This window comes from Balaenoptera physalus (genome assembly GCF_965194825.1).
Source record: "Balaenoptera physalus genome assembly, chromosome: 10".
NCBI lineage: Eukaryota > Metazoa > Chordata > Mammalia > Artiodactyla > Balaenopteridae > Balaenoptera > Balaenoptera physalus.
In genome coordinates this window covers 64,793,967-64,938,145 of record NC_138889.1, presented here as the reverse complement: position 1 = coordinate 64,938,145, position 144,179 = coordinate 64,793,967, and the positions used below count along the sequence as shown (strand labels likewise).

The 144,179-nt window shown below is 39.1% G+C and overlaps 2 protein-coding genes, 1 long non-coding RNA gene and 1 pseudogene across 6 annotated transcripts in view; all 4 read left to right on the top strand.

Moving 5' to 3' along the window:
- Positions 1–22,994, top strand: part of LOC309667657 (interferon-induced very large GTPase 1-like) — a 51,392-nt gene extending 28,398 nt beyond the window's left edge. The window contains exon 3 of the mRNA XM_082476293.1: positions 1–22,994. This exon is cut by the window's left edge and continues 3,474 nt beyond it. Within this exon, the coding sequence (XP_082332419.1) occupies positions 1–3,827 (3,827 nt within the window). The 3' untranslated portion in view covers positions 3,828–22,994.
- A 29,940-nt stretch (positions 22,995–52,934) lies between these two features.
- Positions 52,935–54,049, top strand: LOC309667929 (partitioning defective 6 homolog beta pseudogene; annotated as a pseudogene). The gene has a single exon. The product of its transcript is annotated as a partitioning defective 6 homolog beta pseudogene (transcript).
- Positions 54,050–79,759: 25,710 nt separating this feature from the next.
- Positions 79,760–127,207, top strand: LOC309667690. Of its 3 annotated transcripts, none has more exons than XR_014267897.1 (3): positions 79,760–93,326; positions 107,878–108,027; positions 125,359–127,207. It is a non-coding gene; the product is annotated as an uncharacterized lncRNA (long non-coding RNA). The 3 variants fall into 3 exon arrangements; XR_014267898.1 differs by lacking the exon at positions 125,359–127,207 and adding an exon at positions 110,194–110,966; XR_014267899.1 differs by lacking the exon at positions 125,359–127,207 and having other exon boundaries at positions 107,878–110,966.
- An 8,803-nt stretch (positions 127,208–136,010) lies between these two features.
- Positions 136,011–137,468, top strand: MRPL17 (mitochondrial ribosomal protein L17). Its single transcript, XM_082476422.1, has 3 exons — positions 136,011–136,236; positions 136,552–136,620; positions 137,008–137,468. The coding sequence occupies exons 1-3, from the start codon at positions 136,063–136,065 to the stop codon at positions 137,281–137,283; spliced, it is 519 nt and encodes a 172-aa protein (XP_082332548.1). The 5' UTR covers positions 136,011–136,062; the 3' UTR covers positions 137,284–137,468.
- Positions 137,469–144,179: the final 6,711 nt, after the last annotated feature.

Below are 144,179 nucleotides of genomic sequence, written 5' to 3'. Positions count from 1 at the left end.
CTGATGACAATAAAGAAACCCGAAAAATTGTCCATGACCTGTGTCAGAAATCAAAAACTTTAATCTGTTTGCTTGATGATAAAGAAAAAAACATGGCAAATAACTCTGGCCCAAGAGTGAGAATTGGGATCAGAAACAGAAATGAGGCAGAATTAATAGAGGAGCTCATAACTACAATCAGACGTTTGTTAGAGCTTTCTGACACTGCACTCAGCTTGGAGAACTGTGCCCAAATTGCTCGCAAGCAAGGATTGCTTATTGATGAAGACCAGAGAGAATGCAAGGAAGCCAAAGAAAAGGCAGAGATTCTAATGGCCCTACTGGGAGAAACGGAAATACCTCAGATGAAGGAAAATTTACTACCCCTTCAGGGAAAACTGTGGCAACTTTGGTGTAAAAAGGACAAAGAACTCTATCATCTGAGAGAAAAAGGGAATCGAAGCATTGAACAACACAAGAGTGAGATTGAGACAGATAAACAAATGATACGATGTCAACAGTTGAGAAAAGCCTTTCCTCTCAACGATTTAATGCATTCTGTCCTTGAAATTCTCCAAAATCATTCAGAAACTGACACCAAACTCTACTTCTTGCAATGGCTGAGTGTGTTTTTAGACAATTTGACTGCAGGACACTTGGAAAAACTAAATGAGAAGAAAAAGGCATTGTGGTCACTGGTCCAAAAAGAAAAGCAAGAGGCACCAAAGAGCAACTCTCTGAAAGGCTTGCAAAATGAGATAGAAGTTATCTCCAGAGAGATTAGTGACTGCACCTTGGGAATTGAGCAACTTCTCAGAGAAGTTGGCCAGATCTATGAAGCTCTGGAAGAAGCTTCATCCATGAAAGATACCCTATTTCTCTCCCTTCCCCACATTGCTGCAGATCTGATGCTATCTGGTTTTCCCATTGAGCTGATGGATGGGGATGCTTCTTATGTGCCCCTGAGGTGGGTGGCAGCTGTTTTTGACAAGGTCTCTGAGAAACTTGGAAACAAACGGCTCTTTGTTCTCTCTGTCCTTGGCCTGCAGAGCTCAGGGAAATCCACCCTGCTGAATGCACTTTTTGGGCTGCAGTTCACTGTCAGTGCTGGGAGGTGTACCCGGGGGGCCTACATGCAGCTTCTGAAGGTGGAGGAGACATTCGCAAAGGAACTTGGCTTTGACTTTGTGCTTGTTGTGGACACAGAAGGACTTCGGGCCCCAGAACTCAGCAACAAGTCCCAGAATCGTGACAATGAGTTGGCAACCTTTGTCATCGGACTTGGAAACTTGACTCTGATCAATATTTTCGGGGAAAATCCATCAGAAATGCAAGATATTCTACAAATAGTTGTCCAAGCTTTTCTGAGGATGAAACAAGTAAAAATCTCTCCTAGTTGCCTCTTTGTTCATCAGAATGTGGGAGAAGTTACAGCTAAAGACCAAACTATGGAAGGGCGAAGGCGGCTAGAGCAGAGACTGGACGAAATGGCAGCAACAGCAGCTGAAGAAGAGCAGTGCTCAGATGTAACCCGCTTTCGCGATGTCATTAAGTTTGATGTTAATACCCACGTCTACTACTTTGCTCACCTCTGGGATGGCAATCCCCCAATGGCCCCTCCCAATCCTCGTTATAGCCACAATGTCCAAGAACTGAAAAGCAGAATTCTTGTGACTGCCCAACAGGAATCTAGGGGAAGCATCATGAAGATATCAGATGTAAAATTCCGAGTTCAAGATTTGTGGAGGGCCCTACTGAATGAAAACTTTATTTTCAGTTTCAGGAATACCCGAGAGGTCATGGCCATGAGCAAACTGGAAACCATGTATAACTACTGGACATGGGAGTTGAGGAGTCATGTGCTGAGCATACAGGACCAGCTGATCAACCAGATTCAGAATGAAAAAATACAGACACTCGAAACACACACAATTGAGGCTCCAGTTACAGAGAAATATGAAGCCATCATGCAAGAACTTGAAAAATATTTTAATGAAGACCCAGATAGTGAAGTGCTGGTACAGTGGAAAGGAAATTTTGAAAATAAGCTAATAATCCTTAAAGAGGCATTCATTTTAGACAGCCAAAGAAAAGCCAAAGAACTTCTTAGTTTTAAAAAGAATCAAGAAAAACTGCATAACAAAAAATCAGGTTATGAAAAGGAATTATTGGAAAAAAGCCGAGAGTTGGCTTTAACTGTAAAGGGCACCCAATTGAGTGAGGAAGAGCTACATGAGAAATTCAACCCACTTTGGAAAAAATGGGTCTATGATTTGTCCTCAACTCACCCTCCAATCACAGAGCCTAAAATTGAAGTGGATTCTGAAAACATCCTTTTGGATTATTTCAAAAAGGAGAAAGACATGGCAAGCATACTGAAGAAAAATTCTGGAGAAAAGTTTGAAATCAAATATGACAAACATATCAAAATGAACAAGAAATATTTGAACTTAGTTACAATGACATTAGAGGTCCAGGATAAGGAGTCCATAAATATGACTACTAACCGCATTGTTTCAAAAGTTAACGAAACTATTAACAACATTTGTAGGCAAAAGCATGATTACAATCCAAATTATTTCTATGAAATCCTGAGAATAATAGATGAGGAGGTGAAATCTGCACCCACTAAGGAAAGATACACATTTACAAGAAAATATGAAATAGACTTATCCTTGTGTTTATTCCAAAGAGCATCAATGAAGTTTCATGATATGCACAAGGCATTCAAGAGAGCAAATGATCCTGTAAACTATCTGGAAAGCAAGAAAGATGATTTCTTCATGAGTTTTAAGATCTCTTGTCAGGGAGCAACCTCAATTAAAACATTTGTTGATTTTCTGTGGCACAAACTCACCACTGCTGTCTCCAACACCATAAAGAAAAACATGGCCCGCAAAATTGCCGGGGACATGCAAGCCACCTGCCCGGCATTCAATGGAAATAGGGCTAACCTGGAGAAACACATTCTCATCTCTCTGGCAGAAGAGGAAAATTTTGATAATTATTGGCAGTACCTTCATAATCCGGAATCATTTTTTAAGAATTACATTGAAAACCACATTAAAAGATATTGTTCTGACAAAGGAAGTGAAAAAATGAAGACATTTTTAAAAATAAGTTCAGATGAAATCAAGAATGCCATCCTCTCAGCTATTCAGGCATCCACAGCAGTAGCTAAAGATAAAAGCAGCACTGTGTCTGGGTGGTTGGATTTGTTCTGTGATCACCTGGGGAGTAACTTGATCTTTCCACGAAAAGACCTGATAAGCATTGAACACCAGGAGATAAAAGATATTGACTTTCTCAAAGAAGCCATGAGTAAAGCTTTGGATCCTGAAATGAAGAGAGTAGAAGAGAATGACTTGTATATGCTTATAGAAGAAATCGTTCCTGAAATCCAGAAAATGATTGCTGAACATCTCTCTGGCTGCTGGAAACAGTGTCCCTGCTGTAGAGCAATTTGTACAAACACAATCCCTACGCATGATGGAGACCACAGTGTTCCCTTCCATCGTCCACAGGCTGTCAGTGGAGGATGGTGGTACAAAACAGACCATTTTGTCATTGATTGCTGTACCAGTTTGGTAGCAAGTGATTGCTTTTTGGTTTTGGGAGATGACAGGAAAGTCCCATTTAAGAACTATCGACAGGCAGGAGGGGAATATGCCAGGTGGAGTATCACCCCAGACACATCCACCCAGCCATACTGGAAATGGTTTGTCTGTCACTTCAGATTAAAGCTACAAGAAAAATATCTCAAAAGATTTATAGATAAAGGTAAAATTCCTGATGCATGGAACAAAATCAAGAAACAGGATGTGCTTAATGACTTGAAAAAAAATTAATACTCAATGACCACAAAACAGCCCCAGTATCTGAACAAAGGAGGCACATTACCTGAGGAAGCCTAAAATATCACCCACTCATAAGGAAAACCTCCCTTATATCAATTTTTTCAATTGAAACATCTAAAACTAAATCAGTTAACAGCAAGAGTTGAAGACTTGCTGAGAAAGAACTTCATTTTTCTTTGTCTCAATTCCTTTTGCTTTAAAAACAGATTACTAAAATATATGAGTACATGATAAAATTTTTAAAAATCCATTTAAAATACCTACTTCATATTTTAAACTATCATTCTGAATGTTATTTTTTATTTTTAAATATATAATGTTATTTAAAGTCACAAGAAAGTCATTTTCATAGAGGGAAGTTAAAATCATTGCAGACTGCCACAAATTCTATAGGATAACTACATAGTTTAACCAATATACAGTTCTTGACTGGAATCTACAAATTCTTTTCATTTCTAAGTGTATTTTTTTTACCCTCAGAAATTTGTGAGGAAGAGTTATTAATGCTTGAATGCAAAAACATTCATGGAAAATTCATGATTCCCACTCCCAAATATAGTGCTTTTAAGGGATATCCTGTTATAGGAAATGAAAAAACAAAACAAGCCAGAAACTTGACCAGGATAGAGCCTGCATCAATTCTGGAAACATTATTCAACAAATATGGAAAATAGAAGTTAAATAACTTTTTCTTATTTAACCATCATCCTCTTCTTCCCTGGTGCCTTGGCACTTGCCTGTGCATGTTTTTTAAAAAAGGAAAAGAAAAAATTCACAGGAGCTTAGGTATTCAAAGCCTAGAGCTATGTACAAGTCTGAGAAGGACTTGTTAATGGAACAAGATTTATGACCAGGTAAAAAGGGCCATTTAAATCAAGGCTGTGGACAAGGTCAAATTTGATTAAGCCATGATCATTTAATCATTAATGATTTAAAAAAACTATTCCTTCAAGACTAAAATATCAAAAAATATATAGTTTTGTGTGGTGATATTTCAATAAGAGATGCTTTTTACGTATTAAAAGGTAAGAAAATGCTTATCTCCAAATCAGGCACCCTTATGACTTTTCACAGTATTTGAGCCATAGGGTCACGATCAGAAATAAAAATGAAGAACATGCTGAAGCCAACCAAGGATCTGAGAGGGGAAGGAAATCTCCCTTCTGCAAACTTTTACCTTCTAAAGCAATGACTTTTGCTAGGTTCTCAAAGCTGATGATCTGAAGGAATCCTGATGCAAAGAAAAAAGATTATTCATGCCTGACATAAGGGCATCCATTGGCTTCCATTTCAGGGTTCACTGTCTACCCTTCCATAGCCAGTGAAAACAGACAGTACAAAGAGCAGTCAAAGGACTTGGATCTTCAGAGCTGGGAGACAGGAGTGTTCACTCTGCTATCTTTGTGCCCCAAGGCTTCAAGCATACTCTCAGTTTCAGGTCAAATGACCATGTTTCCAGAAGAAATCCTGGAACAGAAAAATTATATGGAAAACAGATGTTCTTGGACAGTAGGGTTTCCCTTTTGTTCTCTAAAAAAGTAGCCTCACTGAGAGTTGGAACTAATAGGATAAAGTTGAAATAGTGATAAAAACAGAACCCATGCATAATATAGCACCTGTCTCTGACATAGCTGCATCCTTGATAACTGTGCAATGTTAACATTCGCTGAATGCCTTTCATATTTGTTTAATGAATCCATTAAAACTTTTAACTAAAAAGTATTATATATCATATATTAACTTTGATTTTTCAAGCCGAATTGTTGTGCATGAAAAAATAAATTTTTGGATAAATTCCTCAGGCATTTAAGTAGAGTGATTATTAAATGAAATTCAGAGGCTGTGTCAAGAACCCAAAATGGCTAGACTTAAGTTGGGAATGAGAGAAGATGGCTATGTGTGAATGTGGTTTTCTGTGATAGTAGTGGAGAGTAAAGTGCCATCAACGTGGGGTGAGGATTAAAGGGTCAGTGGGTTGAGGTCACTGAGGGAGATCTTAGGAACAGTGGAGTAGGGTGAATGGAGTCAGTAGGGATGAGAATCATATGGTCATCAAAAATGGGAGATGATGGGCCCAGTGTAGGTCACAGATTAGAGATGGCCAGAGTTGTAAGGTCAATAGAGGTATGGTTCACATGGTCAGTGGAACAGGTCTCTCAGAGTCACTGAAAGTGGGGATCATGGAAACACAGAAATTGGGGGTCACCACATCAATAGACTTCAGGGATTTCCAGAGTAAGTTAAGCAAGAGAGGACAAGGCCTGCAGGGATGGGGCTAGGAGGGTGTTGGATTCTAAGACAAGATCAAATAACATGAATAAGAGGTGAGTTGCTTAAATGAAGCTGGAAATTTGCACTAAAAAGATTTTCACTTAGGTCTCTCTCCCTCTCTCTCTCTCTCTGAGAGAGGATATAAATACGGGAAGGTCAATTGAATAAGGTGTGTTATGGACGAAATATGTCTGTCATCCATAAATTCATATGTTGAAGCCCTAATTCCCAGTGTGATTTTAGAGGGGGCCTTGGGAGATAATTAGGGTGAAATAAGTTCATGAGGGAAGGGTCCTCATGATGAGATTAACATCCTTATAAGAAGAGACATCAGAGATATCTCTCTCCCTCCCCAGGAGCATGAATCAAGGAAAGATCATATGAGCACACTGCAATATGTGTAATAAGGCAAGCCAGGAAGAGAGCTCTCATCAGGAACCAAATCAGCCAGCATCTTGATCTTAGATGCTCTAGAACTGGAAGAAATAAATTTCCATTGTCTAAGACACCTGGTCTGTAGTGTTTTGTTATGGCAGCCCAAGCTGACTAAGTTGAGGTGTGCCTAAAAATTGGCCCCCTTAAGGTTTGGGATGCTTTTCCCTTAGACTATGGAAAAAGACATATGAAACATAAAACTTTTAATTTTTCCCCTTCCTTCAAATTTGTAATTATCTTTAATCATTCTCTTTAATCAGTCTAACCCTTCAGTAAGGTCTAAAAAAGCCATTCAGCCCTTTCTAGTAGTGCTGTGACACATAAAGAGACAAAACAGTGAAGGAAAGTGTAAGCACTACCAATAATAGTATCACGATAATGACTGTACTGATATCTTTGCAATAGTAGTAACTGTGACATCTTGGGCAGGTAGTTTAACCTCTCTTTGTTCAAGTGCCCTGTCTGTAAAAGAGTGCATTTCTCATTCTGCTACTGGGAAGAATAAATGAATTCCTATTTAAAAAACATTTAAGACAGAAGGAAACACAGAGTACTTTATAAGTGTAAGTTATTATTATGTTATACTGCCACTCCTAAGTTCCTTATTCCTTTGCATTTGAGTAACATTTTATTAGGAACACATTGATGGACTGAGATAGTCTCATCTGAGGTTCATCGGCAGGAATATTCAACCAGGACCCCTTGGGAAATCACAACTGAGAATATAGTAAGTTCTCAATAAATGTGGTTATAACTTATGGCTCAAAATGCATCTCGATATATTGATGTCCCACAGTACTTTATCTGTAGTTATACCTCTCTCAAAAACTAATCCATCAGTCAAAGACTTAGACAAGTCATTGTCACAATTCTTTAACAGCATAGAAGATAATATGTCTTAGGTTCTTCAAAAGGTCCGAGACATGGATTCACACACAATTGATTTATTAGAAAAGCTATCCCAGTAAAAAAAAAGAATAAGGGGAAGCAAGAGGGGGAATGTAACTTAAGGTGAGGGAATAAATTAGTAGGTATGCAAGTTTTGAGAGGTAGAAAATGTCATCTTTCAATTCTAGTTAACAAACACAAACTCGAAAATTAGACTGTTCGGTTTTGAATAGGACTTCCACCATTTAGTAGCTGTGTGACCTTGAATGACTTTCTCAACCTGTCTCTGCTTCATTTTCATCCATAAAATGGTGCCACCTCATAGAAGTGTAAGGATTTCTTGAGATATCCCTGGCACAGCATATATGTTCCAATAATGGTAGGTGGCGGTAGTAGTAGTAGTAGTACTAGTAGCAGCAGCAGCAGAAAAGCAACAAAAGTCATGTCAAAAGAAGAAATTACTATAGTTATTAAAATTATTATCATTTCCATTACAATGAAATGTGTTTATGCCTGTACCGCATTCTCAGCTGTAAATTCCTGAAAGAGTTCATGTCTTGTTCATCTCCATATGCTCAGCATGTAGAATGGTATTTACCCCAATGTAGGTGATGAATCATGGCTCTTAAGTACAACTGAGGACAAGCTTACTAAATACTGGAGTTGGAAGTGGAGACAGTTCAAAGGAAAAGAGAGAAATCAAAGATGATGCTGATATTTCAAACAGGGATAATGCAGCTGACATCAACTAAATAAAGGTCACCAATGGCCTCCACTTTGCTAAATCCAATTTTTTATTCACAGTCATATACATGACCTACCAGCATCATTTTGTCCCTCTCATCTCCCTGAAACACTTCTTTTACTTGGATTTGAGAATACTGCACTCTTGCTTCTCTCCTTCTATTTCACTCTTCTTTACTGCTTCTTCCACTTCTATCAGTCTCTCAATGCTAATATACCCCAAGGGCTCAATCTTGGGTCTTCCTTCTATATCTAGACTCTCTCTCTCTCTTAAGGGGTCACCAATCCTCATTGCATTAAATACCACCTATACACTGATGACTCCTAATACATTTGTCTCACCACACCTCTCACTAAATGTCGAATACATGCCTACTCACCATCTCCACTTGGATGTCTCAAAGACATCTCAAGCTTAACATGCCCAAAACTGGATTCTAAATATCCCCTCACGCAAACCCTGCTCTTATCTATAGGCTTCCTCTTCTTAGTTAAAGGCTAATCCATTGTTTCAATCCCCTGGGCCAAAAAATACTCTAAATCATCCATAATTCTTCTCACCCACTCATTCATTGCTAAATCCTGTGAAATCTACTGTCAAAATATATCTAAAATCTAGCCATTTACCACCACTCCACTGCAGGCACTGAGGCTCAATAGCCTCCTAACAGATTACCATAACAACATCCAACGTAGCAGTCAGAAAGCTTTTTTTAATGTAAGCTAGATCATTTTAATCCTTTGTTCAAAACCCTGAAATCTCCAGTTTTCATTCAGTGTGAAAGTCAGTCATCACAAGAGTCGTCAAGGCCCGATGTGATGTGATGTGATATGATGTGATGTGATGTGATGCAGCTCCTATTACCATTCTGATCTACTTCTATCCCCCTTAGTCACTCACTACAGCCATTCTCAAAACCACTGACTAAAAAGATGACTGAGTCCCCAGGATTAAAGACCCTGCAGCACTGTGGCAAATATATATTATAATCATCCCTAAAGGGACCTACAGATATTTATTCAGATAAATATGCACTGGGGAAAGGGGAGTACCCAGACATTTAGAGAATTATTAGACACAAGGTCTGAGTTGACACTGACATCTAGAGAAACAAAGTATGATTATTCATAACTGGAGGCTAGGTAATAAATGGGGTCTTTCCTAGGCTAAAGTCAAGCTCACATTCAGTCCACTGGGTCGACAGACCCACAGAGTGGTCTGTCCCCAGTCCCCGAATGTATAATCGAGGAATGACAAACTTGGCAGTTGGACTAATCCCCAAGTTGGGTTCTTGTCCTATGAGGTAAGTGCTTTAACAGTGAGGAAGGCTAAGCAGAAGTCTTCAAAATTGCCCTCCACTCTGGCAAGTTAATAAATCTTTAAAAAATCACAACACAGGGGATGGCAAAGATTAGTACCACCATTAAAAACCTAAAGCGGTGGTTATCCCTACCATGTCTCCATTTAATTAGCCAGTCTGTTTCTTGCAATAACAGATGGATCCTAAAAATTTCTTGTAAATTACTGCTAGCTTATCCAATGGTAGTCCCTACTGCAGGTTTTGTACTGGCCAAGGTAATATTGCTAGAGCTAAGATAGTATTTGCCACTGATTTGGCAAATGCATTCTTTTCTATTTCAGTGGTAAGAGACTACTAGAAACACTTCACATTCATGAAATGGACAAATATATTTACTTAGAGTTTTGTCCCAGGGCTCTACTAACTCTCCTGCTTTCTGTCATAAAACAATCCTAAAGAAAGGGGACCATCCCAGAGAACATCACACTGATCAGTTATAAGATGACATCAGGCCAATTGACCAGGAAAGTAAGAGGTGGCTAGTAAGTTGGTGGCCTTGTTAAGACATGTGCTCCAGAGGATGGGAAACAAACCCTACAGAGGTTCAGGGACCTGCCATAACAAAAGTTTTTAAGGGTCCAATGGTCACGATATCCCCTCCAAATTAAAAGACAAATAACTGCATCTTGTATTCCCTACAATAAAAAATAAAGCACAGCACCTGGTAGGCCTCTTTGATTTGGGGAAGCAACACATTCCACACCTAGGAATACTTCTCTGGTCCATATCAGGTGACAAGGAAGTCCACCATCTTTGAATGGGGTCTAGAGGAGGAAAGGATTCTCCAATAGTTTCAGGCTGTGGTGCAAGTTGACCAAAGGCTGAGCCATATGATCCAGCAGACCCTATGGGGTTGGAGGTGTCAATTATGATAAAAGATTCACTGTGGAGTTCATGCCAGGGATCAGCAAACCATGGTCCATGGGTTGAACTAGTATGCCACCATTTTTGGAAAACATATTTTATAAAAATGCATCCACGTTCATTCATTTGAATATTGTCTATAGATGCTTTCACACTACAAAAGCAGAGTTGAGTAGTTGAAACAAAGAACATATGGTTGACAGAGTCTCAGATATTTTCTATGGCTCATTATAGAAAAAGTTTGTTTATGCTTTGTTTATGGTAGGCCCCAGCAAGAGAATCATGATGCAGGGGTTCTGGAGTAAGGCCATGTCATCTGCACCAGAGAATTATATGCCTTTTGAGAAACAGCTCCTGGTCTGTCACTGATCCCTGGTAGTTATGGAATGCTTGACCATGAGGCACAAACTGATCATGTGACTGAAAATGCCCATTTTGAGCTGGGTTATGTTGGACCCACCAAGGCTTACTGTCAGAAAGGCCCAGCAGCAATCCATGGTAAGATGCAAATGGTATATCCTAGATCAAGTTTGTTCAAGAACAGAGGACATTATTAATCATGAACAGGTAGCCCCAACCCCCATGTCACCTACCACAGTTGCACCCAGAACCCTCCCCCAGCTCACATCTATAGCTTTATGGGGGTCACATCCAAACATCTAAAGGAATAAGAAAAAGCTCAAGCTCGATTTATGGACAGGTCAGCCTCATATTGGGTACAACCTAAAAATGGATGGTAGCTGCATTAAAGCCACATTTGTAAACAGCCTTGAAAAGCAGTAGAGAGGAAAAAAAAATCTTCCCAAATGGAAAAATTGCAAATGTTGCTCCTAGTCATTGGCTTTGTATGATAAGAGAAGTAGCATGAGGTGAGAATACGTACAAATTCCTAGGAAGTTGTCAATAAGAAATTAGAAGCCTTTGGGTAGAGCATGTGCGTGGACATACAGCAGTGGGCACAAAGTGTGAAGAACTTTATATCACACATGCCCACCAGAAAGCACCCACCACTGAAGGGACACTGAACAACCAGGTTGGAAAAATGACTTGACCAGTTCATATTATCTGTTCTTCCTCATCAACCCCCCAAGAACTGGCATGATAGGCACATAAATGAAATGGTAAGGACAGTAGATATATAGGCTATGCATGGATGCAATAACAGGAACCAAGGCTAATCTAGCTAACGTTGCCTCTCAATGTCCAACTTCCAACAACAGAGACCTATGCTGAACCACCAATATGTCATTATTCTCAAAAAGTCCAAATAGACGCTTGTTGGCAAGTCAATTTCATTTTACTCCTTCCATCCTGCAAGGTCCAACACTTTGTCAACATGGGGATTGATACCTATTCTGGGTGTGCGTTTGCCTTTCCTGTTTGCAGAGCCTTGATTAGCACCACTATCTAGAGATATACAAAATGCCTGATCCACAGGTATGGTACCCGGACAGTTGAGGGTAAGGGAAAGCTAGAACTCATAGTGAAGGAAGAAATTGCCTTTGGTTACACCCCCCAAGACCAAAGGAAGCAATCTAGGCTATAGTTCACTTCTAACCTTCTTCTTGTAAGTTTCTCCTCAGGAAGAGAGGCCCATGGACAACAAGGAGGAAGTGCCCTCCAAACATCTTTGGAAGGTAAATCTATATGGCATAAGAACTAGACTCTGCTGGTCATGAAGATGCACCACTTTCAATAAAAACTTCTGTGAGTAGCGGTAACTGAGAGCCTCCACTGCCCACCTGTTTGGATCTATCAGGGTGTTCACACCGAGGCCACACCTCCCCCAGGCTGCCCTCAATGACTCAGCATGGAAAAGCCCAATCCTGCTCATCATGGAGTTCCTTTAACTAGCAATCATTGCTCAGGATTCCCTATAGGCCTGGCCAGGATTTGTTCTAAACTCACTGTGGTCTGAGACTCTTTTTACCAAACCCTTCTTTCCCTCTCTCCTTTCTCAGGTGTCAGACCAGCACTGTGCTCTGAAGGATTCCCTGGCTTTCATTGCTTTCTCCTCTTATACCTTTCACACAGGCATTTCATCCAATAAATCTCTTACGTGTCTAATCCCATCTTGGTATCTGCTTCTTGAAGGACCAAACTGATGTTAAAACCCCCTCACACTTTTATTTACTTAAATTATTTTGGAAATGTTTCGTTACCAACACATATGAGCTGCTTCATTCTGTTCACTGATTTCACTGATGCACAATATTTTATTCAACCAGATGCTGATGGTCATTTAGGTTTATATCCTAATTTGACTATTACAAAAATAAAAATGCTGCAATGATGAATATATCTGAAGAATAGTTTTCATTTAAGTTGTAGAAATTGTTGAATCATATAATAAGTAATTTTTGGGATTTCCCTGGTGGCGCAGTGGTTAAGAACCCACCTTCCAATGCAGGGGACATGGGTTCAAGCCCTGGTCAGGGAAGATTCCACATGCCACAGACCAACTAAGCCCATGTGCCACAACTACTGAGCCCACGTGCCACAACTACTGAAGCCTGCACAGCACCTAGAGCCCGTGCTCCGCAACAGGAGAAGCCACTGCAAAGATAGACCCGTGCACCACAACGAAGAGTAGACACCACTTGCCGCAACTAGAGAAAGCCCGTGCACAGCAACAAAGACCCAAAGCAGCCAAAAATAAATAAATTAAACAAAAAAGTAATTTTTAATTTTCGTAGATACTGCAGTATCTAACACATCCTTTGTCTTTGTTTTCACACGCTCACCAACCCCTTTGAATCATCAAGTTTTTTAAAAATAGTATCTCACATTTTAAAATTTCCTGTTATTTCGTTGTTAGTAACATTAGGATCCTTTCACTTATTTACAAGCTATTGATACTTTGTCATTCTTTCTGCTTACTGTTGTTGTCATTTGCTTCTTTCTCTCTTGAATTGTTCATTTTTTTGATTATTTATTTGTAAGACCTTTCATATGTTAAGTAAATTATTACTCTTTCTCACATAGGGGTTGCAAATATTTATTTTACAGTTGACACCTTTCTTTTGACTTTGTATAATGCATTTCTTAACTTACAGAAATGAGTTTTATGTAGTCACAGGTACATATCTTTTCCTTTCTGGTATATGGTTGTTTCTTGCTTGGAATGGCATTCTCCATATCAATAATAATAACAACACCAACAAGAATAATAAAACATTTCATTTTCTTCTAGCATATTTATCAATTTTTGGACTTTTTTGAAATTGTACTTTTTTTTAAATTTTTTAATTTTTTGGCTGTGTTGGGTCTTCATTGCTGCGTGCGGGCTTTCTCTAGTTGCGGTGAGCGGGGGCTACTCTTCGTTGCGGTGCACGGGCTTCTCCTTGCGGTGGCTTCTCTTGTTGCAGAGCACTGGCTCTAGGCACGCAGGCTTCAGTAGTTGTAGCTCACAGGCTCTAGAGCGCAGGCTCAGTAGTTGTGGCACACAGGCTTAGCTGCTCCACGGCATGTGGGATCTTCCCAGACCAGGGCTTGAACCCGTGTCCCCTGCACTGGCAGGAGGACCCGTTTCTACTGTGCCACCAGGGAAGTCCTGAAATTGTACTTTACTGTAAGTTATTTTGGTAAAATAAATAAGGTAGAGGGTCAATATTATTTTCTTATGGCCATGTAGTTTTTGAATAATCCAATTTTTGTCACTCGTTTTAAATAAAATTTTAATCATAAACAGAGTCAATATGACTCCTTTTATGGACTTTCAAGGATTAGTACCAAACCCTTTTTAAATATGACGTTTCCTTTATTTGTGAATATCTTGCAAGAATAGTATAAGCTTATATCTTCTACTAATTTCTTTGACTTCTCATTCATGTATTTCTCTGAATATATCAACTTGACTAATTCCAAACATAAATGTTACATATTTATTGAGATTGACTTAAATGTATACTTAAATTTAAGAACAATATATTCCTTTACAGAAAAAAAGCTTCCTCAGAAAAATGTATCTCATTTATTCAGTATTTTATGCACCAGCCAAAGGCTTTAGATATTTCTCTAGAACAGTAGTATGTACATTTCTCATTAAATCTAGTCCAATTTGTTATCTCTTTTCAGTTACCACTGCATACGAAATCAACTTTTCTATTATATTTACTGACCACATATTTTTTACATATAAAAAATCATTTATAATTGATATTGATAAAAGCTTTAAAACATTGATTTTTAAATATTAATCTTATACCAAATAATGGAATGATTTTATTATACTTAGTCTCTGGTTCTCAATTGATTACACTGGTTTTCCAGGTTTGATATTTCATCATTTGCAAACAAGCAGGCACCCACTTTCTCAATTTGTATTAAGTCTTTTTGTTCTTATCATGTCTCATTAATTTGCGTAGATATAACAATGTTAAGTAAAGTGGATGTAGTATCATAGTAAAGTGGTGAGTATCTTTGTTTTCTTAGCCTTAGTGAAAATACTTTTGGCTTTTCACCATTAAAGATGACATGGGTTTCTTATTTGAGATATGTATTTTACCATGCTATAGAAGTATCTACCTATGCCTACATTATTAAGAATTTTACTCATAAATGGATATGTATTTTTATTATATGCATTTTCTGTATCCACAGAAAAGATAATATTTCCTAATAGTGAACAAGCCATACTTCGCACTTGTGTATTTTATTTTGTAATGTTTGTGTATTCTGTTTGCTAACTGGAATTAGAATGTTGACCCAATTATTTATAAGTGAGATTAATATGTACATTTATTTTGAATATTTTTGTCAGTTTGTAGTCGTAATAGTAATAATAATAATAGCAACAACAATAACAGTAGCATATATCTCTTACTCACTTACTCTATACCAAACATTCAAAGAGTTTTAGGTGTATTAACTCACTTATACCTTACAACAACAACATGTAAGCACTGTTTTTATCCCCTTTTTAACAGAAAGAAACTGATGCAAAGGAGGTTAAATAACTTGACTAACATCATACTGCTAGTAAATGATGACGCCAGAATTTGAATACAGGTGGCCTGATTCCATAGCTGTCACTTTTAACCACAATAGCATGTGTAAAGTAATTTAGAGGATTTCCTTCTCTCTTTAAGTTTGGGAATTGTTCTTATATCATTAGCATTACTTTTCTTTGAAGTCTAACAGAATTCCCTTTTTAACTATCTGGGCCTAAGTCATTTATCTCATTCCACTCTGTAAGGAAAGAGAGAAAGACACAGACAATGTTTTGACACCTTTCTCAATTACTTTCATGACAATTATTTTACTTAGGTTTTCTATTCCTTTAATGTAGATGGCTCAAACAAATTGTGCATTTCAAACAAAATTTCCAGTGGACTAAAAAGGCTGAGAAACTTCTACGCAATGTAAAGTACATGGCCTCTAACTGACAGCAATATATATATATACATGAAACCAGATACATATATATGTAGAGATATAGATAAATTATACAGATAGATATAGATATAGACATGTGAAACTTAGCATATGTGAAAGAGGAAGTTTGTTTTTAAGTAAATTTTTCCAACAATACCTGAAAAATCCCTAAGACCACAGACAGCTGGATCAGGGAACTGGAGTGCTCATGCTATGCTCAGGGTGAAAGTTAAAGAGCTACAGAAAAGCTGAACCAGTCCCAGGAATCAGAGCTGTGGCCTTCCAGTCTAGGATAAAGCCACAAGAAAAATTCTCTCACTAAAGAGAATAAGAGAGTCATATGAAAAATTCCAAAGGCAGCATCAGGGACTGACACAGAAACAGACTGATGCTCTCAAATAACCTCCAGCTTTTGCAACGGCCATGGATTCCTCACACAGAGAATCTAAGTACCTGGGTAACCAGCAGAGCAGCCCATCTGATGAGTATACTTGCCTTCTCATAATTAGCCTCTGCAACTGCTATTAGGAGAATAATTTTCACATTCACTGGGGAAATTCATGCCATCTACCGGTATAGGCCAATCCAACTGAAAACCACTAAAACAGCTGAAGAAGAAGGTAATGTTAGCATCATGGTAGCATGAGACACTCCCTCTCTCTCGTCCCTTCAATCTACAACCAGTAAAATATTCATTAACTCAACAAAGTTTCCTCTGCTTAACACACTAGGATGCCAAAGGGTTCCACACATCTGTACATCTAAATGTATGTGAACTAGAAAACATAGAGGAGGCAGACCAGGTTAACAGTGGAGGTGGTGCCTATAATCCTGGATGCCCAGATACAACAACTGAGCCCATAGCCCCAGAGAACCCAGTAGCAAGAGGGGAGTAGTGCACATGACTCCAGCTTCCCAGGCATGATGCCCACAGCCACAGGGAACTGGGCAGAAGCAACAGCAGAGCCTGACACCCTGTCTCTCCAGCAGTGGAAGTATCCATGACTCTGCACCGCCCCCCCCCACCTGCAGTAGTGGTACCCACAAACCTGGCAACGTGGACATGGCAGAGGCACCCACAACCCCAGCTTCTCCCCACCTTTCCTTAGTATGACAGAGCCTATGAACCAGATGACTCCAGGTAAAACAGAGGTAACTGCCATCTGAGTGTCCCATGTGGCAACACCAGTGATAACAGCAGTACTGGCAGCAGCACGTCACTGGCAACCCTGGAGGCACAAACAACAACAACAAAGGCACAGGACAAAATCTCTGACAGAGATAGAGGGTGGAAAGTGTAGACACTCATATTTAACCAGGGATAGTTCAGGTAAAAGAAACCAGAAACCTCTGCTATAGAGTGCCACCTACTGAAAAACAAAAGGAAGTGCTCTAATTACTCATCTGTTGAGTAATTAGAATCAAGTGAAAAAAGCTCTGCCTAAAGAAAGGTATTCACTACTTCAAATGCACCAGCAGAGAAACAGCTCATCAAGCACCATGAAAAACCATGGTAACACAGTATAACAAAAAAGAACATGACAATTCTTCAGAAACCAAACTTAAGGACACAAAATAATGTGTTCTGACAGAGAACTCAAAATAGCTGTCATAAAGAAACTGAATGAGCTACAAGAAAACTCAGAAAGGCAGTTCAATGAGCTCAGGAATAAATTAATGAACAGAGGAATAATTTACCAAAGAGACTAAAAATCTGCAAAACAACCAAACAGAAATCCTGGAACTGAAGAACTCAATAAATGAGACAACACACTAGAAAGCACTAGAACAGACTGTACTGAAGAGAGAACTAGCAAGCTCAAAGACAGAAATCTAGAAACGATACAGGTAGAAGAGGAAAGAGAACTAAATTTTTTAAAATGAAGAAATTCTACACGAACTATCCAACTCTATTAGGAAAGGCAACATAAGTATAATGGTATCCCCTAGGAAAAGAGAGGGAAAAGAGTACACTTAAAGAGATAATAACTGAGAAGTTGTCAAATCTGGGGAAGGAACTGGATGTATGAGTCCATGAAGCTAAGAGAACACCTAATTACTGCAATGCAAAAAGACCTTCTCAAAAACATATTAGAGTAAAACTGTCAAAAGTCAATAACAAAGAAACAATTTTTAAGGTAGCTTGGGAATAAAGAACTTATATAGAACAAACCAGAAAACAAAAGATAAAATGGTAGTACTAAGTCCTCATTCATCAATAATCACCCTAAATATAAATGGGTTAAATCACCAATCAAAAGACACAGAGTAGCTGGATGCATTAAAATCCAAGACCCAGCTATATGTTGCCTCCAAAAGACTCACTTCAGCTCTAAAAATAAACATAGTTTCAAAATAAAGGGCTGGAGGAAGATACTCCAAGCAAATGGCCTGCCCCTCAAGCCAAGGCCTCCTCCGCTGGTGCAGACTCTAGGGTCCTGAGCGCTGCCACCATCAAAGCCTCCTTTAACCACACACAGGGCCTGCATGCACTGCCCACACCAAAGCCTCCTCCAGAATCATCCCTGGGTGCCCCAGCCTGAGACAGCAAGATGCCAATGTTGGCAGGGGCTGAGTTCTAAAAGGTGGGGTTAGGATAGTGGATCCAGGGAGAGGACTGCTGTTGGCTATGCAGAGACAACCTAAGGGGACAGGAGTGAGGGGCTCCACGGCTGGGAATGCTCCAAAAGGAAATGTAGTCTGTCTTGGAAATGAGGCATGACTGTTGAGTGGCACCCAAGGGGTGGGGCTGCCATTGCAAACCCCCTCCCCACCCGATGACCCCTGCCTCCGCAGGCACTGGGAGGAACTCCCACCAGAGTGAGCATGTCCCAGTCTGTTGCATCTTCCTGCCAGTCTCTGCCATCACAGGAACTTCGCGCATGCCCCAGCTGTGTCCACCTTATCCTTCCCTGGCCGGAGTGATTAAGTGCCCCAATCAGCAGCTGCTTTTGCCCCCTCTCACCTTGGTGAGGAACAGACTACTGAGGGGAGCCTGCATGCAGAACTGGGGCCAAAACCAAAGCTGAGCCCCAGGGGCTATGTGACTAAGGCAGAGGAATGCAAATCTCTCTGTGAAGCTGCACAAGCTGCAGAATAAATCCTCGTGATCTTCTTAGTAAACCCTGTGTCTGTGGAATATCTGAATGGATGAGAACTCCCACAACTGAGACTGGTCTAACTTGGGAAGCTGTGGACTTTGGGGAAAGTGCACATGAGAGTTGGGCCAGGTCAGAGCCTGAGCTGCCCCCACAGTGATCACAGTGCGTCCAGAGACCTACCTAGAGGTATTGGTGGGACTTCTGGGGAGGTGGGGTTTGGATGTGGCTGACTGGGGGGTCAAGGACACTGACAGTGGATGCCTCAGGAAAATATAATTATTATTATTGTTTTGTTTTGTTTTTTCTTTTTGTTTTTTGTTTCATTTTGTTCTCTTGTCTTCTGTTTTCCTTTTTATTTCTTAGTTATTTTTTTTCAATTTTTTAATATATATATTATATATTTTTTATTTTTCTATTATTACTTGACTTTTCTGCTGTTTTCTTTTTTTTCTTGTTTTTGTTTTTGTTCTTGGGGGTTTTATTTTGGATGGATTTTGTGTGTTGTTTTGGTTTTCTTTTTTTTTAGTTTGCTTTCTGGTTTTGTTCTGCTTTTTGTTTTTCATTTTTGTTAGTTTTGTTTTTATTGTTTGTTTTTGTTTTGGGGTTGTTTTCTTTGTTAGATTGTTCTCTTGATTTTCATTTTCTTTTTCTTTTTTTCTTTTCTTTGATTGGTTTTGTTTTTATCATTTGATTTGGGTTTTCTTTGTCTGTTTGTTTTCTTTACTTCTCTTCTTTTTTCTTTTTTTGCCAAACCATGCAACTTGCGGGGTCTTGGTTCCCAGGCCAGGGGTCGGGCCTGAGACTCTGAGGTAAGGGCACTGAGTCCAAGACACTGGAATACCAGAGAATTTCCAGCCCCAGGGAATATTAATCAACAGGAGCTCTCCCAAAGGTCTCCATCTCGACATCAAGACCTGGCTCCACTAAACTGCCTGCAGGCTCCAGGGCTGGATACCCCATGACAAACAACCAGCAAGACAGGAACACACAACCCATCAACAGACAGGCTGCCTAAAGTCATACTAAGCTCAGACACCCCAAAACACATCACCTGACACAGCCCTGGCAATCAGAGGGACAAGATTCAGATCTACCCACCAGAGTGCAAGCACCAGTCCCTCCAACCAGGAAGCCTACACAAGCCCCTGGACCAACCTCACTCACTAGGGGGCAGACACCAGAAGCAACGGGAACTACGATCCTGCAGCCTGTGAAAAGGAGACCGCAAACACAGTAAGCTACACAGAATAGGAAGATAGAGAAATATGCACCAGATGAAGGAGCAAGGCAAAAATCCACAAGACCAAAAAAATGAAGAGGAAATAGGTAATTTACCTGAAAAAGAATTCAGAGTAATGATAGTTAAGATGATCCAAGATCTCGGAAATACAATAGAGGAACAGATGAAAAAGATACAAGAAATGTTTAACAAGGACCTATAAGAACTAAAGAACAAAGAGTGATGAAAAACACAATAACTGAAATTAAAAATACACTAGAAGGAATCAATAGCAGAATAACTGAGGCAGAAGAACGGATAAGTGAGCTGGAAGATAGAATGGTGAAAATAACTGCTGCAGAGCAGAATAAAGAAAAAAGATGGAAAAGAAATGAGGACATTCTCACGGACATCTGGGACAACATTAAATGCACCAACATTCGTACTGTAGGGGTTGCAGGAGAAGAAGAGAAAGAGAAAGGCTCCAAGAAAATATTTGAAGAGATTATAGTTGAAAACTTCCCTAACATAGGAAAGGAAATAGTCACCAAGTCCAGGAAGCACAGAGAGTCCCATACAGGTTAAATACAAGGAGAAACACACCGAGACACATATTAATCAAACTAACAAAAATTAAATACAAAGAAAAAATTTTAAAAGCAGCAAGGGAAAAGCAACAAATAACATAAAAGGGAATCCCTATAAGGTTATCAGCTGACTTTTCAGCAGAAACTCTGCAGGCCAGAAGGGAGTGGCAAGACCTATTTAAAGTGATGAAAGGGAAAAACCTACAACCAAGATTACTCTTCCCAGCAAGGAACTCACTCAGATCCAATGGAGAAATCAAAAGCGTTACAGACCAGCAAAAGCTAAGAGAATTCAACACCACCAAACCAGTTTTGCAATAAATGCTAAAGGAACTTCTCTAGGCAAGAAACACAAGAGAAGGAAAAGACCTACAAAAACAAACCCAAAACAATTAAGAAAATAGTAATAGAAACATACATATCGATAATTACCTTAAATGTAAATGGATGAAATGCTCCAAACAAAAGACAGAGACTGGCTGAATGGATACAATAAGACCCATATATATGCTGTCTACAAAAGACCAACTTCAGATCTACAGACACATACAGACTGAAAGTGAGGGGATGGAAAAAGATATTCCATGTAAATGGAAATCAAAAGAAAGCTGGAGTAGCAATACTCATATCAGACAAAATAGACTTTAAAAATATAGATTATTACAAGAAACAAGGAAGGACACTACATAATAATCAGGGGAACAATCCAAGAAGAAGATATAACAATTGTAAATATTTACACACCCAACATAAGAGCACCTCAATACATAAGGCAAATTCTAACAGCCATAAAAGGGGAAATTGACAGTAACACAATAATAGTGGGGGAATTTAACACCTCATTTACACCAATGGAAAGATCATCCAACAGAAAATTAATAAGGAAACACAAGCCTTAAATGACACATTAGACCAGATAGACTTAATTGATATTTATATGACATTCCATCTGAAAGCAGCAGAATACACTTTCTTCTCAGGTGTACACAGAACATTCTCCAGGATACATCACATCTTGGGTCATAAATCAAGCCTCAGTAAATTTAAGAAAATTGAAATCGTATCAAGCATCTTCTCTGACCACAACACTACGAGAGTAGAAATCAATTACAGGAAAAAAAAAACTGTAAAAAACACAAACACATGGAGGCTAAACAATATGCTACTAAATAACCAATGGATCACTGGAGAAATCAGTGAGGAAATAAAAATTACCTAGAAACAAAAGACAAAGAAACACAATGATGCAAAACCTATGGGATGCAGCAAAAGCAGTTCTAAGAAGGAATTTTATAGCAATACAATCCCACCTCAAGAAACAAGAAAAATCTCAAATAAACAACCTAAACTTACACCTAAAGTAATAAGAGAAAGAGAACAAACAAAACCCAAAGTAAGTAGAAGGAAACAAATCAAAAAGATCAGAGCAAAAGTAAATGAAATAGAAACGAAGAAAATAGGGACTTTTCTGGTGGCACAGTGGTTACGAATCCTCCTGCCAATGCAGTGGACATGGGTTCGATCCCCGGTCCAGGAAGATCCCACATGCCATGGAGCAACTAAGCCTATGCGCCACAACTACTGCGCCTGCACTCTAGAGCTCGCAAGCCACAACTATGGAGCCCGTGTGCCTAGAGCCCGTGCTCTGCAACAAGAGAAGCCACCACAACGAGAAGCCCGCGTACCGCAATGAAGAGTAGCCCCCACTCGCCGCAACTAGAGAAAGCCTGTGCACAGCAACAAAGACCCAATGCAGCCAAAAATAAATAATGAATGAATGAATTAAGTTTTTAAAAAAAGAAATGAAGAAAACAATAGCAAAGATCAATGAAACTAAAAGCTGGTTCTTTTAGGAGATAAACAAAACTGATAAACATTTGGCCAGACTCATCAAGAAAAAAAGGGAGAAGACTCAAAACGATAAACTTAGAAACGAAAAAGGACAAGTTAAAACTGACACCACAGAAATACATAGGATCATAAGAGACTACTACAAGCAACTATATACCAAAGAATGAACAATGTGGAAGAAATGGACAAATTCTTAGAAAAATACAGCCTTCCAAGACTGAACCAGGAACAAACAGAAAATATGAACAGACCAGTCACAAGTAATGAAATTGAAACTGTGATTAAAAATCTTCCAACAGGGACTTCCCTGGTGGTAGAGTGGTTAAGAATTCGCCTGCCAATGCAAAGGCCAGGGGTTTGATCCCTACAGGAAAATCCCACATGCCGTGGAGCAACTAAGCCCGTGAGTTACAACTACTGAGCCTGCATGCCACAACTGCCAAAGCCCGTAGGCCCCAGAGCCCATGATCTGCAAAAAGAGAAGCCACCAGAATGAGAAGCCCACACACCACAACAAACAGTAGCCCCCGCTCATCACAACTAAAGAAAGCCCACAGGCAGCAATGAAGACCCAACACAGACAGAAATAAATACATAAATTTATTTATTTTTTAAAAAAATCTTACAACAAACAAAAGTCCAGGACCAGATAGCTTCACAGGAGAAGTCTGTCAAACATTTAGAGAAGAGCTAACACCTATCCTTCTCAAACTCTCAAAAATTTGCAGAGGGAGGAACACTCCCACCTGCATTCTATGAGGCCTCCATCACCCTGATACCAAAACCAAACAAAGATATCACAAAAAAAAAGAAAGAAAGAAAATTACAGGCCAATGTCAGTCATGTACACAGACAAAAAAAATCCTCAACAAAATACTAGCAAACCAAATCCAACAACACATTAAAACAATCATACACGATGATCAAGTGGGATTTGTCCCAGGAATGCAAGGATTTTTCACTATATGAAAATCAATCAACGTGATATATCATATTAACAAATTGAGGAATGAAAACCATATGCTCATCTCAATAGATGCAGGAAAAGCTTTTGAAAAACTGCAGCATCCATTTATGATAAAAACTCTGCAAAAAATGGGCATACAGGGAACCTACCTCAACATAACAAAGGCCATATATGAAAAACTCACAGCAAACATCATTCTCAATGGTAAAAAACTGAAAACATTTCCTCTAAGATCAGGAACAAGACAAGGATATCCACTCTCGCAACTATTATTCAACATAGTTATGGCAGTTCTAGCCACAGCAATCAGAGAAGAAAAAGAAATAAAAGGAATACAAATTGGAAAAGAAGTAAAACTGTCCCTGTTTGCAGATGATATGATACTATACACAGAAAATCCTAAAAATGCCACCAGAAAACTACGAGATAATCAATGAATTTGGTAAAGTTGCAGGACACAAATTTAATGCACAGAAATGCATTCCTATACACTAACAACGAAAAATCAGAAAGAGAAATTAAGGAAACTATCCCATTTACCACTGCAACAAGAAGAATAAAACACCTAGGAATAAACCTACCTGAAGAGGCAAAAGACCTGTATTCAGAAAACTATAACATACTGACGAGGGGCTTCCCTGGTGGTGCAGTGGTTTAGAGTCTGCCTGCCAATGCAGGGGACACGGGTTCAAGCCCTGGTCTGGGAGGATCCCACATGCTGCGGAGCGGCTGGGCCTGTGAGCCACAGTTGCTGAGCCTGCGCGGCTGGAGCCTGTGCTGCGCAACAAGAGAGGCTGCGATAGTGAGAGGCCTGCGCATCGCGATGAGGAGTGGCCCCCACTTGCCGCAACTGGGGAGGGCCCTCGCACAGAAGCGAGGACCCAGCGCGGCCATAAATTAATTAATTAATTAATTAATTAATTAATTAATTATTTTAAAAAAAGATACTGATGAGGACTTCCCTCATGGCACAGTGGTTAAGAATCCGCCAGCCAATTCAGGGGACACAATTTCGATCCCTGGTCCAGGAAGATCCCACATGCCATGGAGCAACTAAGTCCATGTGCCACAACTACTGAGCCCGTGTGCCACAACTACTGAAGCCTGTGAGCCTAGAGCCCATGCTCCACAACAAAAGAAGCCACCGCAGTAAGAAGTCCACGCACTGCAACGAAGGGTAGCCCCCACTCACCGCAACTAGAGAATGCCCACGCACAGCAATGAAGACCCAACTCCGCCAAAAAAATAAAATTAATTAATTAATTAATTTTTTAAAAAAGATACAGATGCAGAAATCAAACACAATGCAAACAGATGGAGAGAAATACCATGTTCTAGGATTGGAAGAATCAATATTGTGTAAATGACTATACTACCCAAAGTAATCTACAGATTCAATGCAATCCTTATCAAATTACCAAGGGCATTGACAATTTGTATGGAAACACAAAAGGCCCTGATAGCCAAAGCAATTTGAGAAAGAAAAACGGAGCTGGAGGAATCAGGCTCCCTGGTTTCAGACTATACTACAAAGCTACAATAATCAAGACAGTAGTATGGTACTGGCACAGAAACAGAAATATAGATCAATGGAACAGGATAGAAAGCCCAGAGATAAACCCATGCACCATGTCACCTAATCTATGACAAAGGAGCCAAGAATATACAATGGAGAAAAGAGAGTCTCTTCAATAAGTGGTACTGGGAAAACTGTACAGCTACATGTGAAAGAATGAAATTAGAATACTCCCTAACACCATACACAAAAATAAACTCAAAATGGATTAAACACCTAAATGTGAGGCCGGACACTATAAAACTCTTATAGGTAAAGATAGGCAGAACACTCATTGACATAAATCGCAGCAACATCTTTTTTGACCCACCTCCTACAGTAATGGAAATAAAAACAAAAATAAACAAATGGGACCTAATGAAACTTAAAAGCTTTTTCACAGCAAAGAAAACCATAAACAAGATGAAAAGACAACCCTCAGAATGGGAGAAAATATTTGCAAATGAAGCAACTGAAAAGGAATTAATGTCCAAAATATACAAACAGCTCATGCAGCTCAATAGCAAAAAACAAACAACCCAATCGAAAAATAGGTGGAAGACCTAAATAGACATTTCGCCAAAGAAGACATACAGATGGCCAACAGCCACATGAAAAGATGCTCAACATTGCTAATTGTTAGAGAAATGCAAATCAAAACTACAATGAGATATCACCTCACACCAGTCAGAACTCCCATCATCCAAAAATCCAGAAACAATAAATGCTGGAGAGGGTATGGAGAAAAGGGAACATTCTTACACTGTTGGTGGGAATGTAAATTGACACAGTCACTATAAAGAACAGTATGAAGGTTCCTTAAAAAACTAAAAATAGAACTACCAGAGGACCCAGCAATCCCACTCCTGGGCAATACCTGGAGAAAACCATAATTCAAAAAGATACATGCGGGACTTCCCTGGTGGCACAGTGGTTAAGAATCTGCCTGCCAATGGAGGGGACATGGGTTTGAGCCCTGGTCCAGGAAGATCCCACATGCCGTGGAGCAACTAAGCCTATGTGCCACAACTACTGAGCCTGCGCTTTAGAGCACATGAGCCACAACTACTAAGCCCACGTGCCACAATTACTAAAGCCCGCGCGCCTAGAGCCTGTGCTCCGCAACAAGAGAGGCCACTGCAATGAGAAGCCCACGCACCACAACGAAAAGTAGCCCCCACTCACCACAACTAGAGAAAGCCTGCGCACACCAACAAAGACCCAATGCAGCCATAAATAAATAAATAAATAAATAAATAAATAAATAAATAAATAAATAAAAGATACAAGCATTATTTACAGTAGCCAGGACATGGAAGCAACCTAAACATCCATCAACAGAAGAATGGATAAAGAAGATGTGGTACATACATACAATAGAATATTACTCAGCCATAAAAAGGAACAAAATTGTGCCATTTGCAGAGATGTGTATAGACCTAGAAACTGTCATACAGAGGGAAGTAAGTCAGAAAGAGAAAAACAAATATCGTATAATATCACTTACATGTGGGATCCAGAAAAACGGTACAGATGAACTTATTTGCAAAGCAGAAATAGAGACACAGACTTAGAGAACGGACATATGGATACCAGGTGGGGGAAGGGGGGTGGGATGAACTGGGAGAATGGGATTGACATATATATACTACTATGTATTAAATAGATAATGAGAATCTACTGTATAGCACAGGGAACTCTACTCAGTGCTCTGCGGTGACCTAAATGAGAAGGAAATCCAAAAAACAGGGGATATATGTATACATACAGCTGATTCACTTTGTTGTACAGCAGAAACTAACACAACATTGTAAAACAACTATACTCCAATAAAAGTTAATTTAAAAAATTATTTTCACAGATTTGAAGTTACATTTTGGCATTTTCTAGAAATAATTTACAGGGGTTTTATTTTTTAAAGCATTACATGTACACCACATAAAATTTTTAAAATTAAAAAACGCATCATCCTAAAAAAATTAATTTAAAAAAATTAATTAAAAAATAAAAGGATTATAAGAGAATACAATGAACAACAAATTGGATAACCTAGAAGGAATGAAGAAATTCTTAGAATTGTACAACCTTCCAACACCGAATCATGAAATTACACTTTTGGAGGTGAACACACTGTATACAGAAGTCAGAACATAATATTGTATACATGGAATTATACAATTTATATAATGTTATAAACCAATTTTACCTCATATATATATGTATACACACACACACATATGTATATAATGTGCTCTGATCCCATAATGTCACTTCTAAAAATATATTAGTAATTAGAGATGGGCAAAAGATGTTTCAAACAGCATTATTAATAAGGCAACAATTGGGAGCAATTTAAATGACCAATAGCAAAGAAAATGGTTCATCAATTATGATATATTAACTCAATGTAAATACACAGGCAGCCAGGAAAACTGTTTTCAAAGACCACTTAGTGATGTGAGACAATGCAATGACAGAATGATAAATTAAAATGGCTAAGAAAAATAAACATGTTGAAGAAACAGAAAGACAGAGAAACTAAGCTGAACACAGAACTAAGTCCAAGGAAACAGTTAATGCTGGAACAAAAGAAAATTTTAAAATAAGTAAAATTAATGTAGTGTTCCCACAAAAGTTTAAGAGACTATCCGAAAACAAGATGCTTCCACAGAGTCATCTTTGACATGTTCCTACTTTCACCATTCATATTTAATCTAGAACCATGATCAGTCAACTTTACTTCACAAATATCTTTCAAATCCACTCATATTTGCCCATCACCAACATCCTGGTACAAACTACCATCATTTGTCTCCTGGACTACTAATTAGTCTTCCTCATTCATTCTTGCCCATCCAATCCCAATGTGCTAGGGATACAATGATGAGCAAAAGTTCATAATTTATGCCATCATGGAGTTTATAATTTTGTGAGGCAAACAGAAATGATTCAGTTACATAAGAAAGCAGCAATTAGCACTGTATAAGAAAGCTATAGAGTGCTATGAGAGTATCAACTTCCCAGTGGTCTCTGAAGAAAGACCAAAATCTTTAACATGGTCGACAAAGCCCTCCGTGGCATGGATTCTGCTTATCTTTCCAGCCTCATCTTCTACCACTTTCCCACTTAATCATTATTCTGGAAGCACACTGGCTCCCCTTTTCTCCCATTTGCTTGAGTGCCCTATGCTCTCTCACTAACCTTGGGGCCTTTGTTCACACCATGTGTTCCGTCTATAATGTTCTTCTCCACACTTCTCTCTTTTCTAGTTGGCTTGAGACATTTCAGCTTAAGCCGCTTCTCCAAGGAAGCCTGTTCTGACCTGCCAGAATTAAGTGAGCACCCTCACCCATTTGAACACTCTGATAGTACCCTATAGCGTTCTCACATGTTCTCTAACTACAGTGGAATTACATTAGAAATCAACAACAGAAAGAAAATGTGGGGAAAAGAGACACCTGAGTGGTATAAGAAAACCAGGAAGAGGTGGTAGGGAATGGTGGTGATGATGATATGATGCTTATGTCTTGTAAGCCAAAAGGAAGAGACCGGTTCAAGTAATAGGGACTTGTCAAAAATGTCAAATGCTACTGAGAGGTCAAATAAGGTAATGCTGAACATTTTCCAGTGGGTTTGGCAACATAGAAGATTTTGTTGACCTTGGTGATTGGTGTCTCATTGGAGCTATGGGGGAATAAGTCAGATTAAGTTGGGCTGACGAATGAATGGAAGGTAAGTAAATGGAGACAGCAAGGGTAGGCAATTCTTTAGATAAATTTGTTGTGAAGGGAAAGAAACTGAGAAGGGGGCAGAAGAATATGGGATGTAACAGGTTAATTGTGTTATTTTAACTTTTCCCATCTTTACTAATTTTTGCCTTTGCCTTTGATCTACCTGTTTCTGAAAGATATGTTAAAGTGCCCTTATGAATTTTTATCTTTTCGTCCCTGTATACCTAAAACAATGTTTGTTGCTTTATTGCTATTAGCTCTTCTTGTTGGATTTTCTCTTTTATTAATTTTAATTTCCCCCTGAAATAGTATGTCTTTTACCAGTTAATTGTACTCAATCACCTTTATTGCCAGAATTCATAAGATTGATCACATTTGGACAACTGTATTTTATGGTTGGTTTCTTTATCATGTTTATTTCTTGTTGTTTCTTTTCATTTCTTTCCTGATCTGCTGGATGAAGCAAAGTTTCTTTATCTCGTTGTTTTCTGTGATATGAATTTTCTACTTTTATTTGTACCCTAGAAATGGTTTTCCTTTTTTATGACAAATATAACTGGTTTACTGAATTAGTTGGAATCAGTAAGGTGCAAGCAGAAAGCAATTTTAGTTTTCTCATGACTGACTCCTTCAGGCTGTTCTGCAGACTCAGTTCTTACCAACCCTGGATGAAATATCACTAGGATGAAAATATATCCTAGTTTTTTCAGTGAATCTTAGTCTTTGTAAATTTTTATACAGTCTAACCCAATCTCTTATCCAATTGAAAGCTTATCTCTTCCTCCAACTCCAGATGTGCCTCAGTCTGGCAATGGAGAAAGGAAGTGAGGTTAGAGTCTTCACCATTTTCTCACCTGTTGCTTTACTCTTCCTTCATTGCTGTGCTGTCTCTTGCTCCTTTGGGATTGAAAGAGGGAAGATATACAAATGTCTAGTAAGCATACAAAAAGATGCTCAACAGCACTAGTCATTTGAGAGACGCAAATCAAAACCACAGTGAGATAACACTTCACACACTGGAATGGCTGTAATCAAAAAGACAGACAATAATAAGTGGTGATGAGCTGTGGAGAAATTAGAACCCCCATACATTATGGGTGGAAATGCAAAATGGCACACATTTCCACTTTGGAAAACAGTTTGTCAACTTCCCAAAATATTAAACAAACAGCTACTGTATGACCCAGCAATTTCACTCCTACATATATACCCAAGAGAAATGCAACCTATGTCCACACAAAAACTTACACACAGCTGTTTATACTAGCATTAATCACAGTAGTCACAAAGTGGAAACAACCTAAATGTCCATTAACTGATAAATGGATGAAGAAAATACAGTAGAGTCATACAATGGAATATTTGGCAATAAAAAGGAATGAAGTACTGATACACACTACAAGATATATGAACAACAAAAAAATTATACTAAGTGAAGGAAGCCACACACTGAGACCACATATTGTGTGATACTATTTATGTGAAATGTCCAGGATATGGAAATCTATAGAGACAGAAAGTAGAATAATGATTGCCCAGGGCTGGGAGGTGGAGGTGGGGGGAAGGCAGGAGTGAATGCTAATGAATACAAGGTTTGTTTTGAAGGTGACAAAATGCTCTAAAAATAGAGTATGGTGATGATTACATAACTCTGTAAATACACTAAAAACAACTGAATTGTGCACTTTAAATAGGTAAACTTTATGGTATGCAAATTATATCTCAATAAAGGTATTTAAAGAAAAAGTGATCCATCATAGGCCAACAAAATGTAACATGCCCCAAAATGTAGAAACTGTCTAGGCTACATTATCTAAAATTAATAATGAATCTCCCAAAACCATTAACAACTTGGAAATTTTTAAGTATCATTTTATATAAAATAGAAATCAAAACTGAAATCAGACTATTTACAAATTATTGACAACTAAAACAGTTTACAGTGTATAACAAAATATATGAGTTACAGGAGAAGGATCACACAGAGGAAATTTGTTCCAGTAGGTATATAAAATACAAGACAAAATAAATTAATAAAAATAAAATTTTCAAATAAGAAAAACATATACTTATTATAAAAAATGTAAAGTAAATAAATAGAACAAAAGCTGGACTGTTGAAAAGAACTAAACAAACAGAAAAAATCTTTTAGCAAGTCTGAACAAGATATAAGGGAAATACACATAAACATTAGGGATGAGAAATAGGATATAACACTATATGTTAGAATCTTCTGGAAATATTTTTACATTTGAAGGAAATATAAATTATGAAATATGGATTAAAATTGGTTTTAAAAAATTAATGAGAATAATAGAGAAAAAAATGGAAAGGAAATCAAAGATCACTTCACAAAAAAGGCAGTAGCCTTAAGTAGTTTTTAAAGCAACTTCTATCAGACCTAAAAAAAAAAAAACAGATAATCTCTTCACTAGTTTTATGTGTAAGAGCGGAGAAGAGAATGGAAGCCTCCAAATTCATTCCATAAGCTTGAATTGATACCATACTGGAATAAGGATGTCTTGCAAACAGTATCTCACACACACACACACACACACACACACACACACACACACACATACACACACACACAAACACACACACACACCCCACCTCTCCCTTATAAATATAGAAAAATTTTCCTTTAAAAAATTTGGCAAGCAAAATATAACAGAATTTCAAAACAAGAATGGGGTGCTTTCATACAAATTCCTATGTTAAAAGATTAAAAATAGAAAATCCATACAATTATCAAAGTAATGATAATAGTAGTGTTACAGGACAAATTGGAAACTATTTCAAAACTTTTACAATAAATGATACTTTTATTATTAATAACTTCTTCAAATCCTATTCCTTTACCCAATCTTATTTAAAATGACCCTTCACTGGATATTCCAAAGGCTTATTTTGGAGTCAAATGTAGTTCAGATTTAAGTAGTTTAAATAAACATTTGTACTTTTTTTTTTTTTTAACTGCTCAGCATCTGAATCTGAATCCTCTTCCTAGGCTTGGGGATTTCTCTATCTCAGTATTTTGTGCAAGACCAAGCCTGCCTTCCATTATAGAAAAGGAAAGTGTCAGATATTAACTTTCCTACTTCCCCTGCCACCTAGGGCTTGGACACATGGATAGGATTGGCCAGTCAAGAGCCCCCACCAGAATTTTTGTATCAGGACCCAGTAACTCAAAGAAGCAGAGGCAGTAGAGAATGCTTTCTTGCAACAGTATCAACAGTGGAAGCCACATCTGATTTTCAAGGGCAGCAGGTTGCTGTGGTGCCAAAGGCAACATCCACAGAGCAAGATAGCGTCTCATATTCAGAAGTAGTGATAGAGCTGTCGTAACCTGACCAGTTTTTTTGCAGTTTTTGGCTGTGATTCAGGCTGCACAGCAACCTAGTTTTCTGACCATTTCTGCTTTTCCCATACTCCTTGAAGATTCTATGAGTTTCTCAAGATCCAGTCAATAGATTTCTTATCTGCTTGAATCACTGAGTCAGTTTTATTGCTTGAAACTAAGAACACTGAGTGACACAAAGTGACACAATGGTTTACTGTTATAACATGAAATTCTAGGTTGGATTTTTGTGTTTAAGAAAATCCCTATGCTTAACTCATGTAAATCCTTCCAGACAAACTCCTTGCCCCCAAGTAACTGAAATCACCTATATCTACCTATTGTGCTAATAAGAGGGAGACATAAGGCTCAGTCTACTGAGCCAGCACTAAACTTGCTACTCATTGACAGTTTTTTTAGAAGAGAGGGTGCATAGGTGAGAGAAAGAATATAGATACCTTGAAGTTCATAAACAAAAATAGTGAAATTAGAAAGACAAATAGAGCCCTTATCCGGAAGAACACCACAGTCTACTGAGAACAACAGATGACAAATACTCCAATACTCCAAAGAGAAGTTGCTAGGCACATCCATGAGACTTACTAGGAGATAGCAAAAGTGGTCCTGTGAGGAGATCACTCTCCTCATCTATATATTTATAAAAGGATATATGTAACAAGATTTTTAGATGAGACTCTCAACTTTGCTACAATGTTCTTCCTCCTACCCCAAAGACTAGGGTAGGAGGAGTACTTTCCCCCATATTCTAATCAAGTGAAAGGAGCTTCAAAAGAACCACACATACAGACTGGGTTTTTTTGCAAGAGGTGAGACTGACATTCTCCCTTCTCCCTTGCTTACTAAACTATAGAAGCTCACAAATCCATTCTGTTTTGTTACAATCATAGAAGGTAAACAAATTATTGGGAGAAACACACACTCAGAAATTTGTTCAGCAAAGATGCTGAGTTTCTCCAAGGTCCATGGGCTACTGATTGGATCCTTTTGAAAATTCCTACCCAACAGTTGCCTGGTGAGGTGAAATGACTTCAACAGAAAGAGACAACTGGAAATGTACTGCCAGAAGCAGGAATTAGGGGAAAGTCAAAGAGGTTACCCTGGGATGTCAGCAAACCACATCAGCAAACAGTGCACTGTCAGGTTATTAAGTGTATGGGGACATTGAAGACTCCAGAAAAGCATACCACAAGAAGCAGCAATTGCACACCCAACGGCTAGTAGCAGAAAAATCACAAACAGCACCAGCTACCCTTTAGCTCTCATCCCTCAAACCAAATAATGAGGTTAGGAGGAGGAAAGGAAGTAGAGAAATGAGAAAAAGAAAACAGGCCATGACATACTTACCCGCTACTGTCCTATGAAATTGTAATCGGGGGACTTCCCTGGCGGTCCAGTGGTTACGACTCTGTGCTTCCACTGCAGCGGGTGTGGGTTGGATCCCTGGCCGGGGAACTGAGAAACTGTATGACACGCGGCACAGCAAAAACAAAACAAAAAATTAAAATTAAAAAATTTAAGAGTCTCCAATAAACTCAGAGATTGCCTTTAAAAAAAAAGAAAAAGAAAAAGAAAAGAAATTGTAAATCGGGCCTGAACTTGATGGAGGTGGTGAAAGGTAGCCAAAGAGTCAGTTTAGGATTTGATGAGAGATAGAAGTTTTGATAGTAGATTGATTGGACTGAACTTTTTTTTTTTTAGCATATTATCAGTACATTTTAATTTTTATTTATTTATTTATTTATTTATGACTGTGTTGGGTCTTCGTTTCTGTGCGAGGGCTTTCTCTAGTTGCGGCAAGTGGGGGCCACTCTTCATCGCGGTGTGTGGGCCTCTCACTATCGCAGCCTCTCTTGTTGCAGAGCACAGGCTCCAGACGCGCAGGCTCAGTAATTGTGGCTCACGGGCCTAGTTGCTCCGCGGCATGTGGGATCTTCCCAGACCGGGGCTCGAACCCGTGTCCCCTGCATTGGCAGGCATTTTCTCAACCACTGCACCACCAGGGAAGCCCTGGACTGAACTTTTTAATGCCTAAGACTTTAGATATTCTAATACCAAAAGTGACTAGGAAAGTCATTTTCCCAAGAATATTTAGAGGAATGGGGAAGGGGAAAACTAAAATAACATGGTGGCAGGCAGAGGATGGAGATAAATAAAGGAATATCCTGATTATACACCACAGAGTCCAGCTCATTCAATGAACAGGTTACACAAAGGTGAAGGAAGAAAAAGGAGGAAGAGGGCCAAGAGGAGAAAGAAACTGACAACAAAGATGAGTCTCTTCTAGAAATAGGAAGGGGCATTTGAGATGCCTCACAGGCTGCTTCCAGGAGATGCTTGCAGTTACTTCTCGTTATTAACTACTGCGATATTGGGATATAATAAGAAATATATATCCAGTCTGTGTCCAGGTTCCTGGCACAGAGCTCCTAAAACTCTTGGAACTTCATGAGTTACAGGGATGAGAGGAGCCTCTTTTGTTACTCATAATAAGGCCCTGTCAACCATACTGAGTTTATGTAAATGAGATAACTCTGGATGGGCCACCAAGATAGCTTCAGGATGGAGGCTGGTTGCCAGAGAAACCAGCCATGTGATTAAAGGGTTGGAACTTTCAGCCCCATACCCCCTTACACCTCCAGGAGGGAAAGGGGCTAGAGACTGAGTTAATCACCAGTAGCCAATGATTTAGTCAATCATGCCTATGTCATGGAATCTCCATAAAAACCCTAAAGGAAGGGGTTTGGAGAGCTTCTAGGGTGGTGAACACATCCACATGCTAGAAAAGTGATGCACCCCAACCTCCACAGCCACAGAAGCTCCTGTAACCAGGACACTTTCAAACCTCACCCTATGTGCCTCTTAATTATATCTTTTATAATGAACTAGTAAATAAGAAAAGTCCCTTATTTCTGTAAGTCGTTACAGCAAATTATCAAACTGGAGGAGAGAGTTGTGGGAATCTGCAATCTTTTTTCTGTTTTTTTTTCTTTTTTTGGTCACAGGATCTTAGTTCCCCAACCAGGGATCAAACCCATGCCCCCTGCAGTGGAAGCGTGGAGTCTTAACCACTGGACAGCCAGGGAAGTCCTGGAATCCCCAATTTTAAGACAAGTCAGACAGAAGTGTGGGTAACTAGGGACCCAATATTAGCAACTGCCATCTGAATTGGGAGGGCAGTCTTGTGGAACTGAGCCCTTAGCCTGTGGTGTCTGCACTAACTCCAGGTAGTTAGTGTCAGAATTGAATTAAATTCTGGGACACCCAGTTGGTATCCACACAGAATGAGAGAACTGCTTGGTGGGTGGGGAAAACCCACATTTTTGGTGTCAGAAGTGTTCTGTGGTTGGGAGCAGATCTTAGTAATTATAACTAGTGATCATTATTAGTCCCTTCTAATCAAAATAAAATTATGGGTAAGACTCCTCATGATGTTAGCACTCATAGATTATATGATATAGACAATGTGATTTAAAGGTGATTTCAAGAGAATTAAATGAAATCAGGGGAAACACCTGTTTCAGTGCCTGGAATTCATTCAGTCAACATTTATGAACAAAAAGCACCATGGCAATGGGTAAAAGCACAGAATCTGGCATTGGGTTGTCTGGGGTTGAAATCTGGGTCCTATATTTACTAGTCTTGTGATATGAGCAAGTTTTATCTCCAGCTCTATATTTCTTCAACTGGAAGATGGGGATTATAATAATGAGTTGTTAGGAAAATTAAATTAGATAATACCTGTAATATCGAGTAGAACAGTTCCTGACTCTGAAGTAGACGTCAATAGTATTAGATATTTTGGTGGAAATAGAGCAGAAAAAAAAGTGGCAGCTGGTGCTACCCCCTTCAAGGGTCTTACAGTCTAGTGTGAAAACCAACCCACATATAAGTTTGATATAGTGCTGAAATGTTGTGATTGAAGAATAATCAGGGATACTAGGGACCCACAGGGAGAAGTGACTGATGAGACCCAAAAGATAGGGAGTCAAGAAGGATAAGTAGATGTGGAATGGTTTCCAGACCAACTGTGGAGGTTAAGGAAGATCATGAAGCAGTCAGATAGTTACAGGTCAGGAATGACAAAGAATTCAGTGCCATAGGAACACAGACAGCGAGGATCAGCTGGAAGGGCTGCAAACACAGGCAAAGATCACTGGCAAAAACAGTTGATATGACAAGATTTAGGCCTCTGTGCAGGAGCAGATCCAGGTTTCATGGAGCCTGAAGCTCATTTAGGAAAACCATCTTTAAGAAAAAGAAAACATAATTATAAATCCAAAAGTAGGTACAAAACAGAATATTTTTTAGAAAAAGAAATACCTTTAAAAGAAAAGGAATTATAAAAAATTATAACACTGACAACTATAAACCACAAAATCCAGAAAGATAATATAAATATTTATATTAACTGATTGATAGATCTGTAAAACTTTTTTCCTACATTTTTGTCTGTATACTTTTCTTATGTCAATCATTTTGTATTGTTTTCTGTAGTGAGGATAGAAAAATAGTTTAGTCTTTCTTCTAACATGGTATCTAAATTTGTTACTATTTGATAGTTGAAAAGTATAAAAACATGTGACTTCACAATGCTGTACCATTTGTAGTACTTACATGTGTGCCCTATAAACACAGGAATTCTGATGAATTCTCTTTCGCATGATTCTCACCCAAAAAGGGGGAGAAAAGTTTGATGCATTTAAAATGGTACACACTACTTTATCAAGTATTTTCCTGACAGAAGAGAACTTCCATTTTGACAAGTATAAGTGAAAACCAAATCCTGTACTATTCCACATTGGAAGAATTTTCCAGAGATCAGCTTCTGGCTCTGTATATTTCAAATCTTCTTTCTCTGCCATTAATACGCTCTTCAAGTGTCAGCACTATGGGTCACATTCATATTGCACAGTGCCCAGATCGTGGTGTTGAAATATCAACTTCCACTAAAAGAAACTAGGGCTTTTTCAAGAAATGTCTGATTCCAAGTCTAGGGCAGAAAATATAGTCTAGAGCTTCTTCACATACTAGATAGCAAAGAAGTTAGGGTCATATCAAAAGAACTCAGAAGCCAACTTTAAAGGGCTCTCACAATTAATGACTGGACAATTTGAGCTTCAAAGGGATGAAGATTAAAATTTACTGAAATCCATCTGACAGGTTTAAAGTTGATCACTTTCAGAAAATGCCAGGGAACGAATTCATTCTTTTGAAAATATTACAATAAACTATTTAATAATTAAATTATTATCAATAAGTTAAATGAAGAAAAAGAATCAACCATTTATCCTTCTTTTCCTATTTGATCTCTACCACTGGGTTACAAGGTAGTAGATGAGGGGAAGTATCTCTTTAGAAAAGTATTCTTGCTTATAAATACTAAAAAGAAAATCAGAATTTCACCATTTTGCATCCTCCAATAAATTATTGGATCTAAGCTTTGAGCATGAACAACCACTATCACAAAAAGAGAGACAATCAGACTTTATGTGCCTCCTAACTGAAAGAACACAAAACACTGAAAGCAGCAAAAATAAGTCTAGTCCAGTCTGGATCAAGCTGCCAATTTATAGGAAAATACAGAAGACAGAGGCGTTGACACTACCGAGAGTATGCAGCTAGCAAAATGCAGGCTGTAGGAATAGGTCAAACATCCCAAGTTTCTCATCAGATAAACTTAGATAAGAGAAAGGGGAAGAGAGGAAGGAAGCCTTGTAGAGTAATAGAAAATTGAAAGACATATCATATTGTTTTTCAATGGGTAGGACTAAACTATAGTGACTAGGAATGAACATGTGGGCAAAAATAAACTAAAAAGAGACATAAGGTAGTGTATATATGTCCATGCCACTCTCTCACTTTGTCACAGCTTACCCTTCCCCCTCCCCATATCCTCAAGTCCATTCTCTAGTAGGTCTGTGTCTTTATTCCCGTCTTGCCACTAGGTTCTTCATGACTTTTTTTTTTTCTTAGATTCCATATATATGTGTTAGCATACGGTATTTGTTTTTCTCTGACTTACTTCACTCTGTATGACAGACTCTAGGTCCATCCACCTCACTACAAATAACTCAATTTCATTTCTTGTTATGGCTGAGTAATATTCCATTGTATATATGTGCCACATCTTCTTTATCCATTCATCTGTTGATGGACACTTAGGTTGCTTCCATGTCCTGGCTATTGTAAACAGAGCTGCAATGAACATTTTGGTACATGACTCTTTTTGAATTATGGTTTTCTCAGGGTATATGCCCAGTAGTGGGATTGCTGGGTCATATGGTAGATAGCTAGTGGGAAGCAGCCGCATAGCACAAGGGAGATCAGCTCGGTGCTTTGTGACCACCTAGAGGGGTGGGATAGGGAGGGTGGGAGGGAGGGAGACACAAGAGAGAAGAGATATGGGAACATATGTATAGGTATAACTGATTCACTTTGTTATAAAGCAGAAACTAACAAGCCATTGTAAAGCAATTATACTCCAATAAAGATGTTAAAAAAAAAAAAGAGACATAAGGAAGCAATTACTATAAAAGTCAGGAAAGTGTTTACTATTGAGGGAAGGAAAAGGGTTAAAGTCGGGATAGGGAACTTGAGAGACACAGAGAGAGGTAGCTGTTGAATTCTACAGTTTGACTCAAGTAGTGGTTACAAATCTGTTTGTCTTACTGTTTCCTGTCTCTGTATTTTATATTCTTTAAATAAGATTCTGAAAATGAAGGAGGGTGAGGTATAAGGTGGGGTGGTGAAGTGGCTAGGCCAGGGTAGAATCAGAGCATTGTTGGCTTCCCTTGGTAACAGCTCCCTGACAGTAAGCAATGCCAATATTATTTCTAATACGATCTGAGGGATTTGCACTTATTCTAAGCTGGAGAAGGTGTGAACCAGGGCATGTTTTCCTGGGACCAACCTCCTTAAGAGTTTAATTATCTTTAGTGCTTTACCTTTGAGGTGTGGGAACAATTATGTTTATATTGTAGTTTACATTGTGATTTCCATCAATTCTTCTGTGGCAGACACAGAAGTGTGCCACCCAGATCCTCCTTCAAGAAGGCACTTGCTGACCAGCTGAGGGGAGTGAAGGGAACAGCCAGTCTTCAGTGGTCAGATCCTTCAAATCAGCCTCAACTGCAGAGTGGCTATTCACCTGAGGCCTTCCTGGGGCAGCCTGGAGCCCATGACTGAGTGACACAGAATATGAAACAAGACCTGGGCACTGTAGCCTGACACAGGATGCTCTGAAGGGCTACACTCACAACACAGCTCCCTAGTTGTTGACGAAGGTTTGTGGGGCCTGTATCACAGTTTAGCTTCTTCCTCTGCCAAATCTGGCTCACGTCCCTTTCTTTCTCAGGTGTTGATCCCTAATAAACATCTTGCACACCAAAATTTTAGCATCTGCTTCTGAAGAAACTGGTCTGCGACATCCTTTAAGGCCTTGGTAAAGATTGCAAGATCTAAATGGATTTGAATAATGGGGTGGTGAAGAATAAACAGCACAAAAATAAAATAAGGGATGCATAACATTCCTACACTGGTCAGAAGGGAGCAGCATCCTTTCAAGGGTGAGAGAATGCAGGCCTTCTGGAAGTGACCACCAGGCAGGAAACTAAGCAGTGGCCAATGGCTCTGTTGAGAGCAGTGGAGAGGAGCATGAGACATAGCTGTCAGCTGGGCAACTTGTTAGTAAGTGATAATTAGAAAACAAAACTGGAGGATAGGGGCTTCCCTGGTGGCGCAGTGGTTAAGAATCCGCCTGCCAATGCAGGGGACACGGGTTTGAACCCTGGTCCGGGAAGATCCCACATGCCATGGAGCAACTAAGCCCATGAGCCACAACTACTGAGCCTACGCTCTAGAGTCCGCAGGCCACAACTACTGAGCCTGTGTGCCACAACAACTGAAGCCCATGCGCCTAGAACCTGTGCTCCCAACAAGAGAAGCCACCACAATGAGAAGCCCGCGCACCACAACGAAGAGTAGCCCTCGTTCTTCGCAACCAGAGAAAAGCCCGCGTGCAGCAACGAAGACCCAAAGCCGCCAAAAATAAAATAAATAAAATAAAATAAATAAATTTATCTAAAAAAAAAAAACTGGAGGATGAAGAAAAGGGAGGTAAAACTGATGAGCAGAGCAAGAATAGATATTTCTTCCACATGGCCTTGGGGGTAGAGGTGAGAGGAAAGGGTTTAAAAAAAAAAACAAAAACAAAAAACCCAAGGTCTTGCAAATGGATTCCTTAGGGAAATGAGATGGACTTAATAATTAAATTGAACCAAAACAAGAACCCCTGCCTTAGTCCCATGTGCTCCAGGCTGGAATCATTCCTGGAAGAGCAGCCTTATCATCCTATGTACTAGGGAGGCACCTACGCATGCAATTGCAGATCACCCCTCTTCTATTTGACAAGTTATATCTACAAAGCTTACCCAAAGCCTTTCTCGTCTCAGCACCTAGTTATTCTGGGTCACTGAAGTCACAATAAACTGGGAAACTGGGAATCTTAATGTAAGGTTTACAAATACAGGGTAGCAGCCTCACAAGCAACTGCTGGTCTTAGTAAGAGTATCACAGACTCTCTCAACCACACATTTTCCTTGCTCTTCCCCCGCCTCCCATTCTAACAGAGCTATCTTTCTTATGCCCTCCTATCTTACAATATTTTTAAGGCCCTAGTTCAATTATCCAGATTCCCACTAAAGGTACATGGAAGTTGTAGGCCCTTCTCTTACCACTGGATGGTGCTAAAGAAACTGATCAGATTAATTCTGATAAGTTCTCAACCTCTGCACTGTTAACAATAGAGACCAGATAATTCTTTTTTGTGGAGGACTGTCCTATGCATTATAGGATGTTTAGTAGCAACCTTGGACTTTACCTATTAGATGCTAATAGCACTCCTGCAGTCATGAAAACCAAATACTTGTCCAGACATTGCCACATGTTCCTGGGACATTTGGATTTTCCTAGCTGAAAACCACTATAAAATGAGAACCTGAAGCGTTTTGAATAGGAGGGAGAAGGAGAATTAGATTTTGATGGAATTTTTTAAAAGCTTTGTTGCTTTTTTTAAAAATGGCATTTATTCATTGAAAAAATCCAAAATGTGGAAAAAACATATAAAAGTAAATTAAAAACACACAAAATCCCACCACTCAGATTAACTTCCGTGAACATTTTATTGACCATCTTTCTAGGAATATGGACACATAGTTAAACATGTATAATTTTGCATACATGGAAATGTGTACTATATTCTCCTATAACTTTTTCCACACAAAATCTACTATGGACATTGTTCGAGATCAACAATATTGGTCTATTTAAATAATTAATTTTAATGCCTGCATAATATCCCTTCGTATGTAATTAACCAAGTCTCTACTGGTAGACAAACAGGTTCCTAAATTTTTGTTATTATAAATAGCACTGCAATTAACATCTCTGAACAACCTGAAACTGTTGACTGAAATTGTTTCACGTGCACTATTTCTGCATATCTAGAATTTTTCCAGGACCCAAAGACTTAGCAAAGTGAGTTAGACATAGATACTTTCCCAAATATGTACACAGACTAGTAGAGAAAAATGAGCACAGGACAAAATAAAATGTAATAAGTGGCATGGAAATGCAAAGTAGAAATGTGGGCAAAACATGAAGAAAGTATAACTGACTAGGGATCAGGGATGGCTTCACAGACGTGGGCCCAGAAAGAGTCAGTATAAAAGTTAGTCTCAGCTCCTTTTTATTCATAACAACCATTTGTTTAAAGGCCTATTTCCCTATTTCCCCTACACCCTATGCACAGGCCAGGGCTAGCATTTTCTTCTTTATATACCCGGTATTTATCACAGCGTCATGAACTTACTGAATCTTCAGTAAAGGTTTGCTGAATGGGGGTACTTATTGGAAATTTTCCTGCCTGGAGAGCATTGTCCTAAAAAGAGAAAGAAGGGAGAATCACACAGAAGCAAGTGGGTTATGAATACAAGCTTAAAATCACTCCCAACTTTCCAAACTCAAAGACGCACCAGGAAACAGTGATGGTAAAGAGAGAAGAGAGGAAGAGAGAAAGGTAATTTGATATGTACTTCTCTGATTCCCTTTCTTTCCTCTTCAGAAAAGTTTCTCCAAGAAGAAATCTGAATGATCTTGCAGAAGGCAATTTGAACGAATTCTAAGGCTTATACTACAATTCAGATGAGGTAGAGAAATATTTTATTCTCCTTATGTTAGTCTATAATCTAATATCCCTCCCAAATCCCCCTCCACTGGTTAGCAGGGGAAAAAAAGAACTAAAGTTTCAATCTACTTTAAACTTAATCCAATCTGACAATTTAAATATACTTTTAGAAAGTGTTTGGGTCTATTGGATAAAATAATGCTTAATCACTCAGAGAGCCTCTCCTACCACTGAGTCTCTCCCCAAAGGAGGGTGGGAAGAGTGTGCTCCTGCAATCTCCTGGCAGGAGATTGAGAAGGGACTCTAGCTGCAAGCTGGTTTTTCCTGATGTAGTGGCTAGTGGCTGCCACCTGCTGGTCTCTGGAGCACTCATCTTTGTGCACCTAACCGCTAAACAGGCTGAAAGATACCACTCCTGAATTGGCTAGTTAACAAAGGGTCTAGATTTTTGGCAGGGACAATGTTCCCGAATTGCTGACACCGTATCAAGGATTCTGCTGGCTGCAGAACCTGAGTTTACTGCCACATACTCCACCCCGAAAGCTGGCCCAGCAGTCCACACCACTTGACGGTTCAGTCAACTCACTCTGCTATGGTAGGCCTATGGCAGCCCACTGGGTTTCAAGTGAGCATCCACAGCACACAAAAACTCAGGGCATCTTTGTCAAGCTTAACCCCAGCACTTCTCTCTACTTGACCACGATGTGCTACGTTTCTGTGACTGAGTCCTAAAGTTGATACATGGCAAAATCCATTCAGAATATCAAAGACCATTATTACCTCTGTCTTATTTCTTTTTACATTTCTTTTGTAAAATATTCTAATCTCCCTCTTGACAAATGAATACTTTTCATAGACTAAGGGAAAGTCCTAATCATGCCATCTTCATCTGCATCCTCGTCTCCAAATTTTGTTGTGCCTGATAACTATAAAACCTGTCCTCTTTTTACTTCACCTCCAGACCTTTAGCCTGGAAAATTTAAGGAGGTCTGAAAATTAGAGGGAGAGAGACTGGCAGAAACTGCCTGGTCAGATCACATCAGACTGGTCTTGAATTATCAAAGAAACATCCTATTTATTTTGAAAATCCCTTTACCATACTTAGGAATCAGACATTTTCAAAGCTTGACCATTCATTCAGTATATATTTACAAAGCATCTATTATGTGCAGTGTACTCTGACAGGTATGATGTCAGAGTACATTGCACATCAACTACCCACTGTTAGTTTCCTATTGCTGCTGTAAAAAATTACCACAGACTTGATGACTTAAAACAACAGATCAATTCTCTTACAGTTCTGGAGGTGATAGGTCAAAAATTGGGTCTTCTGGGTCTAAACATAAATTATTGGCAGAGCTGCATTTCTTTTGGAGACTCTAAGGGAAAGTCTGTTTTCTTGCCTTTTCCAGTGTCTAGAGGCTGCCCTCCTTCCTAGGCTCATAACCCCTTTCCATCTTCAAAGCCATCAGTGACCAGTCAAGTTGTCCTCATGCTACATCACTCTACCTTTGATCCTCACACCTCTCTCTCATAAGGACCCTTCTGATTACATTGGTCACAACTGGATAATCCAGAATAATCTCCCAATCTAGAGATCTTTAATTTAATCACATCTGCAAAATTCTTTTTGCCATGTAAGGCAACATATTCAAAGGTTCTGGGGATCAGAACATGTATATATATTTTTTATCATACCTACTCACAGAGCCAGAGAGAAATAACTCTTGTTATTTCAGAAGGCTATAAAAGATGTGATGAATATTGTTTTACTTATTTTTAACTGAAGTACAATAGTTATACTAGAAAAAGCAGAGACTGCATGTGTCCAGCTCATGGAATTATCACAAAACAAACACACCAAGTTAACCACCATGGAGGAAAAGTTACAGACAATCACCAGCCTCACAGAATCACCTCCCCTACAACATGACCTCTTCTAATAACTATACCCTCTCTATTCCAGAGGTCCAACACCACAGATTAGTTCTGTTTTTGAACAGGTAAATTGAATGATTCAGTGTAATTGTTTTGTGTCTGACTTCCCTCACTCAACATTGTTTAGGAGATTTATATATGGATCTATCCAAATGGAACTATACTTAGTTCATTTTCATCATTGTATAATATTCCATTATATGACTATATAACAATTCATTTATCCATTATACCACTGACAGACATTTGGATTTTTTTCAGCTTGGGTGTATTTTAAATACTGCTGCTGTAATCATTCTTACACGTCTTTTGTTGCATTTATACATACATTTCCGTTAGGTTTGGGGTTGGCCAGAAAGTTCATTTGGCTTTTTCCATAAGATATGGAAAACCCAAACGAACTTTCTGGCCAACCCAATATATACCAGGAGAAGAATTTCTCAGTCATCGTATATCTATATATCTAGATATGTCTTCAACTTCAGGAGAGAATACCAGCCAATTTTTAAAGTAGCTGTACAAATTTATAACCTTACTAGCAATATGTGAGTGTCCCAGTTGCTTCACATGCTTACAAACACATAATATTATAAGTCTTTTTAATTTTAGCCATTCTGGGCTATGTAGTACTATCTCTCTATAGTTTGCATTTCCCTGATTACTACTGAGGCTGAGCGTCCTTTTTTTTTTTTTTTAAACATCTTTATTGGAGTATAATTGCTTTACAATGGTGTGTTAGTTTCTGCTGTATAACAAAGTGAATCAGCTATACATATACATTTATCCCCATTTCTCCTCCCTCTTGTGTCTCCCTCCCACCCTCCCTATCCCACACCTCTAGGTGGACACAAAGCACTGAGCTGATCTCCCTGTGCCATGCAGCCGCTTCCCAAGGCTGAGCTTTTTTCATTCCTTATGACTATCTGAATACTCATTTTTATAAAGTGCCTGCTCAAATCTTTCATCCATATTTATTTTGTGATGGTTTTATGGTTCTTTCCATATTCTGCATGTAAGCATTTTATCAGATATATGTGTTGCATACATGGCTTCTCTGCCAAAATAAAACGTGTACATAAAATTGAAATTTGAATGTCAATTGATTTCTTATGGACCAAAGCTGAACCTCAGAAGCTGTGTGAACAAAGAAGAGAAAGGGAAATTTCTCTGTACAGCCTCAGGAGCAGCAGATTAAATCCCCGCAATTGGCTTAATAAACCCTGCATCTGCAGAATACATGAATAGACAACAAATGTTCCCAAAATTGAGCGGTGGACTTTGGGAGCAACTGTAGACTTGGGGTTTGCTTTCTGCGTTTGATTTTTTTTGGGTTTTATGTTTATCTTAGTTTAGTTTTTAGTGCTTGTTTTCATTGGTGGGGTTGTTTATTGGTTTGGTTGCTATCTTCCTTTTTTTTTCTCTCTCTCTTTTTGTGAGTGTGTGTCTGTATGCTTCTTTGGGTGATTTTGTCTGTTTAGTTTTGCTTTCACCATTTGTATTGGGGTTCTGTCTGTTCATTTTTCCCCCCTTTTCTTCCATGCCATGCAGCTGGCAGGGTCTTGGTGCTCTGGCCAGGTGTGGGACCTGAGCCTCCGAGGTGGGAGAGACGAGTCCAGGACACTGGACCACCAGAGACCTCCTAGCCCCACGTAATACTAATCAGTGAGAGCTCCCCCAGAGATCTCCTTCTCAACACTAAGACCCAGCTCCACCTATCGGCAAGCAAGCTCCAGTGCTGGATGCCCCATGCCAAACAACTAGCAATACAGGAATACAACGCCACCCATTTGCAGAGAGGCTGCCTAAAGTCATACTAAGTTCACAGAAACCCCAAAGCACACCACAAGACATGGCTCTGACCACCAGAGGGACAAGATCCAGCCCCACTGCCCAGAACACAGGCACCAGTCCCCTCCACCAGAAAGCCTACACAACCCACTGAACCAACCTCACCCACTGGGGGCAGACACCAAAAATAAGAAGAACTATGAACCTGCAGCCTGCGAAAAGGAGACCCCAAACACAGTAAGTTAAACAAAATGAGAAGACAGAGAAATATGCAGCAGGTGAAGGAGCAAGGTAAAAACCCACCAGACCAAACAAATGAAGAGGAAATAGGCAGTCTGCCTGAAAAAGAATTCAGAGTAATGATAGTAAAGATGATCCAAAATATTGGAAATAGAATGGAGAAATTACAAGAAACGTTTAACAAGGATCTAGAAGAATTAAGAGCAAACAAACAATGATGAACACCACAATAAATGAAATTAAAAATAATCTAGGGTTTCCCTGGTGGCGCAGTGGTTGAGAATCTGTCTGCCAATGCAGGGGACACGGGTTCGAGCCCTGGTCTGGGAAGATCCCACATGCCGCGGAGCAACTAGGCTCGTGAACCACAATTACTGAGCCTGCGCGTCTGGAGCCTGTGCTCCGCAACAAGAGAGTCCGTGATAGTGAGAGGCCCGCGCACCGCGATGAAGAGTGGCCCCTGCTTGCCGCAACTGGACAAAGCCCTCGCACAGAAACGAAGACCCAACACAGCCATAAATAAATAAATAAATAAAATTTAAAAAAAAAAAAAATCTAGAAGGCATCAATCGCAGAAAAACTGAGTCAGAAGAATGGATAACTGACCTGGAATACAGAATAGCGGAAATAACTGCCACAGAGCAGAATAAAGAAAAAAGAATGAAAAGAATTGAGGACAGTCTCGGAGACCTCTGGAAAAACATTAAATGCAACAACATTCAATTTACAGGGGTCCAGAAGAAGAAAAGAAAGAGAAAGGCTCTGAGAAAATATTTGAGGACATAATAGTTGAAAACTTCCCTAACATGGGAAAGGAAATAGTCACCTAGTCCGGAAAGCACAGAGAGTCCCCATACAGGATAAACTCAAGGAGAAAGACACTGAGACACGTATTAATGAAACTAACAAAAATTAAATACAAAGAAAAAATCTTAAAAGTAGCAAGAGAAAAGCAACAAATAACATACAAGGGAATCCCCATAAGGTTATCAGCTGATTTTTCGGCAGAATCTCTGCAGGCCAGAAGGGAGTGGCAAGACCTATTTAAAGTGATGAAAGGGAAAAACCTACAACCAAGATTACTCTACCCAGCAAGGATCTCATTCAGATTTGATGGAGAAATTAAAACCTTCACAGAAAAGCAAAAGTTAAGAGAATTCAGCACCACCAAACCAACTTTACAACAAAGGCTAAAGGAACTTCTCTAGGCAAGAAATACAAGAGAAGAAAAAGACCTACAAAAACAAACCCAAAACAAGTAAGAAAATGGTAATAAAACACACATATCGATAATTACCTTAAATGTAAATGGATGAAATGCTCCAACCAAAAGACACAGACTGGCTGAATGGATATGAAAATAAAACCCATATATATGCTGTCTACAAGACACCCACTTCAGACCTAGGGACACATACGGACTGAAAGTGGGGGGACAGAAAAATATATTCCATGCAAATGGAAATCAAAAGAAAGCTAGAGTAGCAATACTCACATGAGACAAAACAGACTTTAAAATAAAGAATTGGGAGATTGGGATTGACAATATATACACTGATATGTATAAAATGGATAACTAAGAAGAACCTGCTGTATAAAAACGTAAATTAAATAAAATGCAAAAATTCAAAAAAAAGAAAGCTAGAATAGCAATACTCATATCAGACAAAATAGACTTTAAAATAAAGATTATTACAAGAAACAAGGAAGGACACTACAGAATAATCAAGGGAACATTCCAAGAAGAAGATATAACAATTGTAAATATTTACACACCCAACATAGGAGCACCTCAATACATAAGGCAAATTCTAACAGCCATAAAAGGGGAAATCAACAGTAACACAGAAATAGTGGGGGACTTTAACACCTCACTTACACCAATGGACAGATCATCCAAACAGAAAATTAATAAGGAAACACAAGCTTTAAATGACACAATAGACCAGATAGACTTAATTGATATTTATAGGCCATTCCATCTGAAAACAGCAGATGACACTTTCTTCTCAAGTGCACACGGAACACTTTTCCAGGATAGATCACAACTTGGGTAAAAAATGAAGCCTTGGTAAATTTAAGATAACTGAAATCATATCAAGCATCTTTTCCCACCACAATGCTATGAGATTAGAAATCAATTACAGGGTGAAAAAAAAGTAAAAAACACAAATACATGGAGGCTAAACAATACGTTACTAAATAACCAAGAGATCACTGAAGAAATCAAAGAGGAAATCAAAAAATACCTAGAGACAAATGACAATGAAAATACGATGATCCAAAACCTATGGGATGCAGCAAAAGCAGTTCTAAGAGGAAAGTTTATAGCAATACAATCCTACCTCAAGAAACAAGAAAAATCTCAAATAAACAACCTAACCTTACACCTAAAGCAATCAGATAACGAAGAACAAAAAAAAAAAAAACCCCAAAATTAGCAGAAGGAGAGAAATCATAAATTTCAGATCAGAAATAAATGAAAAAGAAATGAAGCAAACAATAGCAAATATCAATAAACCTAAAAGCTGGTTCTTTCAGAAGATAAACAAAGTTGATAAACCATTAGCCAGACTCATTAGGAAAAAAAGAGAGAAGACTCAAATCAACAGAATTAGAAATGAAAAAGGAGAAGTCACAACTGACACTGCAGAAGCACAAAGGATCATGAGAGACTACTACAAGCAACTCTATGCCAATAAAATGGACAACCTGGAAGAAATGGACAAATTCTTAGAAAAGCACAACCTTCCGAGACTGAACCAGGAAGAAATAGAAAATATGAACAGGCCAATCACAACCTCCGAAATTGAAACTGTGATTAAAAATCTTCCAACAAGCAAAAGTCCAGGACCAGAAGGCTTCACAGGTGAATTCTATCGAACATCTAGAGAAGAGCTAACAACTATGCTTCTCAAACTCTTCCAAAATATAGCAGAAGGAGGAACACTCCCAAACGCAATCTATGAGGACACCGTCACCCTGATACCAAAACCACACAAAGATGTCACAAAAAAAGAAAACTACAGGCCAATATCACTGATGAACATAGATGCAAAAATCCTCAACAAAATACTAACAAACAGAATCCAATAGCACATTAAAAGGATCATACAACATGATCAAGTGGGGCTTATCCAAGGGATGCAAGAATTCTTCAATATATGCAAATCAATCAACATGATACACCATATTAACAAATTGAAGGATAAAAACCATATGCTAATCTCAATGCATAAAAAGCTTTTGACAAAATTCAACACCCATTTATGATAAAAACTTTCCAGCAAGTGGGCATAGAGAGAACCTACCTCAACATAATAAAGGGAATACATGACAAACCCACAGCCAACATCATACTCAATGGTGAAAAACTGAAACCATTTCCTCTAAGATCAGGAACAAGATAAGGGTGCCCACTCTCACCACTATTATTCAACATAGTTTGGAAGTTTTAGTCACGGCAATCAGAGAAGACAAAGAAATAAAAGGAATCCAAATCAGAAAAGAAGATGTAAAACAGTCACTGTTTGTAAATGACATGATACTATACATAGAGAATCCTAAAGATGCTACCAGGAAACTACTAGAGCTAATCAATGAATTTGGTAAAGTAGCAGGATACAAAATTAATGCACAGAAATCTCTTGCATTCCTATATACTAACAACAAAAAATCTGAAAGAGAAATTAAGGAAACACTCCTATTTACCACTGCAACAAAAAGAATAAAATACCTAGGAATAAACTTACCTAAGGAGACAAAAGACCTGTATGCAGATAACTAGAAGACACTGATGAAAGAAATTAAAGATGATTTAAATGGATGGAGAGAGATACCATGTTCTTGGATTGGAAGAATCAACACTGTGAAAAGGATTATACTACCCAAAGCAATCTACAGATTCAATGTAATCCATATCAAACTACCAATGTCATTTTCCACAGAACTAGAACAAAAAATTTTCCAATTGGTATGGAAATACAAAAGACCCCAAATAGCCAAAGCAATCTTGAGCAAGCAAAACAGAGCTGGAGGAGTCACGCTCCCTGACTTTAGACTATACTACAAAGCTACAGTAATCAAGACAGTATGGTACTGGCACAAAAATAGAAATATAGATCAATGGAACAGGACAGAAAGCCCAGAGATAAACCCACGTGCATATGGTCACCTTATCTTTGACAAAGGAAGCAAGAATATACAATAGAGAAAAGACAGCCTCTTCAATAAGTGGTGCTGGGAAAACTGGATGGCTACATGTAAAAGAATGAAATTAGAACACTGCCCAACACCATACACAGAAATAAACTCAAAATGGATTAAAGACCTAAATGTAAGGCCAGACACTATAAAACTTTTAGAGGAAAACACAGGCAGAACACTCTATGACATAAATCACAGCAAGATCTTTTTTGACCCACCTCCTAGAGAAATGGAAATAAAAACTAAAATAAACAAATGGGACCTAATGAAACTTAAAAGCTTTTGCACAGCAAAGGGAACCATAAAGAAGACGAAAAGACAACCCTCAGAATGGGAGAAAATATTTGCAAACGAAGCAACTGACAAAGGATTAATCTCTAAAATATACAAGCAGCTCATGCAGCTCAATATCAAAAAAAGAGACAACCCAATTCAAAAAATGGGCGGAAGACCTAAATAGACATTTCTCCAAAGAAGATATACAGATTGCCAACAAACACATAAAAGGATGCTCAACAGCACTAATCATTAGAGAAATGAAGATCAAAACCATAATGAGGTATCACCTCATGCCAGTCAGAATGGCCATCATCAAAAAATCTACAAACAATAAATGCTGGAGAATGTGGAGAAAAGGGAACTATCTTGCACTGTTGGTGGGAATGTAAATTGATACAGACACTATAGAGAACAGTATGGAGGTTCCTTAAAGAACTACCATATGATCCAGCAATCCCACTATTGGGCATATACCCTGAGAAAACCATAATTCAAAAAGTGACATGTACCACAATGTTCATTGCAGCACTATTTACAATATCCAGGACATGGAAGCAACCTACGTTTCCATCAACAGATGAATGGATAAAAAAGATGTAACACATATATACAGTGGAATATTAGCCGTAAAAAGAAAGCAAATTGAGTTATCTGTAGTAAGGTAGATGGACCTAGAGTCTGTCATACAGAGTAAAGTAATTCAGAAAGAGAAAAACAAATACTGTATGCTAACACATATACATGGAATCTTTAAAAAAATGGTTTTGATGAACCTAGGAGCAGGACAGGAATAAAGACACAGACGTAGAGAATGGACTTGAGGACACGGCGGTGGGGGGGAAGGGTAAACTGGGACGGAGTGAGAGAGTAGCATTACATATATACACTGCCAAATGTAAAATGGATGGCTAGTGGGAAGCTGCTGCATAGCACAGGGAGATCAGCTCGGTGCTTTGTGACCACCTAGAGGGGTGGGATAGGGAGGCTGGGAGTGAGTTGCAAGAGGTAGGGTATATGGGGGTATATGTATACATATAGCGATTCACTTTGTTATACAGCAGAAACTAACACAACATTTTAAAGCAATTATATGTCAATAAAGATGTAAAAATAATAATAATAATGACACAATTAAAAAAATAATAATAACAGCACAACAAAAACTGAGAGTATATTTTGGCTAGGCAAATCACCATAAGTGCACAGACAAATTTATACCCTACAAGAAAATATGCGTACTTGTTTTCTACTTAAGTAAAAATGTTTATGTATAAAGCAAGGGACATTATAACAAATACTTTAATTTACTATACTAACGCTAAAAACTTAACACTTCTATGCAAATTTGAAACAATCTAATGTGTCACATGGTACAGAACATTTTTATCACAAACTATAAAATGACCATATTTCAATAGAACCCATACAAAATACTACATATAACACCACAAAAATTGAAGAGTATAGTTCATATGCGTAATCTGGCTTGCCAATAAATATCTAAACTCTTGATTATTTAACCTCTGGGGGAAAAAAGAAAGCATCTTTTCCGACCACAACAGGATAAAACTGGAATATAACTTAAAAAAAAAAAAAGGGCTTCCCTGGTGGCGTAGTGGTTGAGAGTCTTCCTGCCAATGCAGGGGACACGGGTTCGAGCCCTGGTCTGGGAAGATCCCACATGCTGCGGAGCAACTGGGCCCGTAAGCCACAATTACTGAGCCTGCGCATCTGGAGCCTGTGCTCCGCAACAAGAGAGGCCGCGATAGTGAGAGGCCCGCGCACCACAATGAAGAGTGGCCCCCGCTTGCCACAACTAGAGAAAGCCCTCGCACAGAAACGAAGACCCAACACAGCCATAAATAAATAAAAAATAAATAAATAAATTTAAAGTGTGATAATTGTATTTAAAAAAAAAAAAAAAAAGGAGGGAGCCATGTTCCTGCTTGCTGCGCCACCAGTCTGACCCTCGGTCCGGTCGACAGCCGAGTGGAGCTCTGCGCGGAGACCCGAGCCGCGGCCACCCCTCTGTACATGCCTGTGAGGAGGCGCTTGGGTCGCAGCCGCGTCCCAAGCCCGCCGGCCGCGCACTCGCTCCCTGCTCTCCGAGGGGCGGCCCAGCTGGAGGAGGCCAATGTGGGGCCAGCCTCAGGATGAACCACAGCCACCGGCACCAGGCGGGCAGCAGCTGCCTGGGCACCATGGAGGTGAAGAGCAAGTTTGGAGCTGAATTTCGTCGGCTTTCACTGGAAAGATCAAAACCCGGAAAGTTTGAGGAGTTTTATAGATTACTGCAACATGTTCATAAGATACCCAGTGTTGACGTTTTAGTAGGCTATGAAGACATCCACGGAGATTTACTACCTATAAATAACGATGATAATTATCACAAAGCTGTTTCAACGGCCAACCCGCTGCTTAGGATTTTTATACAAAAAAGGGAAGAAGCAGACTACAGTGCCTTTGGTACAGACACACTAATAAAGAAGAAGAAGGTTTTAACGAATATGTTGCGTCCTGACAACAAAAGAAAAAAGCCACACATAGTCATTAGTATGCCCCAGGACTTCAGATCTGTGTCTTCTAGTACAGACGTGGATATTCTCCCAGAAACACATCGTAGGGTCCGTCTTTACAAATATGGCACTGAGAAACCCCTAAGATTGCACATCCGGGATGGCTCCAGTGTCAGGGTGACACAGCATGACTTAGAGAAGGTCCAGGGATCTTTATATCCAGACTTGTGCCAGGAGGTCTGGCTCAAAGCACAGGACAATTAGCGGTTAATGATGAAGTTTTAGAAGTTAATGGCATAGAAGTTTCAGGGAAGAGTCTAGACCAAGTAACTGAAATGAGGATTGCAAACAGCCACAACCTCATCATCACAGTGAGACCAGCAAACCAGAGGAATAGCATCATGAGTAACAGTCGCACTTCTGGCAGCTCCGGCCAGTCTACTGACAACAGCCTTCCTGGCCTGCCACAGCAGATACAACTGAGCTTTGAGCCAGAGGATGAAGACAGTGATGAAGATGACATTATTATTGAAGATAATGGTGTGCCACAGCAGATCCCTAAGGCCGTTTGTAACACTGAGAACCTATCATTAATGCAAATAGAGCTCAGTTTTGAATCCAGACAGAATGGTTTTATTCCTTCTAATGAAGTGAACTTAGCACCCATAGCAAGTGGCACAAATACAGAATTTGAAACACGTGCTCCAGATCAAAAACTCTTAGAAGAAAATGGAACAATCATAACACTGTGAAACCATCGCGTTTGAACATTTTCTGAATGAGGATGCCATGGAGACTTGTAAATTTGGCTAGTTTAAAGCATATATGCCTCTGAATCAGTGATCTGGGGTAGGCATGACAAACATATATTGCAAGCTTAAAATGTTATTAAAATAGTAGTTTGATAATTAATATAAACTTCAGTGGGTCAAAGGTGAACTTAAGTCTAAAACAAAGGGGCCTTTGCTAATGAAATGATGTGCTTTTGCTATTTTGTCTATAGAGAACTGGAGGTTGGAGCACATTCCCAAAAGTATACACGAGGACTAGATCATTTCTGTTTGAAGTGGTTGCATATTTAACCTGCTGTGCAGAGCCTGGTAAATTTTTCACTTAACTATATATTTTTTAAATCTAAGGTGAAGAAGTCTGAGTCTATCTTTTGGTACTTTGGGGACCTCAACTCCTATATTCCCCATGTTTTATTTTGATTTTTTAGTATTGTTCTTCTGTTGCCAATTGTAACAAGTAATTTTTTCAAATGCTTTTTTTCCCCCTAACTTCTAAGAAATAAAACCAATTGACTGTTTCTAGGGGTTGCTTCCTAAGTTATAAAGCACTGAAGCTATGTTCCTGAATTAAGAAGCTCTATCAGTTGTTCAGATCCAAGTTTGTCCATCCTATAGCTTTCATATTTACAAACTCATTCCATTTGGGCATCACTTATGTTGTGAAAGGCAGTTCCATCGACTCTGGTGATATGGGAGACTCTCTCCCGTAACCTCTTCTTGTCCTCATTCCGAATCTCATTGGAAATCATTCCTTTTGTTGTTAGTGTGTGTATTTTGTTGGTCTACCTTTATACTCTTAATGTATTTGAGTAGTGTGAATTATTTTCGTTAAAAAAAATGCACCCAAACTAAGAGATTTTTATACACAGGACAACCTTGTGCACTTTTTATACGAAAATTTTGTGTTTTCCTTAATGGGATTTCTAGGAACACTGCCTACATTTTATGAAAACTATGTAGTATTCACCTTTGACAGGTAGAGTGTATCTCGATTAATTTTATGAGGCTATTTATTACTTTCCGATGCATCCACTTAGAACAAGGTAACGGTAAGGCTGCTAACTTTCATTCCTTGCCTGGTATCATTGTATGAGGTGCACAGGCACTACAGTAGCTTGTATATGGAGACTAAGAATAGTATGAACCACATGAGTTCCCTGTGGCTTATGGATGTTTCTCTCAGAGTTACTTATTGATTAATTTTATGGTAGGCCTAGAATGGATACCTTATAACAATTGTGTGCTATTAAAACAATGAAGAATCAAATGACTCCGTTTTGAAGAATATTTTCTTTATATGGTAAAAGTATATGAAGTAAAGTTCATTAAGTGAAAATAAAAACTAGAAAAACCATAAATATGTGGTGTAAACAACAAGCTACTAAACAACCAATGGTTCACTGAAGAAATCAAAAATGAAATTTTAAAAAAACAACCTCAAGACAATTGAAAACGGAAACACAACATTCCAAACCCTATGAGACAGAACAAAAGCAGTTCTAACAGGGAGGTTTTAATAATATAGGCCTACCCGAAGAAAACAAACAAAAAATCAAGAATAGTTTTAAATACACAATCTAACCTTACAGCTAAAGGAACAAAAAGAAGAACTACAAACAAAACCCAAAGTTCATAGAAGAAAAATAATAATAAGCTTAGAGAAGAAATAACTGAAATAGAGACTGAAAAACAACTGAAACGATCAATGAAACTAAGAGCTGGTTCTCTGAGGAGATAAAATTGATAAACCTCTAGCCAAACTCATCAAGAAGAAAATAAAAAGACAAATAAAATCAGTAATGAAAGAGAAGCTACAACCAACACCACAGACATACAAAGGATCACAAGAAATTACTACAAATAATTGTAGGCCAACAAATCGGACAACCCAGAAAAGTGAATAAATGCCTAGAAATGTACAATCTTCCAAAACTGAATTCGGAAGAAAAATAGAAAATCTGAACAGAACAATTACTAGTAATGAAATTAATCAGTAACGAAAAAAATCCCAACAAACAAAATTCCAGGACCGGAGAGGTGAATTCTACCAAACATTTAAGATTTAACACCTACCCTTCTCAAACTATTCCAAACAACTGAAAAGCAAGAAATGCTCCCAAATCATTCAAAAAGGTCAGCATCACCCTGACATCAAAACCAGAAAATCACACCACACAAAAAAGAAAACTACAGGCCGCTATCACTAATTAACATAAATGAAAAGTTCCTTAACAGAATGTCAGCAAATTGAACTTAAAAATACATTAAAAGTGACAATCCTGCAGCCTGTGGAACAAAACCCACATTCACAGAAAGATAGACAAGATGAAAAGACAGAGGGCTATGTACCAGATGAAGGAACAAGATAAAACCCCAGAAACCAACTAAATGAATTCTTTTTCCAGAAAAAGAATTCAGAATAATGATACTGAAGATGATACCGGACCTCGGAAAAAGAATGGAGGCAAAGAACGAGAAAATGCAAGAAATGTTTAACAAAGACCTAGAAGAATTAAAGAACAAACAAACAGAGATGAACAATACAATAACTGAAATGAAAAATACACTAGAAGGAATCAATAGCAGAATAACTGAGGCAGAAGAATGGATAAGTGAACTGGAAGACAGAGTGGTGGAATTCACTGCTGTGGAACAGAATAAAGAAAAAAGAATGAAAAGAAATGAAGACAGCCTGAGAGACCTCAGGGACAACATTAAACGCAACAACATTCGCATTATAGGGGTCCCAGAAGGAGAAGAGAGAGAGAAGGGACCCGAGAAAATATTTGAAGAGATTATAGTTGAAAACTTCCCTAACATGGGAAAGGAAATAGACACCCAAGACCAGGAAGCACAGAGAGTCCCAGGCGGGATAAACCCAAGGAGAAACATGTTGAGACACATAGTAATCAAATAGACAAAAATTAAAGACAGAGAAAAAGTATTGAAAGCAACAAGGGAAAAATGACAAATAACATACAAGGGAACTCCCATAAGGTTAACAGCTGATTTCTCAGCAGAAACTCTACAAGCCAGAAGGGAGTGGCATCACATATTTAAAGTGATGAAAGGGAAGAACCTAAAACCAAGATTAATCTACCTGGCAAGGATCTCATTCAGATTCGATGGAGAAATCAAAAGCTTTACAGACAAGCAAAAGATAAGAGAATTCAGCACCACCAAACCAGCTCTACAACAAATGTTAAAGGAACTTCTCTAAGTGGGAAACACAAGAGAAGAAAAGGACCTACAAAAACAAACCCAAAACAATTAAGGAAGTGGTAATAGGAACATACATATCAATAATTACCTTAAACGTGAATGGATTAAATGCGCCAACCAAAAGACACAGGCTTGCTGAATGGATACAAAAACAAGACCCGTATATATGCTGTCTACAAGAGACCCACTTCAGACCTAGGGACACATACAGACTGAAAGTGAGGGGATGGAGAAAGATATTCCATGCAAATGGAAATCAAAAGAAAACTGCAGTAGCAATACTCATGTCAGATAAAACAGACTTTAAAATAAAGAATGTTACAGGAGACAAGGAAGGACACTACATAATGATCAAGGGATCAATCCAAGAAGAAAATATAACAATTATAAATATATATGCATCCAACACAGGAGCACCTCAATACATAAGGCAACTGCTAACAACTATAAAAGAGGAAATCAACAGTAACATAATAATAGTGGGGGACTTGAACACCTCACATACACCAATGGACAGATCATCCAAACAGAAAATTAATAAGGAAACACAAGCTTTAAATGACACAATAGATGAGATAGATTTAACTGACATTTATAGGACATTCCATCCAAAAAGAGCAAATTACACTTTCTTCTCAAGTGCACATGGAACATTCTACAGGACAGATCACCTCTTGGGTCACAAATCAAGCCTCAGTAAATTTAAGAAAATTGAAATCATATCAGGCATCTTTTCTGACCACAATGCTCTGAGATTAGAAATCAATTACAGGGAAAAAAACGTAAGAAACACAAACACATGGAGGCTAAACAATACGTTACTCAATAACCAAGAGATCACTGAAGAAATCAAAGAGGAAATCAAAAAATACCTACAGACAAATTACAATGAAAACACAACCATCCAAAACCTATGGGATGCAGCAAAAGCAGTTCTAAGAGGGAAGTTTATAGCTATACAAACCTACCTAAAGAAACAAGAAAAAGCTCAAATAAACACTCTAACCTTACACCTAAAGGAACTAGAGAAAGAAGAACAAACAAAACCCAAAGTTAGTAGAAGGAAAGAAATCATAAAGATCACAACAGAAATAAATGAAATAGAAACAAAGAAAACAATAGCAAAGATCAATAAAACTAAAAGCTGGTTCTTTAGGAAGATACAAAATTGATACACCATTAGCCAGACTCATCAAGAAAAAGAGGGAGAGGACTCAAATCAATAAAATTAGAAATGAAAAAGGAGAAGTCACAACAGACACCACAGAAATACAAAGCATCCTAAGAGACTACTACAAGCAACTCTATGCCAATAAAATGGACAACCTGGAAGAAATGGACAAATTCTTAGAAAGGTATAACCTTCCAAGACTGAACCAGGAAGAAACAGAAAATATGAACACACCAATCACAAGTAAGGAAATTGAAACTGTGATTAAAAATCTTCCAACAAACAAAAGCCCAGGACCAGGTGGCTTCACAGGCGAATTCTATCAAACATTTAGAGAAGAGCTAACACCTATACTTCTCAAACTCTTCCAAAATATAGCAGATGGAGGAACACTCCCAAACTCATTCTGTGAGGCCACCATCACTCAGATACCAAAACCAGACAAAGATACTATAGAAAAAGAAAATTACAGACCAATATCACTGATGAATATAGATGCAAAAATCCTCAACAAAATACGAGCAAACAGAATCCAACAACACATTAAAAGGATCATACACTATGATGAAGTGGGATTTATCCCAGGGATGCAAGGATTCTTCAATACAGGCAAGTCAATCAATGTGATACACCATATTAACAAATTGGAGAATAAAAACCATTTAATCATCTCAATAGATGCAGAAAAATCTTTTGACAAAATTCAACACCCATTTAGGATAAAAACTCTCCAGAAAGTGGGCATAGAGGGGACCTACCTCAACATAATAAAGGCCATATACGACAAACCCACAGCAAACATCATTCTCAACAGTGAAAAACTGAAAGCATTTCCTCTAAGATCAGGAACAAGACAAAGATGTCCACTCTCGCCACTATTATTCAACATAGTTTTGGAAGTCCTAGCCACGGCAATCAGAGAAGAAAAAGAAATAAAAGGAATACAAATTGGAAAAGAAGAAGTAAAACTGTCACTGTTTCCAGATAACATGATACTATACATAGAGAATCCTAACAATGCCACCAGAAAACTACTAGAGCTAATCAATGAATTTGGTAAAGTTGCAGGATACACAATTAATGCACAGAAATCTCTTGCATTCCTATACACTAATGATGAAAAATCTGAAAGAGAAATTACAGAAACACTCCCATTTACCATTGCAACAAAAAGAATAAAATACATAGGAATAAACGTACCTACGGAAACAAAAGACCTGTATGCAGAAAACTATAAGACACTAATGAAAGAAATTAAAGATGATAAAAACAGATGGAGAGATACACCATGTTCTTGGATTGAAAGAATCAATATTGTGAAAATGACTACACTAACCAAAGCAATCTATAGATTCAATGTAATCCCTATCAAACTACCAATGACATTTTTCACAGAACTAGAACAAAAAATTTCACAATTTGTATGGAAACACAAAAGACCCCGAATAGCCAAAGCAATCTTGAGAAAGAAAAACGGAGCTGGAGGAATCAGGCTCCTGGACTTCAGACTATACTACAAAGCTACAGTAATCAAGACAATATGGTACTGGCACAAAAACAGAAATATAGATCAATGGAACAGGATAGAAAGCCCAGAGATAAACCCACGCACTTATGGTCAACTAATCTATGACAAAGGAGGCAAGGATATGCAATAGAGAAAAGACAGTCTCTTCAATAAGTGGTGCTGGGAAAACTGGACAGCTACATGTAAAAGAATGAAATTAGAATACTCCCTAACACCATATACAAAAATAAACTCAAAATGGATTAGAGCCCTAAATGTAAGACCGAACACTATAAAACTCTTAGAGGAAAACATAGGAAGAACACTCTTTGACGTAAATCACAGCAAGATCTTTTTTGATCCGCCTCCTAGAGTAATGGAAATAAAAACAAAAATAAACAAATGGGACCTAATGAAACTTAAAAGCTTTTGCACAGCAAAGGAAACTACAAACAAGACAAAAAGACAACCCTCAGCATGGGAAAAAATATTTGCAAATTAATCAACGGACAAAAGATTAATCTCCAAAATATATAAACAACTCATGCAGCTCAATATTAAAAACACAAGCCAATCCAAAAATGGGCAGAAGACCTAAATAGACATTTCTCCAAAGAAGACATACAGATGGCCAAGAAGCACATGAAAACCTGCTCAACATTATTAATTATTAGAGAAATGCAAATCAAAACTACAATGAGGTATCACCCCACACTGGTCAGAATGGCCATCCTCAGAAAATCTACAAACAACAAATGCTGGAGAGGGTGTGGAGAAAAGGGAACCCTCTTGCACTGTTGGTGGGAATGTAAATTGATACAGCCACTATGGAGAACAATATGGAGGTTCCTTAAAAAACTAAAAATAGAATTACCATATGCACCAGCAATCCCACTACTGGGCATATACCCAGAGAAAACCATAATTAAAAAAGACACATGCACCCCAGTGTTCATTGCAGCACTATTTACAATAGCCAGGTCATGGAAGCAACCTAAATGCCCATCGACAGACGAATAGATAAAGAAGTTGTGGTACATATATACAATGGAATATTACTCAGCCATAAAAAGGAATGAAATTGGGTCATTTGTAGAGATGTGGATGGATCTAGAGACTGTCATACAGAGTGAAGTAAGTCAGAAAGAGAAAAACAAATATCATATATTAACGCATATATATGGAACCTAGAGAAATGGTGCAGATGAACCAGTCTGCAGGGCAGAAATAGAGACAAAGATGTAAAGAACAAACGTATGGACACCAAGGGAGGAAAGTGGCGGGGGTGGGGGGGTGTGATGAATTGGGAGATTGGGATTGACGTATATACAGTAATATGTATAAAATGGATAACTAATAAGAACCTGCTGTATAAAAAAATAAATTATATAAAATTTTAAAAATTAAAAAAAGAAAATACATTAAAAGTATCACACACCATGATTAAATGAGATTTATACCAGGGATGCAAGGATAGTTGGATATCCACAAATCAGTCAATGTTATACCCCAATTAACAAAATGAAGGATCAGTAGCATCTGATCATCTCAATAGATGCAGAAAATGCTTTTGACAAAATTCAACATCCATTTAAAATAAAAACTCTCAACAAAATGGGTACAGGGGAACATTCCTCAACATAATACCACAGCCACATCATACTCATTAATGAAAAGGTGAAAGCATTTGCTCTAAGATCTGGAACAAGACAAGGATGCCCACTCTCATCATTTTTATTCAACGCAGTATTGCAAGTCCAGCTCACAGCAATCAGACAAAGAAAAGAAATAAAAGGCATCCAAATAAGAAAGGAAGAAGCACAACTGTCACTGTATGCAGATGACATACTATATATAGACAACTCTAAAGACTCCACCAAAAAACCATTTGAACTAATAAATCAGTAAGTTGCAGGATACAAAATTAATATACAGAAAGCTGTTGCATTTTTTTTTAAAGATTGATTGATTGATTGTTATGTTGGGTCTTCGTTTCTGCGCTAGGGCTTTCTCTAGTTGTGGCAAGCGGGGGCCACTCTTCATCGTGGTGCGAGGGCCTCTCACTATTGTGGCCTCTCTTGTTGCGGAGCACAGGCTCCAGACGCGCAGGCTCAGTAGTTGTGGCTCACGGGCCTAGTTGCTCCACGGCATGTGGGATCCTCCCAGACCAGGGCTCAAACCCGTGTCCCCTGCATTAGCAGGCAGACTCTCAACCACTGCACCACCAGGGAAGCCCGCTTTTGCATTTCTATACACTAATAATGAACTATCAGAAAGAGAAATTAAGAAAAGAATCCCCTTTCCAATTGCATCAAAAAGAATAATGCACATAGGAATAATTCTAACCAAGGAGGTGAAAGACCTGTACTCTAAAAACTATAAGATATTGATGAAAGAAATTGAAGACAACACAAACAAACAGAAAGATATACCCATCACATGGGTTAAAAGAATGAATATTGTTAAAATATCCATACTACGCAAGGTAATCTACAGATTCAATGCAATCCCTATCAAAATGTCAATGGCATATTTCACAGAACCAGAAAAAATAAACCCCAAACTTGTATGGGACCACAAAAATCCCAAATAGCCAAAGCAATCTTAAGAAAGAAGAACAAAAGCTGGAGGTATCATGCTCCCTGATTTCAAACTGTACTACAAAGGGACAGTGATCAAAACATGGATTTGAATTGAGTGGGTGTATTATACACAGGTTTCTTTTTCAACAGTAAATACTACAGTACTACGCAAACAAATGTTGGTTGAATCCGTGGATGTGCAACTGCAAATACAAACGAACTTGATTTGGAAGTCTGACTTTTACAAACAAATTTTCAAACGTGCGGAAGTTTAGTGCCCCTGACCCACACATTGTCCAAGGGTCAACTAGGGAGAGCCCAGAAATAAACTCATGCTGATATGGTCAATTAACATACAACAAAGGAGGCAAGACTATACAATGGGGAAAAGACAGCCATTGAATCAAAGAGAAATACCATATGATCTCATATGTGGAACCTAAAAAAGAAAGACAGAAACAAAACAAAACAAAAACACTCATAGATACAGAGAACAAAAGGATGGTTTCCAGAAAAGAGGGGGGTGGGGGATGGGAAAAATAGGTGAAGAGAATAAAGAACTATAAACTTCCAGTTGGATAGTAAATAAGTCATGGAGATGTATTGTACAGCATAAGCAATATTGTCCATAACATTGTAACACGTTTGTATGGGGACAGATGGTTACTAGACTTATTGTGCTGATCACTTGGTAATGTATTTAAACGTCAAAACACTATGTTGTACACCTGAAACTAACAGAGTATTGTACATCAACTATATTTTAATAAAAATAAATAAAATTCTAACTCAAAAATAAATTAAAAAATAGGTAGATAAACAAATTTTTTAACTGAGAGAAAACATAATGTGAAACATGAGGTAGGGAAGGAGAAGCAAAACGCTATTGCTACTACAGATATGTTCTTGGCACATCAATTTTACAAGAGAGACATATGAAAGTTGAGGATCTGGTAAAATTACCTTAAATACATACATATATTTGTATCTCCTGCAAAGTCACTGTGTATCCTCAGGGGTGTGCCTACCTGGTATAAAATAGCTTTCCTAGAATATAAAGCTTCAAATCCAGGAACTAGGTATGGTTTTGTTCATTGCTTGTGTTAGGTATTTTCTGATTGCCTCCCTAGATACACAATACATCCTTCTTTATCCCCGTCTGTACACTGACACTGGGCTCCACTGCCCTCTGGCTTTTAGATGAGTTTAGCCAATGGGAAGCACCAGCAAAAGATCAAAGGAAGAAAGAAGAGTGAGTTCAGATTACTGATTCCCCCAGGTCCCTTCCTGTACATCGCCCCCTCCCCATGTCCTCCCTCCACATATATCAATCCCACCATACAGCAACCCTCTCCAGCTTCCAGAAACTGCTCTCCACCCTTGCCTCTTCAGGCCTAAATGTGGTAATGGTGCCAGTATTGCTACCCCTGATGTCCTTTGTTGGTTTTTGTAAATCCAACCACCATCACACATAATTTGCATGTGTCATCTCATTCCTGTTATACTCAATAAATACTTCTTTAATGAATACATGAATCCTCACCTCTTCCAAGTCACAATCTTCTTATATACCATACCACAAGATCTTGCTAACTGATTTCCCTGACTCTACTCTTGCTCTTTCCACCCATTTTCTACAACCTAAGCTGAAGAGATTTATTTAAAATGCAAATGTGATCTTGTTATTCCTCTTCCTAAAACACTACAGTGGCTTCCTACTGCATTTTTTTTTTAGCTGTTTTTTTTGTTTCTTTGTTTGTTTGTACTGCCGGTTCTTATCAGTCATCAATTTTTTATACACATCAGTGTATACATGTCAATCCCAATCGCCCAATTCAGCACACCACCATCCCCACCGCACCACGGTTTTCCCCCCTTGGTGTCCATACGTTTGTTCTCTACATCTGTGTCTCAACTTCTGCCCTGCAAACCAGTTCATCTGTACCATTTTTCTAGGTTCCACATACATGCGTTAATATACGATATTTGTTTTTCTCTTTCTGACTTACTTCACTCTGTATGACAGTCTCTAGGTCCATCCACGTCTCAACAAATGACTCAATTTCGTTCCTTTTTATGGCTGAGTAATATTCCATTGTATATATGTACCACAACTTCTTTATGCATTCGTCTGTCGATGGGCTTTTAGGTTGTTTCCATGACCTAGCTATTGTAAATAGTGCTACAATGAACATTGGGGTGCATGTGTCTTTTTGAATTATGGTTTTCTCTGGGTATATGCCCAGTAGTGGGATTGCTGGATCATATGGTAATTCTATGTTTAGTTTTTTAAGGAACCTCCATATTGTTCTCCATAGTGGCTGTATCAATTTACATTCCCACCAACAGTGCAAGAGGGTTCCCTTTTCTCCACACCCTCTCCAGCATTTGTTGTTTGTAGATTTTCTGATGATGCCCATTCTAACTGGTGTGAGGTGATACCTCACTGTAGTTTTGATTTGCATTACTCTAATAATTAGTGATGTTGAGCATCTTTTCATGCGCTTCTTGGCCATCTGTATGTCTTCTTTGGAGAAATGTCTATTTAGGTCTTCGGCCCATTTTTAGATTGGGTTGTTTGTTTCTTTAATATTTAGCTGCATGAGCTGTTTATATATTTTGGAGATTAATCCTTTGTCCGTTGATTCGTTTGCAAATATTTTCTCCCATTCTGAGGGCTGTCTTTTCGTCTTCTTTATGGTTTCCTTTGCTGTGCAAAAGCTTTGAAGTTTCATTAGGTCCCATTTGTTTATTTTTGTTTTTATTTCCATTACTCTAGGAGGTGGATCAAAAAAGATCTTGCTGTGATTTATGTCAAAGAGTGTTCTTCCTATGTTTTCCTCTAAGAGTTTTATAGTGTCCGGTCTTACATTTAGATCTCGAATCCATTTTGAGTTTATTTTTGTGTATGGTGTTAGGAAGTATTCTAATTTCATTCTTTTACATGTAGCCATCCAGTTTTCCCAGCACCACTTATTGAAGAGACTGTCTTTTCTCCATTGTATTTCTTTGCCTCCTTTGTCATAGATTAGTTGAGCATAGGTGCGTGGGTTTATCTCTGGGCTTTCTATCTTGTTCCATTGATCTATGTTTCTGTTTTTGTGCCAGTACCATATTGTCTTGATTACTGTAGCTTTGTAGTATAGTCTGAAGTCCAGGAGCCTGATTCCTCCAGCTCCGTTTTTCTTTCTCAAGATTGCTTTGGCTATTCGGGGTCTTTTGTGTCTCCATACAAATTTTAAGATGATCTGTTCTAGTTCCGTAAAAAATGCCATTGGTAATTTGATAGGGATTGCATTGAATTTGTAGATTGCTTTGGGTAGTATAGTCATTTTCACAATATTGATTCTTCCAATCCAAGAACATGGTATATCTCTCCATCTGTTGGTATCATCTTTAATTTCTTTCATCAGTGTCTTATAGTTTTCTGCATACAGGTCTTTTGTCTCCCTAGGTAGGTTTATTCGTAGGTATTTTATTCTTTTTGTTGCAATGGTAAATGGGAGTGTTTCCATAATTTCTCTTTCAGATTTTTCATCATTAGTGTATAGGAATGCAAGAGATTTCTGTGCATTAATTTTGAATCCTGCAACTTTACCAAATTCATTGATTAGCTCTAGTAGTTTTCTGGTGGCATTTTTAGGATTCTCTATGTATAGTAAGTATCATGTCATCTGCAAACAGTGACAGTTTTACTTCTTCTTTTACAATTTGTATTCATCTTATTTTTTTTTCTTCTCTGATTGCCGTGGCTAGGACTTCCAAAATTATGTTGAATAATAGTAGTGAGAGTGGACATCCTTGTCTCGTTCCTGATCTTAGAGGAAATGCTTTCAGTTTTTCACTGTTGAGAATGATGTTTGCTGTGGGTTTGTCATATATGGCCTTTATCACGTTGAGGTAGGTCCCCTCTATGCCCACTTTCTGGAGAGTTTTTATCCTAAATTGGTGTTGAATTTTGTCAAAACCTTTTTCTGCATCTATTGAGATGATCATATGGTTTTTATTCTTCAATTTGTTAATATGGTGTATCACATTGATTGATTTGCGTATATTGAAGAATCCTTGCATCCCTGGGATAAATTCCACTTGATCGTGGTGTATGATCCTTTTAATGTGTTATTGGATTCTGTTTGCTAGTATTTTGTTGAGGACTTTTGCATCTATATTCATCAGTGATATTGGTCTGTAATTTTCTTTTTCTATAGTATCTTTGTCTGGTTTTGGTATCAGAGTGATGGTGGCCTCACAGAATGAGTTTGGGAGTGTTCCTCCATCTGCTATATTTTGGAAGAGTTTGAGAAGTATAGGTGTTAGCTCTTCTCTAAATGTTTGATAGAATTCGCCTGTGAAGCCACCTGGTCCTGGGCTTTTGTTTGTTGGAAGATTTTTAATCACAGTTTCAATTTCCTTACTTGTGATTGGTGTGTTCATATTTTCTGTTTCTTCCTGGTTCAGTCTTGGAAGGTTATACCTTTCTAAGAATTTGTCCATTTCTTCCAGGTTGTCCATTTTATTGGCATAGAGTTGCTTGTAGTAGTCTCTTAGGATGCTTTGTATTTCTGTGGTGTCTGTTGTAACTTCTCCTTTTTCATTTCTAATTTTATTGATTTGAGTCCTCTCCTTCTTTTTCTTGATGAGTCTGGCTAATGGCTTATCAATTTTGTTTATCTTCTCAAAGAACCAGCTTTTAGTTTTATTGATCTTTGCTATTGTTTTCTTTGTTTCTATTTCATTTATTTCCGCTCTGATCTTTATGATTTCTTTCCTTCTGCTAACTTTGGGTTTTGTTTGTTCTTTCTCTAGTTGTTTTAGGTGTAAAGTTAGATTGTTTACTTGAGATTTTTCTTGTTTCTTTAGGTAGGCTTGTATAGCTATAAACTTCCCTCTTAGAACTGCTTTTGCTGCATCCCATAGGTTTTGGATTGTCGTGTTTTCATTGTCATTTGTCTCTAGGTATTTTTTGATTTCCTCTTTGATTTCTTCAGTGATCTCTTGGTTATTGAGTAACGTATTGTTTAGCCTCCATGTGTTTGTGTTTTTTACGTTTTTTTCCCTGTAATTCATTTCTAATCTCATAGCGTTGTGGTCAGAAAAGATGCCTGATATGATTTCAATTTTCTTGAATTTACTCAGGCTTGATTTGTGACCCAAGAGGTGATCTATCCTGGAGAATGTTCCGTGCGCACTTGAGAACAAAGTGTAATCTGCTGTTTTTGGATGGAATGTCCTATAAATATCAATTAAAACTATCTGGTCTATTGTGCCATTTAAAGCTTCTGTTTCCTTATTTATTTTCATTTTGGATGATCTGTCCCTTGGTGTAAGTGAGGTGTTAAAGTCCCCCACTATTATTGTGTTACTGTCGATTTCCTCTTTTACAGCTGTTAGTAGTTGCCTTATGTATTGAGGTGCTCCTATGTTGGGTGCATATATATTTATAATTGTTATATCTTCTTCTTGGATTGATCCCTTGATCATTATGTAGTGTCTTTCCTTGTCTCTTGTAACATTCTTTATTTTAAAGTCTATTTTATCTGATATGAGTATAGCTACTCCAGATTTCTTTTGATTTCCATTTGCATGGAATATCTTTTTCCATCCCCTCACTTTCAGTATGTGTCCCTAGGTCTGAAGTGGGTCTCTTGTAGACAGAATATATATGGGTCTTGTTTTTGTATCCATTCAGCAAGCCTGTGTCTTTTGGCTGGAGCATTTAATCCATTCATGTTTAAGGTAATTATCGATATGTATGTTCCTATGACCATTTTCTTAATTGTTTTGGGTTTGTTTTTGTAGGTCCTTTTCTTCTCTTGTGTTTTCCACTTAGAGAAGTTCCTTTAGCATTTGTTGTAGAGCTGGTTTAGTGGTGATGAATTCTCTTAGCTTTTGCTTGTCTGTAAAGTTTTTGATTTCTCCATCGAATCTGAATGAGATCCTTGCCAGGTAGATTAATCTTGGTTGTACATTCTTCCCTTTCATCACTTTAAATATGTGATGCCACTCCCTTCTGGCTTGTAGAGTTTCTGCTGAGAAATCAGCTGTTAACCTTATGGGAGTTCCCTTGTATGTTATTTGTCATTTTTCCCTTGTTGCTTTCAATACTTTTTCTCTGTCTTTAATTTTTGTCAGTTTGATTACTATGTGTCTCGGCGTGCTTCTCTTTGGGTTTACCCTGTATGGGACTCTTTGCGCTTCCTGGACTTGGGTGGCTATTTCCTTTCCCATGTTAGGGAAGTTTTCAACTATAATCTCTTCAAATATTTTCTCGGGTCCTTTTTCTCTCTCTTCTCCTCCTGGGACCCCTATAATGCGAACGTTGTTGCGTTTAATGTTGTCCCTGAGGTCTCTCAGGCTGTCTTCATTTCTTTTCATTCTTTTTTCTTTATTCTGTTCCGCAGCAGTGAATTCCACCATTCTGTCTTCCAGGTCACTTATCCGTTCTTCTGCCTCAGTTACTCTGCTATTGATTCCTTCTAGTGTAGTTTTCATTTCAGTTATTGTATTGGTCATCTCTGTTTGTTTGTTCTTTAATTCTTCTAGGTCTTTGTTAAACATTTCTTGCATCATCTCGATCTTTGCCTCTATTCTTATTCTGAGGTCCTGGATCATCTTCACTATCATTATTCTGAATTCTTTTTCTAGAAGGTTGCCTATCTCCACTTCATTTAGTTGTTTTTCTGGGGTTTTATCTTGTTCCTTCATCTGGCATATAGCCCTCTGTCTTTTCATCTTGTCTATCTTTCTGTGAATGTGGTTTTTCCCTACTGCATTTTAACACAGAACCTAAAATTATTTAAATGATGCATACGCCCATGCACAATCCAGCCCAAGACTCACTCTAGCCACAAAGCTCACACTTTCCATGCATTCTTTCTTCTCTAGACACAAGTACATTTCTTCATATCAGAAATTCCCTATGCTTTTTTTCTGGGCTTTCAAATATGCCATTTCTTTCACTCAGAACAGACTTCCCCTACTATTTCATCTAGTTAACTGCTGTTATTTTTCAGATCCCAGCTTATACATACAGAAGTCCTCCCTGGCCTACCAAGCTAGCTTGAATTTTTTCCATTATATCTTATAATGAAAATTCATATTGTCCCTTTCCAAGCATGTAAGCACACTTGCACATATTTGTTTAATGTTTAACTCCTCCCTAGATTATATGTCCCCTTATAGTGACATCCAGTGTACTTCTAAGGTTAAACATTTCCTTGTGCCTAAACCAAAGCTGGTTACATAGCAAATTTTAAGACATACTAATTGAATAATGAATGAAAATGGGGGTGGGAGTGGAAGTACTGATTACTCATTACTGAGCTACACTGGAATTCAAATGTTGCTCTACTCTTTCCAAGAATAGAACTCTTTTAACTTTTTTCACAGGGGTATTGAATGAAAAAAAATGCACCACCTAAAATTTGAGAATTATTTCTTATTCAGCAGACAAACTGAGGACTATAGCCTGGGTACCACCTCACAGATAGCTCTAAGGGACCGTTCCAAAGAGGTAAGAGAGTAGCCAGGATACATAGAAGTTTTGCTTAAAAAAAAAAAATGTAGTCAAACATCATAAAATTACTGCTAATCACAAAAAAACAGACATCTCAATTTAATTATTTTAGTGCTTTCCTATGTATGGGAAGATGCAAGAGTCTGGGCTCATTGTAATTATTCCTCTGATTTGCATCTTAAATACCCAGGGATAGTATCCTGCTTTTTCCCATCCTGAATTCCCCTCAGAATGCATCATTGGAATGGCTACAATGGCTGATGGCTTTGTGGCAGGAAACCTGTTTTTCCCCATCCTGAATGCCCCATCAAGGTGCAGTACTAGGGGCAGCTGCAGTGGCTTATGACTTCATGGCTACAACATCCTCTGTTTACTGAAAGGGTAGACAACATTCTTTGTCCACAGGGGACTTCCTCAGTTTCCTCACCTGCACAATAAATCAGGTGTCAAGCTGGAGGTCACAGACACACAAGGGGTAAATAAGTAGTATTAAGGGGGTCCGAGAAATTGGATGGGAAAAAATATCTTTATTTTCACTGACCTGTAATTGAAATGTAGCATTTTTTTTTTTCAATTTGTATGTAGGCAACAAAACCCAATAGTATTAGTAGAAAACACAGATATGGGGTTTCATGGTCAGTCACCTTGTAGCACAAGGCAGGAACTGGCAACCAAATGGACCAGGGGCCAACCAAGCCTAACAGATTACCCACATAGTCCATCCACCAAAACAGAAAGAATCACACAGCCCTCATAGGGTGAACCCCTAGAGCATATAGCTGTGGTGATGAGAAGAGAGTATGCTGCTGAGATACATAGGATGTATCCAACAAATGGCCTCTTCTACAAGGTCAGGAAACATAACCAACCTACCAGATATATAAAAGTAAAACAGCAAGATAAGCAAATACAGGCAACAGAGGAACAAGTTCCAAATGAAGGAACAATATAAAACCCCAAAAGAAGAACTAAGTGAACTGAAGAGAGGCAATATACCTGAGAAAGAGTTCAGGGTAATGATCATAAAGACACTCAAAGAACTCAGGAGATGAGTAGATGCACAGTGCAAGAAGCTAGAGATTTTTAACTAAGAGTTAGAAAATAAAAAGAACAACCAAACAGAGATAAAGAATACAATAACTGAAATAAAAAATAAACTAGGAGGGCTCATCAACTAAATGATACAGAAGAACAAGGGTCACTGAGCTGGAAGGCAATGTAGCAGAAATCAATGATGCTGAACAGAAAAAGAAAAAATATTGAAAAGAAATGAGGACAGGGAGTTCCCTGGTGGTCTAGTGGTTAGGATTCAGCACTTTCACTGCTGTGGCCCTGCAAGCTGTGTGGCACAGCCGAAGTAAAAAAAAAAAAAAGAGAAATGAGGACAGTTTAAGACACCCCCCTGACACAACATCAAGCACACTAATATACACATTACAAGGGTTCCAGAAGGAGAAGAGAGAGACAGAAAGGGGCTGAGAATATAACTGAAAATATTATACCTAAATACTACCCTAACCTGGGAAAGGAAACAGACGTCCAATTCCAGGAAGTGCAGAGAGTCCTATACATGATGAACCCAAAGAGGAACACACCAAAACACATTGTAATTAAACTGGCAAAAGTTAAAAATAAAAAGAGAATATTAAAAACAGCAAGGGGAATGAGGAGACAAGATGGTGGAGCAGAAGACCTTGAGCTCACCTCCTCTCAGGAGAACACAAAGTTCACAACAAACTGATAAACAACCATCAATAAAAAAAAAAAAAAGACTGGAAGCTACCAAAAAAGATATTCTACATCTAAAGACATAAAGAAGGAACTCAATGAGATGACAGGAAGGGTTCATTCATGATACAACCAAATCCCACACCCTCAGGTGGCTGACCCACAAACTGGAGAATAATTAGATCACAGAAGTTCTCCCATAGGAAGGAGAGTTCTGAGCCCCACATCAGGCTTTCCAGCCTGGAGATCTGCCATCAGGAGGAGGAGCCTCCAGAGCATTTGGCTTAGAGGACCAGTGGGGCTTGATGGCAGGAGCTCCAGAGGACTGGGGGAAACAGTGACTCCACTCTTGGAGGGTGCACACAAGGTCTCATGCGCACCGGGACCAAGGGCAAAAGCAGTGACTTCACAGGAGCCTGGGTTAGACCTAGCTGCTGGTCTTGGAGGGTCTACTGCAGAGGCAGAAAGGCAGGTGTGGCTGACGTTGGGGAGAAGGACAATGGTGGGAGGGAGAGGTATCAGGGAGTATTCATTGGCGTGAGTCTCCTGGAGGCTGACATTTTGGCACCAAGACCTGGCCCCACCCAAAAGCCTGTAGGCTCCAGTGCCAGGACGCCTCAAGCCAAACAACCAATAGGGCAGGAACACAGCCCCATCCATCATCAGATTGACTGCCTAAAGACTTCCTGAGCACACAGCCACCTCCAGACACACCACTTTACATGGCCCTGCCCACTAGAGGCTCAAGACCCAGCTCTACCACCAGTGAGTAGGCACCAGACCCTCCCACCAGGAAGCCTGCACAAGCCTCTAAACCAGCATCACCCACCAAGGGGTAGACACCAAGAAAACTAATATCCAGCAGCCTTCAGAACCAAGTCCTCTAGCACAGGTCAGAACCTACCCTGGGACCAGCTGGTCTCTGGCCCTTGGGTGATGACAGGGGAGTGTACTGCAGAAACACATAAGATATCCCCTACAGAGGGCCATTTCACCAAGGTTGAGAAACATAACTAACCTTCCAAATACAAAATACAAATAAAAATAGAAATTTACAAATACAAATACAAATAGAAATTTAGACAAAGTGAAACAGCAGAGGAATATGTTCCAGAAGAAGAAACAAGATAAAACCCCAGAAGAACAACTAAGTGATGCAGAGATAGGCAATCTGCATGAGAAAGAGTTTACAGTGTTGATTGTACAGATGATCCAAGAACTCAGAAAAAGAATGGATGCACAGAGTGAGAAGTTACAAGAAGTTTTTAACAAAGAGTTAGAAAATATAAACAACAACAAACCAGAGTTGAAGAATGCAATGAAAGAAACGGAAAATATACTAGAAGGAGTCAACAGCAGCATAAAAGAGGCAGAAGAACAGATAAGTGAGCTGGAAGACAGAGTGCTGGAAATCACCACTGTGTAACAGAATAAAGAAAAAAGAATGAAAATAAATGAGGACAGTTTAAGAGACCTCTGGGACAACATCAAATGCAGCAACATTCATGTTATAGTGGTCCCAGAAGAAGAAGGGAGAGAAAAGGCCTGAGAAAATATTTGAAGAGATAATAGCTGAAAAATTCCCTAACATGGGAAAGGAAACAGTTACCCAAGTCCAGGAAATGCAGAGAGTCCCATACAGGGTTAACCCAATGACGAACAAGCTGAGACACACTAATTGAATTGACGAAAGTTGATAAAGAGAAAATATTAAAGGCAACAAGGGAGGACTTCCCTGGTGGCACAGTGGTTAAGAATCTGCCTGCCAATGCAGGAGACACAGGTTCAATCCCTGGTCCAGGAAGATCCCATATGCTGCGGAGCAACTAAGCCTATGTGCAACAACTACTGAGCCTGTGCTCTAGAGCCCGTGAGCCACAACTACTGAACCCACATGCCACAGCTACTGAAGCGAACGCGCCTAGAGCCCGTGCTCCACAAGAGACGCCACCGCAGTGAGAAGCCCGCGCACCGCCATGAAGAGTAGCCCCCCCTCACCACAACTAGAGAAAGCCCATGTGCAGCAAAGAAGACCCAATGCAGCCAAAAATTTAAAAAATTAAAAATAAATAGAAGAAAAAAATTTTTTAAACAGAAAATTAAAAAACAACAACAACAAAAAAGGCAACAAGGGAAAAGTAACAAATAATATACAAGGGAAATCCCAAAAGGTTATCAGTTGATTTTTCAGCAGAAACCCTGAGGGCCAGAAGGGAGTGTCATGATATATATACTTAAGGTGATGAAAGGGAAAAATCTACAACCAAGAATACTCTACCAAGCAAGGCTCTCATTCAGATTCGACAGACAAATCAAAAGCTTCACACACAAGCAAATGCTAAAATAATTCAGCACCACCAAACCAGCTTTACAACAAATGCTGAAGGAACTTTTCTACATGGAAAAGAAAAGGCCACAACTAGAAACCAGAAAATTACAAAATGAGAAAGCTCACTGGTAAAGGCAACCACTGGTAGAGGTAGGAAATCATCCACACAAAAATACGATATCAAAGCCAATAATCTTGAGAGGAGGAAATTACAAATGCAGGATATTTGAAATGCAATTGAATATAAGAGATCAGCAACTTAAAACAATCATGTACATACATAGACGGCTATATAAAAGCCATATGGTAACCAAAAATTAAAAATCTATAATAGATATACACAGAAAAATGAATCCAAACACAACACTAAAGATAGTCATCAAATTGCAAGAAGAGAACAAAAGAGGAAAGGAAGAAAAAAGACCCACAAAAACAAATCCAAAACAGTTAACAAAATGGCAATAAGAACATACATATTGATAATTAACTTAAATGTAAATGGGTTAAATGTTCCAACCAAAAGACATAGACTAGCTGAATGGATGTCATCTATAGAACCCTTTACCCTATATTGAGGTACCTAAAAAAACAAATCAGTAAAGTATTTTTATCACTCTAAGACCCACGAGAAACAGCATCTATTCCACACAGTGCTGTATAAATGCTCGCAAATTCTTATTCTTTGGATATACTTTAAACTCAATGCAGATTACTCCTTCTGCTATAACAATATGTACAATTACCTAATAAGTATTTCATATAATACCTTTTTGTTTTGAACTATAGTCATATCACACCATCTCTTAGAACTGATTACAACTAGAAATGAATAGTCTTAGTTTCTATGTATTAACATTTTACTGGTTTGTATTTCAGAAGATAACCTTTTCCTGACTTTGGCCCCAGTCTCTGACTATAAGAGAACTGTCATAACAGACAAGGTAGAATGGAGTTGTATATTACTGTTGTGGTCCTATAGCAAGTCAACCAAACCTAAACCCAAAGTACAACTGTAAAAAACAAAAGTACAACTATAAGCGTGTGTTTGCCAAGTCTTATAAAATGGTTGCAAATAAATAAACAGCTTTCAGAAGATATTCCAGTAGAGTACAAAGTACAAACAAAACACATAAAATTAGAATTCTCCTGTATGTAAAGTGAATATACCAATTATATAAATGTTAAACATTCAATCCATAATAATTTGGTTTATCTTTTTCAGATTTAGGAGGGCTTTTGTGGCATTCATTTAGTAGACAATGTATCTTTAAAAGGATGTCTAACAAACTCTGAACCGATGGCTTATTTTCTGTATTTTTTTACATTCTTATAACAAGCAAAGATATTAAAGATTATTCAACCAAAAATGAATAAATAAATAAAAGCACCAAGGGAAAAGCAACACATTATGTACATGGAACTCCCATAAGGCTATCAACTGATTTTTCAGAAGAAACTCTGCAGGCCAGAAGGGAGAAGCACATTATATTTAAGGTGAAGAAAGTAAAAAAGCTTCAACCAAGAACAGTCTACCCAGCAAGGCTCTTATTCAGATTTGATGGAGAGATAAACAGCTTCACAAACAAGCAAAAGCTAACGGAGTTCAGTACCACCAAACCAGCTTTACAAGAAATGTTAAAGGAACTTCTCTAAGCAAAAAACAAAAAAGGACACAAAATGAAACATGAAAATAATGAAAGCAAAAAGGCCACCAGTAAAGGCAAGCATAAAGAATAGGAAGGAAATCATCCATGCACAAATCTAGTAGGAAGTTTAGAAGACAAAAGTAGTAAAACCATCTATATCCACAATAAGCAGTTAAGAAATTCAGAAAACAATTAGATGGAAAATATAATGTCAAAAACAGTAATCATGGGGGGAGGAAAGTACAAATACAGGATTGTTAAAAGGTATTTGAAATTAAGAGATAAGCAACTTAAGGGTTTCCCTGGTGGCACAGTGGTTAAGAATCCACCTGCCAATGTAGGGGACACAAATTCGAGCCCTGGTCCAGGAAGATCCCACATGCTGCGGAGCAACTAAGCCCATGTGCCACAACTACTGAGCCTGTGCTCTAGAGCCCGTGAGCCACAACTACTGAGCCCACGTGCTACAACTACTGAACTTGTGCACCTAGAGCCCGTGCTCTGCAACAAGGGAAGCCACCGCAATGAGAAGCCCGCGCACTGCAACAAAGAGTAGCTCCCGCTTGCCGCAGCTAGAGAAAGCCGGCATGCAGCAATGAAGACCCAACGCAATTGAAAATAAATGAATAAATAAATAAAAAGAGATAAGCAACTTAAAACAATTTATATATATATACACTCACACACATATATACATATATATATTTTTTTACCTCATGTTATCCACAAACCAAAAATCTATAGTAGATTCACACACAAAGAAGAAAAAAAAATCCAAGTGTAATACTAAAGATAGTCATCAAATCACTGGGGAGAACAAAAGAAGAAGAAAAGACAAAAAAGACCTATAAAAACAACCCTAAAATGATTAACAAAATGGCAATACAAACATACTTATGAATAACTACTTTAAATGTAAAGGGACAAAAGACTCTAATCAACATACAGAGTGGCCAAATGGATACAAAAACAAGACTCGTATACATGCTGCCTAAAAGACACTCATTTCAAATCTAAAGACACACACAGACTGAAAGTTTGGGGGTGGAAAAAGGTATTCCTTGCAAATGGAAATCAAAAGCAAGCCAGGGTAGCCATACTGACATCAGACAAAATAGACTTTATGACAAAGACTGTTAGAAGACAAAGGACATTACATAATGATCAAGGGATAAATCCAAGAAGATGTAACAATTGTAAATATATATGCACCCAACACAGGAGCACCTAAATACATAAAACACATATTAACAGACATACAACAGAAATTGACAGTAACACAATAACAGTAGAGTCCTTAATACCCCACTTACATTAATGGACAGATCATCCAGACAGAAAATCAATACGGAAGCACTGATTTAAATGACACATTACATCAGTTGGACTTAACAGATATGTATAGAACATTCCATCCAAAAGCCCCAGAATACACATTCTACAAGGCCAGCATCACCTGAATAGCATAACCAGACAAAGCTATCACACAAAAAATATTACAGGCCAATAACTCTTATGAACCTAGATGCAAAAGTTCTCAACAAAATATTAGCAAACTGAATCCAACAGTACAACAAAATGATCATAAACTATGATCAAGTGGGATTTATCCCACAGATGCAAGGATTTCTCAATATCTGCAAATAGATCAATGTGATACACATTTACAAACTGAAGAATAAAAACCATATGATCATCTCAATAGATGCAGAAAAACTTTTTGATAAATTCACCATCCATTTATGATAAAACCTCTCCAAAAAGTGGGCATGGAGTGAACATATCTCAACAAAATAAAGGCCATATATGCCAAACTCAGAGCTAACTAACATCATACTTGAAGGTGAAAACCTGAAAGCATTTTCTCTAAGATCAGGAGCAAGACAACACTTCCCACTATCACCAATTTTATTCAACATAGTACTGGGAAGTCCTAGCCAAGGCAATCAGACAAGAAAAAGAAATAAAAGGGATCCAAATTGGAAGAGAAGTAGTAAAACTGTCACTTTTTGCAGATGACATACTATACATACCTTGAACACATTACGTAATTATCTTTTTTTAGTGGTTAGAATAATTAAGTTCTAGTCTATTAGCAAGATTGTTGATTATAATACAATAATGTTGTCAATACAATCCATTAGATCACCAGGGCTTATTTACTACTCATAAATTCTGACCTTTAAACTTCATTTCTATTCAGTTTCCACATCAACCAACATGCTTTAGCAACACTGAATTTTATTCAGCTCCTCAAATAAGTTCAACTTTACAAATGCAGTTACCTTTGTTGAGCTTTTCCCCTCCGTTTCCTCCCCTTCATTGGAAGGGTTTCCTTTATTTTTCAGATCTGAGTCCATCTTGCAGGCAACCTTCCTTAAAATCTCATGTCAGAGTTAAGCCCTTCTCTGACGTTTTCTCAAAAAGGACCTAATACTGCTCCTTTCATAACACTTATGGTTTTGTATGTCAGTTGCTAGCTTAGTGTCTTTCTCCTTCACTTGTGAACTCCATGAGGACTGAGACTGTGCCCACCTTCCTCATGGGTGTAGCAATAGCCTGTCATGCCTTGATACATGAGTGAGGTCCTGTGATGTTCCATAAATATTTGCTGAGGTAATAAGTAAAAGGAGGAGAACAGGAGGGCTGGAGATACAGATATGAAATGAATTATCACCCAAGAGGTTCAATGTAGAGAGGCAGAAACTTTAGAAATATGAGAAGCAACAAAGGGGGAAAACAATGGAGAAGAGCAGTAACAGAAGATAAAGAAAAGTCAGAACAATTTTGTGTGACAAAAGCACAGAGTTTATAACAGGAGAAGCAACAGATGCAACTACTGCTGGTTATCCCTTCACATTCCTCATACACATACACACACACACACACACACACACACACACACACACACACACAGCACAAACACAGATGCTTCCTTGGACATAGTTACTAAAAAGGTTGAATTACTGTGGGATCTATGCTCATCATTGAACAATGGAATTACAGACATTTAAGGACGTTATTCAGAATTTTCAGTTCTTTTAATTAAAATGTTTATGTACTTACATTATTAAACTAATATTCTTTAGAAGACTCAAAAAATTAAAAAGGAGAAGCAATGAATAAGTATGAAAAAACATAGAGAAAATCTGCCTGTAATGTAGAAGGACTGACTTAGGAACTCACAGGTTTCTTGGTTGGATGGTGGGTTTAACATAATACACACCCATTAACTCACCACCCAACCTGAGAGCTAGATGGTTGAAAATGACTTATATTTACTTCTGTCCTTCTTCCCTATCATTTCCTATGCTTCCCAACACCTGATGCTACCACTACCCTGAATCTTGTGTTTTCTCCATTAATTTTTTAAAATATAATTTTAGCACACACATTTATTTATAAAACACGTATTTTTTACTTATATTATTTGTCCCTTAAATCTTAACACTCCCACCTACCTTCAACACACTGAGGGCCAGGGCCAAAGTGAAGGAAATGAGGAGGGATCTAGATCAGAAAATGAGTGAGGAGGCACTCACTCTCAGGGTTGTACAAGTGCAGGGCTGCTTACCCGTTAGAAAAAGTAGGCACAATGCTTAGACCTTGCAAAACTTTTAGAGACCCATAGCAATAGTTTAAGGCTAATCTCTATTAAAATCAGAGGAAAATGAACAGCATAATAATAATGAGTAAATAATAATGAATCATCTTGGATTATATATGCCTATATATTAACCCAGTGGTAAACATAATTTTAAATATTTTTTGTGAAAGAAGGAGCCCAAGAAGGCAAAAGAGCCTGGGCCCCACAAAAGTCATAATGTGGCCCTGGAAACCTGCACAAACATACTGATCTAATTGTTTATATTAATCTAAAGTCTACCTGAAGGTATCACACTCCCTGACTTTGGACTATACTACAAAGCTATTTTAATGAAAATAGCATGGTACTGGCACAAAAACAGACACATAGCCCAAAGGAACTAAATAGAGAGCCCAGAACAAAACAATGCACATGGTCAATTAATCTACAACAAAGGAGGCAAAATTGTACACTGGGGAAAGACAGTCTCTTTAGTAACAGATGCTGGGAAAGCTGGACAGCTACATGTAAAAGAATGAAATTAGAACTTTTTCTCATACCAAATACAAAAAAAGACTCAAAATGGTTAAAGACCTAAATGTAAGAGAAGAAACCATAAAATGCCTCAAAGAAAATATAGGCAGAATACTCTTTGGCATAAGTCATAAAAAATTTTTTTGGATCTCTCTCCTCAAGCAAAGGAAACAAAAGGAAAAATAAACAAATGGAACTTAATTAAACTTAAAAGACTTCCACAGCAATGGAAATCATTGACAAAACAAAAACATAACCTACTAAATGGGAGAAAATATTTGCAAATGATATGACAGATACGGGGTTAACAGGCAAAATATATTAACAGCTCATACAACTCAATATCAAAATAACACACAACAAAACTGAAGAATGTGCAGAAGATCTGAATAGACATTTTTCCAAAGAAGACATATGGGTGGACAACAGGCACATAAATAAGATGCTCAGTGCTGCTAATCATCAAGGAAATGCAAATCTAAACCACAATGAGATATCAGCTCACACCTGTCAGAATGGCTATCATCAAAAAGAACACAAATAACAAATATGTTGGTGAGGATATGCAGAAAAGAGAATTCTTATACACTGTTGGTGGGAATGTAAATTGGTGCAAACACTATGGAAAACAGTATGAAGTTTCCTCAGAAAACTAAAAATAGAACTAACATGATCCAGCAATTCCACTCCTGGTTATATCTCCAAATAAAACAAAAATACTAGTTCTAAAAGATATGTGTATCCCAATATTCACAGCAGCATTACGTATAATACCCAAGATATGGAAGCAACAGCAACATCAACGTCCATCAGCAGATTAATGGATAAAGAAGATATGGAATATTACGCAGCCATAAAAAAGAATAAAATTTTGCCATTTGCACAACATGGATGGACCTGGAGAGTATTATGCTTAGAAAAATAAGTCAGACAGAAAAAGATAAATACTGTATGTTATGATTTATATGTGGAATCTAAAAAAGAAAACAAACAAATGGATATAACAAAACAGAAAGAGACTCAGAGATATAGAGAACTAGTGGTTACAAGTGGCCAGAGTGAAGGGGGAAGGAGGAAGGTAATGGTAGGGGATTCAAAGGTACACACTAATATGAATGAAATAAATGAGATACAAGGATATATTGTATAGAGCAGGGAATATATCCAATATTTTATAACTTTAAATGGAGTATAATCTATAAAAATATTGCATCACTATGTTGTATACCTGAAATTAATATATTGTAAATCAACTATACTTTCATAATGATGATAAACAAAATCTATCTAAACCATGGAAATATATAATTATATGAGAATCACTATGATTCTTTAAAAATGCATGTGCAAACTCCCAAAGAGTCTTTATTCCCATTTTGTAGTAATCCCTAGTTCCTTCAACTGTTTTTCATGGGAAATGATTTTTAATTTCTTATCTATACTCCTTACTCTCCCCAGAACACTGTTTCAGAACCAAATGAAACACTCCAAAATCTGGTTGATGATCACAGAATGAAACTGGATACTCTTATTTCCTGTCCCAGAAGCAATTCTATTTTTTCATTTGTTTGCTTTGGTAATTCAATCCACTTCATCATTTAATCATCCCTTCAAGAAATATATTTTAAGTCTTTATTACGAGTACCATGACATTTCTGCAGCAGAGTACAAAGAACAATGTTTTTAGGAGTAGCAGAAAAAATTCTCTGTATTTGGAGGAGCTGGGAAATAATATTAAGAAAATGATTACAGAATCTGGAAATAAAGATTTGGAAGTCATCAGCAATCAAGTGGTATTTAAAATCACAAAAGCATGTTAAATAAACTAAGAAATAAATGAGAGATAGAACGTGGAAAACAACTTAAACAAACACAGTATTTTACGTTTCAGATAATGTGTATAGAAAATACACATACAAATAATGAAAGCAGAAAGAAGGAAACATAAAAATAGAATCATATTGTGAATACTACTTTGGGACACACTTTAAAAATAAATTAGCAATACATCATAAACAATTAGACCGTACAGCAAGTCACTGCAGTCAGTTCACAAGGAGCACCTCATACATCCAGTTAATATTGGAGAGTTTCCTAAGAAGTTATTTATATTCCCTGAAAACTTATTTTATATATTTTTTCCTGTGGCTGCCTTGGTGAAGATATATTATGACTACAATGGGTAACTGGTAAGCATCATGCCTTCTGAAGAATTCCCAGGTTTTGATTTGACAGATTATACTTTTTCTTTAGAACAAAGCCAGACACATCATTTTGGCCTCTGACAGCACTGACTTTGTAAAATTCATTTTGTCATCATGTTACACAATTCATTGAGAGACATTAATAATTAACAAATGTATGAAATTATTGCAATTATTAAAAAGATGTTTTCCATAACCCAATAAATTGGATATAAGAAATACAGTATTAATGAATGAATTAACTATTGCCTAGAGCATAGTTCAGAGAAGAAATTTTTGTTTTAAACCATACTGTCAGTATCAAGAGTTCCAAGAATAGAGGGAAAACAAAACAAAACAAAACCACATTCATGTCTCCAAAGATCAAGCACACTGTGGATCCCGGAGCACTGAGTGGAAAAAACCAAGACCTAAGTTTAGGAAGGAGCCAGTAGAGAAGGTTTCAGGACATTGGGCCCAAAGCATCCTTAGATGGTGGAATGAGAACAGGGGTCTTAATATGACAAATTCCCTGGTCTACAGTCTGATTATTTTTGGTGATGGCATAGATATCACAAAGATTTAAGGGAACATATGAACAAATGTCTCTTCCCACCACTGCACAAGTTCCCCCTCTTGAAGCCAGAATCATGTCCAATGCCTGATGATTATAGAGCACCACTTGCTGGAGTTTCTGTAATTCTCTGGTGATGAAGTTGTTGGCTCTGGTAAGACTATTCACAGTCTTGGTTATTTCCCAGAGCACAGCATGAAAAATGAGGGTGTTTTGGAAAACTTCCTGAGTGATCCACACAGCAGCAGCTCTAGGCAAAAAGGTTGTCCATACATATTCTGCTGAAGTAGTCATCTTTTCAATTTACTCCCAATCACTGAGCCTCTTGTTCCAAGGCTTCCTGAGAACCAGGTGAGAAACAAATGTCACAGCCTCCTTCTGGGGTTGGGATTCTGCACCTAGATTTATAGCTGTAACACATATTTATAGACCTTTTGGATCATCTAGTGTCTAGAAAACTTAAATCAGAGGTAATAGAGTAGTTAAGATGAGAAAAGAAGGCAGTCTGGTTAAAGATTTGATAAGGAATAATTTGATTACCTAAATAACAGGATCCAGTCCAGTTAGCAGATAGATATCAGCAGGGACATCTACCACAAATAAAATATGTCTCACTAGAGGCTGTTCAAGGCTAGTGAAAATAATTGTCCATTGGATTTGCATCTTGGCACTTACATGAAACTCTCTGACAGAAAAGTTGTCCCATCCAATTGGGAAGAAAAAATTTAACAGGTTGTTCTTTGCAAGAGACAGTCCCAAGTGTCCCTGGTAAAATTATTCTTAGAATCATCTGGGTGTACAAGATGTATATAATAAGGCAAAGAATAAGTATTTTTGTCTCCCATTGTAATAGCATAGGTATTTGTATTGGTGGCAAAGAAAATGTGATTGCACATGCATATACCCATGAAAGAGCATGGTCACAGTGGAAGTATACATTGCCCTTTGTGAAAACTACTGAGATTGAAAGAGTTTCCTTTTGAAGTATAAAGCAAAAAGCAAAGGGCCCACGAGTGGTAACACGTATTTAACAATATTAATTTTTTAAATCCAAGAGCATGAGATATCATTCCATTTCTTTGTATTATCTTCAATTTCCTTCATCAATGTTTTATAGTTTTCAGAGTATAGGTATTTCACCTCCTTCATTAAGTTTATTCCTAGGTATTTCACTCTTTTGGATGTGATTTTTTTTTCACATCTTTATTGGAGTGTAAATGCTTTACAATGTTGTGTTAGTTTCTGCCACACAACAAAGTGACTCAGCTATATGTATACGTATATCCCCATATCCTCTCCCTCTTGCGTCTCCCTCCTACCCTCCCTATCCCACCCCTCTAGGTGGTCACAAAGCACCGAGCTGATCTCCCTGTGCTATGCAGCAGCTTCCCACTAGCCATCCATTTTACATTTGGTAGTATATATATATCAGTGCTATTCTCTCACTTCATCCCAGCTTCCCCTTCTCCCCCGTGCCCTCAAGTCCATTCTCTACATCTGGTCTCTATTCCTGCCCTGCCACTAGGTTCATCAGTACAGTTTTTTTAAATATCATACATATACGCTAGCGTACGGTATCTGTTTTTCTCTTTCTGACTTACTTCACTCTGTATGACAGATTCTAGGTCCATCCACCTCACTACAAATAACTCAATTTTGTTTCTTTTTATGGCTGAGTAATATTCCATTGTATGTATGTGCCACATCTTCTTTATCCATGCATCTGTTGATGGACATTTAGGTTGCTTCTATGTCCTGGCAATTGTAAATAGTGCTGCAATGAACATTGTGGTACAGGTATCTTTTTGAATTATGGTTTTCTCAGGGTATATTCCCAGTAGTGGGATTGCTGGGTCATATGGTAGTTCTATTTTTAGTTTTTTTAAGGAACCTCCATACTGTTCTCCATAGCAGCTGTATCAATTTACATTCCCACCAGCAGTGCAGGAGGTTGGATGTGATTTTAAACAGGATTGCTTTTTCACTTTCTCTTTCTTGACCCATAATTATATCCATTTTAAACTGGTAGTCATTTAAGTTCAAACACATTCTAAAATACCTACTTTTTTATTCCCCTCCCCCTCATTTTGTTTTTGATATCATATTTTCCATCTTCATGCTTATCCCTTTACTATTTCTTGTGGTTATAGCTGCTTTTACAAATTTTTGTTTTTTAATCTACATACTGGTTTAAGTGATCTTCAATTCTTACTATATAGTTGTCTTTCCTGTTAGGATTTTCCCTTTCCTATAGATTCTTATTTCTTTTCCATTTAGTTAGAAGGGCCTTCAACATTTCTTTTAGGGTAGGTCTAGTGTTGCTGAATTATTTTAGTTTTTGCTTGTCTAAGAATTTCCTTATCTCTTCTTCTATTCTAAAAGACAATCTTGCTGGGTAGAGAATCTGGACTGCAGGATTTTCCCTTACAGCACTTGGAATATATCATGCCATTCCCTTCTAGCTGGCAAGGTTTCTGCAGAGAAATCAGCTGATAACAGGGGTTCCCTTGTATATGACTCTTATTCTGTTGCTGCCTTTAGAATTCCCTCTTTAACTACTGTCATTTTAATTATGATATGTCTTGGTGTGGGTCTGTTTGGGTTCATCTTGTTTGGGACCCTCTGTGCTTCCTGTAACTGGATATCTGTTTTCTTCCTCAGGTTTGGGTTGTTTTCAGTCACAATTTCTTCAAATACATTTTCAATCTACTTCTCTCTCTTCTTCTGGAACCGCTATAATGTGAATGTTGGCACACAGTGATATCCCAGAAATCTCATAGATTTCTTACATTTTTTTATTTCAATTTTTTTTCTGTTGTTCTGATTGGGAGATCTCCATTATTCTATCTTCTAGATCACTTGTGTTCTTCTGTATCACTTAGTCTGTTTTTTATCTAGTGTGTTTTTTATCTCAGACAGTGAATTATCTATTTTTGATTGGATCTTTTTTATACTTCCTAGTACCTTATTGAAATGATCAATGTTTAGATCAATCATTTTCCCTTATTCGGTTAACATTTTTACTACCAATTTTTGAAATCTTTATCTGGTAAATTGTTTCTGTTTCATTATTTATTTTTTCCTGGAGTTGTCTCTTGCTCTTTCATTTGAGAGTACTTCCTCTGCTTTTTATTTTGCTTAATATTCTCTGCTTCTATGAATTTAGGTGAAACAGCTACCTACTGTGGTCTTGAAGGGGGATTCTTTTGTGGAAGAATTTCTGTGTAGACTGAATATGTTCAGTGCCTTTGGTGCAGAGCTGGATTTGAAATGGACATCAGCTGCATTTCCTCAGGATGTGCTGGCAGCTATCACCTTGGTAGAGGTGGACCTGGAGATGAAGGAGCTACAGCCTGCACAGGGTGTAACATGGGGCTTCCTCTCTGCTCAGTGGCCATAGCACCCTTTCAGGGGTGGGGTGTGATCTCAAGTTGCTGGTTTGGAAGCCCTTGGGGTCAGTCTTGAGCTGGCTCTGTCCCCTTTAAGTGTATGTTTTTCCTTCTCCCTGATCCAGGACTTTGCCCCAAAGGAAGGAAATGCTGAAGTAAGTGGGGTTCATGTACCTACTGAAGTCCTATGCTCTGCCTTTGTAGGCGTCTGTGTCCCCATGCAGACACAGCCCACAGTCACATTTTTCCCAGTCATGGCTACCCCACATCTAGTGCCATGCTGTGGTGTGGAGTAGGGTGGAGCATTCACTTGGCTTGAGCCGGGGCACACAATGGGGCAGTCACGAGAAACCTGGCAGCTGCACTGCTGTCAGAAGTCTGGGCTGCTTGTGCGGAACCACTTGAGTAAGGGCCAAAAAAGGCTGCCACCTACCCACTTCTGCCCTGGGAACGGGCAGCCTCTGTATTCCAAGGTTGAGTTTTTTCCCTGGTCCTGGCAGCCCCAGGTTCAGTGCCACTGTGTGAAGTGAAGTGAGTGGGGTCAGGGTGTTCATTCCGACAGGGGCTGAGGAGTATGGCAAGGCAGTCATGGAAACACAGCAGCTACTAGGGCAGACCTCTCTCCACCCTTCATGGGGGCAAGTCAGCACCCATGCTCTCTTCACAAGTGGAACTGAGGTTTCTCCAGCCTTTTTATCTGTTGCACTAGTTCTGCAACCAGCCAATGGGGCTCATCCCCTAAGCATAGGACCTCAGGATAATGATGCCAAGTCTGTACCTCAACATTCTCACTCCCCAGGGTGGATGTCCACCTGTGCACTCTCCCTTTTCCTCTGAATCCCCTCCCAGAAGCCCAGGTCCCAACCTGATCACTTTTCTTCCCAACCTACCTGACTACTTGGGTATTTTTCTTACAGCCTTGGTTGTACAGGAGTCTTTCTGCTAGTTTCCAGTTAGGTTTCAGTGAGAATTGTTCCACATGTAGATGAATTTCTGATGTGTTCATTGGGAGCGGTGAGCTCCAAATCCTCCTACTCTACTATCTTGATCTCTCCCAGGATATAGTTTCATGGTAGAACCAAGAATTGGTTGAATTGGATATGTAAACAATATAGCTGGGTTCACAAGTTTGAGGGTTCAAAAATATTCCCCCAAAATTGTATCCCAAATTACGTCAAATCCAAATCTCTATTTGACTAAACTAACAAAAATTTTGGATCTCTTTCCCCTGGCAAGCAAATCTCTTTCCCCTCCTCTGGCAAGCAAATTTCCCCCTCAAATATGACCCCAAACCCCAGCGGTACCATTAGTGATTAGCAATCTCTTCTAATGCTCTCAATATTCACTAGTGGTACCAGAATGCAGTTGAATCCCCAGCAGAGTCAGCAAAGTCCACAATTGCTGCCATATTACTGGAAGCTCTTCCCTAAGTCCATCCCTACCACTTCCCTGGTGGCCACTCTTTGAGTTAAGCTTCTGACTTGATTGCCCTTTATACTCTACCTGGCCATGCTGAAGATTCCTCAGGATCCTCTACAATGGGGGCCACCCTAAATCCCCATCCACTACGAATTCTCTACATTGACACTTCCAGATCTTTATTGGTGGATGTTTACCCTGGATCCTAAAGTACTCAATACCATCAATTATAGGAAATGTCATAATGTCTAGAAACGTATAAGAGGTTTTCCCCTTGGCTTAGTGAAGGAAGCTTCCTTGAATTCCATCTTCTGTTTTGCCTTCCTACATGAAGCTGAGATGGAATTTACACTAGAGGGTCCGTTAAGCAAGACTTAAGTGGAAAGAAGAGATGGAAAGAATTAATTTTTTGAGTCCCTACTTCAAGTTAGGCCCTGAAATTATCTCCTTTGATCAAGACAATAAAAAGTGGTAAGATGAAAAACTGAAAGATGAAATGAGTAACCCAAGATCACACAGTTAGAAAGTAGTGAGAAAAGAGTCTAAGTCCACTTTCCATGTAAATACATCACTTTAGGGGACTAATGACAATAGCTCTCTCTTAACTGGACAAATTAGCCCAAATTTTCATATCCCTGTCATCTGTGACAGTAATGCCATGCGATAATTTCCTCAGAACTTCATGTTTTCTGAAGTGACTAGGATGGAGGTATGATCAGACAGCAGAAATAGGAAAAACTCAGTGTTCACAGGAGAAGAAGAGGATGCTCTTCCTTTCTACCTCCTCTGGCAAGCAAAGCCCTACTGGCTGCAGCTGGGCACCGCCCTGAGAGGTAGGGAGAGAAGTCCACTGAAGGCAGGATCCGATGCCTCTGTGTCTTACCCTGGTGTGATATTGTGATTTATAATAAGAAACGTATATTTGATCTTTGTCCCAGTTCCTGACACAGGGTTCCTCAAACCCTTATAAACTCCCAAGTTAAAAGAGTGGCAGGAGCATCTTTTGTTCTCATGAGGCAACTCTGGGTGGGCCCCTGGATGGCTCCTGGGTGTGGGCTGGTCACCAGAAAGACAAAGCCATGGTTAAAAGTTTGGTATTTTCAGCCCCTCCCACCCATCATTCTTCAGAGAGGGGAGAGAGATTGGAAACGGAGTTAATAATAGATAACACCTATGTGAGAAAGCCTCCATGAAATCCCAATAGCGTGGGGTTTGGAGAGCTTCCAGGTTGGTGAACACATATACCTTGGAGGGTGATATACACGAACTCTATGGGGAAGCTCCTGCACTCAGAACCCACCCAGACCTCATCCTATGTATCTCTTCATCTGACTGTTTATCTTTATCATATACTTCTAAAAAAACTGCTAAACATTAGTGAGTGTTCCCTGAGTTCTGTGAGCTGCTTTAGCAAATTAATCAAAACCAAGGGTGGGGGGTTGTGGTAGGTTCCAATTTGTAGCCAAGTTAGAATTTGCGAGTAACCTGGGAACCTACTACTTGCAAATGGCATCTGAATCTGGGGGCAGTCTCATGGGACTGAGCCCTTACCCTGTGGAATGTGGCACTATATCCAGGTAGATAAGTGTCAGAATTGAGTTAAAATGTAGGACAACTGGCTGGTGTTGCAGAATTGCTTGGTGAGAGGTAAAACCCCCATGCATCTGGTGCTGAAACCAAGGAAGACTGGATTTATACTAAAACACCTGGGATATCTGATTTTTCTTATTCTTCTCCTCCTCTTTTTGCAGGGTTCAGGGTAGGTTGCCCCAAGATGTGCCCCTCTCACATGAAGATTATTTTAAACTGAAAACAAGCAAGGCCCAAAAGACTCAGGAAGAACTTCTGAACACCTCCCTAACTGCCTGAAAGAATTTAAGATAGATGATCTGTTCTAGGAAGGAGCTATCACCATAAAGAGCTATAGTATACTATGAACTAGGCATGGTAGACAGGGAGGAACTTAGCAAGGCAGGTTTGATCCAAGTCCTCTCTGTGTCCCACTGTCTCTAGATGGCCCAGCAAACATTTACTTAACAAAAATTAACTCTTCGTCTTCCTGTGAATTGCCTTACTTCCCTTTGAAGTTCCAGTCCCCTACCTCCTTCTCCTTAGTACAGTATGATATATAAATATACCTCATCTTGCCTTATTGTCTCTGGAATTCCTCATGATTATGTTAATTCTTCATACCTATGTACTAACTTTGATTTTCTCCTGTTATTGTCTCATGGCATTTAAATTAGTTGGCAGCCAAAAGAACGAAGACCGGACGAGGAGAAATATTGTCCTCCCCCACCCTTTCTTTGTTGGCAAGTGTCTCCCACCAGATTTCAGAAGAAGCTAACAGAGTCCCATAAAAGACATTTTCTCTTAGCTAAAGATGAGCCACTTGAAAGGAAAGGATCAGGGGTAATGTCAGGCAGGAGAAACTCAGTGATCTCAGCTGCCCTCGTCTCTGTAATCAATGGATAGAGATGGAGTGGCCCACTCCTCAGGATTTTCAGTTGAAGCTGAAAGTAGGGCTGAAATTCAGGTGAAGCAAGTTAGATACCCAGACTACAAAATTTAAACACTCCCTCACTCTCAACTTCCTTTGTGCCCTAGGCTTCTCTCCTGCCTCACCCTAGTTCCAGTCCTGGATGGAACCCTGGATGGGTCACTGGCTCTCTGTACTATCACTGCAGAGATCTGGATGAATTCCTTTTCCCTCAGTTTATTCAGAATAAGTCTTGAATTTTTCAAAGAGAACTTAAATTAGGAAACAGGCAGTTAAAAAAGGAAACAGGAAAGCAAAGAGAAAACATTTTACAAAAAACATTTACTAATCACTTAACAAACATTTACGTTAAAAACAAACATTTTTGGGACTTGACATAAGACTGAGAAATGAAACCAAAAGTCTGTTCTCAGCATTGGGAGTTGACCTGAGTAACAGGAAGCAGCTATGTGGTGAAATAAACTTGTTTGTGAATCTGATTTTGAGCCCATGGGATTGCTTTAACCCCTTAATTAATTTATACATTTCCTGAAATCTTACCATATATAGAAAGTGTCCTCACACTGTGAGAGAATCTGAGGTGGTCAGACAGAGACTCTATGATCTCTAGATCCACAGCATAGCAATAGAGAAGAGACAGGCACTGATACAAGGCCCAGCATAAGAATGTAAAAAAAACAAAAACAAAAAATCCACTCATATAGAAATACTCAGGTTCAAATTAAACACTGAAAGGAACACTGCAGCTGAAGACCCTCCACTTGATGTCTCTTGTTCTGAAAGATTTGATCTTCAAACAAATTATGTGCTGGGGAGAAAAGAATTCATATTTGAATATCTGTTTCAGGCCAAGCACTGGGTGAGATTAACCTATCTCATTTTATCCTCATTCATGTTATGTGAGGTACATAGTGTGACGGGCACAAATTCATTCCACCACTCAGCTGCTTCTCCTTACTTAAGTGGTCCCCCACACCCAAGACTTAAGTAAATATAGCTACTAACTACTGGATCATGGACTCAAACTGAAGCCGCAAAACAGGTTTTGGGACTCAGTAAAGCATACCGTTCTTTTGCCTTGGCACAGAAAGAATTCAGTGACGGGCAGAGCAACAGAAAAGAGAGTTCATTAGTATAGGATGCTTGTGAGAGATACAAACGGGCAGGCAAGAGAGTGCTGCCCTGAGAGCTAAGTGGGCTACAACTTTATAATCAAAGGAACTTTATAATCACCTTTCCCCTACATTCCCTGTCTTGGGATGTGTAGGGGAGCATATCCTAAGAGTCATTGACTTACCGACTTCAACCAGCAGGATGTAGGTCTCATTTCTTCACTATTGCCTTATTGTTTTGAGGTATGTGTTTCGCTTTTATTGCTAAGCAGGCATGCTCGGTTTCAAGATGTTCAGATTGTTGCCTGGTTTCAAGATGCTCTGATTGTTTTCTTGAGTGATAACTGACTTATGGTGGTCTCCCAAAGCTCCCTCTCTATCTACGATCCCCTTGTGGGATTTGTGAACTAGCTGTTTAATTATCCTACTCTATCCCTAACAAAACCTGTCTCAGACATTGAAACTTCATAATTGAAAACACCTATGCTCCTACTTTGAGGGAAAAGAAAAAGGTAAGCCTTGTTGGAAGGACACCATGCCAGCCCTCCTCATACCTTCTTGGTGTCTCATGTTAACTCACTGAAATACCTATTAATATCCTCAAATATAACTGAGGAAACAACCTGAGACAGATATGCTAATCTCCTTATTCAATCATCACACATTTTGTTCATCTATATATTTTATGCACTATGTCTGGAACTAGGAATATAAAGATAAATAAGACAGATCCCCCCAGGACTTCCCTGGTGGCTCAATGGTTAAGAATCCACCTGCCAATGCAGGAGACATGGGTTCAAGCCCTGGTCCAGGAAGAGCCCACATGCCACAGAGCAACTAAGCCCGTGTGCCACAACTACTGAGCCTGCAAGCCACAACTACTGAGCCCTCATGCCACAACTACTGAAGCCCGCAAGCCTAGAGCCCATGCTTTCCAACAAAGAGAAGCCACTGCAATGAGAAGCTTGCACACTGCAACAAAGAGTAGCCCCGCACACCGCAACTAGAGAAAAGCCCGCACGCATCAACGAAGACCCAGCACAGCCAAAAATAAATAAAGACAGATCTCCCCCGCACCTGGGAGGAGCACAGGGAGGTGGGATGTATGAGGTTTGGGGGATGGGAGAAATAATATAGACAAGCAATAGCTACAGTGCAGCACATTGTGATAGGAGCATTATAAGAGTGGAATTAAGTATTCTGAGAACACAGCACAGAAGAGCTCAGTATAGGTCTGTGGACAAAGAATGTTGCCACAGTAAACAAAGAATGTTGTGACCATCCAGCCAGTAGCCACTGCAGTCACCCCCAACTGTGCACTCTGAAGGGATTCAGGATGGAGAAAAGCAGGATACTGGTCCTAGATAGTTAAGGTGCATATCAAAGATATTATTTCAGTGAGCCCAGACTCTTGAATCTTCCCATACATAGAAAAACACAAAATTCATTAACTTGAGATGTCTGGTTTTTCTTTAATTAACAGTAATCTTGATGTTTCAACTACATGGTCTTTGTTGCAAAAACTCCTATATATCCTGGCTCCTCCCTTACCTCTCCAGAGCAGCCCCTTAGAGTTATCGAAGACATTGCGTCCTGGGCTTAAGTCCTCAGTTTTATCCGCCAAATAAAACATAACTCTCAACTTTTAGGTTGTAATTTTTTTTTTTTTTAGTCGACAACAGTTAATTCAAGAAAAAAAGGTCTTTTATGGGAAATAAAAAAATAACAAGTTTAATTAGCACTGGGAGCATGCTTCTCTTTGTCCTTGGGTGACTTAGGAACTAGAACAATAAAGCAGTTAAAGCCATTTCGTAGAGGAAAAACTCTAATGTGCCCACATCTCCTCCCCAATTCTTTCCCTTTCCTGTTCTCCTATGTTCATTACCTGGTGCTTACCCCATCTCATCATTGATACGCACACACATTAGTCTTCTATCCACAGTAATATTAACACCCAGCAAACACAATATATAAATAATAAATAAATAAGCAAGCAAGCAAGCCTGTATTCCTTTAAATCAGCTGAATTTTTTAAAAGATAAAAACCAAAACAAAAGTGAAACCAGTTTTTCACTTCCTGTTTGGAGGATAAAATAAGGCCCTTTTACCACAGAGGGAACTGAAGTCTAGGCTGAAGATTCAGTTAGCAAACTACCAGACTCAGGGAAGGAATCTACTCTACTTTCTCTCTAATATCGTTGGAGCAACCTGAAGACAGGAACTTGGCCTCAAGGAAATAGGTAGGTGAAGGAAAAGGAGAGAAATGGGGTAGACAGAGAGATACAACAACATACTCAGAGACTAAAATAGAAACAGGAATTGATGAAAATAGGCACGGGAACAGCCAGAGACACAGGCAGATTAAGGCATGCTAAGAACACAAATATGAATCTAACATTCTCATTGCTCCAATAAACTGCTCCAAATCTGGGGGAAAGGGAGTACATTATTGAAACAATTAAACAATTTGGTAATTTCTATTGTCAAATAAAAATAAACCTAGATTTAGGTTAAAAGAGACTTTATTTGAAAGAAGTATTGCAATAAGGGGAAAGAGACTATTGTAATAGAGAAAACAATCCAAACATAAAGCTGCAAGCATCTCAAAGGCCAGGCAGAAAGGAATTTTCTTTTATGGGAAAGAGTCAACAAGAACACAGTATAGTGGAAGTGGGATACTCAGGGAATGTTTTATTCTTAGGAGGGATCATTAAGGAAGAGTTGTATGCTGGGTCAGGAGGAGGGTGGGTCAAAGTTCGAGGGACTGCAGAAAGGAGATAAGCTTAACTAATGTTTAGTTTCAAGTACTTTTCAACTGAACAGTGGGGGAAAAACAGCTCAGCTAATCTTTTATGAGGCAAAGAATGGGAATTTAAAGGGTCAGTATCTGCCTCACTGTAAGTAAAAAAGGGAGACATGGGTGAGTCTTATCTAAGTTATGTGGTGGTTCTTTGAGGCAAGCTGTTTTTCAGAATACAAAAGGATGAATGGATTCCTTTAACCATCACTGCTTTCCAGGAGTAAAGGACTCAGGAAAAGTTTAACACTGTTATTATGATTCATGTAAGTAACAGGTGGTACGGTAAACACAGAGAAGAGAAGTACTAACTCAACCTGCAAGATAATGGAAGGCTTCACAAATAAGGAGAAACTTGAATTGGGTAGGAGTATAGCATACTGGGAAGCATTCATGTAATATAATATTATAGGGGAGGAAAAAATTTCCCTTCTTCCCTTCTAGATTATTTGGCTTGTCTGATCATTGAATTGATATAAGACAGATTAATAAGAGAAAAAAATTTAATTATATATCTATGGGAGCCCACCAAAACATGAAGACTCAAAAGCAGTCAGACAATCTAGCCTTATAAAACATCCTGAGATAAGAAAGAGGGGGTAGGGATGTGGTGCTTCAATGGGGAGGAAGACGATAGACCAGAAGATGAGAAGAGCAAATGTTTGGCAAACAAGTGTTTTCAATGCCATGCAGATAAGTCTTTCTGATATAAAAAGATATCTCTGGTAATAGCTCTCTTTCTGGTAGAGGATCTCTACATAAATTCTTTTAGGCAGATAAGGGAGAGGTAAAAAGCTTTTCCTAAGGCTGCTGAGTCTTAAGTGCATTCTGCCAAAACAATCCCCATGACAAAGTGACACATCATGCAGTGGTGTATTCTGCTCTCCCTCAAAAAACAGAGTTAAGAAAACTAAGAGCTTGAGGAAAGATGACAGAGTGTAGTTTCTATGGGAAGAAAGTGAACTAGAAGGTAAGAAAAAGAAAAAGAGTAGTTTTAAAAGGAATTACGTTGACTGTTGCCAGACAAGAGGTCTTGAATGCCAGGGCCAAGTAATATGATGATACAATAAACCAATTATAACATATGTGTAAATAACACAATTTGTTGATTTGTTTAACCTTTAAACTGTTTACCCTTTATTCTAAGAGTGTAATAATATTGAAACCGTGCACCTCAGATTAGGACTTGAACCCACGTGCTGGGACTCGAACCCAGCCAAAACCCAGACTTGGACTTGAACCCACACGGCTGGCACTCGAACTGGGCCAAAACCAAGATTGGGACTTGAACCCACATGGCCAAGACTCGAACCTGGCCAAAACCCACAGTTTTCCAACTGAGATCACGTGCCTGGTTTCAGGATTTAATGAAGCTTAGGTTCTTGATGTCTCATCACAGAAAGAATTCAGTGAGAGACAAAGTGATAGGTAAGAAGTGGATTTATTTAGACAGAAACACACTGCACAGAGTGTGGGCCATCTCAGAAGGTGAGAAAGGCACCAGGGTATGGGGTTGTCAGTTTTTATAGGGGTGGGTAATTTCATAGGCTAATGAGTGGGAGGAGTATTCCAGCTATTTTAGGAAGGGGAGGGAATTTCTAGGAATTGGGCCACCACCCACTTTTTGATCCTTATGGTTGGTCTTGGAACTGTCATGGCGCCTGTGGGTGTGTCATTTAGCTTGCTGATGTGAGCGTATACTGAGGCTCAAGTTCTAGTGGAAGTCGACTTGTCCACCATCTTGGACCCACTTGGTTCTAATCAGTTTATGTCATGTCCTCGGGCTATATCATTCTTTCAAAGGTTGTGCCCTGACTCCTTCCCTCCTGTTTCAATATTTCCGGGCTTCCTGGACAAGATGGCAGAGTAGAAGGGACCTTGAGCTCACCTACTCACAGGAGCACACCAAAAATCACAACTGCTGAACAACCATCAATAAAAAAGACTGGGACCTACCTAAAAAGATATTCTACATCCGAAGACATAAAGAAGGAACCCAATGAGACAGTAGGAGGGGCAAACTCGTGATCTAATCAAGTCCCATACACGCCCCCCCAAACCGAGAATAATTATATCGCAGGAGTTCTCCCACAGGAGTGAGAGTTCTGAGCCCCATGTCAGCCTTCACAGCCTGTGGGTCTGGCATCGGGAGGAGGAGCCCCCAGAGCATTTGGCTTTGAGGCCAGCGGGGCAGCTCCACAGGACTTGGGGAAACAGAGACTCCACTCTTGGAGACTGCACACAAGGTCTTGTCCACACCGGGACCAAGGACAAAAGCAGTGACTTCATAGGAGCCTGAGCCAGACCTACCTGCTGCTCTTGGAGGGTCTCCTGCAGAGGCGAGGGCTGCAGTGCCTCAGTCTGGGGACAAGGACACTGGTAGCAGAAGTATTGGGTAGTATTCATTTGTATGAGATCTCCTGGAGGCTAATATTTTGGCACCAAGACCTGGCCCCACCCAAAAGCCTGTAGGCTCCAGTGCTGGAATGCCTCAGGCTAAACAATCAACAGGACAGAACACAGCCCCACCCATCACCAGACAGGCTGTAAAGACTTCCTGAGTCCACAGCTGCCTCTATACATGCCCTTAGACATGGTCCTGCCCACCAGAGGGTGTGGAAAGAAAGGAACCCTCCTACACTGTTGGTGGGAATGCAAATTGGTGCAGCCACTATGGAGAACAGTATGGAGGCTCCTTAAAAAACTAAAAATAGAGTTACCATGTGATCCAGCACTCCCATTCCTGGGCACATATCCATAGAAGACTCTAATTCAAAAAGATACATGCACCCCAACGTAAATAGCAGCACTATTTACAATAGCCAGGACATGGAAGGAACCTAAATGTCCATCCACAGATGAATGGATAAAGAAGATGTGAGATAGACAGATAAATAGATAGATAGATATATGTATATTACTCAGCCATAAAAGATAATGAAATAATGCCATTTGCAGCAACATGAATGGAACTAGAGATTATTATACTAAGTGACATAAACCAGACAAAGACAATACCATGTGATATCGCTTATAAGTGGAATCTAAAAAAAAGATACAAATGAACTTATATATCAATACAAAACAGAAATAGACCCACAGACATAGAAAACAAACCATGGTTACCAAGGGAAAAGGTGGGGGTGATAAATTAGGAGTTTGGGATTAATATATACACACTACTATATATAAAATAAGGGACTTCCCTGGTGGTGCAGCGGCTAGGAATCTGCCTGCCAATGTGGGGGACACGCGTTCAATCCCTGGTCCGGGAAGATCTCACATGCCACGGAGCAACTAAGCCTGTGCGCCACAACTAGTGAGCCTGCACTCTAGAGCCCGTGAGCCACAACTACTGAAGTCCGCATGCCTAGAGCCTATGCTCTGCAACAAGAGAAGCCACCACAATGAGAAGCCCACGCACCACGACGAAGAGTAGCTCCAACTCGCCACAACCAGAGAAAGGCCGCATGCGGCAACGAAGACCCAACGCAGCTAAAAATGAATAAAGAAATTTATTTTTAAAAATACATAAATAAAATAGATAACCAACAAGGACCTACTGTATAGCACAGGGGACTATACTCGGTATTTTGCAATAACTTATAAGGAGATAGAATGTGAAAAAGCATAGACACATATATAAGTGAATCACTTTGCTGTACATCTGAAACTAACACAACATTGTAAATCAACTATACTTCAATTAAAAAAGAAAAAGAAAAGAGAAAGAAAAAAAGAAAATAGAGCATTTTGAGGACATATATAAACAGAGTTATTATTATTAATAGTAGCATGAGGAATATTATTATTTCTGTACAACTTTTTTTTTTAAGATTTATTTTATTTATTTATTTACTTTTTGTCTGCATTGGGTCTTTTGTTGCTGCGCGCGGGCTTTCTCTAGTTGCGGCGAGCAGGGGCTACTCTTTGTTGCAGTGTGAGGGCTTCTCATTGCGGTGGCTTCTCTTGTTGCGGAGCACAGGCTCTAGGCACACAGGCTTCAGTAGTTGTGGCACACGGGCTTCAGTAGTTGTGGTTTGCGGGCTCTAGAGCGCAGACTCAGTAGTTGTGGCTCATGGGCTGAGTTGTTGCCCCGTGGCATGTGGGATCTTCCCGGACCAGGGCTCAAACCCGTGTCCCCTGCATTGGCAGGTAGATTCCTAACCACTGTGCCACCACTGTGCCACCCTGTACAACATTTGATGTATATTTTCTTTAGAAACAATCAGGTCACATGCGGCTCTGAGATATTTTCTTCTATTGTTTCTTTGATAATATTTCTCCAATATTCTTTCTGATCCCTCCTCTGGAAACCGTATTACAGTCAGTCCCATGTTGGCAGCACTTCTGGATCTAGCCTACATGTCTCCTTTCTAGCTCTTTACAGCCCTTTTCATTTCTTTATCCTTTGAAGCTAAATTCTGAAAAGCCCCTCAGTTGAACATTCTAGCAAAGTAGTTGAACCTTCAGGTGTATTCATTCAAATACTGAAAGGGAAAGAATACTTCAGTTGAAAACTAGGAAGCAAAAAGTCTCAAGTGAGTTATCTTCATGTCCAGGGCAACAGGAAGGGCAATTTTTTTTTTTACACTCTCACCTTTTCTCCACTAAAAATGTCTCCTTAGAATAGTGTTTTTTCAAAATGTGACTGAAAACTTAGCAGTGTTTATAAAGTGAAAGTTGGATTGTTTATAAAAAATGATAGTTCCTGAGCAATAAGCTAGACATTCCATGTCAGATTCTCTGTGAGTGCAGCTGGGAATCCACGTTTTTAATGTGTCCTCTAGTTATCATTATGCAAAATAAAGACTGAGAACAACCACTTTGAAATATTAATTCATACTTTAAATTCTAAATCAGTTTAAAACCAAGTCCAGTTCAATCAGTAAGACGAATGAGGACATTTCAATCCTCAACACCCCCATTAATTCACTGAAAGTTTTGCCTTGCTTTGACTAGATCCCTGCCTTCTTTAAATCTAGGCCCATTACTTGGTATTCAAATAGACCAAACTATAAGCTACAAGTAGAAACCATTGTCAAAATCTTCCCAGCACAGCAAAGTACAGGCAAATAATCTATCTCCAGCACACAAGTCCTTTTCTATAAGCAACAGTAAAGCTGATGAGAACTAAGGAACATTTTCTTGCTTCTGCTCATCCTTCTTCCTACCACTCATGTCTCTACTTCTTTCTCATTTATACAACCCCACCATCAGCTCTGAGGCACACAAAGCTACAAAGAACAGCTTGTTGACTTTGGAAACCATCAGAACAAGTGCCTTACACACAATGCTCAGATATACACACTATTTTATATGTACTTTTCTTAGAGAATAAGTCAGTGAAAAGACAAAACATGGTCTTGAACAAGGATGTAAGTCTGTGACTGTTAATAGATCCTTGCTGGAACTGACAAAGTTGACTTTCTATGTGACTTTAAAGGATTTCTTCCCAGACACTCTAGCCTGGGATGGGAAAAGGGGATTCTGGTACACTCCTTAACTGTAAACATGACTTCTTCCTGAGGAAAATACTAGTGTGTTGGGACCTACCTACACCTAATAAAGGGTTTTGCATTATTCTTCAGAAGAAATCATCTTATCAGACTTCATAAATACCAGGGACTACATCTTTAGCAAGGACTAAATATATGGATTGATTTCCACATTACACTTTCTCTAGTCAATATAAAACTTTACTTGTACCATTCTGCTTGGTGATCAAAGGTTGTGTCCACTGGTTGGGTATAAACCAATGCTCCCAAATCACTGGTAGATCATCTCCTAATGTGAGGATGTATCAATAGTCTGCCAGCTCCCTTCATGGAAGGTCATCTTACAGAATGTCTTCTGACACATTCAGCTCCTACCCAGTGCCCAATAGAGCTTACTCATGTGGAGTCCAGAATGAGAAGAGCCTGACAGTGTAACAGGACACAATGACTCCCTAGCTCCCAGTGCCAGATCTGAACTATCTCCAGATAGTCCAGTGGAGACAATCATCATTGAGGAGTCTACCCTCCTCCCTATGTGCCTTTATCTGTGCCCTTGAACTGACACCCATGAGAATTCCAGGTCAGTAGGCTTAATCCTAAGTCTTAGAAAAAGCAACTTCAGCTTCTGTCCTACCTTTTTGGTTCCTTCCTAACCGATCTGGAGGTCAATAGCTATGGAATTTCAAAGGCAGAAGAGGCCTTCTTTGGGTCACAATTTCTCACATCTTCTAGAGGGAAGGGTAACCCCATTTTGAAACAAGAAAATAACAGAACGGGCTTCCCTGGTGGCACAGTGGTTGAGAGTCTGCCTGCCAATGCAGGGGACACAGGTTTGAGCCCTGGTCTGGGAAGATCCCACATGCCGCGGAGCGGCTAGGCCCGTGAGCCACAACTACTGAGCCTGCGCGTCTGGAGCCTGTGCTCCGCAATGGAGGCCGCGACAGTGAGAAGCCCGCGCACCGCGATGAAGAGTGGCCCCCGCTCGCCGCAACTGGAGAAAGCCCTCACACAGAAACGAAGACCCAACACAGCCAAAAATAAATAAATTAATTAATTAAATAAAAAAAATTTAAAGAAAATAACAGAACTTGCTAAAACATTAGCAGAAAAGAGACACTGCATCTCGCTTAACTTTCAGTCTACAACAAATGATGAAAGTCATTCTCCATGTTGCAGCAACTTCCATAGCTAATATCTCCTATTATCTCACGGCAGAAGTAACAGGAGATGGAAAACTACCTCCCAAAGTTAACCTACTGGATCAGTGTCCCTGATGACAGCTGTGGTATGTAGTTTTTTAAGTTAAAAAAAAAAAAAGGCATGGACTTAATTTAGGCCTTTCTGTCTTGATCATTTCTTTCATTCCCCAATGTAAGCTTTTCAGTCTTTATTGTAACTTGATATGTGGTCATCACAATCCTGTATGCACGCTCCCTGGAGTGGCTGGTCTACCATACTACTTTCAGTTTTCATGGTCTCCTAGAGATGAGTGCTCCTGTATATTGGGAGCTTCTCTTTTTCCTACGTTTTCCTTCCCAGTCCTATAGGATTTTCTGGTCCTCTGGCCTTTTTCATCCAATTCAAGCAGACTTTGTCTCTTCATTTTGGAGGGGTTTTTGTTTCTTGGGGTTTTTTTCCCCTGCTACACTTGCCAGTTATCTGCTTACTTTGGTTCCTAGGCCGATCTTAACTAGAAATCATCTCTGAAAATTTGCCTCTACCACCTTGAATAGGCGTAGGCACCAAATGAATTCCATGTACAGAATAGCCCAGTTACAATTCCCGAGCCATTTAAACCCCAAGTCTCTCCTACCAACTAGATGTCAGATTAGGAGCGATAAAGGATGTGTTGAAGGTTATATGTATCTCCAGGTAACAGCCACACCTACACATTTGGATGGGATACACTGTTTAGGGCTATGCTTCTCTCTTAATTCCTTCTGGCACGCCACCTTGTCACACTGAAAAATTCCCTGGAACCTAATCTGCATATGTATTCCCTCTAATTTCTCTGATTTAGTTCTTCAAGTCCCCACTAACAGCTCCCCTCTCCAGATTTTCCTAAACTGTGAGGCATGCTGTTATCACTAGTAGAATCAGATTCTCCCTTGGCTTGGTGGTGGCAAACTCCTTTAGGTCCTCCTCCCCCTCAGTGGGATTTACCTCATTGAGTCCCAATCCCTCTGGGCACTGAGATTGTGGTTCCACAGGGGCTTCAAAAAAATTAAAAGACAGGAGGAGTTAACATTTATTGAGCCCTTAGTATAGGTCAAATACTGTGCTAAGCACTTTACATAGTTTGTCTCTTGGCACAAATATGAGGGTAGCGCCATGATTCAAGCCCTGTGTAATGCCCTCCCCTTTCTTCAAGCCTATGACAAAGTTGACGGAATTTTTCAGATGCATCAAGGTCACACACCAGTTGATTTTATGTTAACCAGAGGATAATCGGGGGTGGGGTGGGGGAGGCTTGACTTTTATCAGGTGAAAGCCCTTAAAGAGAGACTGAGCCTTTTTTAAGGTGAGATACTTTTCCCTCCTACTGGCTTGAGAAGTAAGCTGCCATGTTGAGAGAGGGCTTATGGAGATGGCCATGTGGCAAGGAACTGTGGACAGTCTTTAGGAGCTGAGAGCAGCCCCAAATGAGAGCCAGGAAGAAAATGGGACCTTGGTCCTACAACCCCAAGGAGACGAATTCTGCCAACATGTATAAGCTTGAAAGCAGCTTTTCTCCAGTTGAGACTCTAGATGAGCATACAGTTGAGTCAACACCTGGATTGTTGCCTTTTGATACCTTGAGAGAAGACCCAGCTAAGCCATGCCAGACTCCTGACAGAAACTGTGATGTAATATGTGTGTTGTTTTAGATATACTAAGTTTGTGGTAATCTATTATAAACAATATAAAAATAACACAGATTTTAGTACCTAGAAGTGGTACTGTAAGCAGATAGGGTAAGGGTTCCCTGGGAAAAGAGAACCAAGCATGGCTTCTTGACAGAAGAGAAGCCATTTTTGACCTAAGCCATTTTGTGATCTAAGCCTGGCCACAATGCTTGCCCTTGACAGGTCTCAGTAATTAATGATCTTAAGGGAACAAAAGAATGCAGAAATCAATGACTGTTATCAAGCAAGAGAAGTAACAATAGCAAAGATAATATACCAGTTGTAAAGACTCCCAGTTCTCTTACAATGGTAAAGATTAGCCTGAAGAGCTCAACCACTAGATCAACTGGAACCTAAGGGATGATGATGTTGACCTTTTCTGACCCTCATGACTTCAATCAACTAAAGCTTGGGCTCTGTCAATCTCCCAATACCCTTCATGAATATGCATGTACCATTAGCTTAAAACTTCCCCAATTTTGCTTTTCGGGAGACACTGCTTTAGGAAAGATCCCCAGTGTTCTCCTTACTTGCTGGAGGTAATAAACCCTTCCTTCTCCCATGCTTTGGCTTGGTGTGTCTTTCAACTGGACACCAACCAAAAGGCAAGCCATTTTCAGGTTACAGTACCTAAAACCAAGGGAACAGCTTGGGAATCAGACACGTGAGCAGAGGCTAGGAGAATTAAATCCTATGACTTGATTCCTCATAGACAGTGTCTGTTCATTTTTCTATGAATGGGCCTTATTTTCTTGTTTCTTTGTATGCTTTTAAATTTTTCTGTGGAAAACTGTACCTTTTGACTATTATAAGGTGATAACTCTGGAAATCATATTCTTCTTCATGCTCAGGGATTGTTTTCATTGGTTGCTATGAGTTTTGTCCTTTAGTACTTTCCTACTTTTTTCTGTAAAGACTGTATTTGTGGTGTGTGGTCTCTGAAGTGCATTCCTTTAGCTTAGAGTCAGCTCATATGTTGATAGAGATTTTCTTGAATACCCGGAGGGGGAAAGAAAATAAAAACTTTGCATATTGGTTCATTCCTCCAATGCCTACAAAAGCCCTTTACAACTCTGCATTAGCCTTTCTGCTTACCCTGAGCCTAAGGATCAGTTAGAGGTAAAAGCTTTAGTCTCTCAGGAATTTTCTGAGCATATATTCTGCCCAGAGTTTGCACATGACTTTCTAAATTGCTATACAAAGGGAGTTTTTTCATGTTCTACTTCACACAAAATCTCTCACCAGACTTTCCTCCCAGGTTTACAGCATGTCTATTATTTGTCTGAACCTTAATATCTTCCCCTAGACAGTAGGGATTGTTCATTAACCTTTCTTGTTTGCAAGAAATGCCCTCCACTTGACTGCTTTTCGGCCCTGAAGAAGTTCTCTGCTAGGAGAAACAAAAACAAAACTGCCTTTTATTTGTCCTTCAGATAGCCCCCAGAGAGCTCCAAACAGACAAACACAATTCTTTGAGAACAAGGTCAGCTCTTCTCCCTTTGGAAGCAGGGACCAGGGTCTCACATTGAAGATATGCACTGATATCTTCACGACCTCTGTCAAGCTGGGGATGGGATGGTCCAAAGACAAGTAAAAATGACACAACATTCCCCTACCATTCTTTTTATCATTATATAATGTCCTTCTTTGTTTTTCTTTATGGATTTTATTTTGTCTGATATGAGTATTACTACCCCTGCTTTCTTGTCATTTCTACTTGCATGAAATATCTTTATACATCCCCTCACTTTCTGTGTGTGTCTTTCACCCTGCAGTGAGTCTCTTGTAGTTCTTGTTTTTTTATCCAATCTGTCACACTGTCTTTTGATCAGAGCATTTAGTCCATTGACATTTAAAGTAATTACCAATAGGTATGCACTTATTGCCATTTTAAAACTTGTTTACCACTTGTGCTTTGTAGTTCTTCTTTGTTCATTTCTTCCTATTTTTGTTTCCATTTTGTGGTTTGATGGTTTTCTTTTGTAGTATGCTTAAATTTCTTTCTTTCTGTTTTTCGTGACTCTACTGTGTGTTTTTCCCCTACCATTTTTAAGTTGCCCTTTTCTTCAGCACTCATTTGGTAGCTATAAACCTTTTTCATTTTCCAGAGTTTCAGCAAAGTTAATTCTGATGGTTCATCTCTTGCTTATTCATTGTATCAGCAAAATGATGAGCCTTGGAGATATTTATCCCTTCCTACTTGCTGACGTGACTCCCATATAATTTATCTTTCATAATGGCTGTGCTTAATAACTGCCTAACAAAATTCCTGAGCAATTAACATTTGGTTCTCATGAGCCAGTATAGGCTAGTTCCAGCATATCATGAAATATATGGTCACTAAAGGCATAACAGAGGTTTACAGAGATCTCTGAGAAAGCACTGAGAGGGTGTCTGTAGGAAAGGTCCCCCAACCCAGCCAAGATGAGGTGACCCATGATGGAGATTTATTCCTTTCTAAAAATGCTCTTGGATTCTTTTCTAACTCTGTTATCAACTATTTTCCCCTTTTGCAGCTAAACCATTTCTGATCTTGATGATAGCTTCTCACAGAATATTGACCCTCACCCACTCTCTCAGTTATCAGAGCTTCTAAAGATTTTAGGCACTTTTTAGCAGGCAAAGTGATAAAAGACTGCACTGTTGCTATATGATAAATGTCAAATGATACCCTAAACCAATCTTTTGTGGAAGAAAATACAAGCACAAAAATTTTGTAGGCTTTATTATAATGTTAGACATGCATAATTATAGTTATAATTAGGGCATAGTATGTAAAAACATACTTACCAAGCAAAAATGTTTATTTCCAGGAACTTAAAAGAAAATTAGTAAGATAAAATTAAAATTCTGTTGCAAAAATGAAATCAAGACAAAATCTATAATACATTGCAACATTTCCTTATGAGGAAAACTTTTCTACCCTTGCTGAAGCACTACTGACTTTAAAGGGGAAAAAAAGTATTGTTTCTGAAAAATGAGAGAGACAAAGAAATAAAACTGAAAGCCTTTTCACAGCACGGGGTAAGAGAGAAGGAGGGGGTGACCCTGACAGCTCAGTGATTTCCAGGGATTATATGTGTGATGCCCCACCCAGGGGCACATACAGACATATAACAACCAATTTTATAAACAGGAGTCCTCTTTGTATGATAATTTTTAAATTTAAGTCATTATTAAACACATAATTAAAGGTCCTTGAGCCTTAACAAGATAATAACAAATGTTAAAACAAGGTGAAACCACTTTTTTTTACTTCGAGGCCTTACTTTAAAATCAGGCCCTCTGCCACACAGGAAGCAAAAGCCTCGACTAAAAGCTGTGAGCCATAACTCTAAGAGACTCAAGGAAAGAATCCACTTTATATCCACATATCTCTGGAGTGACCTGAAAATGGAACCTTGGCCTGAAGCATTCAAGTGGTTGAGAAGGAAGGGAAATGGAAGAGAAAGAGGTATAAAAACTGACACAGAGACTGAAAAAGAAACAGTGATGAAAAAGTCAAAAGAAGCTGAGATGAAAACAGAGACACAAGGATAGACTGAAGACTTGTTAAGGATGAAATACATATGTGACATGGTCATTGGTCCATAACAGCTACAAATATGAGAAGAAAGTACATGATCTAAACAGATAATTAATGAACAGTTAGAAAATCTATGTAATATATATATAAGCACAAGGTACTACTGATAGCACAGAAAAGAAAGCTACTAACTCAACCTAGAAGAGAAAAGGAAGGGTTCATAAATAAGGATAAACTTGAACTAGGGCAGAAGGAATATAGAGCCCATGGTAGAAAAGGTGGAGAAAGGCTCATGTAATGTAATATTTAGAGTCTAGAAATGCCATAAAAATGAAGGAAGATGGCAGAATGTGACTTCTAAGGGAGAGAGTGAGGTAAGTACTAGGAAAAGGAAAAGGAGTGGTTGTGAAAGGAACTTTAGAGTATGATTGTTGTTAAATTGTTGAACGTCAGGGTAAGTCATTTTAATTTTATCACAAGGCAATGTAGAGTTTTCAAAGTTTTGTAAACAAGGCAATAAATAATTTAAATTTGGATGTCAGTAGGATGACTCTGGATGCAATGTGGAAAAGGAAATAAAAGAGAGAAAAAAATTATTGAATACACCAGAGCAGAAAGATGAGGACCCAAAAGCCATGTGGGTATAGAATAGGTAACAGATTCAAGAGCAAACTGATACAGGTGATTAAATAGGATTACCTATGCCTGATATATAGTAGATGCCCAGCAAGAAATGAAAAATTATAGATGGAAAACTAAGAAATAAGTTGTCCAGAAAACAAATGTGCCCATATTACCATACCCTCATTCTAACTGGGGGATATATATAGCCCTAAAGGGGAATCTGGATAGAAGTCTGAAGCCAGAATTGAAAATGAATCTCTAACTAGAGTGAGCAATATTCCTACACATAGCAGTTAATCCAATAAGACCAAATACCAACAACAAGTCCAAAGTGAAAGAACTGGATCACAGATAGAAAGTGGGCACCATAACCATACAATCTCTAACAGAAACAAGGGAAACAACCAAGAAAAGCCTCAAATACTTCCATGATCAGCACCAGAACCATGACATGATTCCAGTGTCAATTTCTCAAAAAGGCATTCCCTAACCACTTAATCCAAAGTGGCCACGTTCCCTCTGAAGTTGCTCTCAGTGAAATCACTCTTTTCACTTCCTTCATAGCATGAATCACAGGCAAATTATCTTGTGTACTTATTTATTTATGTGGGAATTTTCTGTCTACCCTACCCTGTATGAGCAAGTACCATGTCTCTCTTATTCAGCAGACAATCCATATACCTAAAACACTACCTAGCACAAGTTAAGTCTTGGTAAACACTGTGAAATAAATGTTTGAACATCTTTGTTTTATTTTTGCTAACTCTGGTCTATGATACTTAAGTGTATCAGACTAGCCTAGATGATGATAAACACAAGAAAGTACAAAAGGGTTTCACTGGTCTTAATGATCAGTAAGATGAAGACAGCATACCAAGAAAAGGTTATTTAACTTGGTAACTAGAGCTTGAAGGACAGGATTGTGAAAAGCAGTTTTAGAGAAGATAGAAATAGAAGACATACGGCACAATGTTAACTTATGAAGAAATAGGACAGTGAATGTTCATTAGTTCATTTAGCCATCATATAGTCATATTTACTAAGATAATGTTTCAACTTTTTTTTTTTAAGAAATTCACGTTCTTTTATTTATTTATTTATTTATTTATTTATGACTGTGTTGAGTCTTCGTTTCTGTGCAAGGGCTTTCTCTAGTTGCGGCAAGTGGGGACCACTCTTCATCGCGGTGCGCGGGCCTCTCACCATCGCGGCCTCTCTTGTTGCGGAGCACAGGCTCCAGACGCGCAGGCTCAGTAATTGTGGCTCACGGGCCCAGTTGCTCCGTGGCATGTGGGATCTTCCCAGACCAGGGCTCGAACCCGTGTCCCCTGCATTGGCAGGCAGATTCTCAACCACTGCGCCACCAGGGAAGCCCAATGTTTCAACTTTTTAGAAATATTATAGTGAAGAAAAATTACAGTGAATGAGGAGATAAAATCAGGCCTCATCTATTTTGAATAGGAATACCTGAGCACGTTTGGAGGCTGCTGTGTAACAACCAGGCGAACAAGATAGATGCAAGGTGTGCAAGAAAGGATAAGTGAGAGTGCAAGAAAGGAAGGTGGATGGAGCTTCTGCATTCTTCAGAGAATGAAGAAATGAAGTCATCAAGTGAGTATTAGGGGAGCTCCAATTACAGCATTCTTTATTCCACCTCCTAGACTACTCTTCTGTTTCTCCTTCCTCCTAGACTGATGCAGGACCCTCTCTGACTGTGTCTTATTCATGCCTGTAACCCCACTTTCTAGCAAAACACCTGGCACAAAGTCTATGATATATTCATGGGTTTAAATTGGATGGGAAATTTTGAGAATATGATGTCTGATTGTAGGAAGATAAAGAGAGAAAGAAGTCAAAGATGATTGAGACACTAGAAAAATTAGAATAGGATGAGTGTGATGGGAAAACAAAAGGAAGAAGAGGTTTAGAAATCAAGTGATTAGTGCAATTTGGGACACCCTGTTTTGATCCACCTTCATGGGGAGTTCTGGCTGGTGAAGACCACATCTCTGTCCTAGGCTGATTACTAGATTGGCTCTCCAAATGCATATCTTCATGCCTTCACCCCAGGTATTCAACTTTCTTCTCCTCTCTCCTCAACTATCCACCAACAATCCCCAAACACGTGGCTGTCCCCTGCCCAGATGAGCAATTCCTTTGTGCCCAGCTTAAGGATTTTCTACAAACCATTAGAAACACAATGACAACAATGTTGTGAGCAGTGTTCTACATGTGGACATTAGGTTGGGTTGTTAATAATATTGTTCAAGTGCTGTTTATATTTACTAATTTTTTGCTAGTGTGCTTTATCAGGTACTAAAAAACTTACTAAGCATTCTAAAGTAATTGTGGATTGTTAATTTCATCAAGTAATTTTGTAAATTGTTTTTTTTAATAAATAATTTTTAAAGCTGTTCTAAGTTTATGCAAAATTGAGCATAAGGTACAGAGATTTCCCATATATCTCCTGCACCCACACGTGCGTGGTCTCCCCCATGATCAATATCCCCCACCAAAGTGGTACATTTGTTACAATTGATGAACCTACATTGACATATCAACATCACCCAAAGTACATAGTTTACATTGGGATTCACTCTTGGTCTTGGCCATTCTACGAGATTTGAAAAAATGTCTAATGAAATGTAACTAACCTTAAAATATACAGAATAGTTTCACTGCCCTAAAAATCCTCTGTGCTCCGCTTACTCATCCATTCCTCCATCTACCCCCTGGCAACCACTCATCTTTCTGCTATCCCCATAGTTTTGTCTTTTCCAGAATGCTATACACTTCAAATCATATAGTATGTAGCCTTTTCAGTCTGACTTTTTACACTAAGTAATATGCATTAAGTTTCCTCCGTGTCTTCTCATTTCCTTTTATTTCATTTCTTTCTTTTCAGTTCTTCTTAGAACTGAATAATATTTCATTGTCTAGATGTACCACAGTTTATTTATCCATTCACCTACTGAAGAACATCTTGGCCTCTTCCATGCTTTCGAAATTATGAATAAAGCTAATATAAATATCTGTGTGCAGGTTTTTGTGAGGACATAAATTTTCAAATCATTTGAGTGTCAAGGGAGAGCACAATTGCTCTTTGTATGGTAAAACTCTCTTTAGTTTTGTTAAAATCAACCAACTATCTTCCACTGTGGCTTTACCATTTTGAATTACTTGCAGCAATACATGAGAGTTCTTTTTGATCCACTCCTTGCCAGCATTTGGTGTTTTCAGTGATCTGGATTTTGGCCTTTCTGATAGGTGTACAGGCATACCTCATTTTATTGCACTTCATTTTATTGTGCTTCCCAGATACTATGTATTTTACAAACCGTAGGTTTGTGGCAACCCTGCATCAAGCAAGTCTATCAGCACCATTTTTCCAACAGCTTTTGCTCACTTGATATCTCTGTGTCAAATTTTGATAATCCTCGCAATATTTCAAACTTTTTCATTGCTATTATATTTGTTATGGTGATCTTTGATCAGTGATCTTTGATGTTACTATTGTAAATATTCTGGGGTGCCACAAACTGGGCCCAGATAAAAGAGCAAACTTAACTAATTGCTGAAATAGCAACAAAGGACTTAGAATATTGTGTAAACTTACTTGTTAAAGAGGAGGCAGGGTTTAAGAAGATTGACTCCAATTTTGAAATAAGTTCTACTGTGGGTAAAGTGCTATCAAACAACACTGTATGCTACTGAGAAATCATTCGTGAAAGGAAGAATCAATCAGTATAGCAAACTTTGTTGTTTTCTTATTTTAAGAAATTGCCACAGCCACCCCAACCTGAGCAGCCACCATCCTGATCAGTCAGCAGCCATCAACATCAAGACAAGACCATCCACCAGGAAAAAGATTATGACTTCCTAAAGAATCAGATGATATTTAGCATTTTTTAGCAAAATTTTTTAATTATGCTATGTACATTGATTTTTTAGACATAATGCTATTGCACACCTAATAGACTATAGTATAGTGTAAACATAAATTTGTTTTTGTTTTGTTTTGGCTGCATTGGGTCTTCGTTGCTGCGCGTGGACTTTCTCCAGTTGCAGCAAGCAGGGGCTATTCTCTGTTGCACCGTGCAGGCTTCTTCTCATTGCGTTGGCTTCTCTTGTTGCAGATCCTGGGCTCTAGGTGCACAGGCTTCAGTAGTTGCAGCACGCAGGCTCAGGAGTTGCAGCATGTGGGCCCTAGAGCACGCCGGCTTCAGTAGTCGTGGCGCGTGGGCTCTAGAGCACAGGCTCAGTAGTTGTGGCGCGTGGGCTTAGTTGCTCCGCGGAATGTGGGATCTTCCTGGACCAGGGCTCTAACCTGTGCCCCCTGTGTTGGCAGGTGGATTCTTAACCACTGCGCCACCAGGGAAGTCCCCATAAGTTTTATATACACCGGGAAACCAAAAAAAATCATGTGACTAGCTTTACTGTGGTCTGGAACGAAACGTGCAATATTTCGGAAGTATGCCTGTATACTGGTATCTCATGGTTGCTTTTTTTTTTTTTCTTTTAAGATGTTAGCTATGAGTTTTTCTTTTTTTTTTTTTAATTAATTAATTAATTTATTTATTTTTGGCTGTGTTGGGTCTTCGTTTCTGTGCGAGGGCTTTCTCTAGTTGCGGCAAGCGGGGGCCACTCTTCATCGCGGTGCGCGGGCCTCTCATTATCATGGCCTCTCTTGTTGTGGAGCACAGGCTCCAGACGCGCAGGCTCAGTAGTTGTGGCTCACGGGCCTAGTTGCTCCGCGGCATGTGGGATCTTCCCAGACCAGGGCTTGAACCCGTGTCTCCTACATTAGCAGGCAGATTCTCAACCACTGCGCCACCAGGGAAGCCCGCTTTTTTTTTTTAATATTTATTTATTTATTTGGCTGCGTGAGGTCTTAGTTGCAGCACACAGGATCTTCGTTGCAGCATACGGGATCCTTCACTGTGGCGTGTGGGCTCTTCGTTGTGGTGTGCGGGCTTCTCTCTAGTTGTGGCATGTGGGCTCCGGAGCATGCGGGCTCAGTAGTTGCAGTATGTGAGCTTAGTAGCCCCGCAGCACGTGGGATCTTAGTTCCCCAATCAGGGATCGAATCCAAGTCCCCTGCATTGGAAGGCGGATTCTTAACCACTGGACCACCAGAGAAGTCCCCGTCTCATTGTTGCTTTAATTCATATTTTCCTAATGACATATGATGTGGAACATCTTTTCATATGCTTATTTGCCACTGTATATCTTTATTGAGATGTCTGTTAAGGTCTTTGGCCCGATTTTAATAGGGTTCGTCTTTTTTGTTGTTGTTGTTGAGTTTTAAACGTTCTTTGGATATTTATGACAACAGCCTTTTATCAGATTTTGCAAATGTTTTCCCCAATCTGTGCCTTGTCTTTTCATTTTCTTCACAACTTCTCTTGCAGAGGAGAAATTTTACATTGCTACTAATGTAGTCCAGTGTATCTATTCTTTCTTTCATGGATCATGTCTTTGGAGTTATCTCTCAAATATCATTGCCATACCCCAGGTCATCTAGGTTTCTCCAGTGTTCTTCAAAGAGTTTTCTAGTTTTGCATTTTACATTCTGGTCTATGATCCATTTTAAGTTAATTTTTGTGAAGGATGCAACACTGTATCTAGATTCATTTTTTCTCATGTGGATGTCCAATTGTTCCAGCACCATTTCTTCAAAAAACCATCTTGCTCCATTCTATTGCCTTTGCTCATTTTTCAAAGTTCAGTTGACTATCTTTATGTGGCTCTTCTTCTGAGCTCTCTCTTTTGTTCCATTTGTTTTTTGTATACTCCTTCACCAATCCATAATATCTTGATCACTGTTTCTTTATATTTAAGTCTAGAAGTCCAGAGGTGTTAGTCCTCCGATTTTGTCCTCTTTTTTTTTTTTAATCATGAAAGAACTTATTATAATGGTAGCTTTTGGAACCATGTTTTTTTATTTTTATTTTATATTGAAGTATAGTTGATTAACAATGTTGTGTTAGTTTCAGGTGTACAGCAAAGTGATTTGGTTATACATATACATGTACCTATTCTTTTTCTAATTCTTTTTCCATTTAGGTTATCACAGAATACTGAGCAGAATTCAGTGTGCTGTACAGTAGATCCTTGTTGGTTATCTATTTTAAATGTACCAGTGTGTACGTGTGGTGTCCATTGTAACTTCTCCTTTTTCATTCCTAATTTTATTGATTTGAGCCCTCTCCCCTTTTTTCCTGATTAGTCTGGCAAAAGGTTTATCAATTTTGTTTATCTTTTCAAAGAACCAGCTTTTAGTTTCATTGATCTTTTCTGTTGTTTTCTTCATTTCTATTTATTTCTGCTCTGATCTTTATGATTTCTTTCTTTTTATTCACTTTGGGTTTTGTTCTTCTTTCTCTAGTTGCTTTAGGTGTAAGGTTAGGTTGTTTATTTGTGATTTTTCTGGTTTCCTGAGGTAAGATTGTATTGCTATAAACTTCCCTCTCAGAACTGCTTCTGCCACATCCTATAGGTTTTGGAATGTCATGCTTTCATTATCCTTTTTCTCTAGGTATTTTTTGATTTCCTCTTTGATTTCTTCAGTGAACCATCGGTTGTTTAGTAGCATATTGTTTAGCCTCCACGTGTTTGTGTTTTTAGTTTGTTTTTTTTTTCTTGTAGTTGATTTCTAATCTCAGAGCACTGTGGTTGGAAAAAAATGCTTGATATGATTTCAGTTTTCTTAAATTTACTGAGGCTCACTTTGTGGGCCAGCATGTGATCATTCCTGGAGAATGTTCCATGTGCACTTGAGAAGAATATGTATTCTGCTGCTTTCGGATGGAATGTCCTATAAATGTCTATTAAGTCTATCTGGTCTAATGTGTCATTTAAGGTCTGTGTTTCTTATTGATCTTCTGTCTGGATGATCTGTCCATTGATCAAAGTGGGGTGTTAACATCCCCCACTGTTATTGCGTTACTGTCAATTTCTCCTTTTATGGCTGTTAGTATTCGACTGGGATGCTCCTATGTTGGGTGCATTTATATTTACAATTGATATATCTTCTTCTTGGATTGATCATTGATCATTATGTAGTGTCCTTTGTTTCTTGTAACCGTCTTCATTTTAAACTCTATTTTGTCTGATATGAGAATTGCTACTCCAGCTTTCTTTTGATTTCCAGTTGCATGGAATACCATTTTCCATCACGTCACTTTCAGTCTGTATGTGTCTCTAGATCTGAAGTGGGTCTCTTATAGACAGTATATATACCGGTCTTGTTTTTGTATCCATTCAGCCAGTCTATGTCTTTTGGTCAGAGCATTTAATCAGTTTACATTTAAGGTAATTATCGATATGTATGTTCCTACTGTCATTTTGTAAATTGTTTTGGATTTGTTTTTGTAGGTGTTTTTTCTTCCCTTCCTCTTTTGTTCTCTTCTCTTTTGATTTGATGACTAACTTTAGTGTTGTGCTGGGATTCCTTTTTCTTTTTTGTGTGTTTATCTATTGTAGATTTTTGGTTTGCTGTTACTATGAGGTTCTAATATAGCAGCATATATAAACAAGATTGTTTTAAGTTGCTGGTCTTTTAATTTCAAATGCATTTCCAATATCCTGCATTTGTGCTCTCCTCTTCCCACAATTGCTGGTTTTGATATCGTATTTGCGTGCAGATGATTTCCTGCCTTTACTGTATGTTTGCCAGTAAGCATTTCCATTCATAACTTTCTTGTTTCTAGTACTGGCCTTTTCATTTCCACTTAGAGTAGTTTCTTTAGCATTTGTTGCAAAGCTGGTCTGGTGGTGCTGAATTCTTTTAGCTTCTGCTTGTCTGTAAAGCTCTTGATTTCTCCACTGAATCTAAACGAGCACCTTTCTGGGTAGAGTATTCCTGGTTGTGGGTTATTCCCTTTCATCACTTTAAATATATATTGTCACTCCCTTTTGGCCTGAATAGTTACTGCTGAGAAATCAGCTGATAACCTTATAGAAGTTCCCTGGTATGTTATTTGTTGCTTTTCCCTTGTTCCTTTTCATATCTTTTTGTCTTTAATTTTTGTCAATTTGATTACTATGTGTTTCAGCATGTTCCTCCTTGGGTTTATCCTGCGTGGGACTCTCTGTGCTTCCTGGACTTGGGTGATTGTTTCCTTTCCTATGTTAGGGAAGTTTCAGCTGTTATCTCTTCAAATATTTTCTCAGGTCCTTTCTCTCTCTCTTCTCCTTCAGGGACCCCTATAATGCACATGTTGGTGCATTTAATGTTGTCCCAGAGATCTTTTAGACTGTCTTCATTTCTTTTCATTCCTTTTTCTTTATTCTGTTCCATGGCAGTGATCTCCACCATTCTCTATTTCAGCTGACTTATCCATTCTTCTGCCTCAGTTACTCTGCTATTGATACCTTCTAGTGTATTTTTCATTTCAGTTATTGTATTGTTCATCTCTGTTTGTTCTTTAGTTCTTCTAGGTCTTTGCTTAACATTTCTTGCACCTTCTCGATCTGTTCCTCCATTCTTTTTCTGAGATATCATCTTCACTACCATTACTCTGAATTCTTTTTCCAGTAGATTGCCTATCTCCACTTCACTTAGTTGTTTTTCTGGGGTTTTATCTTGTTCCTTCATCTGGACATATTTCTCTGCTGTCTCATTTTATCTAACTTTCTGTGATTGCATTTTCCATTCCGTAGGCTGCAGGATTGTAGTTCTTCTTGCTTCTGCTGGCTTCCCTCTGATGGATGAGGCTGAATAAGAGGCTTGTGCAGGCTTCCTGTTGTGAGGGACTGGTTCCTGCCCACTGGTGGGTGGAGTTGGGTCTTGTCCCCCTGGTGAGTCAGACTGAGTCAAGGGGTGTCTTTAGCGAGCAGCTGTGGGGCTATGTTCCTGCCCTGTTGGTTGTTTGACCTGAGGCATTCCAGCACTGGAGCCTACAGGCTGTTGGGTGGGGCCAGGTCTTGGTAAGAAAACGGTGGCCTCTGAGAGGGCTCACGCCAATGAGTACTCACCGGAACTGCCACTACCAGTGTCTTTGTCCCCACAGTGAGCCACAGCCACTCCCTGCCTCTGCATGAGACCCTCCAATACTAGCAGGTAGGTCTGGCCCAGTTTCTTATGAGGTCACAGCTTTTTTCCCTGGGTCCTGGTGCACATGGGACCTTGTGTGCACCCTCCAAGAGTGGAGTTTCTGTTTCCCCCAGTTATGTGGAATTCCTGCAATCAAACCCCACTGTCCTTCAAAGACAGTGTCTCTGGGGTTCCTCCTTCCATTGCCAGACCCCCAGGCTGGGAAGCCTGACATGGGGCTCAGGACTTTCATTCCTGTGGGAGAACTTCTGTGATATAATTATTTTCCAGTGTGTGGGTCACCCACCCAGCAGATATAGGGTTTGATTTTATCATGATTGCACCCTCCTACCACCTGTTTGTGGCTTCTTGTCTTTGTCTTCTTCTTTGTCTTTGTAGGGTATCTTTTTTGGTAGGTTCCAACGGTTTTGTTTGTTTGTTTTTTTGTCAATGTTTGTTCAACAGTTAGTTGTGTTTGTTCTTTTAAGAAGGGGTTGGGCTTCCCTGGTGGCGCAGTGGTTAAGAGTCTACCTGCTGATGCAGGGGACACGGGTTCGAGCCCTGGTCTGGGAAGATCCCACATGCCGCGGAGCAACTAGGCCCGTGAGCCACAACTACTGAGCCTGCGCGTCTGGAGCCTGTGCTCCGCAACAAGAGAGGCCGCGATAGTGAGAGGTACGCGCATCGCGATGAAGAGTGGCCCCCGCTCGCTGCAACTAGAGAAAGCCCTCGCACAGAAACGAAGGCCCAACACAGCCATAAATAAATTAATAAATTAATTTTAAAAATTTAAAAAAAAAAAGAAGGGGTGAGCTCACATCCTTCTACTCCGCCATCTTGCAACTTCCTGAAACCACCTCTTTTATCAGAAACATGGATTCCAAAGGAGATGGGTTCTCACAGGAATGGAGGATGAAGATACACAAGGAGTTTTAGTAGTATATTAACTTTAAGCAGTAGACAAGGTGAGAGTAGATTTTGGCACTTTGTTTCATTTTGTTTTCTGTTTCTTTTAACATGCCCCCATCACTGGGGGCATGGGAGGGTCATGGCAGGGCAGGGCCCCAATTTTGTTCTTCTCCTTCAATGTTGTGTTGGCTGTTCTAGGTCTTTTGCCTCTCCATATAAACTTTAGATTCAGTTTGTCAATATCTTCAAAACAACTTGCTAAGATTTTGATTGAGATTGCATTAAATCTACAGAGAAAGTTGGGATAAACTGATATCTTGACAATAGTGAGTCTTCCCTTTGATGAGCATAGAATATCTCCCCAGTTATTTAATTTTCTTTGATTTCTTTCATCAGAGTCGTCTAGTTTTCCTCATACAGATCTTGTACATATTTTGTTAAATATACACCTAAGTATTTAACTTTAGGGGTGCTAATGTAAAAGGCCTTGTGTTTTACCTTTTTGTACTAATCCTGGTATCCTGTAACTTGGTATAATTACTTATTAGTTCCAGGGATTTTGTTGCTGTTGACTCTCTGGATTTTCTACAGACAGTAATGTCCCCTGCAAATAGTTTTATTTCTTCCTTCCCAATCTATATATGTTTAACTTCATTTTCTTATCTTAATTCATTAGCTAGAACCTCCAGTAAGATGCTTAACAGGAGTTGTGAGAGGGGACATCCTTGACTGTTCCTGAATTTAGGGGGAAAGCTCCTAGTGTCTCACCATTAAGATTTTTGTAGGTATGCTTTATCAATTTGAGGAAGTTCCCCTCTATTTCTAGTTTGCCAGGAGTTTTGATAATGAATGAGTGTTAGATTTCATCAAACACTTTTTCTCCACCTATTTATTGGACCATGTTATTTCTCTTCTTTAGCTTGTTGATGTGATGTATTACATTAATTGATGTTCAAATTCTGAACCAGCCTTGCATACCTGAGATAAACCCCAACTGGTTGTGGTGTATAATTCCTTTTATACACTGTTGGATTTTTTTCATATGTGCATGAGAAATATTAGCTATCAGTTTTTGATCTGACTTGTCTGGTTTTGGTATTTGGGTAACACTAACCACATCAAATGAGTCAAGAAGTACTCCCTCTGCTTCTATTCTCTGAAAGATACAACTAATCCAAATTCATTTTTTTTTTCTATCCAAATTGGTTTTGCTATTAATAGTAAAGTCTATTTACATATGGGTTGCAAACCGTATGGATACAAAAATTATAAAAATAAACCAGTAGATATTTAAAGGCAAATGCAAAGTTTGCACATTAGGTCATTAAAGATTTTGTATATTTTTTTACACTGTAAGTTATTATAAACTAGATATATTAAGCAAAACAAAAAAACACGATGCAAACTGGCAAATATTATATGCCATCATTTGTTTTTAAAATGAGAGATATAGACAGATGCCCTTAGATATGCATAGAATACCTCTGGAAGAATGCTTAAACTGCTATCAATGGCTGCCTAAGGGACTGGATAAGGGATGGTAAGGAAACTCACTTTTCATTAAATAGCCTTTGGTACAATTTAAAAAAATTAGAATCCTATTAATGTACAAATTTGTTTTAAATTTTTGATTAGTAAATATACTTAAGACTAAACCCCTTAATACATGGATTTAACATAAAATTACTTTGTTATATGACACAAAGAAATGATTTTTTAAATTTTGGGAAATATTTTCCATAAAAGGTATTTACAAAATTGAAAAATGAGTGAAAAATGCTGATACAGTATATATTACAGTAACATTTTAAGGAAGAATTTCATTTTTAAGTATGAAATATTTCAGGGAATATATGAAAACTATCAGCTGCCTACAGTGGCCAAGGTTAGCCTTTTTTTCTTTCCTAAGAAAAAAGGCTTGTGTGAGTATTTAGGAGGCTTGAAATTGTCACTTGAAGAAAAAAACTGAAATCCCTTACAGTGAGTTTTAGGCCTACATGATAGAGAAATCAAGATTAATTTAAAGTCAGCCATTAATATGCTACTCATCTGCATGTTATTCAAGAAAAGAAAAATATGCTTATATACAGGAATGGTTAAATTTTTATTTACTCTTGCCTTAGAAAAAATGACTACCAGAGATGATATTATTCCTAATTTTTTGAGGACCTTTTAACATTCCTGGAGCTGACTATTTGGAAATGTGCTTGTTCCAAAGTGCGGAAGTACAAAGACATTGGCATCATGTAAATCAGTTTTATTTGCTATTCCATGTGTCAGAATTGATGAGTATACTAGAGAAAGCAGGTCATCTCTTATGGTTTCTGAAATGGCTTAACAAAATGTGTAAGATTGGGGAAAAATAGGTGATCCAGCTTTCTCCTTTTGGATTTAGGCTACATACTGGTAGAGGAAGAGGGAGCATGACACTATTAGTTGGGATAGTGGGAAAAACGTAATGAGTATATAGGTTGTATATCCATCCCAGAAAGCACATGAACAATAACAGATCATGCTACTCAGAACAGTTAACATCTGGGCCATCACCTTTATGATACAAGTGAGAAGCCAGGCTAGAGAAACACAATCCTGAGCTACGTTTTAGTCATGTTTTCCAAGGCAACACAAACCCACTTTTAAAGAGCATTATAGTACTTCATGGGTAGTGCAAGTACCTTGTAATAAGACAATATGAATTCTGACCTTCTGTCCCTTATATCACTGTTACCAATTCACTTCACTTTCAATAAGCATTCATAACCTATACTCACAAAATATGTATACATAAGCATACATAATGAAATATATTCTTGCTATTTCTTTTAACATCTTTATTGGAGCATAATTGCTTTACAATGTTGTGTTAGTTTCTGCTGTATAAAAAAGTGAATCAGCTATACATACACATATATCCCCATATCCCCTCCCTCCTGCGACTGCCTCCCACCCCTCTAGGTGGTCACAAAGCACCGAGCTGATCTCCCCATGCGATGCAGCTGCTTCCCACTAGCTATCTATTTTACATTTGGTAGTGTATATATGTCAACGCCACTCTCTCACGTCGTCCCATCTTACCCTTCCCCCTCCCCATGTCCTCAAGTCCATTCTCTATATCTGCTTCTTTATTTTGAACAAATTTATCTATTAGGTCAGTTAAGACTAAATAAAAATAAGTTGTGTTTTTTTTGTTTGTTTTGTTTTACCTTTATTTGTTCCTTCTCCAAAGCTCTTCCTTTCTTTATATAGATCTAAGTTTCTGATGTCTGTGAAAGTATTTCTACTTTACTTTTGAAGAATAATTTTTCAGGGTACGCAACTCTAAGTCAGTGGATTTTTTCTCTCAACACTTTAAATATTTCACTCCAGTCTCTTCTTGCTTGCATGGTTTCTAAGGAGAACTCAGATACATTTTTTATCTTTGCTCCTCTATAGGTGAGGTCTTCATTTTTCTGGCAAATTTTTAACTTTTCTGTCTTCAATTTTCAGCAGTATGAATATGATAAGCTTTGGTGAGGTCTGGGGGTGGGGCATTTATCCTTCTTGGTGTTCTGGTTCCTGGAACTATGACAAATTTGGCAAACTTCTTAGTCATTATTGCTTCAAATATTTCTTCTGTTCTTTTCTTTCTTCGCCTTTTGGTATTCTCATTATGCATATGTTATACCTTCCAGAGTGATCTCACAGTTCTTGGATATTCTGGTGGGTTTTTTTGTTTGGTTTTTTTTTTAGTCTTCTTTTCTCTTTGCTTTCAAGTTTTGGAAGTTTCTACTGAAGTACTCCCAAGCCCAGAGAATCTTTCCTTGGCTGTTGCCAGTCTACTAATGAACCTAGCAAGAGCAATCTTCATTTCTCTTGCTGCGTTTCTAACTCTGGCATGTCTACTTTATTCTTTCTTAGAATTTCCAACTCTCTGCTTACAATGTCCATCTTTTCTTGCATGAATTCAACTACATCCATTAGAGGCCTTAGGATAGTAACCATAGTTGTTTTAAATTCCCAATCTGATAATTCTAATATTCCTGCCATGTCTGAGTCTTGGTCTGATGCTTGCTCTATCTCCTCAAACTGGTTTTTTCTGTTTTGTCTTTCTGTATGCCTTATAATTTTTCTTGACAGACATGATGTACTGGGTAAAGGAAACTGCTGTAAATAGGTCATTAATAATGTGGTGATGAGGTATAGGGGAGGGGAAATGTGCTATAATCCAGTGATTGGGTCTCAGTCTTTTAGTGAGCCTGTGTCTCTGTACTGTGAACTTCAGAAATGCTTCTCCTAGCTTTATTACCCCCGTGGGTGGGAGATGATGGCTAGAGTGGTCTGGAGTTCGGTATTTCCCTTCTCCCTCATGGAAGGCTACAGTAGGCTGTACTTGGGTATTTTCTTTTCCCCATGTGGAATGCTAGAATAAACGGGAGTTGGGTATTTCACTTTCCCCAGGTCGGTTCAATGCTGAAAAAAATTCTAATAGTTTACAGTCTGAAAATATAGTTTCTCTCAGGACAGGCCTTATTAAGAAAAACAAAATGCTCAGAACTATTTCAAAATGGTTACTTTCCCCCTCCCTCTGCACAAGTGGATTTTTCTCCAGTATTCACTGTGAGAACCTGGTCAACCTCCTGGAGATAAAGTAAAGGTATGGAGAGCCTCTATTACAGGGTCCTCTTGGAGTTTCAGACACTCAGACTTGTCCACAGAGCCCCCAGCAATTTGTCAATTACAGTTTAGGTTTTCCTACATCATGGAGGTTTCTCCTCATAAGTTTCACCTCCAGTAAGTCATGATTCTCTACATTTGCCTATCTGTCTCTACAATTTGGGGGGCAGCAGTTTGCCTTGTGACTTCATTTATCTGTCATATCTAAGAAGAGTTGTTGGTTTTTCAGTTTGTACAGCATTTTAGTTGTTGTTAGGATGGAGTGTTGACTTCCAAGCTTCTTACATGCCAGACTGGAAACTGGATGACTTGCTTTTTACTTTGAGGCCATGTTATTAGACGATATTCATGTAGACTGTTACATCTTCTTTGTGAAAAACCTTTGTCATTACAACTTAAGAACTTGTGTTACAGGAAGCTTTTCAAGTTAATTTCTACTTCTCTAATATTAATATAACTAGCTACTCTAGCTTTCTTTTGGTGTCTGAATGTTCCCATCCTTTACTTTCACACATTCTCTATCCTTATGTTTTAGATATGTTAGTTTTGTCAATAGCAACAAAAGTTGGATTTTCTTTATTAATTCATTCCAATAATCTTTGTCTTTTACTGAAACATGCAGTGCACTTATACTTAATATGATTAGTGATATATTTGTGTTTGCAATCTTACTACGTGATTTCTACTTGAACCGCAAGGTTTGTGTTCTTTTTTCCTGGCTTGCCAACTTTCATATTAATGAAGTATTTAATAAATAATTAGATTATCTTCTTAGACCTGTTTATATTTACAAAAAATTTAATGGAAAGTACAGAGTTGCATATACTCCCACCCCATACATTTTATTAACATCTTTCTTTAGTGTTGTACATTTGTTACAAATGATGAAATAATACTGATACTCCATTAACTAAAGGCTCACTCTTGTTTTGTACAGTCTATGGGTTTTGACAAATGTATAACGATATGATAAAACTTTACACATTATTAAAAAAAGTTTCACTAACCCTGAAAATGCTGTCTCCACCTATTCTCCCCTGCCTCTCTCCAACCCCTGACAGCCACTGATCTTTTTACAGTCTCCATAATTTTGGCTTGCACAATGTCATATACTTGGTTTATTTATTTTATACATAGTAATTTGTACCTCTTAATTCCTTATCCCTATCTTGCCCCTCCACCTATTGGTAACCATTAGTTTATTCTCTACATCTATGAGTATGTTTCTTTTTGTTATATACATTAGTTTGTTTTATTTTTTTGATTTCAGGTGTAAGTGATAACATACAGCATTTGATTTTCTCTGTCTGACTTATTTCACTAAACATGTTACCCTCCAGGTCCATCCATGTTGTTGCAAATAGCAAATTTGATTATTTTTTATGGCTGAGTAGTATTCCATCGTGTGTGTGTGTGTGTGTGTGTGTGTGTGTGTGTGTGTGTGTGTACGTGAAACATCTTTTCCATTCATCTGTTGATGGACACTTAGGTTGCTTCCACATCTTGGCAACTGTAAATAATGCTACTACGAACACCAGGGTGCATGTATTTTTTAAAAAGTGTTTCCATTGTCTTCAGCTATATACTGAAGAGTGGAATTGCTAGATAAGGGTAATTCTGTTTTTAGTTTTTTGAGAAATCGCCATACTGTTTTCCACAGTGGCTTCACCAAGTTACATTCCCACCAACTGTGTACACGGGATCCCTTTTCTCCACATCCTTGCCAACATTTGTTATTTGTGTTCCTTTCAATGACAGCCAATCTGACAGGTGTGAAGTTTTGATTTGCATTTCCCTGATGATTAACAATGTTGAGCATCTTTTCATGTGCTGGTTGGCCATCTTTACGCCTTCTACGAAAAAATGTCTATTCAGGTCTTCTGCGTATTTTTTCATACGTTTTTCTGGTTTTTCTGATGTTGAGTTTGTATGAATTACTTACATACTTTGAATATTAACCCCTTACTGGTCATATCATTTGCAAATATTTTCTCCCATTCAGTAGGTTGTCTTTCATTTTGTTGATGGCTTTCTTTGCTTTGCAAAAGCTTTTGAGTTTAGATTCCTTGGTTTATTTTTGCTTTGGTTTCCTTAGCCTTAGGAAATATTGCTACAATTTATGTCAAAGACTGTTCCTCCTATGTTTTCCTCTAGGAATTTTATGGTTTCTGGTCTTGCATTTAGGTCTTTAATCCTTTTGAGTTTATTATATATATGGTGTGAGAAAATTTTCTAATTTCATTCTTTTACAAATAGCTCTCCAGTTTTCCCAGCAGCACTTACTGAAGAGACTGTCTTTTCTGCATTGTATATTCTTGCCTCCTTTGTCAAAGATTACTTGACCACAAGTGTGTGGGTTTATTTCTGAGCTCTCTATTCTATTCCACCAATCTATGTGTGTGCTTTAGTGCCAGTACTATACTGTTTTGATTACTGTAGCTTTGTAGTATGGTCTGAAGTCAGTGACTCTGATACCTCCAGCTCTCTTCTTTTTGCCCAAGACTGTTTTAGCTATTCAGGGTCTTTTTTTGTAAATATAAGGTATAAACGTGTGTTGATTTGATACATTTACATACCATAACATGATTACCACTGAAGAGTTAACTAAAGCATCTGTCATGTCACATCATCATCATTTCATTATTGGGGTCAAAACAATTTCGATCTAGAATCTTAGCAACTTTGAAGTTTATAATACAGTATTGCTGTTTATAATATGCTAAGCATTAGATATTCAGGGTTTATTTATCTAATGATTACAGGTTTGAACCCTTAAACAACGTCTCCCCAGTTGCCACACTTACCAGCCCCTGGTAAACACCATTCTACTCAAAATTTTTACATGTTTGGCTTTCTTAGATTCTACCTACAAATGATATCCTACAATATTTGTCTTTGTCTGATTTATCTTAGGATAATGCCCTCAAGGTCCATCCATGTTGTCACAAATGGAAAGATTTCATTCTTTCTCATGGAGATCGATAGATGGATAGAGATAGGTAGACAGATAGATATCTTTATTATCCATTCAGCAGTTGACTGACACTTAGGCTATTTCAACATCTTGGTTACTATGAATAATGCTGTCATAAACATGGGAGTGCATATATCTCTTCAATATCTTGTTTTCACTTGTTAGATATATACCCAGAAATGGAGTTACTAGATAATATGGTAGTTCTTTTATAAATTTTTGAGGAACCTCCATACTCTTTCCCATAGTGGCTGAACCAATTTACATTCACATCAACACTGGGATTCCCTTTTCTCCACATCCTCACAAACACTTGTTATCTCTTGTCTTCTTGATGAAAGCCATTCTACTGAGAGTGAGGTAATAGCTCATTGTGGTCTTGATTTGCATTTCTCTGATGACCATTAGTGTTGAGCATCATTTCATATATCTGTTGGCCATCTGACTGTCTTCTTTGGAAAAAAATGCCTATTTAGCTTCTCTGCTCATTTTTTCAACTGAAATTTTTAGGGGCTTGTTATTCAGTTGAACGAGTTTTTATATATTTTTATTAGCAGGTCCTTATTCAATATTTGGATGGCAAATATTTTCTCCCTTTCTGAAGGTTACCTTGCATTTTTTTTTATTATTTCTTTTACTGTGTAAAACATTTTAGTTTGATGTAGTCCTACATGTTGATTTCAGCTTTTGTTGCTTAAGTTTTGATGTCATATCCAAAAAAATCATTGCAAAGAACAATGTCAAGGAGATTCTTTACTATGTTTACTTTTTTGAGTTTTACGTTATCAGGTTTTCTCTTTAAGTCTTTAATCGATTTTGAATTAATTTTTGTGAGTGGTGTAAGATAAGGGCCTAATTTCTTTATCCAGTTTTTCCAGCATCATTTGTTGGAGAGACAATCCATTCCCCACAGAGTATTCATGGCTCCCTTGTCAAATATAAATTGACCACATATACAGAGTATTCTTTCTGGGCTCTCTGCTCTGTTTCATTAGTCTATGTGTCTATTTATATGCCAGTACTATACTGTTTTAATTATTACAGATTTATAACATAGTTGGAAGTAAGGAATTGTGATGCCTCTGGCTTTGTTATTCTTTATCAAGATTGCTTTGGGTAATGGGGATATTTTGTGATTCTGTACATATTTTAGGATTGTTTTTGACTATTTTGGTGAAAAAACATCATTAGAATTATAATAAGGATTATGTTGAATCTATAGATGGCTTTGTGAGGTATATACATTTTAACAATGTTAACACTTCCAATTCATGAACATGAGATATCTTTCCATTTATCTGTGTCTTTCAATTTATTTCATCATTGTCTTTCCGAGTTTTCTGTAGCTTACTGAGTTTTCTTAAAACAGCTACTTTGAAGGGCGTGAGCCACTGCTATCAGCATGGACACCAGAGGCGGGCATGAAACGCTAAGGCTGCTGCTGCAGCCACCAAGAACCCTGTGTGCAAGCACAGGTCACTATCCACACCTCCCCTCCTGGGAGCCTGCGCAGCCCACCAGTGCCAGGATCCCGTGATCCAGGGACAACTTCCCCGGGAAAACACACAGCGCACCTCAGGCTGTTACAACGTCACTCCAGCCTCTGCCGCTGCAGGATCACCCTGCATTCCGTACCCCTCCCTCTCTCAGGCCTGAGTGAGCCAGAGCCCCATAATCGGCTGCTACTTTAACCCCGTCCTGTCTGAGCAAAGAACAGATGCCCTCAGGTGACCTACGTGCTTAGGCAGGGCCAGATCCAAAGCTGAACCCCAGGAGCTGTGTGAACAACAAAGAGAAAGGGAAATCTCCCCCAGCAGCCTCAGAAACAGCGGATCAAATCTCCACAATCAACATCTGTGGAATACCTGAATACACAATGAATCATCCCCAAATTGAGGCGGTGGACTTCGGGAGCAACGATATATATATATTTTTCCTTTTTCGCTTTTTGTGAGTGTGTATGTGTATGATTCTTTGTGTGATTTTGCCTGTATAGCTTTGCTTTTACCATTTGTCCTAGGGTTCTGCCTGTCCGTTCTTGGGTTTTTATTTGTTTGTGTTTTAGTATAGTTTTTAGCACTTGTTATCATTGGTGGATTTGTTTTTTGGTTTGGTTGCTCTCTTTCTTTCCTTTTATTTTTCTTTATTACTTTAAAAAATTATGTTAATAATTCTTTTTTAGTTTTTATTTTAATAACTTTCTTTTCTTTTCCTTCTTTCCTTCTTTCATTCTTTATTTCTCCCCTTTCTTCTGAGCCATGTGGCTGACAGGGTCTTGGTGCTCCGGCCGTGTGTCAGGCCAGTGCCTCTGAAGTGGGAGAGCTGAGTTCAGGACATTGGTCCACCAGAGACCTCCCGGCTCCACATAATATCAAATGGCGAAAGCTCTCCCAGAGATCTCCAGTTCAATACTAAGCCCCAGCTCCACACACGACCAGCAAGCTACAGTGCTGGACACCCTATGCCAAACAACTAGCAAGACATGAACACAACCCCACCCATTAGCAGAGAGGCTGCCTAAAATCATAATAAGGTCACACACAGCCCAAAATACACCATCAGACATGGACCTGCCCACCAGAAAGACAAGATCCAGCCTCATCCACCAGAACACAGGCACTAGTCCCCTACACCAGGAAGCCTACACAACCCACTGGACTAACCTTAGCCACTGGGGGCAGACACCAAAAACAACAGGAAAGATGAACCTGCAGCCTGTGAAAAGGAGACTCCAAACACAGTAAGTTAAGCAAAATGAGAAGACAGAGAAACACACAGCAGATGAAGGAGCAAGGTAAAAACCCACCAGACCAAACAAATAAAGAGGAAATAGGCAGTCTACCTGAAAAAGAATTCAGAATAATGATAGTAAAGATGATCCAAAATCTTGGAAATAGAATATAGAAAAATACAAGAAACGTTTAACAAGGACCTAGAAGAACTAAAGAGCAAACAAACAGAGATGAACAACACAATAGATGAAATTAAAAATTCTCTAGAAGGGATCAAGAGCAGAATAACAGAGGCAGAAGAACAGATAAGTGACCTGGAAGATAAAATAGTGGAAATAACTACCACAGAGCAGAATAAAGAAAAAAGAATGAAAAGAATAGAGGACAGTCTCAGAGACCTCTGGGACAACATTAAATGCACCAACATTCGAATTATAGGGGTCCCAGAAGAAGAAGAGAAAAAGAAAGGGACTAAGAAAGTATTTGAAGAGATTATTGTTGAAAAGTTCCCTAACATGGGAAAGGAAATAGTTAATCAAGTCCTGGAAGCACAGAAAGTCTCATACAGGATAAATCCAAGGAGAAACATGTCAAGACACATATTAATCAAACTATCAAAAATTAAACACAACGAAAAAATATTAAAAGCAGCAGGGAAAAACAACAAATAATATACAAGGGAACCCCCATAAGGTTAACAGCTGATCTTTCAGCAGAAACTCTGTAAGCCAGAAGGGAGTGGCAGGACATATTTAAAGTGATGAAAGGGAAAAACCTACAACCAAGATTACTCTACCCAACACGGATCTCATTCAGATTCGACGGAGAAATTAAAACGTTTACAGACAAGCAAAAGCAAAGAGAATTCAGCACCACAAAACCAGCTTTACAACAAATGCTAAAAGAACTTCTCTAGGCCGGAAACACAAGAGAAGGAAAAGACCTACAATAACAAACCCAAAACAATTAAGAAAATGATAAAAGGAATATACATATTGATAATTACCTTAAATGTAAATGGATTAAATGCTCCAACCAAAAGACACAGACTGGCTGAATGGATACACAAACAAGACCCATATATATGCTGTATACAAGAAACCCACTTCAGACCTAGGGACACATACAGACTGAAAGTGAGGGGATGGAAAAAGATATTCCATGCAAATGGAAATCAAAAGAAAGCTGGAGTAACAATTCTCGTATCAGACAAAATAGGCTTTAAGATAAAGACTATTACAAGAGACAAAGAAGGACACTATATAATGATCAAGGGATCGATCCAAGAAGAAGATATAACAATTGTAAATATTTATGCACCCAACATAGGAGCACCTCAATACATAAGGCAAATGCTAACAGCCATAAAAGGGGAATCGACAGTAACACAATCATAGTATAGGGGACTTTAACATCCCACTTTCACCAATGGACAGATCATCCAAAGTGAAAATAAATAAGGAAACACAAGCTTTAAATGATACATTAAACAAGATGGACTTAATTGATATTTATAGGACATTCTACCCAGAAACAACAGAATACACGTTCTTCTCAAGGGCTCATGGAACATTCTCCAGGATAGATCATATCTTGGGTCACAAATCAAGCCTTGGTAAATTTAAGAAAATTGAAATCGTATCAAGTATCTTTTCCGACCACAATGCTCTGAGACTAGATATCAATTACAGGGAAAGATCTGTAAAAAATACAAACACACGAAGGCTAAACAATACACTACTTAATAACCAAAAGATCACTGAAAAAATCAAAGAGGAAATCAAATATAACTAGAAACAAATGACAATGAAAATATGACAACCCAAAACCTATGGGATGCAGCAAAAGCAGTTCTAAGAGGGAAGTTTATAGCAATACAATCCTACCTCAAGAAACAAGAAACATCTCAAATAAACAACCTAACTTTACACCTAAAGCAATTAGAGAAAGAAGAACAAAAAAACACCGAAGTTAGCAGGAGGAAAGAAATCATACAAGATCAGATCAAAAATAAATGAAAAAGAAATGAAGGAAACAATAGCAAAGGTAAATAAAACTAAAAACTGGTTCTTTGAGAAGAAAAACAAAACTGATAAACCATCAGCCAGACTCATCAAGAAAAAAAGGGAGAAGACTCAAATCAATAGAATTAGAAATGAAAAAGGAGAAGTAACAACTGACACTGCAGAAATACAAAGGATCGTGAGAGATTACTACAAGCAACTATATGCCAATAAAATGGACAACCTGGAAGAAATGGACAAATTCTTAGAAAAGCACAACCTTCCAAGACTGAACCAGGAAGAAACGAAAATATGAACAGACCAATCACAAGGACTGAAATTCAGACTGTGTTTAAAAATCTTCAAACAAACAAAAGCCCAGGACCACATGGCTTCACAGGCAAATTCTATCAAACATTTAGAGAAGAGCTAACATCTATCCTTCTCAAACTCTTCCAAAATATAGCAGAGGGAGGAACACTCCCAAACTCATTCTACAAGGCCACCATCACCCTGATACCAAAACCAGAAAAAGATATCACAAAGAAAGAAAACTACAGGCCAATATTACTGATGAACATAGATGCAAAAATCCTCAACAAAATACTAGCAAACAGAATCCAACAGCGCATTAAAAGAATCATAAACCATGAGCAAGTGGGGTTTATCCCAGGAATGCAAGGATTCTTCAATATATGCAAACCAATCAATGTGATACACCATATTAACAAATTGAAGGATAAAAACCATATGATCATCTCAATAGATGCAGAAGAAGCTTTCGACAAAATTCAACACCCATTTATGATAAAAACCCTCCAGAAAGTAGGCATAGCGGGAACTTGCCTCAACATAATAAAAGCCATATATGACAAACCCACAGCCAACATCGTCCTCAATGGTGAAAAACTGAAACCATTTCCACTAAGATCAGGGACAAGACAAGGATGCCCACTCTCACCACTATTATTCAACATAGTTTTGACAGTTTTAGCCACAACAATCAGAGAAGAAAAAGAAATAAAAGGAATCCAAATAGGAAAAGAAGTAAAGCTGTCACTGTTTGCAGATGATATGATATGATACATAGACAATCCTAAAGACACTACCAGAAAACTACTAGAGCTAATCAATGAATTTGGTAAAGTAGCAGGATACACAATTAATGCACAGAAATCCCTTGCATTCCTATACACTAATGATAAAAAATCTGAAAGAGAAATTAGGGAAACACTCCCATTTACCACTGCAACAAAAAGAATAAAATACCGAGGAATAAACCTACTTAAGGAGACAAAAGACCTGTACGCAGAAAACTATAAGACACTAATGAAAGAAATTAAAGATGATACAAACAGATGGAGAGATATACCATGTTCTTAGATTGGAAGAATCAACATTGTGAAAATGACTATACTACCCAAAGCAATCTACATATTCAATGCCATCCCTATCAAACTACCACTGGCATTTTTCACAGAACTAGAACAAAAAATTGCACAATTTGTATGGAAACACAAAAGACCCCGAGTAGCCAAAGCAATCTTGAGAAAGAAAAATGGACCTGGAGGAATCAGGCTCCCGGACTTCAGACTGTACTACAAAGCTACATTAATCAAGAGAGTATGGTACTGGCACAAAAACAGAAATATAGATCAATGGAACAGGATAGAAAGCCCAGAGATAAACCCATGCACATATGGTCACCTTATTTTTGATAAAGGAGGCAAGAATATACAATAGAGAAAAGACAGTCTCTTCAATAAGTGGTGCTGGGAAAACTGGACGGCTACATATAAAAGAATGAAATTAGAACACTCCCTAACACCATGCACAAAAATAAACGCAAAATGGATTAAAGACCTAAGGTGTCTGTAAGGCCAGACACCATCAAACTCTTAGAGGAAAACATAGGCAGAACACTTTATGACATAAATCACAGGAAGATCCTTTTTGACCCACCTCCTAGAGAAATGGAAATAAAAACTAAAATAAACAAATGGCACCTAATGAAACTTAAAAGCTTTTGCACAGCAAAGGAAAACATAAACAAGATGAAAAGACAACTCTCAGAATGGGAGAAAATATTTGCAAATGAAGCAACTGACAAAGAATTAATCTCCAAAATATACAAGCAGCTCATGCAGCTCAATATCAAAAAAACAAACAACCCAATCCAAAAATGGGCAGAAGACCTAAATAGACATTTCTCCAAAGAAGATATACAGATTGCCAACAAACACATGAAAAGATGCTCAACATCACTAATCATTAGAGAAATACAAATCAAAACTACAATGAGGTATCACCTCACACCGGTCAGAGTAGCCATCATCAAAAAATCTACAAACAATAAATCCTGGAGAGGGTGTGGGTAAAAGCGAACCCTCTTGAACTGTTGGTGGGAATGTAAAGTGATACAGCCACTATGGAGAACAGTATGGAGGTTACTTAAAAACTAAAAATAGAACTACCATATGACCCAGCAATCCCACTACTGGGCGTATACCCTGAGAAAACCATAATTCAAAAAGAATCATGTACCACAATGTTCACTGCAGCACTATTTACAATAGCCAGGACATGGAAGCAACCTAAATGTTCATCGACAGATGAATGGATAAAGAAGATGTGGGACATATATACAATGGAATATTACTCAGCCATAAAAAGAAACAAAATTGAGTTATTTGTAGTGAGGTGGATGGACCTAGAGTCTGTCATACAGAGTGAAGTAAGTCAGAAAGAGAAAAACAAATACCATATGCTAACACATATATATGGAATCTAAAAAAAAAAAAATGGTTCTGATGAACCTAGTTGCAGGGCAGGAATAAACAGGTAGACATAGAAAATGGACTTGAGGACATGGGGTGGGAGGGTGAAGCTGGGGCGAAGTGAGAGTAGCATGGACATACATACACTACCGAATGTAAAATAGCCCGTTGGTGGGAAGCAGCAGCATAGCACAGGGAGATCGGCTCAGTGCTTTGCGATGACCTAGAGGGGTGGGATAGGGAGGATGGGAGGGAGGCTCAAGAGGGAGGGGATATGGGGACATGTGTATGCATGTGGCTGATTCGCTCTGTTGTGCAAGAGAAACTAACATAGTATTGTGAAGCAATTATACTCCAATAAAGATCTTTTTAAAAATATAAATAAATAAATAAATCTAATTTTTAACAAAAGTTGGCTTGGGGTCCAGTCGACAATTGCTTTTCACCATCATCATTAAATCGCTGATTGAACACTTGCTGAGCTCCCTGTACAGGCTCCCAGGACATTGCTTCATGAAGGCATCAGTAGAAGAGGATGCAGTTATTTCAGAGTAAAGAAGAAAGCTTGTTTTTCTATTTACAATAGTTCTGACACCAAAGCAATTATCCTAGTCCCAAAATCTCTCAAAGCCAGTGGGCACCAAGGGTTGGGAGGTAGACGTAGCCTGGCCCAATGCAAGCATAAGGAGGTGAATTTTCTGTAAAGAATTTTAAAATAGTAATAAAACTAACTAAAAGTCAATCTGATTTTTATCACATTGCATGACTATGCTAAACAGTGTTAGTGATATAATAACCCTCAAAGAAAAATCTTTTGTTGGTCTAAGTTCTAAACAATTGATATGGTTACTGTTGCATTAAAATAAAATACATGTAAGCTTCAAACTATCACTTTTTAAAACTAATCCACTAAAACATTTTATTCCACATGCAAGTTAATTTGGAAAACTATCAGTTACATAGTCAGATTCGGCCACATGTATTATTTTTCACAGTATTGATAAATTCATAACAATTTGTGATCTTTCAAGCTCACTTGAGGCACATTTTGTACCTCCAACCCTTGTGGTAGAACACAGCCCTGCTTCTAAAACTATAAATTTAAAATGAACAGTCCTAGTTGTATGAGATTTTTCTTTCCTGAGTTGTTTTTGTTTTAAGGTGAAGTTTCAGATGATATCAACCAGACACAAAAGTATCTACAAACAGCCAGAATATGCCTTGAACAACATACAGTAAGACACCAAGGTTTAAAATGGTTCCTTTAACATCAATCCTCAAAAATTGTAGAGAGGGCTTCCCTGGTGGTGCAGTGGTTGAGAATCTGCCTGCTAATGCAGGGAACACGGGTTCGAGCCCTGGTCTGGGAGGATCCCGCGTGCCGCGGAGCGGCTGGGCCCATGAGCCACAATTACTGAGCCTGCGTGTCTGGAGCCTGTGCTCCGCAACAAGAGAGGCCGCGATAGTGAGAGGCCTGCGCACAGCGATGAAGAGTGGCCCCCACTTGCCGCAACTGGTGAAAGCCCTCGCACAGAAACGAAGACCCAACATAGCCATAAATTAAAAATAAATAAATAAATAAAAATTAAAAAAAAAAAAGTTTAAAAAAAAAAATTGTAGAGCAAGCCATTAACTATGCACCAACAAAATGTAAAGAAACTGACATAGACAAAAAGAATTAAGTTTGAATACTGCCAGGAGAACAAACAAGAGATGATGATCTTGAAGCAGGAGACAGATGGGACCCCAGGGGCAAATGGTCAAAGTTCATTCCCTGTGGACCAATACTCCAAGATGGAAATAACAAGACAATTGAGAGAGGAGGCTGGGCCCTGCCCAGATAGAAGGTAAGAGACCACATATTTCTCATTCTCGGCGTCAGGAGACCTCTCCGACTACATATGCACAGAAAGGCTCCTTGGAGGCCGAAAGGGGAGTGATGCTAACTGATGCCAACTGATGCTCACTACCCATAGGCCTCTTCGGTAGAATCTATCTTGGTTAAGAGATGCGTGTGCATACACAGGAAGATCCCGAGATACACCCAATATGGACTCTGAACCAGACAAACCAAAATGATTGGCCAAAGGAAACACAGAAGAAATGCCCCATAAAAGTGATTTAAACTGCCACAAGGGCGCAGCTCTCTGAGCCCACCCGTGTGTCTATCCACATGTACTGTACTTCTTTTTTTCCTAATAAATACTTTACTTGTTTCACTACTTTCCATCTTTGTGGAAATTCTTTTTCTGCAAAGCCATAGGGCCAGGGCCTTGTAACTGACCACTGGTCTAGTGGCTAGGATTCGGCACTCTCACCACCGCAACCCGACCTCAATCACTGGCCGGTAACTGAAACCCTGCTTCAAGCTGCTGCAGGCCGAGGCCACCCTAGATCAGCCTCACATAACCAAAAAAATAAATACGAACAATGTTTGACGCTGTACATTTTGACCAAATGGACATTCCTTTTCGAAAGCAATAGGTCAAATAACACCAGTGTCAATGTTCATTTTCTCTGACTTTTGCAAAGAAGAAAATCTTCCCAAGTTTTTACCAGTAGAAATTTATGATGAATTTTCTGATGACGATGTTACAGTGAAATGTGGAGATAACTGAAAGCTGCAAGAATCGATCCCAAAGAAACAAGACACAGACAGTATTGTAATTTCTGGAATTTATTGTGAAGTGTGGTTTGTATAAATTTCTGCCAACATATCCATATGTTTAAGACTTTTCCTATTTGCATGTATGTTGCTTCAGACAAAAGAAACTTTTCAAAATTAAAATTAGCAAGAGGTGTTCTCTGGTCACCTAAGAGGAAGACAGAATGACAAATCTAAATATGCTTTCTAACAAACATGAATACGTGTCTAGGGCTTCTGTAACAAAGTGTCACAGACAGAGCAGAAATTTACTGTCTTGTAGTTCTGAAGGCTAGAAGTCCAAAATCAACCTGTCAGCTAGGCCATGCATTCTCTGAAGGATCTAGGGAAGAATCTGTTCCATATCTTGCTCTTAGCTTCTGATGTTTGCCAGAAATCCTTGGCTTGCAACTAGGCAACTCTGATCTCTGCCTTCCCGGTCACATGGCATTCTGTGTGTCTCTGTCTCTCCACAGGTGTTCTTTTTATAAGGCCATCAGAAACTTTGGATTAGGCACCCACCCTAATCCAGTATGACCTCATCTTAACTAATTACATCTGCAAGGACCCTATTTCCAAATAAAGTCACATCATGAGGTACTGGGTGAGGGAGATGCAGGCTATATGGGGGTGGGGTAGGTCTTAGCATATCTTTTTTGTGTGGGGGACATATCTGAATCCGTAACAAAGAGCAGTTTTGACTAGGTCATTGCAAATCGGCAGACACTAAGGCTCAAAACCAGAAACTATAATGTTACTGTTCATTACTTTAACACATAAATGCATAGGTATGGTTTTCCCGTTTTAAAATAAAAAACACACTGATGTAATTTAAAAGTATTAGCCCATTATTTTTCCTTGGAGTGTGGTAATTCTTCTTGAACCGGGATGATTATATGTACTTTCTGAACTAAAAATGCCACCTGCCATATCAGTAAACAAAGGATGTTGCAGCCATCAGCCACTACAGCCACCCCGGACAGCACACCCTGAGGAGACTCAGGATGAGAAAACACAGGATACTGGTCCCAAATAGCTGAGGTGCAGATCAAAAGAATGATTTCAGTGAGCCCAGATTCTTGCATCGTCTCATACATAGAAAAGCGCTAAATTCCTTAACCTGAGATGTCTGGTTTTCTTTTATGAACAGTAGTTTTTTGATGCTCCAACTACCTGGTCTTTGCTGCAAAAACTCCTATGTATCCTGTTCCCCACGCCACCCCACCCCCACCCCTTGCCTCTTCAGAGCAGCCTCTCAAAGTTATCTGAGCTGCTGTGTCCCCGGCTTAAGTCCTCAGTATTGTCTGACAAATAAAACATAACTCTCAACTTTTATGTTGTGCTTTTTTTCAGTCAACAACTTAAACCAAAGAAAATTTTCACCAGCTGCGTTTCTTTCATATCATTGTTATCCCACTCATTTCACCATTACTACTGAAAACAATATTCTTTTAAAAATGATACGCTCAGGGTGTGGGACGCGCCGCGCCTCAGGGAGGGCAGGGCAGCCAGCCTGAGGGACCAGGACCCCGCCAGGCACTTTCCCCTCAGGTACTCACTTTTCTAGCCGACACCAGGCGGACCTTGCCAGCGCCCTACCGGCCACAAGACGAATGACGCAGCACCAGAGAAACCAGACAGCCGGGTCACTCCACACCAGGGGGCGCCTGGTTCCCCGGCCGACAGGGAGCGTTCCCGGAGGCCAAACCCCACCAGGCTCGCTTCCCCTGGAAGAAGTCAACGCCCCTTCCCCGCCCTCCCCCAGGCTGCCAACGAGGCAGGCTCTGATACACATGCGCAAACACGTCCACCACGCACCAAAGTATGGCGCATGCGTCCTCTAAGCTCCGCCTCTCCGCCGCGTCTACCCTGGAGTTTCCAGTTCCGGCCTCACAGAGGCTGGAAGAAGTTGGGAACATGCGGCTGTCGGTCGCCGCTGCCATCTCTCACGGCCGCGTATTCCGCCGCCTGGGCCTTGGTCCCGAGTCCCGCATCCACCTGCTGCAGAACTTGCTCACGGGGCTGGTGCGACACGAACGCATCGAGGCGTCATGGGCACGCGTGGATGAGCTGAGGGGCTACGCGGAGAAGGTGAGGGGCGGGACCCTCTTGTTCCTCTCGCCGGTCTGGCCTGGGGAGGCGGGATCAGGCTGGAGTTGGGGAAGAATTGGGACCGCCCTGGTAAGCTGTGCCCGAAGGCTGATTCCCCTAATACAGTGAGCTGAACCTACTCCTCCGGCCCCTCTCATTGAAGACTGGTTAGGGCTGCGGAGTTAGAGGTTGCCTGAATTGGCGAGATGCTTTGCTAGTGTATGAAATGAGTAGATTGAAGTCCGGCATTTAAGGAGTAAGATTGACGGCCTCCTCTCTTGCTGGGGTTGGGTCAGTGATGTTATGTCCTCACAGCTCATCGACTGTGGGAAGCTGGGAGACACCAACGAACGAGCCATGCGCATGGCTGACTTCTGGCTCACGGTGAGTGCATCCTGTCTGCCTCCCAAATCTCATCCTTTGCTCCCTAAGTGGGAGGGGGTTGTTAGAGGAAAGGGAACTGGGCAGAATTAAGATAAGGCACAGGCTTATGGACAAATGTGAACTAAATTAGAGATCTGTGTCCTAAGTTGAATTCAGTGTGAATCTCAATCTGCACAACTGCCTGTAACTGATCCACTCTGTGTAATTTTGACTCTACCACATCAGAGGGTGAGGGAAGGGGTGTGTGTGTGTGTGTGTGTGTGTGTGTGTGTGTGTGTGTGTGTGTGTGTGTGTGTGTTTGGACCCTACCTTTGGGAGTGCTGAAAGTTAAATGTCTCTGCGGTGGTGCCTGACTCTGCTGTCTCCTGGATAACTCTCCCCTTCCAGGAGAAAGACTTGATCCCAAAGCTGTTTCACGTACTGGTCCCTCGGTACCAAGGTCAGAATGGGGGCTACACGAGAATGCTGCAGATCCCAAATCGGAATAAGCAGGATCGGGCCAAGATGGCAGTGATCGAGTATAAAGGGAACTGCCTCCCACCCCTGCCCCTTCCTCACAGAGACAGCAACCTCACACTCCTAAACCAGCTGCTTCAGGGGCTGCGGAAGGATCAGGAAGCAAGCACCCACAGCTCCCACACAGTTCAAACACCAGAGATTTAACTGGAGCCAAAGGGTATGTGGCCCTCATCAGTGCCCATGATCCACAGGCCTTGGGAGCTCTTTTAATCTCTAAGAAGAACTGGAGCTTGAGTTGTAAAATGAACTGTCTGATTGGAGCCCAAAACCTTCTGGGAGCCAGATAACCCTCTCTTTGCACAATAGATAAAATTCATTGTATGAATATATGTAAACTGATTTTTTTTTCCCCTCCCCTTGGGATTTCTGGAGAATGAGAACTAGCCACATGCTTGGTCTGTGTGGGATAGTAAATTCATGGTGTATGTTTCTGGTTCTTAAATCTGGGTTGGGTTGGGTTAGCACAGTTTTGTTTTTTTTAATGCTAGATTATATGAGGTATGTATCCTGTAATTCCAAACTAGCCCCCAGAGGTGATTGAGTTTTGATATCTAGCATAGAGACTGAGCCCCAGGGATTTCTTAGAGAAGGATTACCACCTGACAGGGGTGGGAGGGTGAACATCTAGAAGCGAACTTTCTGTAATAATCTGGTACTCTAGGAACCTACAAGGTTCCATTCCTCTGTTTCTGGACAGGATCACATATTACCCTTAAGTGTTCACCTCAAGCCCCGAATAGGCCTCAGAGGAGAGGACCTGAGAACTCAGATGTACGACCACCCTGGCCAAGGGAGTGGAAGTGTTCAGCAGAGGATGTTGACTCCAGGATAAGCTCCTTCCTCTTGGGGTGGGAGTGGAAGGGTGAAGGAGAGGGTTGAAGTGGGAGGAAGATTAGGAAGTTAAACCTGTGGGAATTTCCTGGAAGTTTTCAATCTGGGCCTCTCCGGGAACTCGGAAAAAGGAAATCCGGCTTCAGAATGGTCAGGGCATGTGAAAAGTAGGAAGTTCCTTTATGTGCACTAGTTACTGTGAAGCCAGACTTGGCCCATGGCAGGCTGCCCATCCCTCACACTCAGGCTTGACAGGGGTGATAGTCGTGGGAGGACTTGGAGCCATCATCCCTGCATGAACACGTGACAGCAGGGCCTAGCAAATCCCATCTTTCTAGTAAAGTGGAAAAAACAGATTTTTATCTTAGCAGACCTACAGAGGGTGTTTGGCCCACCAAACCCATCCACTGTCTGAGATAATGAGGGTGTGGGTGGAGGGGTCACTGGTCTAGCAGACAGATATTAGCTTCAGTGACAGAGCTATTCTGGTACTATTTCAGTACAGCTGCCCTAGTCTGAGACTCATCTGCTCCCAACAGGGATCTCATCTTTTTTACTCTACTCCAGTTGGTCTTTCACACTATTGCCAGAAAGCTCTTTCTGACATTATATTTTGAGTGACATATAGTAGATACTCAAAACACTTATTGAATAAACCTACAACTCTGAATGCTTCTCTAAAAAAATTTGCCCTCTTTCTGTCTTTTTGGTACGAACATTCACCTCAGCCAGATGTCTTGGAGTCATCCTTGACTTCTAGAGAAAGCTCTTTCCTTAAAATTAAAACCACATCTTTAAGTAACGGTTAACAGGTGAGTTATGGCTGGACTCTCACAGCTTTTCCTCCTGGCGCCCAGAAATATAACTTCCTTTGGGGCTTTCAGTAGTTCCCTAAGTGCTTAGTCAGCGTCTGCTAGTACCCAGCATCATTTTAGGCACTAGGGACATACCAGTTTAACAAGTGTCAGCCATGTGTCGGGCCCTGGGCTAGATACTGGAATATAGAAATGAGAAGAAACAGGCTTTGCCATCAAGGAGCTCACAGTCTAATGGGCCACTTCTACTGCCACAGTGGTCTCAAGAGACACTGCATCCCCTTTAATATTTTGGAGCACATGAATCCTAGAACGTTTACTAAAGGCTCAGGGATTAACACAAGGAAAATAAACAACAATGTAGCAGTTTTACTAATCTGGCCTATAAATGGTAACTCTTCACCTAAATTGGTGGAATATGCCCCCAAGTCCATCCAGGCAGCTCTTTAATAAATTCCAAACTTCCAAGAGAGACCTGGATACACTGAAATTCCCTCTTACTTTCAAAGGTTCACTGTTCAGGCCCCAGTTCTTCACTACAAGGTTCACAGTTAATGCCCATTCCCCTCAAAATGTGACAAATTTCCTCTAGCCTCAATAGATCAGTGACACAGTGTAAGCCCAAGATCTAGAGGAGACACAATTACAAAAGTCAGAGACTGTTTCCTTACACTCATCTTCGGCAGTCAAATTAGCACATCATGTGGATTTTATCAATCTGCAGACACCTCTCCCTAGTCTGAGATCCAAGACATCCCTATCCTGGATTACTGCAACAGCCTCCTAACTTGCCTTCCTCCCCACTGCAGCCATGGTGATAGGAATCTGCTGTCTTAATTCTCTGCTTGATGGTCTCCAGTGGCTCTTCTCTTCCTGTAGGGAAAGAGTCCAGGTTCCTTACCATGACTCCCCTTGGTGGGTAGGCACCTGCTTGTTGCTCCAGCTTCTTCCCTTGCCTCTAATTTTATGCTCCAGAGGCTTGGAAGGCCTTATTTTGACTGTTTCTCTATGCAGGTCTCTCCCTATCACCTTCTGTTCATCTACTACCCAGAAAACCCTCCCCCTTTTACCTACCTGCCTTGTACACAAACTTTTGGCATCTCCTGGGTGACTGCTCTGACCATTTCCACACCTAAGTTCATTACTTTGTGACCGTAGGTGCCACTATGGTATTCCCATAATGCACTGGATTTACCACATTGCATTACAATTCCCTGCAGTGGGTTAATTCCCAAACATCCACCTCGGATTAGTCTAAGGCAGTCCTGCTACTTCCATCCCCTAGCTATTGATGGATTCAGGGATGGACAGGCCTTAAATAATTTGAGGCAATGAGAATCCAGGCTCTACTCTGCTAGATAAGAGTAAGATTGCTTGTTATTCTGATAAACACAGGGAACTGGCTCTAGGCTGAAGATGACACTTAGAGTGGCAGGTCAGAACAACTAAAAGATACTATATAGTAAGAATCTTTAGTGACTACTCCCATTTGTGCCTGAGTTTTCTGTTAATTGCTACTGAAAGTAATCTGGTAAATTATTTTGTACTGTTGAATCTTTAGGCTAGTGTTTCCCCAAATTTTTTTTACTATGACCCACAGATCAAAAAACACATCAGAACACGAAATTGACATGTATATATATAATTGAAACAAAAGCATCACAAAACATTATTTATTTGTACAAATATCATGTGCACTGATATTGTCTACTCTTTTCTAGTTTACTCTTTTAAAATGATGGTCCCAATTCACTAAGTTGATTTTACAACTCACTAATGTTTTACAACCTTCTCTGAGAAACACTGATCTAAACCAGCATTACAGTGATTCACCATTACCTTTGCTGGATAAAATCCAGGCTTCTATCATGGCACAAAGGCCACCTATGGCCTGGTCTCAGTCACCTCTCAGGCTCGTCTCCTACCATTACCTGCTACCACCCTTCACAGGAAATTAACTTGTTATTCTCTGAATGTATCATACCTTTTTGCATGATGGTGCCTTTACTATTGTGCTTGCCCTGTTTCAAATTACCTCCTACACGTCGTTCAAATCTCTACTCAAAGTCACTTCTTTGAGGCCTTCTCCAAACTCCACATCATCCTGCAGATGGGACTAGGTCCATTCCTGGGTGCAGTAATAGCCCTTGGGTCATATGTCTGTCAAAGCATTCATTACACTCTGCTACAGTTGCCTGTCTGCTTGACTGACTCCTTCACTCAACTGAGCTCCCAAAGCCAGGAACTGGGACTCATTCTTCTGGGTAACTCTATACCTACTATTGGACCTGATTCAATATATGTTTATTAAATGAGGAGGAGTAAGCTACATGTTGTCTATGACAATCAACTCCCTGGCTTAGCTGTATAAAACCATAAACATGGTACCGTGTGCAGGGACAATGCTAAGCTACACTGCTGAGTATACCAAGGCTGAAGAAATGGGCTCCTTCCTCTCCAGGGATTTAAATGTTCATAATGACAGTCAAGAATGTAAGCATGTGTCTAATTCATTTCCCACACATTTCATATTTCAATTTCCTGAAATATTTCTAACCTACCTACAGACAGAAAATACCTATACATTTTCCAAGACATAGCCAAAAGCTGATCTGATGCCTCTTCTGAGAAGTATTCACTGAATTCTGCAAGCTAAGTTAGGGACTTTTCCAGTGGTCCAGTTTCACACGTACATCCTTCATTGTAGCAATGGCACAATTACATTGTTCAACACCCATAACTAGCTGATTTATTCCTAGAGGGTAGGGGACATACCTAATCAACTCTTGGGCTACCCAGTAGAGAACATGGAACAAAATAGGCGTCTATAAATGTCTGTTGTACTAAGTTCTTCAGCCAAGCTCTGCCTTTTAGGTTTACTAACTCCTCCCTTCCCCAGTTTCCTCTTACTTCATCTGAAAATGAACTTCCTGCAACACTGATTCCCCATTGTTCACTACTGGGTAACGTCTGTACCCTTAAGGTTTTCCTCTCCGTGCCCTTAAATGTGGGGGCATATTGTAGCTCTCTGACTCAGGGACATGAATTCGGCAGTTAAATTTGAGATGCCCTAATAATAAAAATGGTCTGTGTGCTTATATTTCGAGGAAAGGAGTTTCAACTTTTCTGATATTTTGCATTCTGTTCCACAGTGTATCTGTTTAATATAAAAGTAATGTTTTTAGTTCTTACAAGTTAAATATTGTACATTGCACACATACATACACACACAATCCTATCAAAATTGATGCTCTAAGCTCTAAGATGAGCCTTGTTTACACTGTGGCTTCACATATGCCTTGGCACACCACCGTGTAGCCCAGCATGGGAAGCACAGCATTAAAGTTCTACTGCTGTTCACTTCAAGGAGATGAAAATGCAAAAGCTGTACCTAGAGATGTCACTGAAAACTCAATACCATTGTTCTGACTTAATTTCTAACTTCTTTTCCTTAAAATGGTCTCAGAAGCTTTCCTACAGTTATCTTTTCCTTTTATCCCAAAAGGAACAAAAGAAAGGAAAAATAGTTCAGTTTTGTATGTGCTGAGTTTGAGATGCCTGGGAGCATGTGGAGTTTAGGAAAGAGTTCTTCGCCGGGAAAAGAGATTTGGGAGTTCTTGGCAATTAAAGCTAAGGAAATGGATGGGATGACTCAGAGCGTATATGTAGAGGGAAAGGAGACTGAGGTCAGACATTAGAGGACAGACAGGATGCAGAATCTATGAAGGAGACTGAGAAATTGCCTTACAGAGAGGAAAGAGAACCTGCAAAATTCATCACAGTACCCAGTACAGTGTCTTCCTTGTACATAGGAGACACTCAAAAAATAATTATCAAATGAATTTAGCAAACATAGTCCTTTTTCATTCAAAGCACTGTGCTAGTATAGAGAATACAGGGATGACTCCTCCTGGGCCCATCAGGCCAGTTGGAGAGACAGATCATGAATAAGTATAAGATAGTAAGACAGGTAGCTAAGAAAGTGGTGTGCACAAGGCATACTGGAGTACCAAGAAAGGAGAGGTCAATAAGGAACTTTTCAGAGGAAGCAATGCTAGGGCTGCATCTTGAAGAATGAATAGGCATTCATCAAGCTTTGGGTAGAGAGGTCCTCTGGGAGGGCATTCCAGGCAGCAAGATCTGCAGGTAGAAGTGCACTGAATTATGAAACAGAATGGAGTGGTTGAGAAATTCCAAGTAAGTAATTTGGTACAGCTGGGATTTAGTTTTGAGGAAGAAGTGGAGGAAATGAAGCAGGGAAGCCAGGCAAGTTCAGGTTACAAAGGACCCTGTAAGACATGATAAAGTGCTTGGATTTTATCCTGAAGACCAGGGGAAGCCACTGAAGGATTTTTAAATGGAGAGAAAAGGGATCAGATTTACAATTCAGAAATATCATTCTTCCATCAGACCGGAAGATGGGTTAGGGGCCAAGACTAGAAGCAAGGAAACCAAATAGGAGGCTAGTTAAGGAATCCAAGGGGAGTTGAGGGAAGGCTAGACTAGGCCTGAAGCAGGGGGGAAGGAGAGAAGCCAACAGATCAAACAGATATACAGGAGATAGAATAGACTAGACATCGTGTGTGACTACATGAGATAGAGGAAGAAGTTAAGAGTCAAGCACGATACCAAGTTTCTACTTGGGCAGTTGGGTGAAGTAATTCCATTCACAGAGAATGAGGATAGCAGAGGAGAAGCAGATCTGAGATTCTGTGATGAGCTTTGTTGTAAACGTATTCATGTTACAGAGTTGTCTTGTGAACAGTTGTTCTGGATCTCAAAGGATATAGGTAAGCCAGCAATCCAGATGTGCTATTCACACATAGGAGGAAATTGAAGCAATTGGACTAGATGAGATTTCCCAGACAAAAAATATAGAGTAAAAGTAAAAGAAAAAGGATAGAGCCAACATTCAAAGGCCAGACAGAAAAAAAGAGAAGCCCTCAGAGGAGGGTGAAAAGAAGGACTACAGCTAGAACACTGGTGTCTCAAAATCCAAGGGAGGTGGGGTCAAAAACATCTCCCTCAGATTCTGAGGTCCTAAGGACAAACACTAGATGATTTTTGTATTCTTAGAACCTAATGTTGGCCAGGCTCCAGAATAGTGGTTTAATGAGTATCTTTGGCCATTGGACTTAAAAATTAGGATGTTCACTGTTGACCTCTAATGGAGCAGTCTCTTGAGAGGGGCAAAAGCAGAAACCATAAAGACAACTGGAGAAGTTTGGTAACAATGAAAAGAGAAGATACGGCAGCAACTTGAGAGGAAAGGAGATTTAAAAAGTGAATTTTGAAGATTAATATATTTATTTTTTGCTATGGTCTGAATGTTTGTGTCCCCCCCCCCTACCCAGATTCATATGTTGAAATCCTAATGCCCAATTTGATGGTATT

Coding starts and splice junctions, on each gene's coding strand:
- MRPL17 (XM_082476422.1), top strand. CDS start 136,063: ATGCGGCTGTCGGTCGCCGCTGCCATCTCTCACGGCCGCGTATTCCGC. Junction 136,237..136,551: donor TGAGGGGCTACGCGGAGAAG/GTGAGGGGCGGG, acceptor ATGTCCTCACAG/CTCATCGACTGTGGGAAGCT. Junction 136,621..137,007: donor TGGCTGACTTCTGGCTCACG/GTGAGTGCATCC, acceptor CTCCCCTTCCAG/GAGAAAGACTTGATCCCAAA.